This window comes from Ictalurus furcatus, chromosome 19 (genome assembly GCF_023375685.1).
Source record: "Ictalurus furcatus strain D&B chromosome 19, Billie_1.0, whole genome shotgun sequence".
Taxonomy (NCBI): Eukaryota; Metazoa; Chordata; class Actinopteri; order Siluriformes; family Ictaluridae; genus Ictalurus; species Ictalurus furcatus.
The window spans coordinates 12,346,948-12,491,126 of record NC_071273.1 but is presented as its reverse complement, the minus strand read 5'-3'; the positions used below and the strand labels follow the sequence as shown (position 1 = coordinate 12,491,126).

At 38.5% G+C, this 144,179-nt stretch overlaps 1 protein-coding gene across 2 annotated transcripts; it reads right to left on the bottom strand.

Annotated features, from left to right (window-relative positions):
* Positions 1 to 25,419: 25,419 nt before the first annotated feature.
* Positions 25,420 to 118,413, bottom strand: LOC128622958 (chemokine-like protein TAFA-5). Of its 2 annotated transcripts, XM_053649732.1 has the most exons (4): positions 117,702 to 118,413; positions 84,298 to 84,447; positions 50,112 to 50,239; positions 25,420 to 29,036 (listed from the first exon to the last, which is right to left on the bottom strand). In XM_053649732.1, the coding sequence occupies exons 1-4, from the start codon at positions 117,790 to 117,792 to the stop codon at positions 29,028 to 29,030; spliced, it is 378 nt and encodes a 125-aa protein (XP_053505707.1). In that variant the 5' UTR covers positions 117,793 to 118,413; the 3' UTR covers positions 25,420 to 29,027. The 2 variants fall into 2 exon arrangements, with proteins under 2 accessions (XP_053505707.1, XP_053505706.1); XM_053649731.1 differs by lacking the exon at positions 25,420 to 29,036 and having other exon boundaries at positions 49,905 to 50,239.
* Between the last annotated feature and the right edge of the window lie 25,766 nt (positions 118,414 to 144,179).

Below are 144,179 nucleotides of genomic sequence, written 5' to 3'. Positions count from 1 at the left end.
AAAACTAGAGAACCTAGAGGAAACCCACACAGACACGGGGAGAACATGCAAAACTCCAGACAGTTACTCAACCTTAGAATTAAACTGGAAACCCTGGAGCTGTGAGATATTTTTTAAATTAAATTATCACACTTGGGGGCATGGTGTCTAAGTGGTTAGCATGCTTGCCTTGCACCTCCGGGGTTGGGAATTTGATTCTCGCCTCTGCTCAGTTTGCATGTTCTCCACGTGCTTTGGGGGTTTCCTCCGTGTACTCCAGTTGCTTCCCCCCAGTCCAAAGACATGCATTGTAGGCTGATTGAAATCTCTAAATTGTCCGTAGTGTGTGAATGGGTGTGTGAGTGTGCGTGCAATTGTGCTGTGCGATGGGGTTGGCCCCCTGTCCAGGGTGTCTCCTGCCTTGTGTCCCGAGTCTCCTGGGATAGGCTCCAGGCTCCCCACAACACTATGTAGGATAAGCGGTACAGAAAAAGGATGGATGGAATGTCAGTTTCCACTTGTCAATTGAAAACTTTCTGTTCTTTTTCTGTTCTGGTCTCAGTGAGATGCCACTGTGAGAGGGAACCCTAAATCAAGCCTAGGGCTATTCCTGAACACTTACTGAATAATATGCTATGTGATAAATGAGTGAATAAATAAAAGAAGTAAATGTCAGGAAAAATATTTAGAATAGTAGTTATGTGCTAGCGTGATCACTCAACTTGAATTTAAATATATGTCAGATTTCTTGTTTTCTTATCTTCATAATATTTGTCCTGATGAATCACATTGAGTGCCACAGTTCGTCTGTGCACGTTTGGGCAATTTACTCTAGAAAAATGCACCCACCCCCTCAACACACTAGTGTGAGTTGTGTGTGTGTGTGTGTGCGTGTGTGTGTGTGTGCGCGCGTGTGTGTAAGGGTATGCAGAGAAAATTAAGAGTAAGCACTGTTGTCATGCCTGAAGAAAGTGTTTATGTTTTCACTCTGTCCTTTTGACCCTGCGCTCTTGGCACGTTGTTGTGTTGATTTTACGGCACAATCAATTCATTTTAATCACAATGCCCAGCAAGCAGGAGGAGGTTGAGGAGGGACTTGGCTACTAATTGATTGGCAGGTATTTGCATATACAGTATGGGACAAAATGTCAGCCGGAGCCTTGGCACTGACCTGCAAGAGGCTGCTGGCAAAACAAACTGATGAGGGTAATTTATCATGTGGCGGTCTGTGGTTGTGGTCTGCTCACACTATTGTTAGCTGCGTCACTCACCTGTCACGCCACAGTGGATTTGGCCATGCAGCAGGAAGGGTTTGCCACGAACAAGGGAGCCTGTGGAAAATGTCATTGTGGTGAGAGGTATTGCTTCCCACATCAACATCATGATCAATGGACGTCTAACCGCTGCGGTTTCAGCAGATTAAAAAGTCAAACAGGAAAATGGTGGCAGGATTTGCTGACGTGGTTAATGAAGTGTGGATGCCACAGTGAACTGCAAGCATTTAAAAATGTCACCAAGTAGCTAGCCCACAAAGTACACAGCTAGATTCCTTGGCTGGTTTGTTTTAAAATTTATTGTTAATGTGTGGACCTCAAAATCAGAGATGCATTAATACGATTTTTTTCCAGGCCGAGGAGTACGAGTATGAGTGTGTTTTTTGGTACTCGTTGATACTGATACTGATAGCAGAATGAGTAACCTACTTAGTTTACTCAATTAATCAATCCAGGGCATCATTGAACATTTTATTTTGCTCTGATTTTGTTTCATGGTTTACATAGTGGCCATGAATAGCACATACATGGACGTGTTCATGAAATGAAGGCTACTAGACTTGTTTTTTTAAATGTTAGATAGCTGTTTTGTAAGTTAAGTCTAGCAGCTACATTAGTTACATTGGATCGAGTAGAGTTGGAGTGTAGATGAGGGGTTTTATTCCACTTTGTAAAAGCATTTTAGTATAGCTGTAAATACCGTGTTTCTGCGTCCAATCAGGCATTCGTTAATTTGAATATTTCCCAGCAGAATTTGTAGACAAATATAAAAATATAACGAATAGTTCTTCAGTTTCCTGTTTATGATTGTTTGTAATGTTTTGGATAATGTCCTTAGCCATTTTGGGCTGTTTTTTGATGTATGTGTCTCTCGCCATCCCTGTGTAATATGTCTTTGAGAGTGGAGGGACTTAATTGTTAAATGAGGAGTAGTCTCTTTTAATTAAAAGCTTATTGCTCTATTAATTTGGCACTATATGCGATTATGGAACCCCAGCTCATGATAGAATGTTTTACTGTTTTCATATGCACTGGAATCCGTCACTGATAATGACCAGTAGTGGCTGAACATCAAGACCAATATACTGGATAATAGCTGTTGTTTTCACTGTTGGATGTTTGTATACTGTACAAGCACTTTATGAACATGAGTATTAGCAAATGAGCACTGTATGAGACAGTTCCTACAGAGGCTTGTTTCTGCCATGTATGAGAAAATATTATTCAGATTTATCTCACAATTGCAGCTTTTTGTCTTACAATTGCAAGCTAAGATTACTCAGTGAATAAATTATATAATTATAATTTATATAATTATATAATTATATAAAGTATTCTTTTAAGAAGGAACTGGCCACTCCAATAGAGTGCCTTAGGCTTAACAGGGCATTAATGCCTGAGGTGTTAGCATGGCCTGGTAAGCACAAACTCACACTACCTCATTATTATTACAATTATGAATTAAATCTGTATAATATTTGATCATATGTGGTGGAAATCAATTTCAGATACCTGATACCAGTATCAACCCTAACCCTGCATTCCTAGTTAAAATAATGGCCTGCTATCACACTAGTAGGACTGTGTTTTAATGCTTGTTAAAATGATAGTGCTCTGTAATATCTGTGAGGGATCAGTGAGCTAGCCCTTTATTACTATAATTTTTTTAAAGGGTGTGTTCTAAATTGATTCCAAACAAATGTTTTGACAGCCCACTGTGTGTGACTTTGTGCCCTTATAGCTGCCACAAGGCACTTCAGAGTCAAAGCTTATATATACAAATGCAAAACAATCACAGCCAATTCACTTCTTCTCAAAAGCCATCCACACACTTCTGTACACACCACTACGGATGTGATTCAGAGGATAGATATGTTATTTTTTTGACCATTTTGCTGCCTGAACAGTCCGTGGCCCATGAAGGGTTTCCTGCTTTTTTTCTGGGCATGCTCCATTAGAAGACAGTGCTGTTGCTGAGAGGATAAACACCAGCTCTGACCTCTCATAAAGACTCTGAACCAAATATGTGGAAAAGTCATCACAGCCATTAATGCCTTGATAATGTTGTTTTCCAAAGAGCAGTCCTAGCAGGAGCTCTGCAGTGACTCTCGCCACGCTGTTTCTCTCTATTGCTAGATTGTTACACAATAGCAGTTACGGTTTTTAGAAGTCATGTTCGCTATTTTTTATTTTAATTAATAAAAACAACAACAACAGATGAATCATATGGCAAGGCTCTACTACATTTTCACATTGAAGCTTTCTGGATATGGGCTGCAGTCCACTTGGGTAGCTGTGTGAGTAAGTAGTTTGTGCTTACAGCACACTCAAATCGATCGTTAACCTGTGCCATGTGTGTGTGACCTCCTCACGTCCAGCTTTGCAGTGAGTAAACAAGAGGAAATTAACTGCTGCTGGTGTTTTGTTTCTTTTACTTGCAGAAGAACTTGAAGCTGAATCTCTCAAATTGATTCTTGATATTAAACTCCTAGAGATCCGAGTGAGACCATTTCTGGGTCTCAATTGCAGTTTATGCGTCTCTTATATAAAGCTGAATTTAATGTTATCAACTGGTATCTTTAATCAGATAAAAGAGCTCTACATAAACAAGAGTATTCAATGTATATGTGAATGACTCATACTTACACCTTGTTCTCAGAACCTGCTGCAGATTTGCAAGCTGTATCCTGGACTGTACTCTTCATTTTTTTTTTTTTTTTTTTATCATATATCATTCTGACTAACTCAAATCATTCATTCTGTTACTCATTTTCATTGACTTTAGACTTTTTTCCCCTGATTTAGCTGTGCTGATTTAATTATTGTAGTTTAGTAATGTATTTGTTTCAGTATAAACAGTTGTAATCATTGGAGAATTCATTATTCAATTGTAATAATCTGCAGGAGTAGTGTTTGTTTCCATGCACAAATGCCCTTGTTTTTGGGACATTAGGAAAAAGATAGTCAAAGTACTGCACAAGGAAAAAACTATATGCTTCAAATAATTACACATTTAAGCAGTGATATATTTATGTAAAAGTTTTGTGTTTTTTAATATTATATAACAGTAGGGAACATGTAATCATAGCCCATAACATTCATAGGTTTTATATTGAAATGAAATGAGAATGCTCATGGTTCAGAGGAGAGCACCTTAATGAACAAGTTGAGAGCAAACAACTCGACCCAGCTAGGATAATTATCATGGTTTCATGCTGCTCAGGACTATTAACAGAGTTTACAGTACCAAAGTGCAGAGTCTGGTTTTGTAGTATTTAATGTTTATTGTATAGTTTTTTAAAGTATTAATTATTATTTTATAGTTTATAGTATATAATATAGTCTGTTGACTATTGTATTTATTGACTTTTGCAGGCTTTTTTATGTCACTGCGTTACTCATACTCTCACTGCAAAAATGACATGAATATAGTTAATCGATGGAGTATTTCCTTAAATTGATTCTATTATAAGATCACAGTAAACCAAATATAAGATTATTAAGCATATTTCTAGACTTATTTTATACAAACTTACTCTGTTGGCAGATAATTTCTTCTTTCAAGAATTAATGCTCAAAGTTTAATAATAATATATTTGGTTTATTGTAATCTTATAACAGGAAATTCTAGAAAAAGGTTCTCGTTCTTAACTGTTGCTTCATTAACCATGCTAAGATTATTAAAATGTGCCCTACTTGCTTCCAAAAAAAAAAAGTCAAGAAAAATTGCTAAATTGGATCTAAGTCCAAGAAAAAATTATTCGGTTTTAAATCCAACTCTATTTTTCTTTACGGTACAATAAGCTGACTTCTTGCTAATACAGCTTTGACAGTGCATAGTGACTGCATTATAATTAGGGTTTCCTCCATGTTAGATACTCTAACCTGCTATTATCATAGTGTTGGCAGCATATCCCACCTCTGATCCCCTAAGAAGCTGATAAAATCTGGCCCACTCCGAGCTAAGCCAAACCCATTGTTTTGGGGGATTAGAGGGGATTAAACATGGATGCCTATGACTGAAAATTTGAGCCCTACAACCTCTAGACAAAGTCATTATAAGATAGATGTTTCTCCATGGAGCATGAGGACAGATATCGATTTTTTTTTTTTTTTTTGTGCTTTTTTTTAGGACAGGTATGTGTGGTGATGTATATGGGCAGTGTGATCCTTTAGAACCATTAAGCATAAGATCTGATCATCTAAAGCTAAAACATGCAGTGTGCCATTCTTCTGATATCCAACTGCACAAGAACATAATGATGACATTAATTTGAATCCAAGCAGAGAAAAGCTCAGAGCTTCTGTCCCAATTGCCTGTGAGCCGATTGCTCCACTTCCTCTCTGCCTCGTTGTTTTTGTAATTAATTCATTATGTAGGGATATCTTCCTCGTCAATAACATGGCAGATTAGAGAAGATGGAAAGAGATTAAACATGACTGGTGCTTAGCTCATTGTCCTGGCATGTCACAGGGGGCCTACCTCACTCAAAGGTTAGGTGGGCTTTGAGCCTAATGATTGGATTGTGTGTTAGTCAGTGGGGATGGCAGAGGAAGTTTGAACTAAGCTGCTGTCTCATCATTTGACTCTCTTGTGTATCTTCTTTATTCCTTAAAGTAATTGGAATCTGTTGTAAGAGAGCATCTCTCCCATATACGATTTATATCCATGTGTTCAGTGCTCCAAATATCTGTATCTACATCTATATTCAGATTAAAAGTGGGTGTGGCCTAAAATGTTTTTTTTCTTCTTCTTTTTTTTACAAAACACTAGGGAAAAAATCCAGCGCTACAAATTCCAGCCCTAGCATCATGATGTGTGGATTCTGGCTCTGAATGTTCCTCAACCTCAGCAATATCACTCAAGTTCATAATTGGTCTCAAATAGAGATGTATGTAGGACTCTTGTTTTATTCTTATTCACACAGTTATTATTTGTGTTTGTACCTACTCGTGATGTTTTCTAATAAATTTAGTTGGTTATATTTCCCAAAATTTCACCAAACTAGTAGCCTAACTTAAACCACCTTGACCCTGACCGGGCAGTTACTAAGGGTACTGTAAATTAATGTTAAATAACATGGTCTTTCCTTGTCCCAAAAGCTTCATATCTGACCACTCACTCATGCCCGTATGAAAGTAAAAATTTCCGGCTTATGTTGCATCCAGCAGGAACCCAGTCTCAAGGCACAACCCAAGTCTCTAGTCCCATCCCTATGCCCTGTGAAACTTTATAGCAAGCTTTCTAAAAACAAACAAACAAAAACAAATAGCACACCTCGTATTTGTATCTGTAACACAGTGTTACACAGTGAACAGTTCACTACGAATGTATTTGTATACAGTTACATCAGTATACATTTACATCTACTAGCTAGTATTATATTAATCTGACAAGACATATACTACTTTTAAGGGAATAAAATATATTGCTTTAAAAGTATCCATCCATCCATTTTCCATACTGCTTATCCTACACAGGGTCGTGGGGAGCCTGGAACCTATCCCAGGGGGCTTGGGGCACAAGGTGGGGGACACCCTGGACAGGGTGCCAACCCATCGCAGGGCACAATTGCATACACACTCACACACCCATTCACACACTACAGACATTTTAAAAATACCAAGGCATACAATGCATGCAGCCTACAATGCATGTCTTTGGACAGGGAGAGGAAACCAGAGTCCTTAAAAAATATATTGGAAAATATAAAGTAACTGTAGTCAAAAGATTGCTGAGTTAGGAGGATAACAGTAACCACAAATCTATAATATTAGCATAAACATGTAGATCAGTGAAAGAGACATGTCTAGAGTCTATGTAGCAACATGTTCAAACTTTGCAGTGCTGCTAAACTGATTCCAATAATATAGAAAATGTCAGTGTGAATTTTTTACCTTGTATTATTGCCATTGCAAAGTGCTGCATCTGCCAAGTGTTTTGATTGTTTCTGACATTTACATCTCATTTTTATTTGTTTAGGAAAACATCATAGCTTTTGAGCACAAGGGTGAATAATTACTTACTGTATGTGGAATTGTCCTGTGTTTTTGTCAACACTAGCTCAAGAAATAAAAAATTGAATGTCTTTTTAACTTCATCTTAATACTAGCATCAGCAGTTCAAGAAAAAGTAGATTTAGGAGTAACTTCTTTTCTGAAGGACATTTCTTCTTATAGGTCGAAGAGCAATTCTTAACATGTCACAGTGATGTGTGGTGTGAATTGGTCTTGCTGGTCTCAGAGCCATGTTTTCACTGTGGTGGACACATCCTACCTTAGCCCAGTGAGAATTTCCCTGCATGAGATAACCTGTTAGTGTGATAATCACTTCAGCTCGCCTCTATTAACAAAGTGCAAGGGGCCTTGGGAATGCCAGGATTGCATCTCAGCTGCTTCAGTCTGCTTTAAAGAAGTCTGAGAAGATCATGTGATCCCTGCAGATAATGCCCTCATCTATGTCAGACCAGTACTCTGTGGTGTAGCACTGGGTTCCTTTTACTTCCTCTGAAATGTATCTTGCTTAGATTCAGTATATATATATATATATATATATATATATATATATATATATATATATATATATATATATATATATATATATATTTTTTTTTTTTTTTTTTTTTTTTTTTCTCCAGCCTTGTGTGTGGACTGTTATTTTTTTTTATCTGTGTTGAGATGAAATTAAGGTTCAGTCTAACAGTTGGCAAAAGCTGCAGAAGAACTTGTACAGGGCAATATGGCACCTAGTTCTCGATGCAGTATCTCTGAGGAATCCCGGAAATAGAGGCCTTTAAGGTTGGAACTGTGCAGCTCGGTGTCCTGCACTAGCTTGTGGGATGTGCCGGGCGCCGCTGTGGTCCTCACCAGAGGACCAGGACATGATTAATGACTGAACCATGTGCTCTACCTGAAGGGCAGGTTACATAAACCCCATTCCAGCCCAGGAATCTGCTCCTCTGCATGGTAATGGAGACCCCACTCACAGTGCCTTAATCAGAAATACCCTGAATGGCGTACATGAATACAAAGCAAAAAAAAACGCTATTGAGGATATAGCTTGTGTGGGTAATAGGAATAACCTGGGTGAATTAATAGAGTAATTGCCCCTTAAGGGGAAGTGCTGAAGAGAGTCTGTTTTAGCGAGGACCCTGCTGTACAGCGAAATGAGAGCTGACTCCCTTGACATGCTGAAAGCTCTTCTAGTTCTTGGTAGAATAGCACTGTGGGTGAGTGAGAGAACTGAAATTTATTCACCCTGTTCAGCTTGAGGCAGGACAGAGAAACACTGTCATTGTTTTACTCATCGCGAATCTCAGGTCACATTAAAACAATCCACCAAAGTCTTTATAAAGAACATTTGTTTCTTGAGGCTTATTCTTTTCAACAATATCTCACAGAAAGTCTCAGAAGAAATGATAAAGTGTTACACATTGATTGCTGAACTTTCTATTTACACCTCATTTAAAAATGATCTCCATTTAGTGTATTTATTTTTTGGCATTTTTCCACTGCACATGTGTCAAGGATGAATATAAGACGTGTCAGAATGCTGCAGCGAGGTCACTTTGAACAAATGAGCACAGACAGTATGAATCTTATCAGACCATTTAAATGTATGGAAAAGCTGCCACTCCCTGAGGAGTTGTGACTTCATCAAAAACCCTCTCTCCCTCGGGGGCTGCTAGACTATCCCACCCCACTGTGCAATGGTATTGTTAGACTAATAAACAGACAGGACTTGATTAAAACCTTTACAACATCATTTAGTCCCTGACGTGGCACGAAGATCCTCCCCTGCCGTGTGCACTTAACATGGTGGAGTCTCCAAGGTGAGCGTACAAATCACAGTAATGCACCAACCATGTAACTCTCACAGGGAGGCTGCCCAATTGCGATCAAATTTATTAAAAATTCATTAGGCAATGTTTGTGTCACCTCCCAACAGATGTCACCCCTGACATCTAAACAGAGGGACTGCAAAGTTCTTTATCACCTCAGGGAGATCACCACGACTCATACAGAATGCACTGGATTATACAAATAGAGTGTGTGTAGTACATAAGTACTAACAGAGGCAATTAGCTGTAAGAGTGGCGAATGTATTTGTAGTAAAGGCTTTGCTTGTCTCGCAGTTGTGGGCCGACCATTTCTACCAGCCCTGTCACTTTTAAACCTGAGGGCTGTTTACATCCCCAACAGCAGCCCTTAATTACTTACTCATAATTACTGTAGGAAAAGCAGCAGTTTACAATCAAAACATAGGTATTTAATTTAGATCTCTCATTAGCGTATTATTTGCAAGCATTTTTATCCCTTTGGGTTGTACAGCAGTGAGGCAATTGTTCATTGGAGGAAACGGATATGGTAATTTGGCTTTACAATTCACAGGCCTGAAATTAAGGTGTAATGATTGTTTGGCTTTTAAACTCCCAGCAAGAGCGTGTTATTTAAATTATGAATCACCTCATACTTTGCTAGTAACCATAACAATAATGAAACATGTGGTTTAAACCATGTGATAATGGCTCACTGACAGGGGTTCTCTGTTGGGAATAGTGCTCTAGAACCACTAACCTCTGGGAGTGCATTTTATCATAAATATTTCAGATTGTTATGGTTTCATGAGAAGCCATTTGAGTACCCTCTGAAAGTACTCATGTGTATTGGATTTTTATTTCAATTTGGCCTTAAATTATTTGGCAACTGGCAGAAAAAAAAGAGTTTAAGTGAGTTTACTGTGCAGCATTCCTTCTCTGTCTATCTCTATCTGTTTTCCTACTTTGCCTCTGTCCTATCCTTTCTCTATCACCCCTCATGATTATGCAAAAACCTTACACATATTCTTTTTTCCAAGGCTCAGCATTTAGCACCTCTAATCCTGCAGTGGGTGTTCTTAGCACTAGATAATTATATAAAAGTGTAAAAATGGGATTTTGGGCATTCTGATTATCACCAACTAGCAATGAGGAGCGAAGCAACAGAGCAGAAGGAGGAAATAATGAAGGAGTGAAACAAGAATGAGCCAGAGGGGAAAAAGAATGTCTGATGCAAGGAGGCGGTCAGCTTGCAGGGTCGAGTTGAACAGAGGCCTGCATTCCGGCCCGAATCTGTCCACTCTCATCGTCCAGCTGCATAATGAAACCTGACAGGATGTAAATGAGTTTTTAAGGGAGCTGGCACAGGCCAGCCATTTCTCTCATTTAGAGCTCAAATGGGCTGGCCATGGTTCCCAGCTGCCGGGCTTTGTGTGGATTAGAGCAGCCTAAACTCAACACATCATCCCTTGATTACGAATGTGAGTGGAGCCTCTTTTCTTCTCATTTCTCTCAGAGAAAAAGATATCGTGAAAGAGAGATGGTGAGAACAGTGATGCTGAGGGAGGTGGACAAGCATACCTTTAGAGATCTTCTCCTCATGATTAAAAGCTCCTGGCAGTGTCAAGCAGAAGACGTGTACATGCCGTCTCCAGCTTGGCAGCAGATTAGATGAACTCTCAACCATGGGCTGAGTCACAGGCTGTACCACATGCTTAACAACAGATCATTAGAGCCCTGCATTTAGAGTTATGCCTTAATGGTGGGTGATTTGTGGAGATCTATCCTAGTCACCTAGCAGATGAGTCTGGACCAAATATGACTCATTTTACGCATATATTATGAAGGAGCAAATGGTAAATATTTATATGAAATTTGACTATATATATATATATATTTATACATTCTGAATATATAAATGCAAATCAGAATATATATATATATATATATATATATATATATATATATATATATATATATATATATATAAATCTTTATATATAGTAATAAAACATGAATATATCAATGTAAATCTTGAATATATAGTTATAAACCCTGAATATATATAGTCATACTGTCGCGATTTCCCCTCGCACAAAGCGTTGGAGCATGCAGCGCGTTCTGAATCCCGATGCAAAGCTTGCAGAGCGAGTGCGCACTTCCGGGTTTTTTAGTGACATTGACTTTGCTTGCTTTCTACATGTGCATCTGTTATGATTTCTGTCCTGTCTTCATCCCTGTATTGTCATTGGTTGTTTCCCTTATGTGTCATCATTAGTCTCAGCTGTTTTGTCTTCATCCTTGAGTATGTTTGTCATTTAAACCCCTCGTTCATAATGGTCATTGCGAAGTATTGCGGGAGATTTCCATATACCAAGCCGTTGTTCTTTGTTTCTGTGTTGTACTTTTGATCTTGTTCTCGCCCTTGTTGTTTGATTCTTGTTTAGTCTAGTTAATGCCCGTTTGCCGCTCACCTGACCTATTGCCTGTTTTTGAGCATGCTATTGTCTCACGTTTTGGATTTGTCTGCCTGTCTCTACTTTAATAAAGCTCTTATCTGCATTTGCATCCATCCTAACCTACATACGTGACACATACATTTTATCAGGCACATTGATAGGCAAGCTCTTAATTTTTCCATATTTGACTAAACCAATAAACATGATTGGTGTATTCAGTTTTTTTTACTTCATGATTATCATCAGCAGCAGCTTTGCACATAAAAGCAGTATAGGTTATATAGTATATAAAAGGTTAAAATAAGTTTTTCGCTCTCAATGTACATAGCCAAAGTGTCCTTCACAGTTCTCTCAAAATGGCAGATTTCTATAATTGTTATGTAGAATTAGACAAATTCCTTTATTATTTTTCACATGAGCCTCAAGCACAAGACATCTTGAAGACCATATCAATATCATTATAACTTTCATGATAGCTATTAATGGATTTTATATGTTCAAGATTTACATTTATATAATCAGTTATAACTATATATTCGGATTCACATTTATATACTCAGGATTCATAATTATATATTCCAATTTACATTTATATATTCATGATTTACATTTATATATTCAGAGTTATAACGTTCTATGAACAGTGGAAGACCGCCAGAGATGGCCAGTACAAGGCGGAAGGAGTCGGGTCTCACGCATCACATCGAGAATCTCATATGATTCAGTCACAACATGTCAATCCGTGGTACACAATGAGGTGGTCCTTATCACGTATTGTCATAATGCACGAACTGGAAGGCCTTGTCCTCCTGTTGAAATGCTGCCAACTGAATAGGCTGATTTGTGAACTGAGCTGGCAATATCTTGGTCTGGAAAGCCAGGTTTGGCCAAAGTGTAACCTGATTATCCTCTTAACCCCACCACAAATCCCAGTGGGTATACACCAACCGTGCCGGTGGCTTAAGACACATAGCTCCCTTAAGAAAAGCTACCAATCGACATCTGCCCCACAGGATCCCGGTAGGCTGACAGAGCTGCTGTAAACGTAAAAAAAAAAGGTGCTGGGGAACATCCCATGTCCAATAAGTACTGCACAAAATCTAACACTATGCTGATTGGACAGTCAATTTGGCTAAGAGCTCAGTCTGTACACCATGAAGCAAACAGTTTCCACTAACTGGCATAAGTGTGATGTGTTGAAGGGGCCCTAGCACTCATGACAGTGTTCCTCACTGCTGAGCATTGGGAGAGCAACCTCTCAACCCAAGAGGCCAGATGCATAGCTTCAATCTGGAGAAGGCTGCCACAGTGCCCCATTCATCTGTGACAGCAGATCCTTCTGAGCTGACAGTGGCTGAGGTGGACCACTAGTGAGAGTTGATAGAAAGCTGAACCAAGGCATTGCTGGCCAACAGGGGGCCACTAGAATGAGCCTGTGATGCTTCTCTTGTATACGCCTCATGATGGACCAGAGGAGTGGAATAGGGGGAAAGGTATAGAGAAGGAGGTCTGGCCATGCATGGGCCAGGGCATCCTGGCTGAGCGAACCTTGTTCGTCCTGTGCTGAGAACCACACCGGGCAGTGTGCCATTGCCTTGCTGGCAAAGAGGTCCACAGCTGCTGTTCCATAAGTCCTCCAGATTGCCTGGACAACCTCCCGGTGCAGAAACCATTGCCCTGGCTTCGGCCCCACATAGGAGAGTGAATCCACCACACTGTTGCAATGGACAGGAATGTGTGCAGCTTTGACTGACTGAAAGTGTTCGTCTGCCCACTGCAGAAGCATTCATGTCAGCCGCAGACAGGGTAGAGACCTTGTACCTCCCTGGTGATTAAAAAATGCCACTGTGGTGTTGTCCCTCCTTATCAGAATGTGTCTCCCTGAGAGTTCCCACCTGAAATGTCTCAGGATGAAAACTCAAGAATGTTGATGTGAGATGCACCTAGCTGTGGGGTCTGCAGGGGAATTTACAATTAAACACCAAAGGACCAGATATGATGAATGAAGACCAGGACTCAATAGATGCAGTCAACTGAAGAAAATTTTACTGAAGAATAGTTTGCAGTTTCTCTGGAAAACAAATCAACAATCATTAAGATGTATGTGAATCCTCCACTAGGAGGTAGGGGACCTATAAAGTCAATTTGCATATGTGTCCACGGCCTCTGGGGTCAAGGTTCATGTCCAAAGGAATTTTTAGCTTGGAAGTTGAGTTCATGTTCAGACATACTAAACACCTTTTACAAAAATCAAAGCAAGCGGTTCTCATCTTTGGACACCATTGAAGCAATGTGTCCCAGTTAGAAATGTAAACAGAGCCTCTGATAAGCAATTCTCTGTATTCTTTTGACAGTCCACTTGTGGCTGATTCAAACACAATAGCCAAATCATAATCTTCTTCATTATCATTTGCAGCACAGTAATTTTCATATGCTGCATGGAAATGCTCAACATATTCCAAGGGGGTTTCACCCATTTTCTGCTTAATTTGAGTCACACTTGTCCAGGGAAATGATCCCGACCCAGAATTTCCTGTTCTTTTCTTTTGTATTCAGCATAATCAAGGCAATATTGTTGGCAATTTGCTGGGACCCCAGGTCCAAATTCAATGCCCTGAACTTTAAGCAATTTACTTGAAGGAACCAGACTTTGTACCAGAACCCGAACATTGGCTATTCCCAAATTTTATTGCCTAGCAACTGCTTCTATTTTATCCCACAGAATTTTGTTTGGGTTAAACAATTTAAAAGGTTCCAGCCCTGCAAGCATGGGCCATGCGTGTGCGGAGTTTGCATGTTCTCCCTGTGCTGTTTCCTCCGGGTACTCCAGTTTCCTACCCCAGTCCAAAGACATGTATGGTAGGCTGATTGGCGTGTCTAAAGAGTCCGTAGTGTATGAATGGGTGTGTGAGTGTGTATGTGATTGTGCCCTGCGATGGACTGGCACCCTGTCCAGGGTGTACCCCGCCTTGTGCCCGATGCTCCCTGGGATAGGCTCCAGGTTTCCCCTGACCCTGAAAAGGAGTAAACGGTAGAAGATGGATGGATGGAACCCTGCAAGCAAACTGTTTTTCTCAGTGGCTAAGAGTCTAGTCTACTCTCCAAGCTCAAAAGCAGACCCCACCTCTCTGTTTCTCCTATCATCATCAGAGCATCTGACTGGAGCAGCCAAAGCCATCCCCTTGTGTGAGACTACACTCTACTCCATGGAGATGAGAGAAAGGTTTCTAACATCTGGATCTGTGTTAACTTTTGCTTGCATGGTAGGAAGCTCTGTGGTGCCTGTATAAGGGGGATGGTCACCTGCAGCAGCAATGTTCAACAATCTGCATGCTTCACTGTAAGGCCTATCAGTCTGGTTCTCAGTCTGTAGGGTGGTGCCTAGAGCAGCAGCTGCTTGAACAGTCTGAGAAGACGGAGTAGAGGAAACAGATAGAACTGGCAATGGCTTGCAATTCATGGCACTGTTTGCTCTTTTAAAACCCATTTCAAGCCACTTTATCACATTTAGTAATTAAATTGTACCATCTCTCAGTTACTGTGGAGATTTTACCTTCAGGGGTTAATGGCACCAAACCCATTTTACAAATCCATGAATAAGCACAAACAGATAGAAATTTGATTTTTTCTGGCTCTTTCTTTGTTTCTATCAAATCATTTTGTTGTTGACCTTTCCAATCAGAATCAAAAGCCTGACTAACCATTTTCTTAATGAGCTCTGTGAATTTCTTTGAAGTGAGAGCTTCATTGTTTGTATCAGGACTGATCAAATTGCTTATTTGTCAGCCATATCTTGGTCACAGTTGAAACCCACAAGAAATGTAGGCAGCAAAAGATGCGGCAATCTTTTAACAACAGTACAGAACGTCTACTGATGAAACAACAAAATATACTCCAAATTTGACATATATTGGTTCAATCCAATTAGGGCCAGTTAGGGCAACGGTGTTGCCAAAGTCCTCACCACCCATTGAGGCAAGCATCTGTGGTGACCACTTCCCTGCGTGCTGGGGCGGCCCTATCGGTAGGCCTCTTTGTAGAAACCTCTTTGTCCTCCAGAGTCTCAGAGAGGTGGCACAGCTGGTCGTGACTCAAACCAGAGTGCACTGATTGTGCACCAGTGACAAACATCTGGCTCTCAACCAGCATTGGAATGGGCAAAGATGCAAAAGCCCTAGTTGGATAACTGATGAGGCCGCTGTGAGAAGGCCTGCCAGCCATAGGAAATTGATAAAGGGCAGCTTGCAATGAACCTGAAACCTTGCTAAGGTTTCAGGCAAGTCCTGCCTTCTACCATTTGTGAGGGTGCCCCTCATTGGCCTGGAGTCCTAGTGCATACCCAGGAAGCACACTGTCTGGCATGGGGTGAGGCAGCTCCTTTAAAGGTTTACCTTCAGAGCCAAGGTGGCAAAATGATGTAGCAGGTGCTGTGTATTGTTGGCAGCTTGCTGAGGTGATCTGGTGCACAACAGCCAACCGTCCAAATACGGGAGAATCAGCATGCCCTCATGCTGAAGAGGTTCCAGTGCCACCTGAACACACTGTGTGAAGACCCGGGGAGAAAGAGAGAGGCCAAATGGTAGGACTCAGATCTGATATTTCTTGTCCTGAAATGCGAACAGAAGGAACCTTCTGCAGGGCAATGGGAATATGACTCAACCCTGACACGGTGTTATAATACAGACTAATAAGTCATCAGTATGCCTAAATTCCAGGGTGGGGCAATGGAGTTTTTGTTTCAGGGCTTCATCTGGAGATACTACCAAGGAAGAAATACATGGCTCTACAGGAAGCATGTTACCAAGCTCTTTATCCTGGCTTCTGCCATTGCTGCCACTGTGCATGCTACACGATCCGGCCTGGATGATGGGGCTGACCAAAATACAGGACAATCAAAATCAGGACAGCTAGTTATCTGGAAGTCCTTCTGGAAGTGTGTCCAAATTCAACATAGCTAGGGCCATTTTGATTGTATCCTGCAGTGAAAATACTACTGAAGACCTAGAACCTTGAAGGCCTGAACCCTCAACACTATGAGAGTATTGAGACTGAGAATATCACGATGATGTCTCCTTCAAGGAGGTATAATGGTCCTGCCCCGCAGTAATCTCCAGTTCCTGAAAAAATCAGCTGCCGATTCACATCTAGGCAATGAAGAGGCTAACCGATGAGTTCTAATATAGACACTCACCCCTATTCCACTGATGTGAAACAGTGTTTAATAAAAACCCTGGATAACCAGTGGCTCTGAGTAATCTATAGCGATTCCAACGATAAAATGTCGTGTTTGCAATTGTTTGATATGCATGAGAGCAGAGTATTCTTGTGAATTTTTTTTTAAACAAAAGATCACAAGCTTAAACAATAAAAACAAATTTTCACAGCCTTATTGGCGCATATTTACCATGGGTGCCAATATTAGTGGAGGGCACTATGTATATATATATATATATATATATATATATATATATATATATATATATATAAATGTATGTAAATGTGGCCCACTGGTAAGCAGCTATATTTGATGTTTACATAGCATTTAGATTGTAGGACAAAAATAACCTAAATGCCACCTACCATGTCTAATGCTTGTGTGGCATTTCAATTTTGGGCCAACAGTGGTCTGACTGTAAGTTTGTTGGTCTAATAAATGTTGAGATGTGGCTGTATCTGGTGGCCAAATACATACAGGTTCATCACTGTCATTCCATGGCAGTATATGGGCCATATGAAAGAAGTAAGTGTGGGTCAGCACTAAGCCATCACTCTTTTCGTTCCCTTTTAAGTGCATTTGCAAGGCAAAGGCAATTTTTCATCTCAAACCCATTTTTCTGTGTTCTTTCTGCTCTGTTCAAACATTTTACTCCCAGAATTTTCTCCATCTGAGAAGTTTTTACAGATTAAGTTCTTATCTAGCTATACACATGAACATGGGTTACAGTGATCCATTGCTGGAGTTATTTAGATGCTTCAGAATCTAAGTTCCTACAATATGTGAGAACATAGATCACAAATCAACATAAATATGAAAACCAATATCAAGGAAAGGGAACAGATGCATTAGATGTAATGCAATACAACAGGATGAGATGCCATCCATTGCGCACATTCATTCATACCTTGTGTAAATTTAGAGGCATCAATCCACCTACTGGTATGCTTTTGCTGAACATCAAATGAATCAAACTGGGGATCCTGGAGCTGTGAGGTGCCAATGTTTCCCACTGTGCCACTGTTGTGTATGTCAGTAGCTGCAAAACAATCAAATGTACAACACCCCAAAAATACTATTTTCTGTCATCTTTCATATGTTTTTCTCCTTCTGATCTATCAGCTTCAAAAGCATTGTTTAGATTCTTTCTGTCTTAACAGTGACAGATTATTGGATGTGCTGATTGAAAATAAGGAGACCCCAACAGTTTTATGGGCTGAAAATATTGGCAATAGTAGACATCCTCTGTGGGAAGCAGCTGCGAGAGCCATATTGCTTATTGATCTGTTGCTCAAATCGTGATAGGCGCACTTAATTAGATTTATATTGTAAACAAAGACTTACAATATGAAATTTGGATCAGTAGGTAACTGTGATCCATCAAAGTAAATGGTATTTTGTGTGGGAAGTGGCAGTGTTGAGATTGCAGGGAATTTATCTTGGTTGTAAAAGGTGATGATGGAGGGATTGGTCTGTATGAGTATTACTGCTGACTTGAAGGCATAAACAGAATGATCTTTGGACCTTCTCTCTGTGTCTCTTTCTCTACCTGTTTCTCTTCCTTTATCATCTTCTCTGCCTCTGCCAGTCATCTCAATAATAATAATAATTCTTTAGATTTATATAGTGCATTTCTAGGCACTCAAAGCGCTTTACATTGTATGGGGGAAATCTCCTCAACCACCACCAGTGTGTAGCATCCATCTGGATGATGTGATGGCAGCCATAGTGTGCCAGAACGCCCACCACACACCAGTTTCCTAGAAATGTCCTGATTTAACCACTTATCCGAAAGACAGTGCTGTTTTTACAGTATAGTGTCCCTGTCACTATACTGGGACATTAGGACCCACACAGACCATATGGTGAACACCCCCTGCTGGCCTCTCTAATACCACTTCCAGCAGCAACCTTAGTTTTCCCCCGGGAGGTCTAGGTACTGGCCAGGTTCAACCCTGCTTAGCTACAGTGGGAAACCATGCAAGAGCTGTAGGGTGATATGGCTCTGAGATAAGGTCAACAAAGTTCAACTTGTTCAGCCAGTGTGATCACATGACATCAAGGACATTTAACATTAATTAGTTTGCTAGTGAACTTGACTACTTACTTTCAGCGACACCTTCTGATCAATCAAAATTGAGCATTCAACGGCATTGTGGTGTAATTTATATTGATAAAAGCCCCACATTTTTAGCCACAGAATAATGAAAGTTAAGACATTTTGTGAAAAAAATTCTTTTGTTTGAATAAATGTTTCTATATGCTCCCTCTTTCTCTCACTATTTTTAAAATCCAATATCATTGCAAATATATAGCAATATTTGACCCTTTGAATCGGAATTGGCGTCTAACTTCACTTCCCAGAACTCAGTGTGGCCTACAAACATGGCCGCTGAGAACTACAACACCCTGATGGTCACACTCTTCTGATTACTGATTATACACAGCTGGACACAATCACCTTCACCGCCACACTCGCAGTTTAAAAGGATTCTCAGTGTTCACATTCATTGTGAAGTATATACTCTGTGTTGTGTGCGTGCCAGTTGGTTTGATTGGTTTGATTGGTTTGATTGGTTTGATTGGTTTGATTGGTTTGATTGGTTGCTCTAGTGTGTATTATTCCTGTTTATTCTGGTTGCACATTGTCTAATCCTTGCCTGTTTTTTTGGATTGGTCTTTGCCCTGTTTGCTGTGATTTTCTTAAATCACTGAATATCTGCACTTGTGTAATCAACTGTTTTCTGACACTTACACACTGTTTATGTTGAAATGTTCAGGTCTAAAATGTATTTTATTGTAAATTTTATGCCTATAATCTGATGATTTATTCTAAAGTGACTCAAAATTGACATGTATGAAAATATTCTAGTTACACATATATCTGCTAGACATATTTCCACATAGGGTCTATGACCCCTTCCTTACCCTATAGTATAACACCCCCAGGTTCACCAAAATGTGAACAAAAGGCCACAAAAGTGTTTCAGATCATTCAATGTTAGCACACATATAATGTTAATACACCTGTGGCTGTATTTAGAGCCAGTGTCATTTTGCTTTTGGTGCCATGGAAAAATCCAAGCAACTCAGCCAAGACCTCAGAAAAATTATTGTGAAACACCACAAGTCTGGTTCCTCCTTAGGGGCAATTTCTAAACAACTGAAGGGTCCATGAGCATCTGTACAAACAATTGTATGCAAATATACAAATCTTGAGAGTACACAGACACTGTGTTATTCAGGAAAGAGGCATAAATTAACTCCCATTGATGAACAAACTTTGGTCTGAAAGTTTCAACTGAACCCCATAATAATAATAACAAATGAACTGAAGAAGGATTTCCTTATAGTATCAAGGGCAAAACAGCACTGGCTCTAAAGGTAGGCCCATGTGCAGCCACAGATGTGCTCCTAATTAACTACTAATTATGACAACTAGCCAAGCAGAAGCTTCTAACAGTCATTACATCAATTTTTAGAATCTCCCAGACTGTTATGTGACCTAATGAAATTCTAATATAGTGAATTAAACCTGAAATTAATCTGTCTATAATCATTTGTTTTTAAGTTACCTCTGATGTGAGCAAAGTAGATGCTCTAATTGACTTACCAAAAGAAATGTATGGTAAGTTTATAAGTGATCACCAGCCCTTTGGAGAAGTGTTCTCTGCTTAGATGAAAATGATTCTGTTTGGCCATAATGATCAGCATTATGGATCATTGTAAAAAGGAAAGGGTGAGGCTTTTAATCCTGAGCACTATCCCAACTGTGAAGCATGGGGTTGACAGCATCATATTGTGGGGGTGTTTTGCTGAAAAAAGATTGGTGCACGTTAGAAAATAGATGACATCATGAAGAAAGAGGGTTATCTGGAAATACTGAAGCAACACTTAAAGACATCCGCCATAGTTAAAACTTAGTCACAACTGGGTCTTCCAACAGGACAATGATCCTAAGCATACCTTCAAAGTTTTAACAAAATGGGAACAAAGTGAAAGTATTGGTATAGCCATCATAAAGCCGTAAACTGAATCCCATTGAAAATATGTGGACTGACTGAAATGAAAACGTGTGTCTGAACAAGTAGGCCCACAAACCTGTTTGTGGAAGGATTACCCTTACATTTGATTCTGATTGATAAAAAGTGTCATAAACAGAGCTGTGGTGTTGTTTCTTCTGTAATAAAAGCAGTAATTGACTACAGCTCAGAAGTAATTTACTGCTTTTATCACAGGAGAAACAACACCCAACTGAACACTGTACTTCCATATTTGGATAAATTCTATTCACACATACCAACTGTACACTTGTACCAACATAATAGTTCAGGCTGATTCTTCAAATCTAGCCTTCAAGGTCCATGTCCTGCAGAGTTTACATCCAATCTCAAACTCACAATTATTACAGCAGAATGCTACTATAGATGACTAATTTATGTAAAAATGTCAGGTTTGTTTCTGGTCCCCCACCAAAGATATTCAACCCGAAAGTGAGGGGAATTATTATATTTTTTAAATTGCGCTCTCTTGCCATGTTAAAAAAAAAAATAGAGAGAAGTCTCAAATCTGAAATGTTATGCATGCACACTATACTAACTAGGTACCCCTTAAAAAAAATTAAGACTAAGACTTGAACCCTTCCCATTATAAATGGACCCTAAATGTGGAACTGTGAGCAGTCTTGAGCATTACATTTGGACTTAAGTTCTAAGTCTAAGGAACACGAATGTGCAAAATGTTTATATACTGTATGTTCACGTGCCTTATAATGTGCTGTAGAGATCAGTTTTTGTCGCAAGGATTGTTCCGAGATATTGCTTCTATAAACAGCTGTATAACTAAGATCCGTTGTGTGCCATGACACACACACAAAAAAAAACCTGGTAATTTTGCAATACAATTACATAGAGGTAATCACTTAAAAAAAATTGTGATTGGCTGATTAAGATTCAACTTAAAATTTTGTATGCCTGCCACTGTTTTCGCCCTGTATTTCTGTCTCTGCCCATTTATTGCTTTTGTTGTCTGTCTCTCTCTACTTCTCTCTCCTTCTGACGCTCTATCTGCTCGTTCTGTCTCACTCCCTCCATCCTTCTCACTCTCGAGCACGTCAAACACACCAAGCAGATCCTTCAGCACTGTTAGAAATGTCAAGCACTGAAGGAAATGAAGACAGCTGCTGTGTTCACAAATACAGAACTGCTACCCAAAATGCCCTGAGAGACAGCAAATGTGGGTGAAGAATAGACACACACACCCGCATACAATGTATCCTCACTTGCCTCACTAGTACACACACAAAATAATTAACATATGACCTACTTAGTTTTCCTGTTTTGTGCACACGTATGTGGCCCCCTTGTATTTTCGATGCCTTCATTTGTACCTGCTGTAGATGTATAAAAATTCCACACTTTATTTATACACTGTATTGCTAATCAAATTAAAACAATGGGGGTTGTCTTCTAGTAAACCAGCAGCCCAAAGTGAAAGGGCAGATTATTGGAATCCAATCAACCCATAATTCAATATTCAGGCCCTCTAGACAATTGGTTCTGCTCAGAGTAGCATCACTCTCCTCCGAAGAGCTCATTTGCATCATCTCTGGAAATTCCACAATCAACACAACGTCATTAGTGTCCAGTTGGTGTTGGCAAGAAAAGGAGAATTTGGTGGCCAACTTCATAGACAGAGTAGACTAACAGTTGGAGACAGATCCGAGTAAAACACACATACACACTCAAACACACACACAGAGCATTCAGCATTATGGGCATGAAAGGGTGAAAATATATATATATATATATATAAAATATAAAATACTTAAAATAAAGACTAGTGGAGCGGTTTGTCACTGTGTAACTGAACGTCAGTAAAAGATGTCCATCCATCCATCCATCCATCCATCCATCTTCTATACTGCTTATCCTTCCTTCAGGGTCACGGGAAACCTGGAGCCTATCCCAGGGAGCATTGGGCACAAGGCAGGGTACACCCTAGACAGGGTGTCAATCCATCGCAGGGCACAATCACATACACATTCACACACCCATTCATACACTACAGACACTCTGGACATGCCAATCAGCCTACCATGCATGTCTTTGGACTGGGGGAGGAAACCGGAGTACCCGGAGGAAACCCACACAGCACGGGGAGAACATACAAACTCCGCACACACAGGGCCAAGGCGGGAATTGAACCCTCGACCCTGGAAATGTGAGGTGAACATGCTAACAAAAGAAGATGTCGGTGTTGTAATTTTATATCTTCAGTGAACGGAAGCGAGACCAATCAGACAGGGTTTTACAAGAAAATACATGGAAATACTTGAGTCTTATTGGCTGACAGCTCTCAATTCTGCCAAAAGCTAGCTCACAGTCAGTGTGAAGGAAAAGTGGATATATGCCGATATGTTTTTTAAACCAGTAAATGGGGTAAAACTGAAACACTAACATCCTCTCATGCTGAGCAGGAAAAAAAGGTGTGTAAATGTCTATATGAGTTTGTGAATACATATAAGTTACGTAAACATGATAAGAGCATTTGGTGATTCCAGTCTTGAATTTCACGTAAAATGTGAAATGTACTACTTAATGTAGTACAGATCATAAACCCTGCCGATAGGGATTTATTTCTTTCATTTTAGAAATTAAAATGAAAAAGTTACAAGAGCAGTGTTCAGAACTGAGTTTGTTGTCACTCATGGACAGATTAAAAGCAGTGATAAAGCATGAAGCTTTTTGTTATGACATGCTGCTAAATGTAACTCTACTCTGTACTCTCTCTCTCTCAGCCTATATACAGTATCTCACAAAAGTGAGTACACCCCTCACATTTTTGTAAATATTTGATTATATCTTTTAATGTGACCATACTGAAGAAATGACACTTTGCTACAATATAAAGTAGTGAGTGTACAGCTTGTGTAACAGTGTAAATTTGCTGTCCCCTCAAAATAACTCAACACATAGCCATTAATGTCTAAACCGCTGGCAACAAAAGTGAGTACACCCCTAAGTGAAAATGTCCAAATTGAGCCCAAAGTGTCAATATTTTGTGTGGACCATTATTTTCAGGCACTGCCTTAACCCTCTTGGGCATGGAGTTCACCAGAGCTTCACAGGTTGCCACTGGAGTCCTCTTCCACTCCTCCATGATAACATCACGGAGCCGGTGGATGTTAGACCTTGTGCTCCTCCACCTTCCATTTGAGGATGCCCCACAGGTGCTCAATAGGGTTTAGGTCTGGAGACATGCTAGGCCAGTCCATCACCTTCATCCTCAGCTTCTTTAGCAAGGCAGAGGTCGTCTTGGAGGTGTGTTTGGGGTCGTTATCATGCTGGAATACTGCATACTGATCATGCTCTGTTTCAGTATGTCACAGTACATGTTGGCATTCATGGTTCCCTCAATGAACTGTAGCTCCCCAGTGCCGGTAGCACTCATGCAGCCCCAGACCATGACACTCCCACCACCATGCTTGACTGAAGGCAAGACACACTTGTCTTTGTAATCCTCACCTGGTTGACGCCACACACGCTTGACACCATCTGAACCAAATAAGTTTATCTTGGTCTCATCAGACCACAGGACATGGTTCCAGTAATCCATGTCCTTAGTCTGCTTGTCTTCGGCAAACTGTTTGCAGGCTTTCTTGTGCATCAACTTTAGAAGAGGCTTCCTTCTGGGACGACAGCCATGCAGACCAATTTGATGCAGTGTGCGGCGTATGGTCTGAGCACTGACAGGCTGACCCCCTACCCCTTCAACCTCTGCAGCAATGCTGGCAGCACTCATACGTCTATTTCCCAAAGACAACCTCTGGATATGACGCCGACCACGTGCACTCAACTTCTTAGGTCGACCATGGCAAGGCCTGTTCTGAGTGGAACCTGTCCCGTTAAACCGCTGTATGGTCTTGGCCACCGTGCTGCAGCTCAGTGTCAGGGTCTTGGCAACCTTCTTATAGCCTAGGCCATCTTTATGTAGAGCAACGATTCTTTTTTTCAGATCCTCAGAGAGTTCTTTGCCACGAGGTGCCATGTTGAACTTCCAGTGACCAGTATGAGGGAGTGTGAGAGCGATGACACCAAATTTAACACACCTGCTCCCCATTCACACCTGAGACCTTGTAACACTAACAAGTCACATGGCACCGGGGAGGGAAAATGGCTAATTGGGCTCAATTTGGACATTTTCACTTAGGGGTGTACTCACTTTTGTTGCCAGCGGTTTAGACATTAATGGCTGTGTGTTGAGTTATTTTGAGGGGACAGCAAATTTACACTGTTACACAAGCTGTACACTCACTACTTTACACTGTAGCAAACTGTCATTTCTTCAGTGTGGTCACATTAAAAGATATAATCAAATATTTACAAAAATGTGAGGGGTGTACTCACTTTTGTGAGATACTGTAACTGTGAGGGAGAGGCATCAAATCACTGAAATGTCAGCTCGAACTGGAGAACACTATAGTGTGATACAATAACAAAACAGGTTCATTTGTATTTTCATACACTTGTAATATAATAAAAGTTCTACATATACCTCTATATCTATTTTTTGATAGGAAACTAATTGAGGTGCTGATGACATGAAATAAAAATATTAAGATTGCCAAGAAGGTTTTTTTTTGTTACATTTATGTTGCCATTGGTTTGTGAAGGTTAAAATATTAATTTAACAGCTCAGTGTTGAGTTTACAATTGCAATTACAAATCTTTTTTTTCAATTTAATTGCTTTCTGGACTCTGCCATTAAGGACTTGGACTTGAGTCCAACTCTGCCCCTTTTGGACTCAATTGCTTAAGGACCTGGTCTCAACTCGAAAAAGCTGGACTCGGACCCAACACCTTCATTATGAGTCCTCCATATTTAACCACTCCAAACGTCACACAAATGCATCCCTCATTTTGTGTCATCACATTTTATTGGCTACCAGATGCTATGGTGAGAGAAACAGGATTAACCACTTGGAATCATGCGTTTGTCCCATTTCAGTTTAAAAACTGCCAGCCAACTAGTTACACTCTGAGGATCGGGATATTGAGGTGGCAGCCTGTGTAGTACTGTGTAGGTTTATGCAGGAGGAGAAAAAGAAAGATAGATCTGGTTTTATAAGATGCAATGTCATTTGCCACCATGACTAGCACGTCATCATCATTTTCAGTGGAACGGTCATAAAGGTATTTTATTTCCTAAGCATATTCACATTATTAGTATGGCAAGATGGTTGATGGTAGATCCCTTGAATAATTAATTGACAGATTCTGAAAACTACCATTAATTCTACTACTGTCTGGTTGCCATACAAACTGCATCAGCATGCCACACATATTATTTTAATTGTACAGATCATGTGGTGATTTTATTTAGTATTCAATTTCATCATCTCCCTGAAATCGATGTTATCCTGACTGTTACTGACACACACACACACACACACACACCTTTGTTGTACTATCCTTGTGAGGACCTATCTTTGACATGATGACATAAACCAAACCTTAACCTCAGTAAACCAAAAGAAACCTTTTTTTCCTCATGTAATTTTCTAAATAAAAGCTGCAGGTTTTGTAAAATAAATAAATAAATAAATAAAATAAAATAAAAAATTAAATAATAATTAAAAAAAACATTTCTAGTGGACTAGTCTTGTTAAATGTCCCCACAATGTCAAATCTGACAGATATTCTCACTCTTGTAGGGACATTTGGACTCCATTAATTCATAAACACACACACACAGAAGACACTGCCTTTCTTATGTGTGTGTTTGCTCTGGGTCCTCTCTAGCTGGAGGCATTAATCACGGTCAGAGGTTTACAGCAGAATAGCATGTGTAAGCTTCATTCTTCGTTTGATTGTGTGAAATGACCCCCCGAGTTATATAATGTAACCTCATGTCCTGGTTCTATAGCTGCTGGTGATGACTCAGGGTGAAAAGTTACTGAGCTGCTCAATGTGTCTAACTTTTAGCAATGTAAATGTACTGAGCCATGGCTATGTGTGCATTCATGTGTTTGTGCAACAGCGTGTACATACACTCTAGGGCCGCCAGAACCAATTTCACAGTTCTCATCTTTAGTTGCATAATGTAAGTCTATGCAAATGCATTATTTTTGCTGATATTAAACCTGTCACTTGATGTGTCACTTGTGATAATATCCATTGTTAAAAGCCCTATACAAATACAACTGAATTGAATGTAGAAAAATATATGCCATTTATAGCATTGTTTATGTTCCCATTTTTTAATTATGCATCAATCTTCTAAAAAAAATCATCCTATAAGTGTTATTACTTGTAAAGAGTTTACAATTTCCAACAGACACTCATTGGAGTCACTCTTTTTCTGTTGGGCATTTAGAGTATTGTGTGTTTTGATCAGACAGTAATTCTGAAATCTATGAGTGAATGCTTGATCTCAAGCTGTGTTCATGAATTTTATGCTAACATTACACACATTTAACGTATATCAGCTCTTCTTCTTCCAAATGTGGACATCATTGGAAAGACAGATTTTTTTTCCAGAACAATAAACAAAGGTCAGCAGCCTCGAACATCCCTGCTGAAAAAAACAACAACAATAGAAGCCATCACAGAAATTCTGATGTTTTCCACCAGAAATACCATTACAAAGCATCAGCTAACCAGTAAAACCATTACCATTACCATTATTGGTCCTTAATGTTAGACATTCATAGACATAACATACCACCAACAAAAGGCAACAAATTACCGGTAGACACCGACAGGGACCATTGCAGTTGCCCTTAAAATCAATACAATTCCCATTATATCCATTAAAACCATTATAAATTCTATGAGGGTTTCTACTCTTTCAGCAGGGATAACCATTGCATATTAAAATTCTATTTTAGCAACTCATTTCTTCTTTCACATATTTAATTTATTCTTAAAATATTTCAGAATAAAAAAGTATTTTCATGTAAATGATTCTAAGACTCTCTTAACTCTCTCTGTATGTGTCAACACTCTTGATGGTGGCACTGTGCAAACAAACACAAGCACAAAAATAAATTAGATAAAATCCATAGAGAAATGACTCATTTTTTTCTACACCTTTACAATACGATAGCAAATAGCGATTTTCATGGCCCCGCATACTAAAGTGGGATACAAAGTTCAGTTTTCTGTAATCGATCATTTCTTTTTTTCCCCTCTGTATGCTGTCCTTTTTTCCATCCATCTGTTTAGTATAGAAGAAGTGGTCATGTGTGTGAAATGGGTGTTAAAGGAGAGCTGCTACTGCTGCAGGAGAAAGAGCAGGCTGCTGCAGGCCGGCATGAAACAGCTTATTATCCACATTCTATCACTGCCATTCCCACCACATTATTCATGTTAAATAAGGTTCTCTACAAAGATACAACATAGAAAACTGTTAAATATATAACTGTAGGCCTTTCAAAATGATTTCTGACTCCTTTTCCGGCAATTTGAAATGATGGTATTGTTTTGTTTTTTTTCCCCCATATATTCACTTTTTTGTCCATTAAGGATCAACGCTTGTACTCTTTAACTGTGACCAACCATGCTTATTGCAAATTGTCCCAAAGTTTGCTACTGAAAAAAATGCAAATCTCATTTTCTTTATACACATTATATATGTATACAGTGCCTATATTTCCAGTTTCAAAATACAGTGGGTTCAGTTCAAGAAAAAAAAAATTATGCAAAGTATTAAAGGTACTACTGGAATTTAGTTCATTTTGATCAGTTCATTTGCACAAAGCAATTCTTCAATTCCAGTGCTTTAAATTGGTGGACATGATAACAGGGCTTGGTGTCTTAATTTCTCCTCGCTCAGCCCTTCCTCTCTGAACTCCGTTTGTTAAGGTATTGTTTGTTTAGCTGTTTGTTACTTTTCCTCTTTGGTCAGTAAAAGTTGTTTGAGTGCCAAAGGTGGACTCCAGCAGAAGGCCTATTCACAGATCGTGTGGGTCAGAACCTAAGATCTGGCCTTGAAAAGGGTGTAGACATCCAGCGAGCCTTAAAGAACACAAAGCCCTTCACAAGCAGCAGTCCTGCAGGCTCTAGGGTGCTCTGTGTGAGATGCTGTGTTGACGTATGTCCTCCGTGGCACTAGGGGGCGCTGCCCATTTACAAAGCGGAGCTACAGACAGGCAGTTGGAGGTGGATGTTGAGCTGATGACAGACAGCAAGTTATCTACAGCAGGCGGGCAGGAGCAAAGAGCTCATCGGGCTATAGAGTCCACATGAAGCTCTCCACACCATTAGAACTTCGGCCAGTGTTAGGAGACCTGTAGACATACAAACACAATGAACACATTTAGATGAATGCATCTAGGTGTATTTACTTAGCAATGGAAGTTCCATGGAAAACTGTTAAATATATTTAGTTAAATATAAACTGTAGGCTTTTCAAACTGAAAACACTTTTAATTACTTCTGGCTCCTTGTCTGGCAATCTGCATTTATGTTTTTTTTTTCATATATTAACTATTCTCTGATGAGGATCAATGGTTGTATAACTGCAACCAACCATGACTATTGTAAACTGTACCAGAGGTTGCTGGTCCCTTAATTTCACTTATATATACTGTATTAGCAACATAAACAATATATACAGAATTAGCAGCAGCATGATGGCACACTCTCTGTTCCTGGTATAGGCACTGCAACCCTGACCAGGATAACGTGATTAATCAAGATGAATGAATGATGGAATAAAAATTATTTGGGGATACTCCTGTTGACAACTGCAACCCCAATTCTAAAAAAGTTTGGATGCTGTGTAAAATGTAAATAAAAACAGAATGCAATGATTTGCAAATCTCATAAATCCATGTTATTCACAATAGAACACAGAAAACATATAAAATGTTTTAAATGAGGAAATGTAACATTTTAAGGAAAAAATAAGTTAATTTTGAATTTAATGGCCGCAACACATCTCAAAAAATTTGGGACGGAGCAACAAAAGGTTGGAAAAGTAAGTGTTCCTAAAAAGGAACAGCTGGGGGTTAATTGGCAACAGGTCAGTAACATGATTGGGTATAAAAAGAGTATCTTAGAGAAGCAGAGTCTTATGTGAAGCCATATGGTAGCATGATCCAGAAATGCCACCATCTTCTCTGGGCCAAAGCTCATTTAAAATGGACTGAAGCAAAGTGGAAAACTGTTCTGTGGTCAGACGAATCAAAATTTGAAATTATTTTTGGAAACCATGGATCCCACGTCCTCTAAACTAAAGAGGACTAAAGAGGAGAGGGACCATCTGGCTTTTTATCAGCGCTCAGTTCAAAAGCCTGCATCTCTGATGGTATGGTGGTGCATTAGTGCCTATGGAATGGGCAGCTTGCACATCTGGAAAGGCACCATCAATGCTAAAAGGTATATACAGGTTTTAGAGCAACATATGCCTCCAACCAGATTCCATCCCATCTTTACTTCTGAAAGACTCTGCCTCACTAAGATACTCTTTTTATACCCAATCATGTTACTGAACTGTTGCCAATTAACCTCCACCTGTTTCTTTTTAGTAACGTTTACTTTTCCAGGCTTTTGTTGCCCCCTCAACTTTTTTGAGATGTGTTGCGGCCATCAAATTCAAAATGACCTTTTTCCCCCTTAAAATGGTTCATTTCCTCAGTTTAAACATTTGATGTTTTCTATGTTCTACTGTGAATGATATGGGTTTATGAGATATGCAAATCATTGCATTCTGTTTACATTTACATTTTACACAGCGTCCCAACTTTTTTGGAATCGGGGATGTATGTGCTCTTAACTGGGAGTGTAAATAACAGATTTAGTGTTAGTGAAGTTAGTGTAACCGGGACTAAAATAACTTTTTTGTTGTTTTTGTAACCTCTTGCAGCACACAGTTTTCTGTACAATGTGTATATATGTGGTGACTTGCCAATGTCTGCATGTACTGCCAAAATCTGCCCCTTTTCACTGCTTTAGATGTAATCTGACCTAATTAAAGGTAAGATTTAGCATTAACAACGAGAGTGATAAAAACAATGCATTCATTTTTTACATCAGTCTCATCAAATCCGAGCAGCTTAGCAAGCAAACTAGTAGGTGAACTGAATTTTGAACAGATTTGTACATGTGGTATTGAACATTGCTGATTCTGCCCACTTTCGTTCTAGTTGAGTGGCGTGGCTGGCTGGGAAACATGATATATATATATATATATAAAAATTTGATAATGTGTTTTATTACTCATTACTTTTAATTTTTTTTTTATTTTTACTGGCCCTTTTTCAGAGCATTTCAGGTGCAACCGCCCTGTAGTCTGTTGACATTTGATGCCAGAGGTCAAATGAAGCTCATGCCTTATGTCAACTGTTTAACTGTTGCTTGCTACTTCATTGAACTGTCAAGTTATTTTGCTACCGTGGGAATACTGAGAAATCTCTATGCCATCTGGATGGTGCCTGGTCCTCTGCCAATGAGGTAAGGCCATCGAATGCATGCAAGATGGCACATGTCTTTAATAACAATGAACTCTTGACAACTGCATTGGGACCAAACTGGCACTGGAAAGGCAGGTGTTGTCTTAAAAATGACCATGTTTAACTATAAAGCAGCAGGGATGGAGCAATCAAGATTCAGAATGAACCCAATTTAATAGGCAAATGACACATGCTCAGGGGGAAAAGTAATTGAATGATTGTGAAGACCTGGAGCTAAAGACAAGGACACATTTCTAAAACACCTCAGTAACCTTTAGGTAATTAAATCCACAATATAAGCACTGACAGTACACAAGTGTACATTAATTCTATCCATGCTATTCTTTGGTGATTAAAGATGAGTTAATTTCCATATCTGTAAATTTTCATTAGCACAGAAGAAAAGCTGATTTTTGAGGGCTTATGTGAAGGAATGCTTCCTTAAATTCTTTAATTACAGCCGTTCTTTAAGCTGGTGAATGACATTTCTTGCTTAAGTCTCCTTATCCTTGTGCAGCCCAAAATAAACTTCTCAAAAAAGGCTGGAACATTCATGGATTTACAAAACTGAAACTATTTCTAGGCTGCCCATTAAACAATGGAGTGGGGCAGTAAACAGCAAGTAGTAATAGGTGGAAGTGTGTGTTAGGTTGGTGTCTATTCAAACAAAGTGGGCCAGGAGCAGGTGGGTGTGCAGTTTGAAGTGGGTCTGCATCAGGAGTAGTTTAGGACAATAGCGGAGGTGCAGATTGAGCCCTTTTGAAGAACCCTTCCTTTTCTCCTATGTCTTCACCAAATAAGCCGATCACCCTGGCCAGGATGACTCCACAGGACACTGAGGCATACCTAAACATATTTGAACTAAAGGGCTTGGCCATGTGGCTGGCCCAGGGACTAGTGGGCTTCCTGAATAAGGCAGTGATGACCAGGGAATCCCAGCTAGTGGCCCAAAGTCTACCACCCAAGAACCAGTTAAACTACCTGACAGTGAGGAGAGCAGTCCTGGAGCAAGTTGACTAGACTAGAACTTCATCACTATTGGTTCTGAGAGATAACACTGGCATAGGCTCTTTGTATTTGCCCAGAGGCTTCTGAACTCCTGCAGACAATTTATGAGGCTAACCCTGTGAAGCCAGAGAAGACTGTTGAAAGGGTGGTGCTGTTACAGTTCACAACCAAATGTATCTTTGACCCTTCACCAAGACCATGCCCATGCCTCAGTTTGTGACACTACATGGACTGGCACACTTGCTGGGATGAGGGCTCATCGAGCAGAAACTGGTAGGTGGGCTTCCTGAGGGAGCAGTGATAGGACATGGCATACCATATCACTATCTGTTACGATTTGTTAGGTCCTTCTGAATACATTCCTCTGCAGTGGTTCCATAGCATGATGATAATGTGAAGACCATTTTTATCATGCCTGTGACACTGTCTGCAGCAATATATGGACTGGCACACATGCTGCTGGGCTTGAGGGCTCCCTTACCTGTGTCAGGCACTGAGGGAATATAACAAGGTGGGGGTGTTGTTGGGCATGGGTTTGTATTATCGGGTGGGGTTTAAGGCAAACCAGTGGAGTAATAACTGATATGACACACTTGAAATTGATTTCTTGCATGTGTTTTATATTCATTTCCTCTCTCCCTCTGTCTGACAGCAGAGCTGTGTGTTTGTGAGTTTGTGACAGTGGAGCAGAGCAGAGCGGCTGGTAGCCGCTAGTTTGGTTTCATTTGTTTGTTTGTCTTTGTGTGACGACGTTGCTAGTGTACTGCGTCTGAAGCCAAGGGGCGAGTTGAGTGGGGTGCTTGTTAAGGGGAACTCTTTGACAGAGATGAGTTCTGTTTTCAGCATGAGAAAATGCCCTCATCGACGGTAAATATCACACACATGGTTCTCTTTTACTACTTTAAAGATGTACTCCATAAGGAACAACTCCATTAATGTTAATGCTCTAGCCAACTGACATGACATACACAACTTGATGGATTAATGATCTATATTTTGTAGACTAGTTTAAGAAAATGTAATGTTTTAGCATTTTAGCCCATTCCCTGATAATCACTTGGTAAATTGCTACAACCGCAAGCCCTTGTAACCCTTGTAGTTACTGGAGTTAAATTAATAGATTTCCAACTTGTATGTATGCTATTGTCCAACACTGAGTCTTGGACAAACTTCTCCAACACATTCATCTTGTCAAAGCAGCAGTGTTGAGGTTCATGGGAACCCACACTCACACTTTATAAGTCACTACTGTCTTACTGCTTTGAATGAGGGTGGTGGCTTTAGACGTTTTTACTTCGTAGAGGGGCTGCCTCACAGCCATCTTTCCGACCTTCTGAAGGTTTCAGAAGCCTGTTTGGAAAGCATAAACTTTTACTCTCAGTTCATGAGGAGATGAACGTATGAATATAAAATAGTTTTCAGTTGATCTGCTGCATATATGTCTATAAAGTAGTTTTCATTTCACTAAGGCATACAGTAAATGCCCATGGAGCAATGCGTACAAGCAGTTATTAAAGTAAACCTGACTAAATATGGTATGTTAAAGTTCTATTTAATAGTCAGGTAGAGAAGTTGTTTGTCCTTTTGTCTTCGTAAACATAGACATTGGTAAGGCTTTAACAGCTTTGAGACACAACCCATATAAAATAAGCGGTTTCCTAAAAGCACAATATCATGTCAAGACGCAAATTCACTTTATCCTAAATGCCACAGATGGTCCCACTGCTGGGGCCTTTTGAGCACTAGGATCAATTGATCTACTCCAAAACGCATCCTCCCGTGAGCCAAGAAAACATCCCACAGAAAAGGAGGGCTGCTAAATTTTGCATGGTGCCTGTGGGACATTCTGGAAGCAGGCAATAGATTCGTGGGTGAATTGTGTGAGATGGCAAAGATACATTCGCAAGTGAAGCCAAAAAGAGGAAGAGACTGTTATTCACAGCACATATGGAGGTTTTCACCTGCGTGTTCCATACAGTAAACAAGCCCAGTGGAGCATATGGCCTCAAGCTGACATTTTGCCTGAATGAACTTGCATGACTTTGCATCCTCAAATGTCGCAGAGAGGCAAATTGTCTAACCACCTTAACCACTCATTTGTTGGGAATATCTTTTTAATGGAATGAATTTGTCATCTTTCCCAAAACTGAAAGGACTGTGTGTCTGTTCCTATATTTTCTGTATCTTGAAGTAACACTTGCGGAGTTAAATAAAATCCAGCAGCTGGAATGGATGATACAGTAGCTTGAGTGAGGTTTAATCCCTGCATTTGGATATGATCATCTTGCTGACTTTGGGTAATGAAGGCAGTTCTGAACCGGAAATAACGTTTCTTTAATCAATCTTATCATGTTGCTGTTTAAGGATATGTTTTAAGTTTATCCAATAAACACCAAAAGCAGTAATACACTACCTTCTCAGTATGCATAAAAAATAATTTCTGATCAAATATGTAATTACATTTACACACTATTTTGGTGGTGCAAGTTTAACTGGGGTAAATCCATTCCTTACAGGTTATTTTATTGCCCAGATCTGCCATGTCTATATATTTTTTTTTTTATCTCTTCAGCCCTGATAAAATTCCAACCTGACTTTCCTACTGGTTTTCTATAAACTGTCTAAAATCTCCCATCTAAAATATCTCTGCTACTTGAGTCTAGAGTGGAAAGGTATTTACTCAGCTGATTCATACTGTATTCAGTCTTTTTTGTGTGTGTATGATGGATGCTTTAACAGTACAGTATGTCTCAAGAATGTAGCTAGTATTGGTCATTATCACTTTGTCTCCACACTGTCTTTATTGGAACTCCATTAGTAGGAAAAGGAAACAATCCAGCTAAAAAAATGTGATGAAGCAGATGAAAAGGCATATTTCACCACATTATATAAATCAAATAGATCTTATATTTCAGGTTCTTCAAAGTAGGTATGATTACCGCCTTGCAAACTGAGCTGCTTCAGATGTTTCTCCAACAGACATAATATACTCAGACATACACTATATGACCAAAGGTATTGGGACACATAATCATCATACCCATAAGGGTTTTTTGAACATCGCATTCAAGATTTGGTCCCCCTTTTGTTGTTATAATAACCTCCACTCTCCTGGGAAGGCTTTCCACTAGATTTTGGAATAAATGTCTTGATCCACCAATAGGGTCTTTATAACAAATAAGTGTACATATACACATGTGCAGTACAACAAAATTCTTTTCTACATATATCACAGCTAGAAAGCTGGCATCAGAGTAAAGCTTTAGCCATGAATGCTGCATCTTTGGCACAGTTGAGGGGTAAAGGCTTTGCTCAGGGGCCCAATAGTAAGAATATGGCAGTGCTGGTATTTAAACTCTTGACCCTCTGATAAATAGCCACAGTGCAAATATTGCCCACTAAACCTTTCGGTATGTTTAATAAAAAATAAGATTTGTAATAGATGAAACTGTTGTGAAAATGCAGCTGACTTTGCATACTGTTTAATCACTTCTCCATTTTAATTGGCTACATTTGGGTAAAGACTATTTGATAATGCTCTTAAGTTGTAGGAGAAACTATTTAAAGATTTTTTATCTTTAGTTCGCTGGTAAGTGAGTAAAAATTATATGTGAGAACAATTCTTATTCTTATTAATTTATTTTGATATGTCGGAGTTACTCATAGCCCAAACTGCAATAGTGAAGGTAGAGAATATAAAGGTACTAATGCTAAGAAATTTTGTAATCCTTTATCTTTCCTAACAATGTGAATGTAGGGCAGATAGTTTTATTTCCAGCATGTGTTACTAGACCAGTTAGTTACAATATCACATAGCTATATGTGCAGCAAGTATCTCCAGTTTTGTCACGTTGTCAGCAATAATAATGTAATGATCCACATTATGTTGCTCTAACATTCATGCTTGACCTTTTAGGACTTTGAGGATGTATGAAGAGAGGACATATGAGCAAACTGAACATTAATGTTTCCAAAATCAATGCGCTGGCCTAATGCGTGGATCTATTTTTTCCACCTTCTCCTGAAGTATACACCTGGGGCTCTAGCTCTAAGGACAAATAGGACATCTTTTATCATCACACAATCCATTATGGTACCTCCACACATTCTTAAATAGATCAGTTTGTCTAGGTGCATTTGTCTTAATTAGAGCTTTAAAGCTGAAGAGGTATGTACGTTGCTATGCTCACAAGACTGTGTGCTTTGCATTGCTTTGTGAGGAATGAGCAAGGAGATTCCCACTGCATCATAGTTGCTCACATGACAATTATCAATGCTGACTGTCTCTGGAGATCAGGAGCTCTTCTGGCTAAATCTGAGGCACAGTGTGTTGTTTACCTGCGAAAGCAACACCTGATTTAGTGTTGTTGCGGCAGTTACAAAACAAATAAATAAAAGACGTCTCTTTCAACTCTGCTTCTTCTTATTGTTTTTATTTGATGAAGCTCACTTAGTAACACATAATGAGAGATGAGAAGCTGGCTGAGCACTTATGTATACTGCTTTGTCAAGCTCACGCTGAAAGGTGGTCTGGAATGCAACACAGAAGAGTGTGAAATGCAAAGAATTTGCAATCCATGTAGATGCATTCAACAAGCGTCCTTTTTTTATTTTTAATTTTTCAGTCTTTTCACTCTTTTTCAAAGTTGTACTGATTTGATAATCATATCCGTTCGACTTTATTAAGCATGACCCAAATTGTCCTAAATATAACTTGGAGGAAACCTTGACTGATATTAACTCTCCAGTGTATTCCCTATTTTCCAGTGAGACTCAAAATGGAGGCAGTGGGCCTGGACTGCTGACTTGGCGGATAATTGTTGGCAGAGAAAGTTAATGGTCTGCAGCGGCCGAGAGAGCATTTGCATGGAAAAGCAGCTGTCGTCTCAACGGCCGCTCTGTTCAACCCAAGGTTTGGGATGTGTCCTGAGGTGCCAAGCAGGCCCAATGGGATCAATTACGCAGGCCCCAGCATCCCATTTTCTGCACTACAATCTCAACTGGATGCCTCCACTTCCAACAGGCCTTTTTCTTAAAAAAAAAAACCCTCATTTTTAACAAACACTAATGAACCAGTTGCATGAACACATCCTGAATTCATTGACCATCCCTTATTATTCATCGCTCTAGCCTGGTACATGTTAGATCAGGCTTAGGGAACAGCTTGTTTAGTCCCACACCAAAGACCAAAGAACACCAAAGTGCAAGCAGCATTCATTCCAGAGTCTCAGCTGTAGAAAAATAGCTGATCACGATAATCATTAGCACTTGCTTTCTGTGAATGTTACAGTGTTATTTCCTGTGATTAATCAGAGATTTTAAAAAAAGGGGGGGGGGGTAATTTACAAAAGAACTTGTTTATGTTCACATATGATGATCTGAGGGGTTTCTCATCTTTTAATTTGTGTTAATGTAATTTTTGGATATTCATATTTATTAGTCAAAGATGAAAAAGGTTTGCACTGTAATATGATATCATCTCATCACGAGTAACAGCTACATCCCAGTTAGAGTTGTGGTAGATAAACACTGGACGTGATGCAGGAATGCACCAGCATGGAATGCCAGTCAATCACAGGGCACCATGCACACATACACACCTTCATACTTTCATAAACGCCACGGGGCAATCCACATACTGCCATGTTTTGGGAGGTGGGACAAAACCAGATAACCAGGAGGAAACTCCATCATACAATATACACTATATGGCCAAAAGCATGTGGACACAAGACCATCACACTCACCACGTATGTGGTTCATCTGTTGGCACAAAGTTGAAAGCACACAATTGTCTAGAATGTCTTTGTATGCTGTAACATTACAATTTCCTTTCATTTGAATAAGAGACCCAAACCTGTTCCAGCATGACAATGCTGTGCAGAAAGCGAGCTCCACAAAGACATGGTTTGCCAAATTTGGAGTGGATGAACTCAAGTAGAGTTGCATCAACTAATGGATAAAATCTATAATAATCAATTATGAAATTCGTTGTCAACGAATCTCATTATCGATTAGTTGGTCTGCGCGTGGCACGGGGGAGATTTACTCATTACGTTACTTCTCTTCTGAAAACACACTTCAGAGAATAAATACTAAAGTTGTGTCCCAAATTAAGTACTCTACATTACACTATGCACTGTGTACTGTACTGTCTAGTGTGTGGATTTTAGAAAGGTAATATCATCTAAAATGGAACACTAGCGGATTTTTTAATAACTGGAAGTATAAGCCGCTTCCTACATGACGTCATAGCACATAATGTGACAGCGCTAGCTTTAGCCTAATACCCAGAGTCACCGTACATGACTTTCTTTTCTCTCAATGACCATCAGACGGAGGCGAAATCGTCAAGTGACTGAGGAAGAAAATGTGCGACCTCCAAGTCCTCTAAGGCAGTGAAGCATTTTATATTAAACACAGCGTAGAAGATTTATAAACTTTATAAAGCGGAGTTTGTGGAGCACGAGCACGACAGTGATGCTGTCACGTGTTGCTTAAAAGGTTTATTTTAATTTAAGTTTATTGTCATTATATGCTGTATCAGTGTAACTTATGTTCTTTATTATAACGGAAGTGATCTATTAGTAATGAGGCCGCTTTGCTCCTCACACGCAGTGTAGACGCGGTGATACAGAGTGTAGTGCGAGTAAGATCTGTAATGTCTAATTAAAACACTATGGTCAAAAGTAAACACAAGTAAAATAATATTCCTTAAGACAGTGAGTTTTTATTATTAATTTAGGACTGTAGTTTAATTCTGTGCTTTTTGTGCATCCATAAAAACTAATGCATATATACTATTATATATATATATATATATATATATATATATATATATATATATATATATATATATATATATATATGCATTTTTTATGGCACTGAATTAAACTACTGTGCTAAATGAATAATATATATTCTGATGTGTGTCTGGGTGTATTGGGTTCTTTTCAGTCTTATATAATTAGACAAACAGTTGTGTAATGTTTTACTCTTAAGTTTTTATTTTGTAACACTCAGTTTGTGGATTTAATTTTAAATAAACGGAAAAATGGTACTTAAAGTTTGCCGCACCCCATCCAAATAAATAAATAAATAAATAAATAAATAGCCGGCCAACTAATCGATTATGAAAATAATCGTTAGTTGCAGCCCTAAACTCAAGTGGCCTTCACACAGCCCTGACCTCAACCCCAAGGAGCACCTTTAATGCAGACTGTGCCTCAGGTTTCCTCGCCCAATATTGGTGCCTGACCTCACTAATGCTCTGGGGCTGAAGGAGCAGAAATCCCCACAGCCTCCTCAGAAGAATGGAGGTTATTATAGCAGCAAATGGGGATCAAATTCACTATAACACATTTCAAATATGTAAACTTAGAAACAAAAATTCACCTGCTGCCTTAAAAACCACAAGCAAACTCAATTTGAAGATGACCTTTGTTTCAACTCAAAAGTAGTCACAAATAGTCAGGACAATGGATTTACTTTAAGTTTAATTTTTGAAAAATTATGACCTTTGGAGTTATAATATCCAAAACCTGTCATGACAATTGGAGTTTAAGAGAAGAAATCAATTCACATAACTTAATGGGGATATCATGTTTTACAGAATGAATGAAATGTTCAGATATGGGCATGACAGTCAGGTGTCCACGTATGTTTGGAATTATAATACAGTAAATTTAGCCCACTGCACTCTAAGGGTATTTTCGAGCCATTTCCACAATTTCCATCCAAAAGAAGGATTCTGTACTATTTTCAGGTCACTAATTAAATTTAAGCAAATCTGTAATATTGATTCCTTTGTAAAAAAAAAAAAAAAAAAAAAAAAAAAAAAAAAAAAAGGAAGGTCTTCCTTTAATCTTATCACTTCCTTTGCAACATCTGTTCAGACAACACTGATGGATTTGATTTGACATAAATTTATTTTAAGAAATTCTTGTAAATAGTTCTAAAATATGTTTCACTCATGTTGTTGCTGATAATATCATTTGTATTAAAAAAGAATTAAATAAATGAGGAAAAAAAAGCAAAATTGAAGCATTTTCACTAGTGGCCTCAGACATTTGGGCCACTAGGAAATAAGTATTGAACGCGTCAACATTTTTTCCAGTAAATATATTTCCATGAGGTTATTCATATGAAATTTTTACCAGACATCAGTATTAACTGAAGAATTCCGTAGATATAAAGAAATAGAACATTAATGTCCATAAATAAAGTTATGTGTAATAAAGCAGAATGACACAGGAAAAAAGTATTGAACACGCTAACTGAAATTTATTTAATACTTAGTGGAGAAGCCTTTGTTTGTAATGACAGCTTCAAGACGCTTCCTCTATGAAGAAATTAATGGGCCGCAGTATTCAGGTGTGATTTTGGCCCATTCTTCTAAACATACTGTCTTTAAATCTTGTTCAATTGGATTCAATTCAGGTGATTGACTGGGCCATTGTAACACCTTGATTTTTTTTTCTCTGAAACCAATTGAGAGTTTCCCTTGCTGTATGCTTTGGATCGTTGTCCTGCTGGAAGGTCCACCCATGTCTCATCTTCATCATCATGGTGGATGGCAGCAGATTCTTCTCAAGAATCTCCCGGTAAAGGGCTTTATTCATCGTTCCTTCAAATGATGCAGCTCCTTCAACGGGGCCACAGTGGCTCAGGTGATAGAGTGGGTTGTCCACTGATCGTAGGGTTGGTGGTTCGTTTCCTGGCCCAGGTGACTCCACATGCTGAAGTGACTTGGGCAAGACACTGCACCCCAAGTTGCTCCCGATGGCAAATTAGCGCCTTGCATGGCAGCTCTACTACCTTGAATGGGTGAATGAGACAGTGTAAAGTGCTTTGGAAAAAAGCTCTATATAAGTGCAGACCATTTACCATTCAACTATATGAAGTCTGCCAGTACCATGTGATGAAAAACAGCCCCACACCATGATGCCTCCACCTCCAAACTTCACTGTTGGTGTAGTGTTTTTAGGGTGATGCGCAGTGCCATTTCTTCTCCAAACATGGTGTGTAGTGTGACAGACAAAAAGTTCAATTTTGCTCTCGTCTGACCAGACTACACGCTCCCAGTATTTCATAGGCTTGTCCAAATGAGTTGTAGCAAACTTTAAACGAGCTTTGACATGCCTTTTCTTTAGTAATGGAGTCTTGCGGGTGAGCGTGAGCAGTGGAGTGAATTGCCTATTGTTTTCTCTGTGACGATGGTACCTGTTGCCTCCAAGTGTTTCTGGAGCTCTTTCTGAGTATTCTTCTGACTATTCTTCTGACTCTCTGGTCAGAAATCTTGCAAGGAGCTCCTGTGCGTGGCCGGTTGATGATGGAGTGATGTTGCTTTCACTTGTGGATAATGGCCCCAATGGTGCGTACAGGAGGATTCAGAAGTTTTGAAATAAGTCTGTTTCCGATTCCATCAATATGATTCACAACAATAAGGTTGTGAAGGTCTTGGGAGAGCTCTTTGCTCTTTTTACATCATGAGATGTTTCTTGTGTGACACCTTGGTAACGAAAAGCCTTTTTATAGACCATCAATTTACTAATCCATCTGATATTAATTTGCACAGATAGGAGGTATAATTATTTACAGATTTCAGCTGGTTCCTTGCCTTACCTTGCCTTGGAGAACTGCTTTTTCTTAGCGTGTTCAGTACTTTTTTCTTGTGTCATTTCACTTCATTACACATAACTTTATTTATGGACTTTAATGTTGTGAATTCTTTAGATTTCTGGATTTCTTGAGTTAATACTGATGTCTGGTGAAAATTTCATATGAATAGCCTCATTATAAATGTATAAATATATAAATATATAAATTTTTCAATACTTATTTCCCCCACTGTATATTATTTATTTATTAATTCTGTACATTGCTTATTTATTAATTCTCCTCCTTGTAAGAAAATCAGCGGTGTCATCAACCATCTAAACTGTAACTGTGTCAATATTTGTGTTGAAGTTACTGTTTCTGAGATGCTGTATTCTCAGCCTCAGCTCAGAGTACAAAGCCTCTGTGGGCTCAAAGCTTCCAGGTAATTGTTGGGCTAAACATAACTACATTGTGAACTTTTAAATAATATTAAACAATTTATGAATATTGGATTAAGTGCTTACTGAAGGTGAATAAAAGATCCTAAAAAATGGGTATTTGTATTTCATCTGCAAATGAAACTTTTGTTAATTACATTTGTGCTCAGTTTGGTGTGATGCAATGTAAAATCCAGACAAATTATAGTATTTCAAAATAAATAATAATTACAAAGTTTCTTACAGGAACCCCTTTAACAGCAACATACTAAAGTTTGATAGTAATATATGTGTCTGTTTTTTTTTTTTTACAATAATTTTATACTAAATGATATTGCAATTGGCTATATTTCTGTTAATCCTATTAAACAAATGTTTTTTAAATTAATTTTATGTAGTGAAATACATATTTCATATTATTTACCATTTTATGCTGTTTTACTTTAATTTAATTGTTAACCCCACAAATTTATGTTTCCAAAGATAATTATAATACTACTGTTGCCCCAGCTTTTTGAAAATTATAGTAAGGCATCTAAACTATGCCAAAACCTCCAAGCATGGCACTTTTCTCCATGTACATGAGCTCTCTCAATCATGCCTTTTTCTGGCATGCTGTCAAATCTGATAAAAATTACCATTTCTAAAGATAACGCTGTGGAAAATCAGAGCCTCTCACCATCATCTTCTCTCAGAAGCAGCATGGAGGAGAACATGTGCTCCTGAAGTGTTCTGATTTGGAAATGACTTGAATGAGTTAAATGGACCTCATGCTAATAGAGCGTAATGTTCTCTCTCTCTCTCTCTCTCTCTCTCACACACACACACACACACACACACACACACACATAGACATACACATATAGTCTTTACCATGCCATCTCTCCAATCTGTCAATTTATTCATAAACCGTTTTCTGTCTCAAGCTCATGTACCAGTTCCTTTGAATTGTTCTACACAAAATTCCTTGATTACAAACGTCCAGATAAGCTACTAACTGAATGATGGAATAGTGACAAACTGTTTTTAATGTTTAACCATTAGATTACGAGGATGATGATCATTATTTATTATTATTATTATTATTATTATTATTGATAATAATAATAATAATAATAATAATAATAATAATATATGACTACAAATAAGACAGTTCAAAGTGGTTATGTATTGTTTCATAGTGGCATTTCACTTTTTAATCCATTCTGAATTTGATGCTGTGGCAATAAACACTCTCACCTTTGCTCATATTTTTTATTATTATTTTTTTTTATTATTTCTTTTATTTTATAGACAAGCCTCAATGTCAGATCACTAATCAGACCAGTTAGGGTAAATATAATGAAAAATCAACACTTTTAATGTATCTCCCCCTTTTGCTAGTCTTTGATCCGATGAACGTCAGTTAAATAATTTGCATAACTGCATATGATTAAACTGGAATAGAAAATGGTTAAACCGCAATAGAAATTCTTCCACAGAAGCCAAGTGTTTATGTTGAGAAAACTAGAGCTGCTGAACTACAGCCAGGTTTTTTGTTCTTGATTGGCTTTGCTACAGTATGGTATTTTTGCCAGTGCTTGGTTCGGGCCGGAATTAAATGCTTTGCTGCTCCTTAGCTGCAATCAGATATTAGTTACTTTATTCTCCACAGAGGAGCAAATCACAAATAAGTTCATTTTAATGAGTGTTTATTCTTATCTAGCATTGAGTTACACCTGGGTTTTATTATGAATGGTAATTTAGCTGAAAATAGCATTCACCCCTGCTCTCTCTCTCTTTGTACAATAGCAATGAGGTCTAGCAAAGTCTACTGAAAATTGTTTATCTCAGTAGTAGTCAGTTTAAATTGACTTTTCGTAGCTAATACTTTTTTGTAGCTATAAATCACACTTGTCTCTTTTGTCTATGTAATAATATATAATACTAATATGCATGTTGTCTTAGATTTGCTACTTTGTAAAACACAGTATAATATCATGTAATTGAGCTCTTTTTGAGAGAGTCCACTTGTTACTGCAGTATCCCTGAATCTGTCCTATTCAAACCTGTCTATTAAAACTTGGCATGGTAGCTGCTTCCACTTAATCCCAAGCAAAGGGGAAAAAAATGGAATCTAGGATGGATCTGTGCCAAGAAACATACACCCTGAAAAACTATACATAAACACTTACACACTCTCTCTTTCTCTTGCACTTACTCAGACACACCCCAGTCAAGAATAACAAATGAAAGTGTTAATGGCCTTATTCTCTATACATGAGCACACATTTAATTAAGCTCTCTTGGACTTCTGGTCCTGGAGGGTTGTGAACAGGGGTTTATGGAAATGGCCTTCTCAAAATAATTGTGACTCAAATAACAAGGTCCTGATGACTTAACCCTTAACTTAATACTGTAGCACCCACTGAAATCGAAATACACTGGAATGGCCGTAGTGGTCGCCACGCGGGATTCCTGGCCGCCATCTTGCTCAGTGCTTCATGGAGACATGGAGGTTTAATCTGCAGAATTTTATTCCCATTCATTCTAATCAAGCAGTCTCTTGACGATTCAATTATTATGTACATACACTAAATATTATTAATATATGCATAAATATACATCAGTATTTATACATACTGTTATTAATGCGCATATTATTAAATTATCCATTACTGATATGATTTGTAATAAAAAAAAATGCATGACAATGTATAACATATGAAAATGGAAGGAAAAAATTATTACAGTATATACAGTCTGTATATACTTCAAGGACCTCAGCAAACAGACTAACTTATGTAATACAAGCCATTAGGGTTGGTTAATAAGCAATATAATCAAAACATTCAGACAAAAATCCCAGACATTGCTCAGGCACTACCTTGTGATACAACCTTCCAAGTGACTTTACAGACTACCTTTAGCTATTGTATTAATCACATTTTTATTTTCATGTCCATGTTGTTATATGAAACCAAGCTGTATTGTGATAATTATCTGATCAGTACTCACATGCAAAAATGGATGTAAACCCGTCATTTAAATTAGTGTATATACAGTTCACTGTCCTTGAAAGATAACAGTCCTATTCAGGGTCTGTCTCACTGATTGATTTAATCCAAGGTTCTGAAGTTGGGCAATGTGATGATGTCTTAGAGTGCAGAATATTTCTACCAGAAGCCTGATCAGGTTGATGGTATGATTGTCAATGCCATCTTGAGTTTCATCAGCATAGTCTGCCATGCCATTTCCAAACACATCCCTGGCTCCAATATCTGACAAGACTCTGTACTGGACATGGGAGAAGACACTCTTCCTTGGTAGGACATTGCTGTCCGCTAGCTCTCTGAGATGCATTTCCACAGCTCTCACTATGGTAACTACTCCCTCAGATGGCATAATAAGTCCTCCATTGGTCTTCAACTGAATAAAGTAGTATGAGGAGCTGTATCTTGGAGGTGGTTCTGAAATCATGAGTCACCCTGCAGGTGGAGCATGGGACTTTCAGTGGTGCCTTCCTAACCACCCAACCTCCAATGCATACAAGGATGTTGTCCAGGGTTGCCAGGACTTCCTGGTTTGGGAGAAAAAAGTCTTGGTCCATTATAATAATTTGCTGACCACATATGTCGTAACGCATTGAAAAATTATTCAATGTGATTTTGGCTAAATTTGTACATAAGGATATATCTCAAGGTTTCAGATATAACAGATCTTGTATCAGGCCCCGAACAACCTATGAGACCAGCTATACACACATGACTGCAAACAAGTGTACTATTTCAATAAATTCCATCCTACTACTTAAGCAGCTTATCCATCTGTTGTATACAATGACTCTGTGGGATTAACTGCAGAATACTACATCTGCATTCTGTATGTACATCTTTGTTTCCATCCATCTTCTATACCACTTATCCTTCCTTCAGGGTCACAGGGAAACCTGGAGCCTATCCCAGGGAGCATCGGGCACAAGGAGGGGTACACCCTGGACAGGGTGCCAATCCATCGCAGGGCGCACACACATTCACACACCCATTCATACACTACGGACACTTTGGACATGCCAATCAGCCTACCATGCATGTCTTTGGACTGGGGGAGGAAACCGGAGTACCCGGAGGAAACCCCTGCAGCACAGGGAGAACATGCAAACTCCGCACACACAGGGCCACGGTGGGAATCGAACCCCCGACCCTGGAGGTGTGAGGTGAACGTGCTAACCACTAAGCCACCGTGCACCCCACATCTGTGTTTTGGTAATTGAAAATATGGAAACTACTTAAGTTAAGAACCAATTTCATTTAAAATACCGTAAAATATCAAGTTGTAGTAAAAACTGAACCAAACAAAGTGAAGATCATAGAAACTGCCTATGTCAGTGTGACATGACATACAAATACACTGTGTCTGTGGTACTGTTTTGCCTTTTGGACAGGATTTATGAGCTAATATGACACAATACTCACGTATGGAATGTAATGCCGCCTTCTTTGGCGTGCTGATTGCGATAATTATAGCAATTCACGTCAAAACACTGTGCCCCTTGGCTCAGTTTGAGTTTTTCCCTTGGGTACATGTGATCTGACGCCATGCTGCCAGTAACTATGGACTCCATGTAGCACTGAGCGAGATGGCGGCCCGAGATCTCACCTCGTTATCACTAGTTGTGCTATGATTGGCCATTCCAGTGTATTTCTAGTTCAGTGGTAGCACCACTCAGACGCCCTTTTAAAACATCTCATGCTATAATCCTAATCAATTAAATGGTTTTAGATAAGGCCCCTTCATGGACTGAGTCATTGTTGTGATGAAGGAGCATGTGTACTTTGGGGAATCATATGCACCCCATGTTTTAGCAGGTTTTAGAGTGTGCTGTCTATAGGTGAAACAGTATGAAATATTAAACCATATAACATGGTTTTTGGCATCACAGTGTTGTGCAAAACCTTGCACTTTCAAACAGTGTAGCAAAGAGGAAATATGAAATTATTTAGGATGGAATGGAATATTATAAGTATTCCAAGTATATAAAGTATTTCTACTGACCTAGCCATGTATTTTATATTTACAGCATTTGGCATATGCCCTTATCCAGAGTAACTTACAATTATCTCATGAGCAGTTGAAAACTAAGGTCTGCTCAAGGGCCCAGCACTAACAGGATGTGAACTCATGACCTTTCAATCAGAAATCCAGCAGCTTAACCACTGAGCTACCATTTCCCACTTTATTTAAGAACACAGACAGATAAACATATGGAAAAACTGGCCAAAGTTCATCAACTTTCAGTTTTCTAAAAATGAACTATAGTGGCTTCTGTGGCAGATTCTCTCTCATTAGCCAATCATATGCATTTATGTAAGTTATTTAGCTAAAGGCCACTCATCATACCAGAGGCTAGAGACGTTATATCAGAAATTAGTTCATATGTTTTTCTAATTAAGGAAAAATAGAATGTTTCATTACAAATGGACAAAGAAGTACAGTGCATCCAGAAAGTATTCACGGCGCTTCACTTTTTCCACATTTTGTTATGTTACAGCATTATTCCAAAATGGATTAAATTCATTATTTTCCTCAAAATTCTACAAACAATACCCCATAATGACAACATGAAAGAAGTTTGTTTGAAATCTTTGCAAATTTATTAAAAATAAAAAACAAAAAAAAAAAGCACATGTACATAAGTATTCACAGCCTTTTCCATGACACTCAAAATTGAGCTCAGGTGCATCCTGTTTCCACTGATCATACTTGAGATGTTTCTACAACTTGATTGGAGTCCACCTGTGGTAAATTCAGTTGATTGGACATGATTTGGAAAGGCACACACCTGTCTATATAAGGTCCCGCAGTTAACAATGCATGTCAGAGCACAAACCAAGCCATGAAGTCCAAGGAATCGTCTGTAGACCTCCGAGACAGGATTGTATCGAGGCAAAACTTCTTTCACGTTGTCATTATGGGGTATTGTTTGTAGAATTTTGAAGAAAATAATGATTTTAACCCATTTTGGAATAAGGCTGTAACATAACAAAATGTGGAAAAAGTGAAGCGCTGTGAATACTTTCCGGATGCACTGTAAACGCTTTATTTCCCTGCATCAAATTCAAAACCGATGTGTCTGATCTTTTCATTTTTGATGTTAGTCAATAATGGTAATGTAAAGTGCTTTGAGGGTTGGCTATAATCCATCCATCCATCTTCTGTATCGCTTATCCTACAGAGGATTGCAGGAAGCCTGGTGCCTATCCCAGGGAACCCAGGGCAAGAGTGGAATCAGCCATCCAAGAGCTCACCATTTAAAGACCATATTTTTGAGTGTAGCGGTAACAGGATCATAACCTTCAATATTTTATCAAAACAATGTAGTAATTCTTTATAGAGATGCAACCCTGTTCTGAAAATATTTCAAGAGACATACTGCACCCAGAAATAGGACTTTTTAATAATCTTACCATATTGCTAAAGCATTAGGTTTTTATATAAATACCTCACATTTCCTTATCATGGTATACATTCATACTTCTAATCTGTCAGAATGTAATATCACACTATTTTTGCCTCCTTATTTACTTTTGCCTGTCCGCCTCTATCTCTCTCTCTATCTGCCTCCCTGTCCACCTCTTCTTTTCCTGTGCTATGAAAAATTAGTGGTAAACAAGTAGCCAGCAGATGAATAAAATGTGATGGCTAAACTCCTGAAGCCCTCAGTTTGGTAAAGTTCACTGCCTGACATTAAAAGACCGACAGAGATGCAAATGAGCAGTGCAGAACTAATGAGCACAAATTAAACTTTTTAATTGCAGATGACAGTACAGACAGGAGCTGTAGAGCTTCACCTCTCTCTCTATTCCTCTCTCACACTTCTACTTGCACACATATCATCCGTGATCATCCATCTGCTCCCATCATTAATGTTGAGTGGACTTATGCAATTATAATTAATTAGAAGAAAGTCCAAGCTCAGTGATAAGCAAAGAAATTCCATCAGTTCTGGAGTTTATTGAGTATGCTTTAGAAAAGGCGCACATGCCTATATTCTAAAGATAAACGTATATTCAGAGACTATTCAAGTGGGGATGGAATGGGATGCTGTTGTGGGACCAGGAAAAAAAGACAACTTCTATTTCCTGTCATCATTCTCTTTGGATTCACATGTTGTTATATCACAATATCATTTTATTAGTATTATGTTTTTCTTATTAAGGTCAGTTGACTGCCCTTAAAAAGAAAGAAAGAAAATTTTGCAGAATGAATCATATGTAATTGTTATCATAAATATTATAGCACTTTATAAAATTTAAACCTGTTAATATTAAAGCAAAACAAAACCGCAAAAAAGATATGATCATTGTTTATCCTATGAAAAATTAAACTCAGAAATTAGTAAATCTATTTGTGTTTATAATTTTGGGAAATAAATAATTAATACCCTTCAATTATGTTATTAAAATATTACATTAATTACGTTTATTTAATTATGTTAATATTTATGACGTCATTACTGTTTATCCTGTAAAGGTTGTCGGAAACAGATAGAAATATACACTTGAGTTTATAATCTCTAATGTTATTTAATTATATTATTATTTAATTATGTTATCGCTGCTTTAAAAAAAAAGACGTGATAACCAGTGTTTAACTTGTGACAGATGCTGTAAATTAATACAACTATAAATTTGGGTTTATAATCTTAGGAAATTCATAATATTTAATTAAGTTGTATTAATTAGGCCACATTAGTCAAATAGCTGGTAGGTGATGTTTATGATGTTTAGAAAATCTTTCACACAAACTAACCTGGCTTTTTTATTATTTTCCAGCACTAAAAAAGCTAACTATAGAGGGATGTGGTATGATGGAGGAGACTTACCGTGGTAGTTTTGACCCGGCCGCTGGGCTGTGTGCAAGTCCAGCCTGATCTATTTACCAAAAGGTCACAGCCTTCATCATCCAGACATGGCACCATGTCACACCACTGCTTGGTCCTCACGATACGGGCTGTGGAGCAAAACAAGAGGGAGGTTATCAACCATATAGACACACACACACACACAGAACCAGTCAAATTCATTTTGTCTGAAAAGAAAAGCCTGCTCTTACTAAACAGTCTACAGTATGCTAAGTATGGCAGCAGGAACACAGTATTAGCTGTTAACATTGATCACGTCTAGTGAACTATAGTGTATGCACGTGACAAGGCTTGGCTGCCAGCCGTCTAGCTTTCTTGTTCCATCTAATGCACCCCTGAATATCACATAGAAAGCGCAATGACAACGAAGAAGACGTTCCCAGTGAGTACAAAGACATTTAAAGGACATGAAGAACACATTTGTGTGATGTCTAGCTTTTACCCAGATTGAATGTTTTTCTTTTTTTCTGAAGGCACAGTAAAGACAACTGGTACCAATTACAATATATTTTTATGGGCCAAGCCAGTCCAACAATGGTTGCCCCTAAATGTCACTGGTTGGCGTGTGTTCATTGGGTTCACTGGGTCTCATTTACACAATGAAATTTCACCCAACTAAACAGTGAAAAAAGCTGAAATTCAACCCTGTAATCCCATCTCATGAAGGTACAAATCATGTGTTTATGGACTGTCATGGTCATCATATACAAGTGCCAATTTCTAAAAACAAAACAAAAAAAAAAACAAAAAAAAAACATGGACACATGAAACTCTTTTTCTTATTTTCAATGCCACAGAACATTATGTAATTATTGTAAATATATGAGTAAATGTTTTAAATTTAAATTATTCTAAAATTGAGCATATTGTGCAGATATAATTAATTGTTAACGTGTATGCATCAGAGAATACTAATTTAGCAAGCCCCGCATTACCCAGGCAACAGGCTGTACATTGGTAATTCACTAATTAAAAAGAAATGAGCAGCTCTTGAACTCGAAAACATTTTCTCGTAACAGACATTTTCCCTCCAGTGATATTCTAAAAAAGTTCCTTTTCAGTCCCATTTTACTTCCTTTTACTCTTTTTACTTTTTAATAATATACTTAAGGGGGGGGTGTCTTTGCTGTCTCATAGCTCCAGTAGGTGGATTGGCTAACATAAATTGCCCTAAGTATGAATGTGTGTGTATTGTGGCCTGACCAGGATAAAGCGGTTACTCAATGAAAATGAAACTCAGAGAGGAAGGGCCCAATTTTAATAGGAACACATCTACCTAGGTCATTCATGCAATTGCAGTATCTAATCAGCCAATCATGTGGCAGAAGCACAGTGCATAAAATCATGCAGATACAGGTCAAAAGCTTCACTTAATGTTCACATCAAATATCAGAATGGGAAAATGTTCTCTAGAGGTTACACATAATGTTGCAGAAAACAAAAAACATTCAGTGAGCAGCAGTTCTTCAATGGGAAACGCCTTGTTGATGGGAGTGGTCAGAGAACAATGGTCAGACTGGTTTGAGCTGACAGGAAGAAAGCATGGTAACTCAAATAACCACTCTTTATAACCATGGTGAGCAGAAAAGCATCTCAGATATTTGGAAATATTTTAATGAAATGAATGAAATGTGCAGATATAATTAACATTCATGCAACAGAGAACACTAATTTAGCAACTCCTGCATTACCCAGGCAAGAGGCATTGATGATTTCACTACTTAAAAATAAATGAGCAGCTCTTGAATGGTACAGAAGATTTACCATACAGAATAATTAGCTTCCCATGGTTATGTTCTCCACTGTTATTCTACAAAAGCAACTTTTCCTTTCTGTAACACTTTGGTTCCCTTCACTCTTTTATTTGACCTATTATAGAAAAGAATATATTTAACAAAATAATTTCTCAGACATGGACAACTCTTGAAGCAATATGAAGCAAATTTAACACACTTTTCAAATCATCAGAGCTAGCAGGTTAATCTCCTGACCCTTAAATCCAATATCTGTCAGCAGTTCTATAGCAAGTAAGAAGCCATTTTATTTTTTCATTTCTTATTACCCTCAATCAGAGACTGCTCTAAAATCCTTTCAGCAGAAAGCTGTAATTCGTGTCTATAAAAGGTGGTCATATTTTAAATGAGTGATGACTGCAATTTTAAGTCAGTTGCATTCCATCTTTAATAATATTTATCTTCCTGGTACAAATATCACCAATTTCTTAAGTCGATATTTTAATGTGAAATCCACAGTTTGTTACTTTAGTACATTACTACATGAGATAAATTATTACAGGTGTAAATAAAGATTATCTGGTAAATTTCTGCTGGCCCAAGATAAGGGGGGAGGGGGGGGGCTAGAGTGCATTCACAGCAATGAAGAATGCATGTCAATGCATGTCAGAGCACAAACCAAGCCATGAAGTCCAAGGAATTGTCTGTAGACCTCCGAGATAGATTTGTATTGAGGCACAGATCTGGGGAAGGGTACAGAAACATTTCTGCAGCATTGAAGGTCCCAATGAGCACAGTGGCCTGCATCATCTGTAAATGGAAGAAGTTTGGAAACATCAGGACTCTTCCTACAGCTGGCCGTCCCGGCCAAACTGAGCGATCGGAGAGAAGGACCTTAGTCAGGGAGGTGACCAAAAACCCGATGGTCACTCTGACAGAGCTCCAGCGTGTCTCTGTGGAGAGAGGAGAACCTTCCAGAAGACCAACCATCTCTGCAGCACTCCACCGATCAGGCCTGTATGGTTGAGTGGCCAGACGGAAGCCACTCCTCAGTAAAAGGCACATGACAGCCCACCTGGAGTTTGCCAAAAGGCACCTGAAGGACTCTCAGACCATGATGAAACACAGATTGAACTCTTTGGCCTGAATGGAAAGCGTCATGTCTGGAGGAAACCAGGCACCAGTCATCACCTGGCCAATACCATCCCTACAGTGGAGCATGGTGGTGGCAGCATCATGCTGTGGGGATGTTTTTCAGCGGCAGGAACTGGGAGACTAGTCAGGATGGAGGGAAAGATGAATGCAGCAATGTACAGAGACATCCTTGATGAAAACCTGCTCCAGAGCGCTCTGGACCTCAGACTGGGGCGAAGGTTCATCTTCCAACAGGACAACAACCCTAAGCTCACAGCCAAGATAACAAAAGAGTGGCTACAGGACAACTCTATGAATGTCCTTGAGTGGCCCAGCTAGAGCCCAGACTTGAACCCGATTGAACATCTCTGGAGAGATCTGAAAATGGCTGTGCACCGACGCTCCCCATCCAACCTGATGGAGCTTGAGAGGTCCTGCAAAGAAGAATGGGAGAAACTGCACAAAAATAGGTGTGCCAAGCTTGTAGCATCATACTCAAAAAGACTTGAGGCTGTAATTGGTGCCAAAGGTGCTTCAACAAAGCATTGAGCAAAGGCTGTGAATACTTATGTACATGTGCTTTTTTTGTTTTTTATTTTTAATAAATTTGCAAAGATTTCAAACAAACTTCTTTCATGTTGTCATTATGGGGTATTGTTTGTACAATTTTGAGGAAAATAATGAATTTAATCCATTTTGGAATAAGGCTGTAACATAACAAAATGTGGAAAAAGTGAAGGGCTGTGAATACTTTCTGGATGCACTGTATGTTGTATAAGGTCTAACAATTGTGTCTAGTATGAGAATTTAATAATCAGCAATCAGAGTGATGAAGCTCTAACAGCATCACCTCTCTGATCCTCCATTTACAAAATGATCACAGAAATAATGGCATGGGGATTTAAACCAAAAATGCAGCATAATTTGATCAGTGAGAGTGCTGTGGATAAAAGAGGTCAGTTTTCAAGAAATGTACAAGCCTTGATTTCTTTGCTTTTTTTGTGTGAAAGGAAACGTCTGTGTTATGCATGTAACCCTGTTCCCTGAGAAGGGAATGAGACGTTGCATGAGCTTCATGCTGTGGGAAGTGCCCTCACGCATGACCAGTATCTGAAGTCTGTGTGAAATCACGCCTATTCATAGGCCTACTGTGGTCAGGTGACGTGGAATTTCACACATCACGTGATCATAAAATGACACCTGTACACCAAGTCATCAGTGTCTATTATCTGAAGCAAAGACGCGATTCACAGGCATGCCCCAGTATGACAAAGCTATGCAAAGTCTCGTTCCCTTCTCAGGGAACAGGGTTAAATGCATAACCCAGACTTTCCCTTTCAAAAGGAAATCAACGCTGTTTGAGCTTCACGCTGTGGGAACAAGTACACCCACTCCATCATACTGAGGGTATGGCCTGTTCAAAGGGTCCAAGTCTGAAGGTCACTGCAAGACACTCGAGCCCGGGGTGAAATCTATATCTAAACTGTAATATTGAATGAATGTGTGCAGTGTAGACCGCCATGCCGCGCCACACACATCCTGTAAGGGTACCCCTTTCGATAAAGGGATGTTAAGAAGATGTTGCTCCACAGAGGCTCCATCAATAGGGGTCTACATGGCCTAATTGTAGAAGGAGCCAACCCTGCTGAGTAACATTTCAGTAAGAACTCCAGGACTGTAGCTACTGTGCAGTCTACAGGGTCTAACTGACGTTCCTCACACCACGAGACAAAAAGTCGCCACTTGAGCGCATGCAATTTTGTCATGGATGATGCTCCATCGTTCAACATGGTCTCTATAACCTCGGTTGCGAGACCAGAATCTATGAGCTGGTGTCCCTCAGGGGCCAGACCCTCAGTTTCCATAGTTACGGCTGAGGGTGATAAATCAACCCTCTGGATTGAGACAGTAGATCCCTGCGAACGGGAATCTCCCAGGGGTGCTGTCTAGCAAGGCTATTATCTCCGAAAACCATATTCAAGCTGGCCAATAAGGTGCTACTATCAGTAGACGTAGATGGTCTTGGCAAACTCTCACTAGAAGCAATCAGGGGAAAGGCATACAGACATGGCCTTGGCCACGTGTGTACCATGGCATCCAGCCCCAATGGGTGAGGGAAAACCACAGCGGGCAGTGTGTTGTCTCCTCAGAGGCGAACACATCCGTTTCCGCCTGGCCAAGCCTCCAATCCCTGGGCCTTGGCCGCTACCTCGACAGGATGTCTGCCCCCACATTCCGGATACCCAGAATGAACACTGCACTCACTGACAAAAACTTTCCCTTCACCCAGAGAAGTAGTTGTGCCTACCTGAACAAGCGGCGCAAACATAACCACCACTGGTGGTTGATATATGAAACCACTGCTGTATTGTCAGTCACAACTAACACATTGTGACCTCTCAACTGAGGAAGAAAGAATTTCAGTGCTAGGAATACAGCCCACATTTATATGCGATTTATATGCCACTCTAGATGAGGGTTGCTCCAGAGACTGTGAGCTGGATGGCTGTCTAAGACTGCATAAAACAATAGTTCTATGTGGAAATTTGTGTCTTTTTGATCTATCGTCACAAACCAGTCCTCGAACTGAATCTGTGGAACGATAAGTTTGAGTGTCAATATCTTGAACCTATATGTCCGAAGGGTACAGTTCAGATGACACAGATGTAATATTGGCCACATACTGCCATTTTTTTTTGCAGACCTGGCTGTATAAATCTCCCTCCCTCATAAGAAGGGACACATGTTCTATGGCCCCTTTGTCCAAGAGGGATCTTACTTTCAGGGTCGAGCTCTGAACTGGACCTAGTAACCTTTTTCTATGGTGGACAGAACCCATGGAGACACATTTGGCAGTAGTTTCTATGATGCTCAGATGGTCTTTTAGTGACGCTAACTTTTCCACATTCTGTTGGAAACATTCTGTAGGCATCAGATTTTCGTTGCCCTGTGACAGCTCGTTGACCAGAGGGGACTGAAAGCTTGGGATGATATTGGCCAGGGGGGCTACAGTAATACTTGGGGCTAACTGCCCTAACAACCTCCCATCCCCTGATACCTCTCTCAGCGGCCCATCAGGACCTCTCCTTCTTTGCCTGCTTGACATTAATGATCATTCTTAGATTGGGCCTACTAACAGGCTGTGACTGTGGCCACTTGGTCCCCCTGGCTTTCCACATGCTAACATTGTGAATCTGTGAAAATATTTAGCTGCTATTTTCCTTAAAATTTAGCCTTACACCTCATCACCCTTCATATTTACCTCAGCTATAACTGAGGTAAATAACTTAAATGATATGGTATAACTTAAATAAATTAACACATGAAATTAGAGGCTATTAGTATTCATCAGAGGATATGGACTGTACTGAATTGTACTGTACCCTATTGTAAACACATCTGAAGAAAGTACAGTCTGATCTGTTAATAATAACTGTTAATAAGTGACGTGAATAGATGGCTATATGCAAAATCAAATTACAGATTAGACTCGCAGCACACTGATTGCTGAAATCCACTATTCTAGTTAACTTGCTCAATTAATATCTGGATCCGGCTTGGGAGGAAGAACTGTATGTGTTACCCTTCACCCCCTTCCCCAGTTGGTATTGGTTGTATTATATGGTAAAGCTGGCTGACGGGTGGAAATTGGTAGGTGAGCAAATTAGGGGAGAAAAACAAAATGATGTTTTACTTTAAAAGTTAACTTGTTTATTGATAAGTGAAGCTATAGTGTATTTTTTGTCAGGATAAAACACTGAAATTATGCATACATTTTCTATCATTTGGCATCATAATCATATGCCTCTGCTACAACAAGCAAATAAAACACCAGCAGGAAAAGCACCATAATATGTGGCAAAATGAATGTGTGTATATATCATTCTCTAAAAGATGTTCTCCCTACAAATGTCTGATTCAAACAGGAAATATGTATTCTCTTAATATTAAACATGAAGTATATGGGTAGAAAGATTTTGAAATAATGTATTATTCTTAAAAGATCTAAGTAAAATTCAAATGACTCAAATTAAGATATAAGGTCTTATAAGCTCATACAAGGTTGTAATCTGTTATGTCAACAATTTATTCTGAATATGTTTCACAGGAACTCTTTCCATTAGAAACAGAATTTATGACATAAACAAAGAAATATTTATCAACACTGGCATAGCTGTACATCTAGATTAAGTAGAAAATAGGAATTATTTTTAGTTTCATTATGTCTTTGATGGGAAACAACAGCACATTAAAAGGGCAGTGTCTTGTAATTTCATGTTGCCATCATCTTGTAGATGCTGTTGACTGTATAGATAATAATCTTTTCACTGTAGATCTGTAGTCTGTATAGTTTATTCTGTCTGTTTTAATTTTGTCACCTACTGTACATAATGTGGCAAGGAAATATTTTCAAAGTGTAGGGTTTAATTTTACAACACTTTAACTATTTACAGTAGTAAGGATTGCATTATGAGCATCAGGTCAAAGGAAACTAGTAAAGGTAGCTAATAATTCACAGCACACACTGGGTTTGCATTCAAAGGTTTCTCAATTCTAAATAAATTTCCAAAAAATGGAAAAAAGATGATGAAAAAGTGATTAGAGAGAAAATACTACAATACCAAAAATGCACAGCTGTTTCACCTCTGTACAGAAAGAAAAGACTGCCAAAAGAGCAGCATAATGGATAGATATTGCATTTGATATTCATTCCTTCTTTCATTCATTTATCTTCAGTTATCAATTCATCCTGATCAAGCTCATGGTAACTTTAATAAATTAAATCGAGTTTTTGGACACCTGACCATCACACCCATAAGTATGTGCTTGTTGAACCTTCAATTCCAGATTTAATCCCACTTTTCTGTTATAATAACCTCCTTTCTTCTGGGAAGGCTTTCCACTAGATTTTGAAAGGTGGCTGTGAGGATTTGTGTTCATTCAGCCACGAGAGCATTACTGAGGTCAGGCACTGATGTTGGATGAGGAGGTCTGGGGTGCAGTCAGTGTTCCAGTCATCCCAAAGGTGTTCAGTGGAGTTGAGGTCAGGGCTCTGTGAAGGCCAGTCAAGTTCTTCCACTCCAAACTTTGTAAACCATGCCTTTGTAGAGTTCAATTTGTGCACAGGGGCACTGTCATGCTGAACAGGTTTGGGCCTCTTTGGTTCCAGTGAAGGGGAATTCTAATGTTACAGCACATTAAGACATCATAAACAACTGTGCTTCCAACAATTTGGGGAATAACCACATGTAGGTGTGATGGGCAAAGGTCCACAAACTTTTGAACATAGAGTGTATCTAGATATAGTGCTGAAACTTGTGTGTTATGAACCCCATGTCCTCACTTATTTAAAAAAAATGTCCTCACTTTTTACATCTTGTCCTTATCATGAGTAACAAGACTTTTATACAATATTTAAGCATCTTTTTTTTATTATTTTATTTCTGCCATTTCTATTCAGGTTTTCTGTATTCACATTTTAGAAATTCCCATAAAAGAATGGAGGGAAACCCCCACGCAATCACTGTCTCATCTTCAGAGACGTCAAGTCCTCAAATAGTAGGTTTGTGAATTGGCAATTGTGGATACAAATAGACATTCAATTTTGGCCTGCATGGGAGGACATTTGCTGCACCAACACCACCAATTTTCTTCTGCTTCTGCACCATCTGGTTCAGTCTCTCTCTCTCTCTCTCACACACACACGCTCTCTCTCTCTCTTTTTCTTCTGCCCTTCTCTTTTTGTTCATCATTTCTGATACATCTTGGAGACATGTGGCAAATAACAGGACTCATCAATGTCATCATACTCTGCTTTTTTACACAGTAAATAGCATACATGCATATAAAGTTTAAAAACAAAAGAGTAGGATAAGAATAACACTTTCTGTGTTGACCTGGTGTATGCTCTAACACTGCAATAACTGGGTTTTCCAGGCTAGTGTGATACGACCAAACAAGCTACATAGCAAGCTCCAGAACATATCTTCAATCTAACCACAAATCAGATGTTTTTATTTCTGGTAACATTGAGATGTTTTGCTCATTTTCACCACAAATTAAATGTATTCACATATATATATATATATATATATATATATATATATATATATATATATTGTATTAAGCATGCTTCCATGCAGTCCTTTACCATCTACTAGTGTCAGAATGAACTGAAAATAATGTTTGCTATGTTTAGATAACTACCTTCTATTTGTGTCAAAAAAAAAAATACCCCGCTAGTAAAAACACATTTGGGTATATTAACCACTTGCAGCAGCATAACAAGCATCAGGCTAGACCTGGAGCTGTGAATAGGAATGAATATCTAGGACCAAAACATGTGAACAATGTTTCATAATAGATTGTAAAATTTGTGCCACCATCCCTCACTCCACACCGCTTCTCATTTGCATAAAATTAAACTTTCATATTATTCGCTTAACAATGAGGATGAACCATGGAAGCAACCAAAGGATACAGGTGTATACAAAAAAAACCCCAAAAAAAACCTGTCTGACATAACATCATTGCAAAACAGTGTTTACTGCATCCCAAAACAAATTACTAGACACTTCCTATTGAGGTAGCGTAGAGATTTTAGACGCTTTAAACATTCTGAGCCCCTGTTTCCTATCACTGATGTTGTGAACATTTCTCAAGAATGATGCATTTTTTATCCAAACAATTTTAAATCACTTCTCGAGAAGCAAATCAAGCAGAAATTTGAAAAATTTGTGAAATTCCACTTAATTTTTCTCCTCATGTTGAGAGACACTTCCTCCCAACTGTGCACACACACACACACAGACACACACACACACACACACACAAACACACGGCCTCAACCACAAACCGCAGCCAGATAAATCAATTTTACACAATCCCATGAATCTCAGGATAAACAATTTACATGACAGGACATAAAATAATACAGAGGCGATAAGATCAGGATCCAACAGGATGAAAAAAAGCAATCACATCATCCTGAAAATGTATTACAATTTGCTGCATTTTAACAGTAGATATGTACTGTATGTACTCAATCCATACTAAGGCCAAAGCATCTACCACTTGTCATTTCCACACGAAGAGGAGTGATAAAGAAACAAGGAGTGGTCCATTTAATCAGATAATATGTCCTCCCCGAGTGTTCCTGTGTGTGTGGATTGGATTTTGATAGCCTGTTAGCCCCAATTACTAATCCAATTGACTATAAAACAAGTGCAGGCCTCCTGCATACTACAAACCCCAGAAATTTCTGATGTTATAAATCAACAGCATGCTAGTATTGCCAGCTAATTTGATCCTTTGCGACAACATTTTAACCAATATTGTCATGACGGACCTTATGAATGCATCTGTTTAAGTATCCAGTCACGTCCCGGCTGTACGAGCTGTAAGAAATGGAGCCATTGTGAAATAAAAACAACCTGGGTGTAATTCGTAGCTGGACAGAACTTGAGCACACAGTTCATCTGACCATGATAGCACAATGAATAACGTCATTACACTCTTTACAGGACACTATCTCATTGAAATGCTATATCTTGCACATGTCAACAGCCTGCAACCCTGAGTAATAAATCCTACCTAATACAGTGGAAAGCACAGGCCTGTCAGGATACAGAGTGTATGAGCTCAGCTCTACAGGCCATATCTGATCACAGCTGTTTATCTAATAATGCATCTGATCTGGTAAACGGCTGCATCGGCATTCTGCTCACATTTTACAATATTCAATCTCTGCTCTGGAGGATGGAGGAATCAGCACCCAGATCACTGCAACACAGAGTAAAAGGCAAAACACTTTGTAAGGGTTTTCTTTAGTATTTTTGTTTATTATCGACATCCGTCAAGTAAATTATTATTTTATTTATTATCAAGTATAAACATTGAGTGCCAGGAAACAGGATGCTTTTAAAATGTCAGCCTGCATGTACTCTTTCGTAATTAAATTCTCATAAATGCATTAAATCTCTTATCTTCATATCCACATTTAAGAGGCAGTACAGCTGGACACTGATACAGGAGCATGCAGTGCACAGTATGTGTAAGAAACCACCCCACCCCCAACACTTTCACACCATTAACATTCTCATCAGCGCCTCCACCACCTAATGACAGCTCAAAGAGCCTTTTAAGAAAATTCTGCGTGTCTTAATTTCACACGGATCTTTTCCGACACGGCCAGGCATTATCAGCGCCCCCCTGCCCCCAAACTACTTTTTCACATCCTTTTTTTCCTGCCTTTTCTGTCCCGGTTCTCAGCAGTGCCGCATGAAATACTTCTACACACATGCACACCTCAGAAAACAAAATTATCTGCAACAGCATTCACCACAGGACAATATTTATTAAATAAATACAAGGTGACCCAGTCAAACAGCATCCTCTTTCATGTTTCTTAAAGGACAGAATGCAGCCCAATTAGTTGTGTTCCTGAGTTGGAGGGCAACATGTGAGTGAGACCCTCAATGGAGAGAGAGTGAAGCATCATGGGAACTAAAATGAATATCCTTTCCTCCTCAGACTGCATAATTAGTCAGTCACCAGCCTCCCAATTCCTTACACTCTACTGCATGATTTTCATCTGATTATTCTGCTCATCGTATACATTGATGAAGATACGCTCCAAATCCTGTCTGCAACCTTAGAAAAGATTTGCCGTCACAAAAAACGCAAATTTCTTGTCACATAATCTGGCATTCCAAAGATGTTCCCTGTAAAATGACACTTTGGTATTTACTATGCTGTTGCTCAGTGACTTCATCTGTTGTTTTGTCTCTCGTGTACGATACAACATTATTTGTGTTAAAACCAAACTAACCTTTACACTAATAAATCTACCCTAATTGCTGTCAGTCACACCGAGTTTAATCATGGAAACTCCCCTTGCTCTGAGGGATGGAGCATTTATCCTTGCAGCCTTTTGGTAAATGCCAGGCCAAGCCCTAATTGGCAGCAACATTTGGCATGCCGATGTTTGTTTGCGGAGCCTCCGTCTGGCTGTGATGCCCTCAGTGGGGCCGTGAGTTCCCAGCAGGCCTTGGTGTGCTCGGCCCCAGCTCTGAGTGATATCATGGACTCACAGATGTGCACTGACATTTCTTACCTCTTCAGCCGGGAGATGCTGTAAACCAGCGGTGGAAATGTCAACTAGAACAGGAGCCATGCTGACGGAGATCATTTAATAACCAGCGTCTGTAGGGGCAATATAGCTGCACAGCTGCCCTTGGACTCCTACTGCCAAACCGCTGAAATTGCACACACTGTATGCTACAGGGTGTCCCAAAAGTCTCCATACATAGGGAACTGTGTTTGCCAACACCATGTCGGTTGTGCTTTCGTCAGTGGATGCTCGTGGACACCCACTTCTCGGTTGGTCCACAACATTTTTTTAATTTGTTAATAAGTTTGGCAACAGTGTCGTGTGTGATGTGCTTGCCTTGTTTTGTTTTAAAGTCCATAGCAATCTTGCGACAGCTTCCCAATCCAGATATAAATATGTTGTGACCTCCGCTAATATCGGCACCTTTGGTAAATATGAGCAAAGAAGGGTGTGAAAAATTGTCTTTATTGTTTAACATTTTGATCTTTTGTTTAAAAAAAAATCACAAAAATACTCTGCTCTCATGGATATCAAACAATTGCAAACACAAAACAGGTTTATCAAAAAAAAATCTTTGTTAAATATAGGTGTGCAACAATTATTGGCACCCTTTTAGTCAATACTTTGTGCTACCTCCCTTTGCCAAGATAACAGTTCTGAGTCTTCTCCTATAATGCCTGATGAGGTTGGAGAATACATGGCAAGGGATCTGAAACCGTTCATCCTCTCCAGATCCTTCAATATTCGAGATCCACGCTGGTCCTCTTCGGTTCACACCACAGGTTTTCTATGGGTTTCAAGTCAGGGGACTGGGATGGCCATGGCAGGACCTCGATTTTGTGGTCAGTAAACCATTTTTGTGTTGATTTTGATGTCTGTTTTGGATCATTGTCCTGCTGGAAGATCCAACCACGGCCCATTTTAAGCTTTCTGGCAGAGGCAGTCAGGTTTTCATTTAATATCTGTTGATATTTGATACAGTCCATGATTCCATGTATCCTAACACAATGTTCAGGTCCTCTGGCAGAAAAACAGCCCCAAAACATTAAAGAGCCACCACCATATTTAACCGTGGGCATGAGGTACTTTTCCATATGGCTACCTCTCTGTGTGCACCAAAACCACCTCTGGTGTTTATTACCAAAAAGCTGTATTTTGGTTTCATCTGACCATAGAACCCAATGATTTTTCCTGTTAATTTTGATATTGACCCCTCTTTGTTCAGGGACTCATTATTCCATTTCTGTTTGTCAAATTTCTGTGAAACTTGTTCAGTTTATGTCTCAGTTGTTGAATCTGTTTTATGTTAATACAACTATTTATACATTATGAAATTTGCTGGAAATAAAAGCAGTTGAATGTGAGAGGACATTTCCTTTATTTCCATTTCGTTTATATATATATATATATATATATATATATATATATATATATATATATATATATATATATATATATATATAGTACTAATGTAAGCTGTTGCTAGATGTTCCATATGGCATTGTTTTTCTTGGGTGAACATGGTGAGTGGGCATCTTTCTTCTGAGCACACGCATTTGCATGCACAGGCTTTTGAGACATGACACACAGGGTTCATAGCTTCTTCAGAAACAGCTGTGAATCAGCCAATTTACTCCTTTATTAACCCCTGTTACGTGATTCATTCTCACATACTGTATGCAGAAGTTGGGCATTATAAATAGTTTTTCTTGTTGAAGTCCTTTGTTTAAAATCAGACAGCAAGCACTACATTCATACCAAATTTCCGTGTAATGAAATGTGACACGGGAACCCAAGTACTTTGCAAATTAAACATACCTTGTAATGCGTTGTACTGTGTAACAATAATCTTATTACGGATTGTAGCAAAGTTGAAAAGATCCCAATTATACTTTGATCAAGAGACAAAAGCAGTGTTGAGCTTATTAGTATTATTAAAGATCTTGCTCTTTATTGAAAAATTGTCTCTTCGTTAAATTAACATTTTTAGATTAAATTAATTATTAAATGAACTTTTTTAAAACTTCATAATTTTTTTTTAGGATAAATAAATAGAGCTTAAACACATTCTGACGCATGCTACAGATTCTCCTGCATCAGTCTCTCAGTTGTTAAACGACAGCAGAGCCAGCTGTGGCTGATGTTCTAAAGACAGAGAACAGGCAGAAGCGATCTTGTGGGCCCCTGTGGTCTTGACCCAGTTAAGACGTACTGTGACTGATGACCGTTGCAGAAACCTGCAGACAGGCTTTATTGAGACAATAAATGAATGGTGCACATGCCTGTGGCAGAAGAAGAGCAAGAGGGAGAGAGAGCATTATTTATGTATTTAGAGTACAGCTTTGTTAAGCTCTTGTACTCTTTCAAACTCTCCTTCTCTGACACTGTCTGATTTCTGGTGTGATATGCCAGGGCTCCTGCATTTGTTCACAGTGCAGCCTAACAAATGTGCTGATACCTAAGATTTGATCATTCTGACCTTATGTCTCCTTTTAGTCGGCCTTTGGTATTCGGCCGAGGAAAGCATTAGTGCACGAGAGGAGGGAAAAAATGGCAAATGTAAAATATGGAATAAAATAAACTGTCATGGCTGATTTGACTTTGATGAACAAACTCTTTGTAATATCAGTGGATGATAACAGGCAGAAGCAGCAGCATGACACATTAGAGTGCCTTGATTAATACATCTCAAGCAAGGTAGGGTCACGGTGCACCATCAAATGCTAATAACCTTAATTGGATAGGCCCAGCACACAATAATGACATTTCATAATTATCCATGGCACCAAGGAATCTGCAGGGCTTAGTGTTAAGCAAGCCAGCTAATGTCTGCTGAGAAGCATGTGACCTGGAGTTTGAACCTGACATTTAAGGGAATCAGCTCAAATCAATAGTAAAGGTTACTGCAACAGAGCCCAGAGCATGGCTGGATGATACTGCACTGAAAGAAGTCCTGCTCACTCTTAACTCTCCTGCCTTGTTGATCTGAGGAGCCCAGATAACGATCAATTAAAAATGATGCCAGCAGGTCACACGGTAGTAGTGCGCTCCCTGATTATGATCTCAATAATCAGGCTGGGCCAGATTAACACAGATCTAACCGAAAGAGCAACTCTTACCCCTAGATTTATAGGTTTCTTCTACAGACTCGGTTGATTTTCCTCTTCCTGCCATTTCCGAGTGCTTCGGTCAGGCACACAGTGCTTTTCACCCTAATTGCACATCCATAGACCTTGAAGTTTAACCCTAACACACCTCAGAGCACCTCTGGGACATACCATTATGAGCTCTATCATGCACTGTCAGGGCATTGTGCCCTTAGATTGTAAACAACTAATCGATAGCTCATCTGTCACTAGAGTCTGAGGAAACAAGTTTTCAGGGATCCACTTTTCCAACCAAAATGAACCAATCAATCGTTGCTCTACAGAGGCCCTTCCTAGAGAGATGGAGGTGATGGACAATTTTTCTTTCTCCCGCTCCTCTGCTTCCCAGGTTCTCTAGAGGCTGGATGTTTGAATGCATGCAAGAGGGTGGAATAAGGCTAGCTGTTCTGCTCCAATGGCACTCTGTGTTTAAGTAGGGAGCAGTGTTCCTGTCAGAGGCAAATGGCAGGTGGATTATGGCCTCTCCCCACACTGTCCCTTGACAAATTCAAAGGCAACTCAACCGCTTGCTGAGCAACGGCTCCACGGGTCACCTGCCTGCCTGTTTGTAATTTTTCTTTATTCTCTCTCCCTCCCTCTTTCTCTTTTCTCTATGCTTCCCTCTCTTTCTACCTCATTTGGCCTCCTCACTTCCTCCAACTTTCTCTCAAACTTTCTTTCTATCTATGTCACAGAAATAAATTCAGCTGAAGCACCTCACAACCCTGATGCAGATTGTCAAATTCTCAGCAGCTCAAAGTCAAAAGGCCAAAGTGCTCTCTCCATTAAAAAAAGAAAACTAAAATAGTCATGCGCATGCTGTCTAACTTCTACTCAAAATGCGGGGTCTTGTCTTTTCAGAGCACATTGTTTCGTTCTCCAACACTATTCAACATAAGAGCCCAGGACTGATGCCAACTCCTCCCTGGTTCAGATTCAAGCGTAGAAACAAACATTGACTCAGTGACTCAATGGAATCCTCTGCATTGGCCTTGACATTGTTCTGTAAGATCCTAGTAAAAATGGGACCATCACATGGGCAACTCCCACCAGAAAAGCCTTGTGTAAAAATCTCTAGTGATTGCAGGGATTTGCCCTGGCGCCCAATCACGCAAGTTTGCCCTTCAGTTGCGCTGACAACAAATATACACCAACATGTCATGGAAACCACACTCCAGCAAAATACAGCTAAAATATATTTGTCAAGACAGTGTTCCATGCTATATTGCAGGAATTATGTTAACTGACTGTTTACCTGACTGTGGGAAGACAATTGCCATTTATCAAAGTCTTCCATCTTTGAATGAATTTACGTCAGTACACCTTGATTCACCTTGTTTATGTCTAATCACAGGTGTCACATAGTACATTTGGCTGCAGAGTTTGTCCAGCTGCTATGTGCATTACATGGCAAGTACCTCTGTTTCCTCCATCCGGATGTCTTCTCCACAGGGTGTATGCAGATGCCTTAAGAATATTATTAAGGTCCTTGGTGAAGAGGTAAGTCTTAATTCTTCAGCCAGTGACTGCTCTTCGGACAGCCAGGAGACGTTCACTCCACTACTGGGTGCCTATGGTTGCTCAAGTAGGGCTGTATTAGACGCTTGAAGGGAACATAGGGTAGAGCAGGGTTTGATAATTATCGTCAGGTCTGTCCAGGGTTGGCTTTTTAGGCAAGCAATTAGACATCTAGTTCTAAATTAGAAAGATCAGTAAAGTGTTGCATGATTTTTTCCCAACATGATTTGATGACAGAGAGCTGTGACAGGCTTGTGTTGGATGCAACACACATCCCTCTTCTGCTATCCTAACTTAAATTGACTCCCAATTGCGCCTCCATCACCCATCCCTAACGCACTTCTGCCATGCAAACATGCCTATTAATATTAATGAGGGATATAATTCCTCCACATGACTGGGGATGTTTATTGGTTTGCAGCTGGAGCCCCTAGGCAAGGCATCTCTTCTCACATGGATGTGACTGTCTCTCTCTCAGTGGCAGAGGCTCATCTCAGCTGTTTTTATTTTTAGGTGTGGGGTATATTTAGGATAGAAAGAGTGGCATGGTTATTGAACCAGGTCTAATTGCTCAGTAGAGGGACAGTGTGATGAGTGAATCATAAACAAGTAAATCAAAGCCATTTCCTGTTAAGCACACTATCGGTCTATGACTCAACACCTGAGCGAGGCCTTTCCAACTCCCCAGACATGACATTTGACTCACAACTTTATTTACCCAATGTCATAAAGCTTCATCCGCTCCATGAAATGTATATTTATATCTCCCAGATCCTAAATGATGGCTGAAGGTTAAGTGTTCTGGATAAGGGCTCCTATGGAGGGCAGGGGCTGGTATTTAAGAGAACAGGAGTGCTCTAAAGTCCTTCGTCCTCTCCTCCAACCCCCAGCATCATCACTTCCATCCTTCACTCAGCATTACAGAAGGTCTTCCTGATCTGTCCCACCTAGCTGACACTGACTGAGTGTATGATTAACTTAGCAAGGGGAGAGCTGAGTTTGTTATTATAATGGTTCTCACTTCAAGCCTCTCTAACTTAATGAGAAGAGCAGGAGCCTGTCTCCAATATTAATCCATACCTGATTTATGGCTCTCCCACCCTTCCTGAGCCATCATTTGTATTCATTTGCCTGTGCTTTTTTATCTGCATTCATTCCTTTTTGTCACCACAGTGTTATTACTTTTTGTCAGGCAATGCAATATGGAGTAACACCTTGATAGTGAGACTGGCTTGTATGATAAGAGGTAAGGCTGTTGCATTAAAATAGCATTTGGAGTTTAATTTCTTACAATATTTAGTTTTTGGAAACATTTGAATATGAATGAGCATATACAAGTCATATTATTATCACAAACTTTAACGTTTTTGTTTTCTTATCACATCTCTTAAGCTTCCTGGAAAGCACAAAGCCATAATTCAAATCTCTATCTCAAACCTCCAGAGAGAAACACTGTGAGAATGATTTTAACATTATAGCGATTAATCCATGCTGGGGTTTTTGCTCTGTATGACATAATATAACAGTGTGTACCTAAGTATTTAGTGCACTATGTGTGCAATATTATGTCAACTGGGATTCAACCCCAGAAAAAAGTGACTCAAATAATCAATGCTTTTTAGATTAAATTAGAAAATTGATACTTAATTTAAATACAGGGTGTCCATATATAGAGGACTATGTTTGCCAGCACCATGTCAGTTGTGCCTTCATCAGTGGATGTTCATGGATGTCCACTTCTTGCTTGGTCCACAACACTTCCAGTCTTTTTGATTTTGTTAATAAGTTTAGCAACAGTGTTGTGTGTGATTTGATTGTCATGGTTCCTGTTAAAGTCCATCACAACCTTGCGACAGCTTCCTGATCCATCCACGAGAATGATTTCAATAAATTCTTCTTATATTATTATAATGATTATTCATTGTGCAATAAGAATGCCTGCTGAAACCTGACTGAGAAGGCTCTATCTATCTATCTATCTATCTATATATCTATTTATCTATCTAAATCAACTTCAATGCCGTGTGTGACTTTCAGGGATGTTTTACATTTACTTTTCTTAACGGTTGCCTTAATTCTTTCTCTCTCTAGCTCTAACGCTCTCTCACTCTCTCTCTCTTTCTCTCACATATTCTTGTGATTTCTCACTCCGTTTGTACCAGGCTCTCTCTCTCTCTTTCTCCCCCACCCCATCTTCTGTCAGTGCCCACATGTACTTCTCAGATTGGAGAATCAATGGGGCAGGAGTTACAGTATCCTCTCTGCACTTCTCAAACTCCCAATGCTGTATGTTTAGTTCACTGCACATGTCTACACTGAACAACTGCAGCAATTACAGACGTGAGGGGAAAAAGTGCATGAAATATTTAATTGCCCATGTCCACCACATTTTACTTAATCACCCAATAAAGAAAAGATAGATTATAAATTGCACACACACAAATATATTTTATATTCGTGTATCTATACACACACAGTATCACAGTATGTAGTGCCTATAGAAGTGTATTTGGTAACTCCTGAGGATTGGGGGATTGGGATTGGAAGCCAACACTGACTACCTAATTATGTGTTTTATCATTGGAGTCACAATAAAATGCCCAAGCAGTAGCCTGGGCACATGTACATGCCTCTGTTGCCTTGTTCTTTTAATAAGGGACATAAAAGAATCAGCATGGCCCTGTTATTTTTATATCCAGCAAAAGCCAATTAAGATTTACAAAACAACTTTGCATTGTAACAGCAGATGGTGACAGTGTCCCTTTCTGGGGCCTTAGATCTGCTTTAAATGCATTAAAAGAGAGAGACATGGAGGTTGATGTTTCTTATCACATTCATGCACATGTCTAAGCATGCTGGCTACAAAGTACAGTACATAACCAGTTAAGGCCTTTCTTTTGCATTAGCTTGCACTACATGTTTTCTGAGCAAAAGCTTTAACACCATGCTGCCAGTCCATCACGTGGACTACACTTAAAGAGGCTCAGCCTGCTCTTCCTTCCCACAGTACAGCATACATTCATATCAAAAGTGACCGGAAAAATAACCCTGTACATCAGTACTTCAGGGCCAGAGCTGTGCAAAAAGACAATTCTTTTAATGGCAGATGGAATACCTAGCTCAGCCCAGGTGTCTAAATGTATAGTTATCTGGAACGCAGGCTGAAAAGACCTCAGGTCGATTGGACCCGAGATGATTGCATCTTTGGCTAGGGTTACAATCACTGAAGTCCCTTGCAGTAAATAATACCGGGAGCCCAGGCTTGGACCTGCACTTTATTTCATCGAGATGATCAAAGATGGTCATTCGTTAACAGAATGCTTCCTACAAATGGCTTTAATTTAACATCTGTCCAACCACCAAATGCAGGTAAAATCTGGCACTGACTTCTACTGTGTTTATTTTATTAGCCTACGCAATAAATGATTGAATGAAAATGAATATAAACATTTTTTAGGTAGAGCACTGGTGTCAACACTTTTGGCCCTTTTGAGCCTCCTCTGAAGTGAAAACAAACAGCACTTTGAGTTTTTGGTATATTCTTAGATTTGTGCATATGGACTGTGTTTAATTCAGAACAGAAATTCAATTCAGAACATCAAATCAGGAGATTACCTTTGGTTTTCCTCATTTTGATCGTTCACAAAGGAACTGTGCAGCTTCATATTTATACCACAGGGAAATTGGGAAATTGTTAAAAGCAATTTCTAAATATTGAGATCAAATTTCTATAGACTTCAATTTAAACAACTTAAAATATATATTCTTTAGGGGTGTCACTGAATTTTCCACACACGCTTTTGTGAGAAAGTACTATTACTTAAAAATCTGCTCATGAGATTGATTTGTTAAAAGTTAGTAGTTTCTCCAGGTCTTTAACTGGAAAGTTTTAATCACCTTGTTTAATATTTTATACAATCATGTTTTTCACAATTTCTTGATGATTGCCAATAATTCTGGAGTTAACTGTATCTACATCATATGGTGTATAACTGTTCCCATGCACATTATTTTCATCATCTTAACTGTCCCCCTGTACTTTATCTCATAGATAGATGAGTAAAAAGTCATTTATATCCTTTAGTTTCATTGCCCACACCTTGCAGAAGCTTGGCTACACCCTTAAAAATGGTTCTTCATTGGGTTCTTGGCACTGTTAAGAATTCATAACCTGAGTAGCTTTGAGTCCTAACTTCTGAGCGACCACTGCCACTTAGTTTCCAATACTTCCAGTTTCAAAGAGTAAATGAATAATTATGAGATTCATTTGTCTGTTTTGCATAATTTTACACATGGAATGGCTAATGACACTGACTGGAAAACAGATATATTTGTGCTATAAAGTTCATTTCAAGCCCCGTTCTTAAAGAATACAAGACTTATAGTGGGTAAATAGTGTGAATTTGCAAGGTGAGATTGGACTAGATGACCCCTGAGTGAAATGTGTGAAAAACAAGGGATTAAAGTGTAATTGCATTTCTTTGAAACAAATTTCAAGAGAATAGAGCAGATAGACACATAAATAGAGAAAAAGGCCTGGAAATGGAAGTAGTGTTGATATTCATAAATTGGTAACACTTTGAGGGGCATTTCGAGAGAGCTTTGGGCACTTAGGTGAAGAAAATATTGGAGGAAAACATCCCTAATTTCCACATAATGTCCAGTTAGAGCTCAGACAACAAGATTTTATTGGCTTAAACTGAATGATGGGCAATTTCTTTTTCAGCATGATCCCAGTGAATAGATATTTGCCCAAAAAATAGCATCAACATATCTGACTCAGTCTTGTTATAAAAGTAGAAAACAAATTGTTGCTTAGAGACACCAAAATGAGGCCTTTACGATGGTACTAGCCACTCATTACATCCTCCTTTATCTTTGTAGAGATTTGCAAGATTCTTCTGTCAGTGTTGACCTTTTAAAGCTGCTTGTTCTTGTGAGATCATACCACTGTACATGTGTTGTTTTCTGCTCCCTACAAACTGGGGTCCATACAAAAACTTGTACGTGTTCATATGCATGTGGGATCAAAGAAGTACAGAATATAATAAGGAATAACACTCATTATACCATACCACCTGCATGTTTCTCCAATAAGGAAGTGTTGTGTGCAAAACCCAGCGTCAGTTCCCAACTCTTTCTGACCATTGTTCCATTAGATTTATGATTCATACTTCAGGTGTGAAACCACACCATTTTTCATCTTTATCTTTCTGCAATCTGAGCATGTCAGAATGCCAGAATTCAATTTTATTGGTGCTCATTCATGTTGCCAAGACTGGGCTAAAACTGTACACTTAATAATTCACAGTGCTGCTTTTCTAGAAACCCCTTAAAGTTCAAATGATCTCATTTTTTCCACTGCTTTTGTTCTACACTGTTAAATATAATTAAAATATACTGTGTTAAAATCATGCTAATGGAGAATATAAATAACTGATAAATAATGAAGTTGTTCTTTAGTAAATCAACATTCTTAAAATCACAAAGCAATAAACAATCAATGAGAGAAGCAAGCTGACGCAATTATTTTTTGTCACCCTAATGCTGATTATTTTCCAACATCACCACATCTCCAAGTGTCTTAATATTCTTTATACTAGAACAATTTGCCAACATTTTTTTTATTATTATTATTTAAAGAATGTCATACATTTTATAAGTATATAATTACATTTCATTCTTTGGAATATCTGCAAAATAGGTTAGTTTCACTTATATTGTAACAGCTATAAACAGTGATTGTCTCAACCGCCGCTCTCTTTTTCCCACTTCCTTGAAGCTAATAGGACAAACAAACAAACAAATAAAATAAAAATAAAACAAATAACAATCACAAATAAATGAAAATAACTTGGAAATCTTTCTTACAGTGACAAAATGCTGAGAATGTAGACTCCTTCCATGAGTATTAAATAAACATCCCATTCACTATATCAATGACTATACAGTACATTGTTCTATGTTAAATAACAACACTTAATGTGTTTATTATTGGACTTTGATTATGTGGAAGATCCTCCATTTAAGTCTCTGTATACAGTACAGTATGAGTAATGTATAATGTATTGTTTATAAGAAAATGAATGTATTATGTAATGTATTCTGTATGAGAAAATTATTTCACTTCCATCATTTAAATTGCCAAAACTTTTAGAAATAACCTTTTATGTCAATTCCTACTCATCTTAACACCATCAAAATGACCCATTTAAATCTGTACTAAAACTAAATCTCTAACAAGCTTGAACAATGAACAAGAAGCTCATTTTAATGACACTCTGTCCTTTATTTACACTCCTACCTGTTATCAGGAGCATCTTCAAGCATGAGAAGAGGTTCTGGGGTTCTATTTTCATCAGTATTATTTATAGGGATCATCAACAAGATGAAGATAAAATATGCGATTGCTCAAAGTTATACTGCTATGAAATCTAAAGCGATCAGCTGGGTCATTGTGATAAAACATTGCTAAGTAGTAAACAGAACACATACCTAAGTTAGGATCAGCACATTCTTTCATGACTTTTTGCCATAACCATCCATCATAAGTATAAACCCTTTGCCACAAGTGTCTTGAATTATAAAGAGAAAATGTTAGGCTTTAATAATAATTGCACAATTTGCATGACTTTTATACAAACAGAAAAACAGGCACAGGGGAAAAACTGTAGTGGTAGCAAACTCTCCAGAATGTGATTAATTGTATTTATGATTAATTACAAGAAAAACAGAACGAGAATGGTCCTAATAGGACATCAATAATAATTGATGTAATCAACAGCGTGGAACATTCCCCACACCTGCGAGTGCTTCATCAAGGGGATGGCCTGGTTTGCTGGGACACGAGCAAGCGACTTTGGCTGCGTACCTGCTGCGGAGGTGCCGCTATTTATTAAAGTAGGAACCATTAGGCCAGCATGTCCGTGCATCTGCATCTCCTTCCTCCATCACACGCACATTAGCTACTGCTCGCTGCTTCTGAAGCTCTTCTGGATGCTCCACTAATTGTGTTATAGTGTGGAACTTTTCCCACTCTCAAGTTTTGTTTTTTTTTGTTGTTTTTTTTTTTAGAACAAGTGCTTTTTTGTGCTAAGTGCCCCCCAAATAAGTGATTTTTAAGAACCTCCATCATGTATTATTCAGTTATAGAATTAGGATAATTGGCATGCCTTTACTGCAGACCACTTTAAAGGTGTGAGAAAGGGGAATGTGTGGCAAATGGTATAGATTTGACATCAGTCGCAAAACCCTCTCAGTGTGAAACATTTTGCCTATTCAATAAACTCCTTCTCCTTCTTTTAAACTCTTCTTGTCCTCTCTTCTTCCCTCAGAAAAGGAGCAATTACTTAACATTTGGACCCTATTCTCAACAAGGCCTTCATTTTTGAAACTGCATACACCCATATTAATAAGAAAGGACTATTGAAAAGAAGGAGAAAAGTGAATGTTAATAGATGGCAAAGGTTTCTTAAAATGAGCTCCACTAGGCTTGACTTTTTATTTCTATGCTAATGTTCATGTGACATGTCTGCTTGTGGCCCTGCGGGAGATTTGCCAGCTCTTTTTTTTTTTTTTGAACATTACATTTCTATTCACTATAAAAGCGGCACAGATAATTTAAGCAAACCATTCAAAATGATGCTTTGGTAAGCAATCCCTGAAGAAATATCAGCATTTGGTTCAGAGGCATATCCGTAGCCTGTTCAAATGCTGCAGGTTGGATAGTTGGTGTTTGCCAATTCTTCTGCATTTCCTGAGCTTTCCCAATGGGCAGTGTCTCCAAACGGCATGTGTTCAGATTAAACAGTTCCATTTTAAAGTCTGGGTTTTCAATGTTCAGAGCCTTGCTGTTGACAGAGTATCAAGACTTATCAAGTGACAAGTAATTCAGCAGTATCTTTTCGGCTATGCAGCCCTTATGGGAAGCAGGATCTCAGGTGCTCAGAAAGACATGCTATCACCACAATGAGAAACTGTTCCTCAGGAGAATCTGCTAAATCCCATTGCTCTTCTCCAAACTCAAAGCTGTTAACATGGCCTTTAAGGTTCACTTAGTGATTTCTGTATTCAAAGTCTACACCATTTTAAAGTTCAGTCCCTATGTGCATTACTATGTTACATTTGAGGCTTGATTCTCTTGCAGGTGCAAAAATTATTTATTGGTATAACGAGCTAGTTTTTTCATCTATGCTATTTTGGTGCCTAGAAATTAACACACCTGTGCTGATGTGGTTTGATTGGTACAGCAGGGGGTGTGGTATTCAAATTCTGCTTACGCAGTTGCGTTTTTTTCAAACCCACAAAAAAAAATAATAATAATTATCTCTCGAATTCCACTCTGCAAAATAGTTTTCCCTGAGTTCAAACAAAACTTTAAAAACACTTCAACATAAATAGGATACTTTACTACTTTACTATTATCTATTAACTACACACAATTGATTTATTTATTTTATTTATAACAAATAAGAGCAAACAGCTCAGCTGCAGGCTACTAAAGGTCACTCATACAGTTGATGTGTCATTAACTGAATTCAGTTCGATTCATAGTTTTATTTGTATAGAACTTTTAACAATAGATATCAATACAAAACAACGTTACAGAACTCTGGATGTAGATTAGATTCCTAATGAACAAGCCAGAGGTGACAGTGGCAAAGAAATCCTCCTTGAGATGACACAAGGAAGAAACTTTGAGAGGAACCGCACTAAAAACAGAAACCCATTCTCTTTTGGGTGACAGCAGATATGGGAATTATGAATAATAACACCATACAGGTGTAGAAAAGTAAAGTCAGACAGTATTGAGTGTGTTGAAAAGATGTTAAATATATGCATGTTGTGAATAATAGTTCTGGGATGAGGACAGGACAGTCTTTATGATTACATCAGGTACCAGTTTATAGGACACGGGTGAGATTATCCACTGAAGAAAGGTTGGGAATAACTGTTTTACATGATCATGCAAAAGAAGCTTCATTTTTCTCCCTGACTAATCTCTCTTGTGATTGCTAGCCTTGTGTAATTAATTTCGACTGAGCAAATGTATTAGTGTAGGGCAAAATGTAATGTGTACCTTTTGCTCTGGAACATATTTCAGTGTTTTCCCTGCTCTAACAAACCCACTTCAACTTGTGAAGTGCTGCTAATCAGATTCATAATTAGTTTGTGTGTGTTAACACTAATGTTTGCTGTAAAGTAAGCACTTCAGGACCAGAATTGGGAACCTTCACACTTTCAAAGCTTGGACAGATATCTATTAGGGATGGGCGATATCTTATGGTTTGCGATATACCAGTAGAAATTCTCCCCACAATAAGAATTAGTCTTCCCGTGATAATAATGATAAAGCCTGGTTGATGATGTATTTCTGTGAGCGACGGTGTGCGACCTGTTCGCAGCTCGAAAACAAGTACAGCGGAAGGTGGACGTGAAGCTGAGTAGGGGTTTATCGCTAAATGAGGAATTACCTCTGCAATCTGAAGCTAGTTTGGTTACATAAAATCAATGTTTGTGTTTCTGAGTGTCTCAAGATCATAGCTATCTCTTGTATTCAAAAACAGTGGTGCATGGTGCTATATTTATATCGTCACTGATATCGTTATCACAATAAATACTAGAAAATATTGTGATATAGTTTTAAGTCCATATCGCCCATCCCTAATGTCCATGCCTGTACACAGGTCCTGCATCTGTATTTCACAGGAAATGTACTTGGCATACAGCATTCAAAGGAATCAAAGGAAATCGTCAAGAGAATGCTGAAGAAACTGAAGGGATTATTAGCCTTACTGAAAGACAAAAAAAATTAAACCCTAATGTCGCATTACTCTGTTCTCATACTGTCCTGTTATTGCACTGTCTTACATTCATTGCATACATTCATGTCATTATGTGCACATAGCAAATGTGCATTGGTCACTAATTTGTTAAAGCTTTAGATTCCTGATTGGAAAGTTGTATGCTCAAATCCCAGAACCATCATGTCGTCCACATTGTTCAACACCCGAAAAACTCAATTGTATATTCTCTCATTTGTCAGCAATATGAATATATGTAAATGTCTTGCAGGTTGCATCATGGTGTTTAATGTGCAAAATTTCATTCCAGTGTATATGTTTGTGCCTATGGGATGGCAATAAAAATCATTTGATTTGATGTTTCTTTGCTGTGAGAGAAACATAGCCACTCACAGTAGACTTGAAAAGACCCTTCTGTTTATTGTCTTCATCTTAATCTCTATTATTTGCAGTACCCACTGAATAACCTCACGGCAAAACACATTTAACTCTACTCTGCCTTGCTTACTGTTAATAAACCCATCTGTGCCCACTTGAAGCTTGTCGTTCTCAAACAGCATTGCATTATGTAAACTAAAAGACTAAACACTAATTAAACAAAGCAATAATAAGCAACATCCTTATTATTCCTTAGCTTAATTAGCTACCTTAGAACAGAGGTTCTCAACCATTTGTAACTAAAGCCCCCCAAGCCTCCCCTATCATGTGGCATTTAGACATATAGACATATAGACATATATACCTAATCTATAATCTGTTTTTGATAGATAGATAGACGTTATTTGCTTTTGTGTTTTTGTACTTTTTTAATTACTTTTCATAACTTTTTTTTTAAATAACTTTTATGACTTTTATAAAACTATATAACGGACAGGTATGGAACATGAATGATGTAAAATGTTTCTGAACACTATAACTACTTTGAACAAGAGAACTAGGCTGTAATAACATGGACTATTTTACATGTAAAACATGTTGCATTACATTTGTCTTGTATTCTAAAAACATTCACATATGATGTATGATATATACATATACATATATGATGTAAATTGGGATAATGGTCGCGTCTCGTTATCCATGACATCGTTAAATCTCTGGCTCTCAGACCCTCACTGAACAGAGCAAACACAGAGAGAGGTGTGAGTGCAGCGGGAAAGTAAGACCTCGCGCTTGCAGGACAGTACTGCCTGCATTTGGAAAGTTGCTAAGGTTTGTCCAAAAAGTCACTAGATTTTTTCGCTGTTGCAAAAAAAAGTCGCTAAAGGGGTCTGAAAAGTCACTAAGTTGGCAACACTGGTCTGCACTGACCGCTAGATAAAAGGCAGGCTAAGCCCCGCCTCTCTCCAGCAAAAAGAAAATGCAGAGGGAGAGGGAACGTGGGGTTTTCCCTTTTATGCACATTCTATTTGAAAAGCAATAAAATACACCGAGTACCCAAATGATGCCCTGTGTGTGTTTTTCTTGAAAACAATTTGAGCCCCCTTCCGATCACTCCGCACTCCCCTGGTTGAGAACCACTGCCTTAGAACTAGTGCTGCTTTTACAGTTGAAAAGAACGAAATAATTAACAGTTTCCTTTAAGTACTAATTGTCACACATAAGGAATTGCAGTTTTACAGATTTGACCTTCAGATTCAGGTCTGTGTGGGATCAATACAAAAGTGCCAGCCTACACACTGTCTATGGAACAAATGATTACTGGAATGATTCATTCTCATCACTTTGACTTCATAGTCCTGTTCTGTTACACTGTGTAGATCAGCACTGATGCTATTGTAGTGCTGTCGGATCTGTAGCCTGAAGAATGACTCATGCTGTAGACTGGAACAAGGCACGGATACACATTATACTGTCTGTGTGTTGTTTTGGGCTTGCTTATTTTAAGCATCCAGCCACATCTGAATAATAATGTGATATGAAATGGGGTTTATCTGACAAGTTGGTATGCATGTTTAGGTAAATGTAATGGTATACAGAGCCTGGATGTAGACGTATAATGTAGCTGGGTTTGTTCTGGCAAAACCTATCTAATAAATAACATATTAAGCAAAGAGTACAAGTTGAAATGTAACAACTGAGCTAAATTCATACATTTCTTAGGGGTTATTACATTTTCTATCACAGCAGCACTGATAGTAGTTCTAGTAATAGTAAGGGCACCTTGTACCATCCAGCATTTTCCCTTCATGGGAAAGTCTTCAGGACAGAGGACTTTGCGCTTTATGATTGCGTAATAACATGACAAGCTGAATTTTCAAGCAAGAGAAAAAAAAAGAGAGATGGTACTATTTATTGATGCTGTAGCATATGTAAGTGGAACAGGAACCAACTTGTGTCATTCATTAATAAATAAATAAATAAATAAATTATCCTTCACAAATTGATGTGGTATAAGAGGAATAAAACACTAGTCGTTATATTAAAATAATCAACTTCGGATTAGTAACACTTCACACCACACTATTTCATTTTATTCCTTACATACTGTATATAATTATGTAATAGGGCTAATGCTAAAAAATAGAAAGTGAAAATAATCACTAGAGCTGTAACAACCAATCGATAATATCGATAATAATCGATTATGAAAATCGTTGTCAACGAATCTCATTATCGATTAGTTGGTCTACGTGCAGCACGGGGGAGATTTACTCATTACGTCACATCTGTTCCGAAAACACACTTTGGAGAGTAAATACTAAAGCTGTGTCCCAAATGATGTACTATACACTTACACTATGCACTATGTATTCTACCGCCTAGTGCATGAATTTTAGAAAGGTAAAATCATCTCAAATATATTACTAGCGGATTTTTTAATAACTGGAAGTATAAGATGCTTCCTACATGACGTCATAGCACATATTCTCAGGTGTGAATGGGGAGCAGGTGTGTTAAATTTGGTGTCATCGCTCTCACACTCCCTCATACTGGTCACTGGAAGTTCAACATGGCACCTCATGGCAAAGAACAAAAATATAGGGTTCTTTTGTGTTTTGGACAAACAGCTGTGTAAAGTTTTAGTCTGAAGTTTATATTTGTAACACTCAGTTTGTGGATTTTATTTTAAATAAACAAAAAACTGTTACTGAAAGTTTGCCTCCCCCCCCCCAAATCTGATTAATTGATCAATAAAAAAATAAAAATAAATAAATCAATAAATAAATCAATCAATAAATAAATCATCGGCCAACTAATTGATTATGAAAATTATCAGTGTTTACAGCCCTAATAATCATCAATACTTTTTAAGAACTTAAGGGCCACTGTCTATGGTGTGGTTAAACCCAAATTTTAGGCTGTTCACTCTTTATAATTGTAATACACTACTACACTTGATTTACAAGCAATGATGCTTATGACTTTTCAGACAAAATGTTTATAAAGCAAGTGTAAATGGTGAAAAAATGATATGGAGAAAAAAAACCTGACATGTCACCATGATGAGCCAATTAACCACCTACCGGTATACTCCTCGCTGCATATCCATCTCTCTCTATCATTTCCTGTATCTCTTTGTTTTTTCTCATTAACACCTAGTAAGAAGGCAATATTTTTCTATGCTTGTTTATAAAAAAATAAAAATAAATAAATAAATAAATAAAATAATAATAATAATAAAAAAAAAAAATCTGTACAGCCTTTTAATAAATAACATTTCTGTAAAACAGTGAATAAACATGTGCTTACTTAAATACATGTGAAGGTAGAACGGTATCACAGATGCCATTACTAATGTTTTCACTACATCAAAGTATGTATGACAACCCCCACATTATTTAAAAAAAAATAAATAAATTACTCTGGCTCCTACACCTCTACTCCGCGCACTAGAACTCAATTAAAGATCTTGCACAGTAGCACTACTTGTATTGTTCACCGCTTGATATATCGCTTTGCTTGTATTTCCTCATTTGTAAGTCGCTTTGGATAAAAGCATCTGCTAAATGAATAAATGTAAATGTATTTGTGTAAAAATATATTTTCAAAGAGGTTGACAAAGTATAAAATCACTGCATTATACAACAATTATTCACAATTAGTAAATGACTCAGTTGCTCACATTGAGAAACTCAGATTATATAAATATGCAATTTGGAAACGCCACAAAACCCACATGTGCTCGTTACATGGGCTGCATGTGCGTATTGGAGAATGACTGTCTCATCTATTTTGGGATGCAATAACAATTTGTGTTATTTGAACATGTGGTTCAATACTAACTCGAATTTTCCAATCACATTTTTAGCTCTTTCTGGTTCTTAAAAGAAAAATGCTGCAGCGACAGTTTTCATATTTTGGTCAATCTGCATACTAAATTTATTATCATGAAAGAATATAATAATCATTATTAAAGTTTAGGGTATTTTAAAAAGTAAGTCCCGACCCATAAATATCTATAATGGTATAAGCACAAGGTAATCTTTGTAGCTATTTTAGGTCTCTAAAATTCAAACTGAAAATTAATTTCCTATGCAGCATTTCATAATGAGGATGATGACTCTAAATACAGGTGCAAATTAACTACCCTTAATGCCACAGTCACAATTCCACCATGAATCTGTTTGCTCCCCAGGAAAATGTTTACAGTTTGATCTGAAAGGATTACATCACCCATTCACCCATTACATCAGTCATGCACATTTATTTCTGGATTTCTTCCCTTTCAAATAAAGTGCATCGTCTACATATCCTGCAAATTCCCCCATACATATACCAGCAGCATGGTAACTTAATAATAACGAAGGCTATTTATAATGTGCATTTCTCACATTCAATGTAAACAGCAGCCAAGAGTTTTATGACTCTAATTTTCAGGCTCCTCATCCCTTCATCTTGTCTTGGACATCTTAATCGGTCTCACAGCTCACTCACTTTAGATGACTGGGGAAAGCAGCCATCACTCTCTTCTCTTGGCCTTTAATATAAATCAATATCCGCAACCTGACACGTTGTTACAGATGAAGGATGAGCAGAGAGCGTGAAATTACCGATAAAGTGTGAGTGTATTTATGCAACATGAGAAGCAACAATGTCCTTATAGTGGATTAAAACAATGAATTGACCAGAATAGTTCGGAGTGCCATTGGAAATGTTATTTATATTTGTGCCCTGGTGATGGTGGGATACAACAGCGTTAGGGATACGGGGAGGCAGCTTTGTGAGCTTTAGCTCCTCATGTTTTTAAATGGGTGTCTCAGATCAGATCTGTGAGACACTTGCCTAGAATACACAAGCTTCCCTATATTGTTTTCTTTGTATCCATCCTCTTGACCTTTCTATATATAGATCCAATCTTCCACATGCACCCACACACACATACGCACAGAATGAGTATTACGATGGCAATGCTTCATGGCCCCCTGGATTATCTTACTTAAGGAGTGACCCGTGTGTAGAATGAGACGCAGAGCGTGTCGCACTGGGCATGCTGGTGATAGCAGGACTGTGATGAGAACTTGACGGAGATTAAAATGACTGAAATCTCATTTGTTTCCTTTCTGTTCCTCACTATTTTACTTTTTCTTCCACCGCATCCTGCCCCTGTGGTTTCACTTCTACACCAAATCAGCTATGGCTACTGATGGAGAGCGGGAGACAGAGACAGAAAGACAGAGTGACAGACAGAGAGGGAGGTTTACAGAGAAAGAGTGTGTTTGTTCAGACATGCTGTGACACTAATACTAAAACTTGCGGATGGTAGCGTGCACAAGGGAAGAATAAAGGGCCTTTGTTGTTCTAATAGCACTGCTTCTTTAACACATCACTAGCCCTGCCTGCATCTTCAGCAAACAAACACACACTTCCTCAAGCAGTTTAAAGCTGAAAACAAATGCAGAAATTCTCAAGATGTTGGAAGCAGAACCAGCAGCGGCTCTTGGCCATAGATTTTGGTGGGAAAGAAAGACATTACTAACGACGTAGCTAAAGGCTACTATCTAGTGAATTTTTAGAGTGACCCCATAACAGGCAGTTGAGAGTCAACAGCATACTTTCATCCAGCATACAGTCTAGCAGCTTGTTTTGAGCATTTTTTTACATGAACCTTTTTTCAGCTGAGTTCAATACAGCACATATGTTTCCTGTCACAATCACACAAGAGACTTGAAACCATTCCAAAACATTTAGATATTGGAAAAGGAAGACTCGTTTCTGATACACAGACGTTCCTTCTCCCAACTTTTGCGATATATTTTAAACAGAAATGGTTCTGTAAATCATAGACACACTGTCTACACTTACACTATACCTTTGTTTTTGGAAATTGATTAGTTTAATTCTGTTTATTTGCTATAAAAACATGATACTGGCGGCCGCAAAAGTATTTTTAAATTACCCCAGTTTGGTGTAAAAACTGCAACCCTAGCAACCCTGTCATGAACTGTCCTGTCCTGTCCACTCTTCCTCACCCAAGGACAGGGAAGAGTGATTCCTACCCCAGTTCATACCCCAGCCTGTATTGCCACCAATACACAGCCCCGTATTGTTGCAGGTTCCATTTTTGATCACTAGCTGCAATAATAACTCTATGGAGCATTGCAAGTCAGTGAACACATTGACCCATGTCTGCTGCAATCAAGTCAATGAAACACTGACTTATATCTGTGAAAGAGTAACATTTCTTTAAATGTTCAAAACAGCTAATTACTATTTCAATGGAATTTAAAGTGCATGGAGCTGCAAATGAAGACTTCATGAAGATTAATATTTATTGAATGGCTGATATATATGGTTGGGCTCTACGCTTCCTTGTACAATGGATGCACCCCTGAACAGTACCACAGCTTCACTCATTATTCAAGACAGCTTCACTTATCAACAGTTCAAAGGTATACTTGGCTCCTAACCAAAAAAGTGGCGCATATGGAACAACAACATCTGAGATATTGCCTGAGGGTACATTGAATGGGTAATGATTTAATTATCAATGATCTATTCTGTGAAACAAAAATGATCTGTAACAGGATTTTACCTAATACCTAATAAGGGATTCCACACATATATTCCACACATTTTATCATACAAATAATGCTTTTTTTTTCTAAAAGCTGTCAGAAGAAACATTTTGAATGTTAGAAAATGATCTGTATGTTCTACTTTTAGCCACTTAACATAATTCTTATGGAAACAGTTCTGCTTAACTTTTGGTCTAAATAATCCTTGTTAGTTCAAGTTGTGCTAAAATGCATGACATACTGTAATTAAACCTATGTATACAATTTGTCTAAATCTTCTAATTAAATATAAAAACACAAAGCCTTAAAAGTAATATTACATGTAGGTAATTGCAGGCATGTATTGAAGCCACTTTCTCTGTGGATGATTTTCAAATGCTGTTACTGAACATGTATAGTGCACCGTGTGGTCAATGCTATTATGTTAGGCTACACACTATATAGGTGACATTTTAATCTCTGAGTTGACTAAACAGAGAGGAGCATGAATATACATACTGTAAGTTCTGTTATAATCTTGTCTTCGCTGCTGCAACACTAAACCTAAGTCTGCAAATTACATTACTGTGAGAAATTTCTTTTCAGTCAACTCTAAGCTTTGACACATATGGAAAAGTCCAGTAGACATTCTACTGTGAGCTTTTTCCTCCTTCATCCAGAACTGTACCAGCAAGTACTGATTTTTATAGAAGCTGACACATCTGTCTTTTCACAAAGGTTTTTGACACAAAACTCCTCTTACCGTCCACACAGGCAGGGCTGGCTCTAGTCGTACCGGCAATTTGGCCTTTCTTGCAGGCACAGCGGGCTGTCTGCCGAGCTATAGTCCTCCGCGGCTGACTGCTGTCTTTGTCCAATGTCACAATCTCACACGTCCCGGCCGCCAACTGACCTATAAAGTACAGAGTCACAATCCAAAGAGACAAGACTTCAGTCACAGTTGTACTCATCACGCAGGGATAATTAAGATCTCTCTGAGAGTTAAAAATTACAAGAGGATTTTTGGTTTGCAGTTTAGTCAGTTAGTCAGTGTGATGAATGATCTTGAGGCAAATTTTATACTGTATAAAGCAGTTTATTATTATTCAGAACAGAAAAAAATAATGATATTGGTTAGTATAATTGATGACACGAATGAACAAGTAGGTCATACTTTATTTTCATATTTTTATTTATCTATTTTTTTTTTAATTGAATAAGTCTTAAACCTGTTCCATGTAATTAGTTAACATTTTCCAACTGGAAATCTGAATCTTGATTGGATTATATTGAGCATGCAGTACATAAGGCACCTCATATATTCTACAATGCCATTATATAATACTCTGTAGTGAGCACATATAGTTAATAGCTATAATTGTAAATAAAATAATTAAATATAGTCACATACACATTAGTAAATGAATAAATATATAAATCATTACAATTAGATTTTTTTAAAAAAAAGCAACAAAGGAGACATTCAGAGTTAAATGTAAACGAAACAGAGAGGCGTAAAACGTATTAGTAAAAGACAAAATAAATACAGCTCTTGGTAGTGCATTCAGACATTTGGACTGTGATGTATTTCAGCTGTAGGAAAAAAGACTTCCAAAAAACACAACCTAATCCATGAGCGTATCTCAGAGAACTCCAACCCAACAAACAAAAGCATACAGTCCCCTCTGGATGTTTGCCTAGAGCAATTTACTTTCGTCTGGAAGAGCTTCTTTCTGTCCTTTCTATACTGACTCAAGTCTGTGTTTGCTGCTCATAAGCCACGTACATTACATCCATACTAATGCAGGACTATGGACTTTCGCTTAGTGCTAAGTGACATTTCTGCCCCAGTGCAGTGATTACTATGTGCATGTGTAGGTGAGACTGGATCCTTTTCACTGTCAGGCATGCAAATTTTGATTGACAGCAGGGTCAGAGGATTCATCTTATCTGACCCTGAGGCTTAATTCCCAAACCAGAGTTAATAATGGCCATACAGAAGTTCATCTCGGGCTAAAAGAGAAGCCTTACTAAAGGGTCACAGGAGTGTGTGAAGAGGCACATATGTTGTTTAATCTTTTATGTAATAAGAATCAGATCCTTTTCGGTTGGTGTTTACACATGTGCTGAACCACAGAGTTCTTTAGTTCTATGACAATATAATCAAGCAGAAAATCAGAGGCCTTATTTTCATTCATCATTCGGGTTAACCGCTTAACCTCTCACGTGACCTGTCTTCAGGGTCTCACATAACGATATACACAATTAGTTTTACTGAACATGAATAACTGAATAAATAATTTCAGAGTTTAGGGTTAAAAGGCCCAAAACAATACTCTTTAATTATGTTAGAAAATCTACCATGCAAAATTCTATGATTTTGCATGCAAATACAAACAAATGTCTTTATGACCATAAATTCTAAATTTAGAGTGAAAGTGTGTTGTATACACAATGGATATATTTTATTCAATGTCTTCTTTCAATGACTGAGAAAATTCTCTGCAAATATGACTGTTTACATAAAGGAGTGTTTCACTTTATTCTGTAATGCCTTACAATCATGCTTGAAAAAATAAATACCTCTTGCTCACACTTTTTATTGTTGTTGTTGTTGCATACTGTGGGATCCCAGTCCCTATGCACACCTTTCATCTCAACCAGATGCCCTATCAACCGTTCTGGCAAGCTTTGTAGTAAAATTTAAATAAATAAATGTATTTTATTTTTTTCCTATTCCTATTCGACCGTTGTATATGTTTCAGAACACATTATCAGTTCATTCCAAATTCATATTCCGTTCATAGCTGTTCCTTGTGATTAACCTTACTATGTTTTCTTAGTCCTGTGTTTGAACCCTACTTGTTTCTCCAATCACATGCACAAACAAATGTAGTACAGTAAAAAAAAATGTATGTATATGATGTACTACATACAGTATCTCACAAAAGTGAGTACACCCCTCACATTTTTGTAAATATTTGATTATATCTTTTAATGTGACAACACTGAAGAAATGACACTTTGCTACAATGTAAAGTAGTGAGTGTACAGCTTGTGTAACAGTGTAAATTTGCTGTCCCCTCAAAATAACTCAAAATACACAACCATTAATGTCTAAACTGCTGGCAACAAAAATGAGTACACCCCTAAGTGAAAATGTCCAAATTGGGCCCAATTAGCCATTTTCCCTCCCCGGTGTCATGTGACTTGTTAGTGTTACAAGGTCTCAGGTGTGAATGGGGAGCAGGTGTGTTAAATTTGTTGTCATTGCTCTCACACTCCCTCATACTGGTCACTGGAAGTTCAACATGGCACCTCATGGCAAAGAACTCTCTGAGGATCTGAAAAAAAGAATTGATGCTCTACATAAAGATGCCCCAGGCTATAAGGAGATTGCCAACACCCTGAGACTGAGCTGCAGCACGGTGGCCAAGACCATACAGCGGTTTAACAGGACAGGTTCCAATCAGAACAGGCCTCGGCATGGTCGACCAAAGAAGTTGAGTGCACGTGCTCAGCGTCATATCCAGAGGTTGTCTTTGGGAAATAGACGTATGAGTGCTGCCAGCATTGCTGCAGAGGTTGAAGGGGTTGGGGGTCGGCCTGTCAGTGCTCAGACCATACGCTGCACGTTGCATCAAATTGGTCTGCATGGCTGTCGTCCCAGAAGGAAGCCTCTTCTAAAGATGATGCACAAGAAAGCCCGGAAACAGTTTGCTGAAGACAAGCAGACTAAGGACATGGATTACTGGAACCAAGATAAACTTATTTGGTTCAGATGGGGTAAAGCGTGTGTGGCGGCAACCAGGTGAGGAGTACAAAGACAAGTGTGTCTTGCCTACAGTCAAGCATGGTGGTGGGAGTGTCATGGTCTGGGGCTGCATGAGTGCTGCCGGCACTGGGGAGCTACAGTTCACTGAGGGAACCATGAATGTCAACATGTACTGTGACATACTGAAGCAGAGCATGATTCCCTCCCTTCGGAGACTGGGCCGCAGGGCAATATTCCAGCATGATAACGACCCCAAACACACCGCCAAGATGACCTCTGCCTTGCTAAAGAAGCTGAGGGTGAAGGTGATGGACTGGCCAAGCATGTCTCCAGACCTAAACTCTATTGAGTATCTGTGAGGCATCCTCAAACGGAAGGTGGAGGAGCACAAGGTCTCTAACATCCACCAGCTCCGTGATGTCGTCTTGGAGGAGTGTGAGGGGTGTATGTGAGGGGTGTACTCACTTTTGTGAGATACTGTACATTGCAAATGACTGGCGAAACAGTAGAGACTTTTTGCACTGACCTTTGCCATCATGCATCACAAAATGGAAAGACAGAACCATTATAATAAAACTATTATAGTGGTGAAAAAGATCATGTGCTGTTTTTGTGTGTCTGTAATCTTAATAAAAACTCAATCAGCTGCTACTGTTTATATCAAACATACACATTTTCAGCTTCATTTCCCTTCAATAAAAGAATGACTAGCATTTGAATTTAACAAACCTCTTATTTTTTAACTTATTTATGAACTCAGTTTTGCTGCTGTCTGTGTAAAAGCTGTTATTCCAAAAGTTATTTATCTAGCTCCATGCTTTTTCTAATTTGCACTGTCTCATTTCTAGGGTTTATTGTTTTGCCTATGAATATGGATTGCTCTGCATTAACTGGGCGTGACTGTTCAATGATGTATGATTGCGATTTGTCAAAATAATAATGACTGGGATAACCAGATTCTGTTTTGAAATCTGACAGACAGTACATTTCACATGCAATAAGTTATGCCTATGTTATTATTTTAATGTTATCACATGTGAAAGGGAATTATTCATGTTAGAAAATCACATCTAAAAAAATAAAACCACTTGCACAACATGTGAAGAATGTGTGAAATATGTAGCGTGTCTAAAAACCACAGGTTTACTGTGAAGTTCATGTGATTTTTCATGTGATTAAGGGAATACAATTATGCATGCCATTTCCCCTACATGCCTGCATATCTTTTTTGGCTTTGGCACTGTCATTGAAATATGAGATGCAGTGCATGCATGATCACACCGGGACATGTGGATTCCTCCTTCAGCCAAATAGAAGAGCCTGGAACTCAGAGTGCCTTAGGACCCAGAGTGCAAATGAATTTCATTCTCCAAGTGCGCACCTTCTTTATTTTTTTTTGGAACTATTTGTTCCTCCATCTCCTCAATGTCAATTATATCTACATATAAATAATTACTGTACACACACTTACAATACCCTAACTATTTTCCATTCTTTCAAAATTCTTTCTGTAAAGTCTCTCTCTCTCTCTCTCTCTCTCTCTCTCGTCATTGCTTTTAGGAATGAAAAACCACTCATCAGCCTTATCAGTACTGGAACTGTTGTACTTAAATGGATGCAAATCGGCAGTGATGGTTGGCTGCTGCTGTTTCTGATGTTGTCGTCCTCAGCATGCAGTGATGGTTTTTAATTCCACGTGATTCTCAGGAGATGCAGATAACTGCTCTTTTTCTCTCCTTTTTCCTCTTTCCTTCCTGTATCTCTCTCTCTCTCTCTCTCTCTCTCTTTCATCATCGTTCTTTTAATTTAACTTTCACCTCCTCCCTGTTCATCTGATGATGCTGGATAATGACTTGTCATGTGTGCATTGCAGCAAATCTCTCTCGCTCTCTCTCTCTCTCTCTCGCTCGCTCTCTCATTTTGATAGCACTTTGTTCTGTAGACTATGTTTAGCTTGTCAGTTCCCCCTTTTACCATTTTCATATGTGCAGGAGAGTGTATCCATCACCTTGCTTGGATGATATTGTGTCTGAATTTGGCACAGGGGTGCAAAGTGCAGCAAAACTCCATCTGAAAGTCTGAAGGTTAGGTTTCTAGACTCGTTTCTATGATTTCTCTCATTCGGATTTCTAAAAAGCACCAAGGTCCTGTGGATCTCTGTTGTTAGAGGAAAGTTCACCACAGACTTTACACAGAAGCCACCAATTTCCTGCTCCCTGGCGTCCTCCTGCTCTAAGTCCACTCAGACCATGTGATCTGGGCTGCAGTCTATTGTAAAATGTTCATGACTAGGCTTGACTTCTCTAAAGTCATAGCAAAGTGGTTATATTTACCTGCCAAGATTTTCACCAATCTGAACGAATTCATTCCGACTGCAGATTCCTTATGGACTGTTTATACTGTATTTTCCCTAAACTGAGCCGTCTACATACTATTTAAATTTATATGAATATTTGGACCAACATTATCATAACAAAGAGATGTGCGCAAGTCTGGGCAGCTGTTTAATCGTGCTGCTTGTGCTGTTAACAAGTTTTAAATTATTTCTGTCTCTGAAAAACAATATCCAATTGTGATTTTTAAACAAACTGTGAGAAGAAAAAGTGTTTTTCTTGTTGTTGAAAATAATGCACACATTGTTCACAGGTATAATGCCTTTACTCCATTTTTTAAAAAATATTACCATCATTAAAAGTCATTGTCTGGAAGAAGACAAGACAAATGAAGGTTCGATCAATATTCTCACCCCTTCTTTATGAAAGGTTCTGCATCCTTGTTGAATGTCTGGCAAATATTGAACAATAAACTTTACTGACATCAATTTGCATCCTGCATCTGTCTCAAAAAGTGACGCCACCACCCATCCAACCTACAGTCATTTTAAATAGCTTATAATGTGTAACGTGAACTACGGACTATTTTCTTGTACAAGGGACACATCGTGACCCAAACATGCTTGCTCGGAATGCTGATAGTGAGAGGAATCAGACATAAAAGTTTACAAGACTATTATGCTACTATTTGGATTAGTATAAGGATTACCCAGCTTGTTTAGTTGGAGAGGAATATCATTTGGATTGGCCTCTCTTCCAATTTTAATTCCAATTGAGCTTTGAGTTGAATTATGAACAGATTATTAGGTTGCATGTAAACTTAGCTAGTGGGAACTCTGGAGGGTCTCTTTCTCAAAGGGTCCAACGTACTGACCATTTGGAATTCTCTTCAAAGTTAACTGTCTCACAACCACTGACAACCAACAACAAGTATCTCAATTGAATACTGAATAATTGAACTAAGCAACAATAACCTCCCCACCATTTTCTTTCAGCACTTGGAGTTTAGTTGGTTCATTTTGTAAATGTATATTTATGGGCTGTTACCTAACAGAGAAAAACATTAAACTTGTATCAAAGATCTTATATGCTCCAGCACCACTCTTAGCTGTTTAATTCCTTATACTTACAAACTGCTTTTCCTAATAATATAATGGGAAAATGTGTCTTATTTGAACTTGACCTATATTTACAGACAAACTCAACAGCTGCTGCTTTTTCCATTGAACATATAAACAGCAGGGAATCTCAGGAGCAAATTGTCCATCAAGGATTAAAGGCTTTTCACTGCTTCAGTTTGGAATAATTCTATAAATGGTTTTCCCTTCAAAGTTCCCTGCGTAGGCTTCATCACTTCAAAATGGACTGCAGCCCTAGACTCTAATCACTCTCACCAACTGTTCCTCATGATGATCAGATTGTGTCTTGTTAACCTTTTAAATGTTAGTGTCAATGATTTTTATTTACTTTGTGACATTTTTAAATCTAAAATGTTTTCCTTCTGTGTGGTTCCAGCAAAGTTGTATATTGTAGTTCAGATTAATGTTTGTCATCATTTGAATCATTTTGATTGCAACTGTAGTTAATTAGCGCGCACAGATTAGGCGTATTCCAGCACTGCTTAGTTTAAATCAAACATTATTCTGAAGGATGGCTGAAAGTATCAGAGTATAGAAAAAAATGTGCAGTCTACGTCTTCACAATTCACAAATGAGCTATGACATGCGTGTGCTATTTAGTAAAGTATATTCTTCACAGTCTTGGGACTGGGAAACAAGACACATTTGGTTAATTTTGTTACTAGTTTTGGTGGAACAGTGTCACAGCAGGTATCACTACAACCTCACAGCTCCAAGGTCGATCCTGAGTATGGATTACTGTCTGTGTGGAGTTTCTGTGCATGTTCAGCCCATGTCTGTTTGGGTTTCCTCCTGCTTCTCTGGTTTTCTCCCACATCTCAGTATGTGGACTGGCTACTGTAAATTGGCAATAGGTGTGAACGTTTCTGTGAATGTTTGTGTAAATGGTGCTCTGTGTTGGACTGGGTCACATCCATGGTGCATTCTTGTCTTGTGCTCAGTGGTGTTCCTGGGATAGAGCCACCGGGTCCTTGACCAGGAAAAATCGGCTAATGAACATGAATAAATGAATGTTATTAGTTTTGAATAAAAATAAATAAATGTCACGTGAGGCACACACACACACACACACACACACACACACACACACACACACACACTATTGCATGCCCTTGTCTCATCATTTTCTCTTTTAGTTTGGTTTTCCATCAAAACGGATTGCCATTTGACATTTTTCCATCAAGTGTACCTGTCACCTCAATGATATGGCTGATTTAAATGTATGTGTGCTGTCCACGCAGACATGTATCTACCGATAAGATGAATGACCATGCCCACATTCATATCAGAGCAACTTAATAAATGCTATGATTATTGATATACTCCATTTTCTTGTCTTTCTTTCTCCTTCTTGTCAGGCATATGAGAACAGCTTTCTCCATCTATTAGGCCTGTTTGATAAATGTTCAGTCCCAGTATGAGTGGTGTTAAGGATACATGATTGATTTCATGTTTGTCTGAACCCTCTGGGCCCATCCAGATGAGGGATCATAAGGGTTGGTGCCAATTCTCTTTTAGACTCTGAAGAATCAAAAATCATTTGTAAATTGGAATAACTCATCCATTTTCAGAGGTTGGAAGTAAGTATAATTGTCTGGGGGACGCGGTGGCTTAGTGGGTAGCACATTCGCCTCACACCTCCAGGGTTGGGGGATCGATTCCCTGCTCCGCCTTGTGTGCGTAGAGCTTGCATGCTCTCCCTGTGCTTCGGGGGTTTCCTCTGGGTACTCCGGCTTCCTCCCCAAGTCCTTAGTGTGTGTAAATTGTCCGTACTGTGTGAATGGATGTGTGAGTGTGCGTGTGATAGTGCCCTGCGATGAGCTGGCACCCCGACCAGGGATAGGCCTGGATAGGCTCCAGGCTCTATGCGACCCTGTGTAGGATAAGCGATGCAGAAAATGGATGAATGGATGGATTTACTTAAGCTTGGTTTTGAAGTATCTGAACTTGGGTTTTTCTTTCACCTAATACCGTTGTCTTTTATGGACCATATTTCAAACAGAAAAAATCTCTACTTTCCATTCATTACATTTTCAAATATACACTGACTGCTTCAATTCCTAACAAATCTAAACTTCTGACAGATGTGACAGATAGAATAAGATACCCTAATACCCATCACTGTACTCCATAGAATTTGTATTGTGTCAGCCAGCTATTAGCATTCAGCGAGTTTGTACCATCACGCAAGCTAAGGTTTGAGACATTAGTAATAAAGCTGTTATAACAGCCTTAGCTGTTTTTCTCATGTCGCATGGCTCCTTGTGAAAACGGCGTTCGTTTACCATTAGTAAGTAAAATCAGTGGGTGAGTTGAGGCAGACATTCTTCTACTTTTACTTTCATGCTTGTACTAAAGTTTATCACCTACTTTTCTACTTTAAATAAGATGAATAATTGCACTTTTCTTTTTTGTACTTTCCGTACTACCTCTGTTTGAGAAGAAAAAAAAAATGGAAATGGAAATGATAATATGATACTTAAAAAAAAAAAAAAAAAACTTCAGGCAGGCAGAAATGTGCATAAATGGTTATTTGCTGTGGAAGCTTGCAGAATCTCTTTTTCAGAAGTTCAAACGAGCCGTATGTGAGGGGGAAGCATTCCTCTGGTGCCTGAATTTCTCTTGTTAATAAAAGGGCAAGAAAAACAAAGTGTCCAAGTTGCAGCCTTGAGCAATGAAATAATGTGTTTTAGAGTAGATGAGACTGTGTAAGTTATTATCTTATAATATTATTGTAGCTGTATAATGATACAGTCACAGCTTTTAATTTTTCAAAAATTCCTTCCAGAACCAAAGCAAACCTCAAACCTAAACATGACATGATAAAATGATAATAATGACTCCAATCAAAGTGACCCCACTGGATATTCGGCAGATTCACTTTAAACTAAACAACAAATATGTTTGTTTGCTGCTTCATAGTGCAGGACAAAAGGGAAGACTGAATCTGGAATGGGATGTTCAAAAAGCATATATGGTTGTGATGGTCATGTGTACACAAAGTTTTGGCCAGTAAATCATTGTGGTATGATATTACATGCCAGTTGACAGCTGATGGATTTACTTGTGTTAGTGTTTTTAAACTTGAGCACGCCACTGTACAAAATCACAGACCTCTGTTATTGCAGGTTTCACAACTGTAACACACCTCCTGTGCCTTTCTTCAGACTGAATTACAGTACAGATGTTCTGAAAGTGAAGCCAAATCACAAGCTGTGTGCTCAAACAGTAATTTGGATCCAGACAGTGAAATAGTGAAAGCTTGAGAGCCTTTGCTTCGCTCTAACCTAGCAGGGTAGCTTTAAATGAAGGCTTTAACAAGCTCAATCAAGAAGAGAGTAAGAGAAGCCTCAGCATCTCAGCATAGCACATATCCTTGTTTCTCCAATTTCACTGTGAGAGCCTTGGCTTATAGAAAACCAAACATCTACTGCACTTTCACAGGTACTACTGAAGGATGAGGTAAATGGGAGAACAATCTACTGCAGGTCTGGCAACAGAGAGCTCTGCAAGTAGTGGAACAGTGTTTGTCCAAGGCAAAGAAAGTAATTGGCCCTACTGTCTAGGTAGGATGGATAAAATTACTTTCTCCCAATTAGTCCAATTACTGCTTTCCTCTAAGTGTGTTCCGCTGCCTTATTACGTTACATTCATTCATTTATTCATGGATCCAAAGCCTATCCTGGGGAAACTGGGAACGTGGTAGGAATATATCCTGGATGGGATGGCAGTGTATCACAGGGCAAACACACACACAGGAGTTCGTCCGTCGATTTCGACGAAGACCGAAGTTTCCATTTCCGCACAACACAAACTATAATTCGACTTGCGCGTGAATTGGGATTAAAGTGAGGAAGATTTGCGCAGCATCGGCCTCACTCTCATTTCCAGGTGACCACCATGATCCAGTGGCAAAACCGAGTCAAGACGACTGAAGATGGCCCCTGGACGCAGTGATTCATACACCCATTCATACACTTCGGACACTCTGGACTGGGGGAGGAAACCGGAGTACCCGGAGGAAACCCCTGCAGCACGGCGGTGTGAGGCGAACGTGCTAATCACTAAGCCACCGTGCGCGCACACACACACACACACACACACGCACTAAATTTAGCATAGCCAATACACCCACTGGAATGTTCTGGGAAACTGGAGAACCTGAAGGAAACCCACGTAGATGGAGGATCGAACTAGGGACCCTCATTCAAGCAACAGCTCAAAATGATGCTATGTCTTTGGGTGCCTCGGTGGAAGTATGTATGGGCCTTCAGCCTCAAAGCTGACGGGTAGAACTAGCTATTAGGTGCAAAAGGGCAATGTCTAAAATGGGATAAAATGCGGTAAAAATTGAGAACTCTCCCATTTAGTGGAACAAGCATTTTCTCTAACAGCAAATCAGTGGCATGAGGGTTCACAAGATGTGTCTGTCTGTGTTTATCATATCACACATGCATCGCCGCTCTGTCATGGTTTCAGGAATGAAGACGATCTTCTGGAAATATCGCTCATTAAAAAGTGGGCCTAGTCTCAAAATGTCAAGATGCTGTCTTTTCTAAGGTATTTCTGGGGCCTGTTTTCACTTGACTGAGCGCGCCGGTGGTTTCATGCGGTGCACCCAGAGAGCCGATTTGATTTTTTTTTTTCACCTTTCTCTCAGACTCTCTCTTTACACTGCGTGCAGCTTGTCTGTGTGCGCATATATAGAAGACATATGCAAACACTGTAAAATCCAGTAAACATGCTGGCATGCCCGACAAAACCAGCTCTAAGGAAATCGCATTGTCCCTAAAGGGAATTATGACCTATTTTACTATATGACCTTGTTTCTTCATCTTAATTAATTTTCTTAAACAAATGATACTGTCCTTCAGAAATGGATCCACTTTTCAGTGTTCATCCCTTTAATAAGAGAGGCTATTTATATCAGACTGCTGACATGAAACAAACAATGAATGATCATCTCTTGCAACAGGAGAGAAATAGGAGGTGGAAGGGAGGGAAAAACAAGCATCCACCCCTTTCTGCTCTCCGTAACCCCTGCACACTCCCCACGATGTTACTTCCTCATAATTAAATGTGCTTCCTCTCCCAGAGGATCACGTCTCAGGCCCATGCTGTCTGTGTTTAAATGGTTCGTGTTTTCACAGGTTAAAACCCCTTCCCGCAAGAAAGCGAGCCCCATTTTTCACCTCTCAGAGAAGGCCAGGCGCCCCGAGCTTTGGCGATTTATCTGGGAGAAGAGAAGCCATAATCAGCCTTAGGCTGGTTTGAGGTCCATAAAGCCATTCAGCAGGCTTCATCAGCATGCAGTGAACACCGTGGCCCGCTTTCAGACCCTGAATGCCACCTCGAAACGGTCTGTCTTTAATCTCACTCTCATTCAGCTGGCCTAGGCCATTCGGGCTTCAGCTGGGTGATAAAGACAGCTCACATCCTCTTTCTGCTTCTCTCACTGCAGCTTTCTAATAACCTCGTCGGTCTTACACCACCGCCATTATTAGAATAGACCATGATCAAATAGCAACAAACCTGCACGGACTGGATCAGTGTAGAGAAATCGAAAAGAGCTGAATAAAGCACTGCTCACAGCTCCTGAACCCCAGACCAACTCCAGTAACAATTCCTTAGAGATACATTACATATGAAAGCAGCACGCAACTTCAGCAACCTGCTCTGGAATTCAAACTGACAAAGAATAAAAAAAAATAAAAAATTGCATTTGCTATGTGTAGTCTGTCTAATTACAACTCATGAAAGAGCACATTATTCGATCTGCAATCAGGCTTATGACATTCACTATTGACAGGAAATGACACAGTTTAACCAAAGTGTGTCTGTGTTGTGCTGTCATTCTTCTTCATGCAGTGAACCTTTGAGCCGTTCATCAAACGCTCCTCTAATCTGTCTGTCTTTCTCACTCGGCTGTGTTCAACTCCACAAAGCAGCCCAATCCATCCTATTGATGACTTTGACAAGTGCAATGACAATGAACAACAGACTGCGAGCGAGACACGCCGTCTCAAGTTGCCAGATTGTTTCCAGCCACTTTCGATAACAAAATCACTGATTTCAATCTCCAGCCTTCCATTTCACTCTGAGATTTTATGCAAAGCTTCATGTTCTGAATCTGAAAAGAAAAAAGACCAGATGTCTAAGATTTCAATTACTAATTTTAATTACGGTAAATTTCAAGTTGGGGTCATAACCAGGAGGTCCACAATTTTCTAATTTTATTACAGTGGTGGAAACTACAAATAATCTTTATTAAAGTTAATATGCTTATAAATAAATAGCAAGAATTACTTGAGACCAATGGTGTAGCCGGAGAGGCCTCCATCACCAAGAAGTCTAATCCATCTTCCATGAAATATCATTAGATATACTTCAAACACGATGGAAAGCTATTGAAGAAAAACTATATCAGACATTTGACATTGCTGTGACCTTGACCCTGTTTGGATCTATTCCAAATATCGAATCAGTTTATCTGCTGGTTAAAATGAATGCAAAATAAATGCTAAAAACCTTCAACCACTCATTCTTGAGATATACTGAATATCAGTGATGAAGTGATAGAGACATAAAATTGGTTATATGGATGGAAATATCATAAATACATTTTATAAACTCTCTGGTTCCGGCAAATAGGCAAAATATTTTATCATATTTTATAATAAATATAAAAAAAGGTTTGCACCGAGGGGATCATTTTTTAAAGGGCTGCTTTAAAGGTTCTCGGTGGTAGGGGGAGTTAAAAAAAAGAAAAAGAAAAGGGAGGAGTCAAATTCTAATGCACCAGTTTTCTCATCTCTGCTTGGGCTAGTAAAAGAGTGAGAGGAAGGTTTGCTTGAAGCCTGAAATCAGATAGTGCCGCTACATCTGTCAGTCAAATCTCTTCCATACTGCCTGCTCAAAGCAGCTCCTAGAAGGCGCAAGACTCTGAATCACTTCCACACCCCACTCTGCTGCAGCAGTAAAAATAAAAAATAAAAAAATAAAAACATACCGGTTATATATCACTAATATGGCTCAGCCAGCATTTGGTCAGGCATTTGCTCATGAATAATTAGCAGCCGCATGAATATGCATGTGCGCTCCAGAGCGGAAGTGTTGATGCTGAGCTTTATGACTCTGCGTGAGACTTAATTACAATACAACACACAAGGTGTCCACTTGTGGCAAAACAAATATGCATAAAATACTGATCAGGCAAGGCACGCAATCTTCTAAAAGGTCCTTTGATTACTATGTTTCATCATGTCAAGTATTATTCATGACAGTGATTCTAAATAACTGATGTTGATAATATTGCAGAATAGCAGAGATATTTTGAAATCGCAAATTGGATGAACAGGGTCAGCTCTTGGGGAAATTTGAAAATTTCATATTTTGGTTTGGTATTTCCACATTTATTACTATTATGCTCATTAAGCTGTAACAAAATGATCTTCCTGCTTCTCTTCCTGTAATTCAAGATAGTTTGCACTGATAGGCGTACTCAACAAGGAAAGTAGCTATAAGTGAGACAGCTAATTCAACCCACTATAATCTTGATTGCCACAGCAGTAAAAGAGACAATGCTAATGTAACGTCAAGGTCACGATGGAATAACTGATATCCTGTGCCGAAAAGGGTATGAAGTCCATTAATTTTAGCATACCACTACATAAGACTGTTATAATCTAAATGTCACTGATCTCATTTTGTTTTATGATATTATTTTTGTTGTAACACAACACAGTGAAAATTACTAAAATGAAACCAGAAATTTTGTGTTTCATTTATTACCTGTTTTATTAACCTTGGCATCTTAAGCCTAATTCAGACCAAATGTTTTTGTTTATGTAGCATATTTTTTTGAGTCTTACAGAACAACCAAACAGAAGTACTACCATTTTACCTAACATTTCAAACCATATTGGCTCAGTGAGACACGACGACCCATCTTTTTGTATAAATGCATAAATTGTATACGCTTCTTGATTGAAATGTACAGTAGTCCAAAAGTCTTGAGACGAATAGAGAAGATGCTACTATAGTACCTTGCATTCTTTTCTAATGTAATACAAACATTTTCATTACAAATTATATTATCATTAATAACTTACTGTCAAATTAGAATCTTAGAAACATTTCCATTCATTTCACAATTTCTATTCGGTATTTGGTATGTCCCCTTAGGAGCTTAGCCTTGTTAGGAAAAGCCTCCTGGTTGAAGGTTCTTCATGAAGTTGCTTGAAAAAATGGCAAGAGTAAACAGGAGTACTGCTAAGAATTTAAAATATATGATAGTTTTTATTAGTTTAACACTTTTGTATAGTCATTACATAATTCTATTAATGTTAATGTCTTTAAGATTATTCTTTAAAAAAAAAAAAAGTAGAAAATAGTGAAAATGAAGGTAACTTTTGTGAGTGTCCAAAAATTGAGATTCAGCCTAACTGTGAAAGACTTAGAAATTTTTGAAATTGCGATGCAACTCGCAGAGTTTTTTGTGCTTTTTCTAGGGAAAACTTGAATCGGCAAACTTGCTGTTGCACAAAATTGCTTTGCACGGTCTTTTGCAGTGATGCTTGTTGGCAAATGAGACTTTTTAGCTGTACTACTGTTTGACTGAGTTAATTTGAGCAATCGCAAAATCCTATTAGTATAACAAATGTAAGGTCTAGCTAAAAAACAGCAACAAAAAGAAAAATATTGTGAATAAGCAGATAAAATCAGATATGACACTAACACTTTCAGTTTATGTGATACAAATGCATAGTGTAACACTTATGTCAGTGACAGCATGAAATTATAGGTTGCTTAATACTGCAATGCATTTAAATATTTATTATTTTTTCTAATCAAAATTTAAATGTAATTTACAAAGGAAATTTCACAACCCTAGATCCCACTATATACACTATGACTATATTATAGTATCCAAGATCAGTTCTAGCCCTCGCTGAGCTGAATTATAGTCATGTTATGTTGTTATTTTTAATGTATTACAGCAACGCAGCTCTGTTTTCTAAATAAATGAAACTGCCTGGCATAGAATTCAGCTTATACTTATGTGACACTTCTGTGTCACAGGTTCCTAAATTTACCAGATAAACGAAATTTATTACTAAGAATCCCTGTGTTTGATTGCTATCACTTCACGCTGCATCCGTATTTGTTTGTTGTGGTTAGAGTATGAACAGCTCTGGGCATATGCCCCAGTGCATGGGCTGTTTGTGTGTGCTGCTTGATAACGAATGGCTTCTAGCTTCCACTATTCAGTCCCCTGTAGCACATGCGGTGTGGCCTGATAAAGCTGAAGGAATCCGCTACACACACCAGCACACTGCACAGGTATACACACACACGCACACACACACACCCACACACAGGATAAGTGAGGCAGGATTTTATTTTTGCCTTTTCCCTTTCACAGTAGAAAAATGATTATGACAGCAGTTGTGTGGATTCAGTGTGTGTGAGCTAGGGGCAAATGCTAGAGAGTAAGTGCAGGAGTAAATTTGGCCTCAAGCATTCTAGTGCATTGGTGTTATGTCTCCCCTGGCAAAGGTGCTTCAGCTTGGATAAACACACTGTTTATCAGCTCTGGGTATTACGTGTGTACTTCCGGTTACACCGTGCTTGCTTTTAAATAATGTATTGTGATGAACTACAAAATATAAAGGTATTACTATAAAGTTACAATATACAGTATCTACCTGTATAGTGCTTTTATATCAAAACAACCAGCTTTTTAGTCTACACTGAAAATCTGGGCCGCTTGTCATGAATCCAAAAGAAGCCCTGTAAATGTTAAGCACTGAGTAACATGCCATGTTTGAATTTGCGTAATGAAGCCGAGACGAAAATGGCCTACAAAACCCACGGCATGCATTAGCCTCAACCTGTCACTCAGTGCCACCATCTTTGCCAGGTGCCTCCTTAAATAATCCTGCTGCTCTCTGATGAGCAGGCCTTCAAAAAAAAGAGTAATAAACTAATGTTTTAAACCTGTCAGGCTGAAGGTGAAAAAGCCCATTATTTGTCATTTCAATGCAACTTGATGCAATGTGTCTTTTTTCTGTGCTTCTGTTAGTCAACGCTTGTCATACGCCCAAGAAAACACACAACCGCGAATGTCACTTTTTTCTATAGTATAATATTAAAGCTTTGATTTCTTCTCACTGTGCTTCAGACTGTTTTATTTTCCCTCAAAGGACCTTTCGAATGCAAACCCTACTCAGTGTATCCTCTCCCTAACAAATGTGTGCAGATGGATTTACACAGGCTGCACTGTTAAACACGGGCCAACAATGGTAAATTATTTATCTCCTTCACCACCATCAGCTAAAGTGATTAAGCCATGATGGTCAGCCCTCGTTGCTCTCACGCCCAAACTTCAATCTCCATAATAAATGTGAGCTGGCACGGCAGCGTTTTCTGTTCCGTGGGCCCTCGTTAGGTGTGCTAAATAGCATTAGGAAATTATCACGGAGTACATGAATAGGTTTTAAACAAGCTTCAGAGTTCAATTTACACACTTCAAGCTTGGATTAAAAACATTTCAGGATCATTTGTATTCGCTGCATGTCATTCCAAATGGCTGCTGCTATGACATCAAGAGAGTTAACATGCTACTCTGTATTCTACAAATCTCTAAAGCTACGTTCAAAGTACTAAGTTGAAATGACACAAATCCAATTGTCTTCTTCATGTTAAAATGGACTATACGGACAAAAAAATCGGATCTTTCCAAATCCTAAGTGCCAGTGTGATGCGAATAAGTCGAAATAGTCAAACCAGAATGCGTGTATCTGTCATTGTTGTCAATATTCAGTATCAGCAGTGTGGCAAAACAATGGAGAACACGAAAGAGCAGTGATTACATTAAGTGGAAGAGGTGATTTAATTGATATTCAGGGAATTGATTTAAACAAAACTGCACAGCAAAATCCCCAGTGTTGAATTAACACCTAGAGTGTCTACTTTCAGTGTTCATTTGTGTCCAATCTGACATCAATAAACACTGTAGGTGTTAATTCAACACTGTGGATTTTACTGTGTGAAAGGAATCTACCGAAATCTACCGTGTATGAAAAAATTACCCAAGAAATCCCTGTACACATGTAGGTCATTGCAGAGGGATTGGTGTGTTCAAATTAAAACAGATATGGGTCACATGATGTTTTGAATGTGAACTGTCAAGAGAGACAGACCTGAAATTGTGCAAAGAACTTGTGCGAACATTGCCTAAATGTTAGCAATGACCTCTTCCCTTGTCATTTTACTATCTTCACCTTTCTTATCTTGACTGTCCCTGCCTCATCTCTTTATATTTTTCTTCTTTCACCGCTGCAGTGCAGGTTATTAGAGGTGCCTACATGTTCTTCTCAATTTCAGTCTTTCATTGCTACTCATGCACCTTGTCCCTGCACTCTCACACCTTCTACTCTGCTTCGGCTCAATAATTAGAGGAACAGTTCTGTTGTTGAACAGCCTTTTCTTTTTTTTTTCTTTTTTTTTTTTTTTTGCACGAAGTGGGGCACTTCATTATTTGAGCCAAATACACTTTGAAGTCTTTGAAGTCTTAGTACTGACAGTGAGGTCAGTAAGTAATGGTCATCGTCGCTTTTTGTGTCCAAAACTGTGCCCTATTCCCAATTTACTGCATGTCTGGAAATATACTTGATTAAAGATGAAATCCTTGAAATAAGAGTAATGAGTTCAATTCAAATGATATAGTCTTGGAGGTTGAGGTTTTGGGATTCAAATCCAGTCTTGGGACCTTTTCTGTATTGACTTGTCCTTACTGGAATTTGTACAGTGACTCAGTCTTGGGTGTTGGTCTCACTAAATATGGTCCTGTTCTTGACCAAGAGTTTATAAAAAATAATGTTTGTGTTATCATTTCTTTTCACAGGCAAGTTTGACAAGAAGTCACTCCTTCTAGAAAACAGCCTAATCATTGGTGCAATGTACAAATGAGTAAAGGCTGGTCCCTGGAAACAATTGAATGATTTTTTTGTCTTGGACAGTGGTGGTTTCGACTACACTGTGAAACGTTTCAGGTGGTTAAATTTAGAAACAGAAGTTTACCTTCTGCCATAAAAATGTGAGTAAACTCAATTTGCAGATAACCTTTGTTACAACTCAAAAAGTTATGTTTGACAAGTTTTCCAAGTCAAAACAATGGATTGCTTTAAGTTTCATTTTTGAAAACTTACAAACTTGAGATCAAAACGTGTCATGACAATTGGTGTTTAAGAGAAAAAAATATGTTTTAGAGTGTACAGCAGTACTTGAAGGTACATAATATCAAAAATACACATGCTACACTATAAGAAAAAAGGGTACTAAACTGTACCATTCCTTGTTGCTGAGGTGGTACCCTTAAGCATACACCTTGTCTACCTTTAACCAAGAAAAGTGCATAAAGTGTACCTTTAAATTACTCTAAAAGATAATAACCATCCAGTTATATACAGTACTGTGCAAAAGTTTTAGGCACATGTTGTATTTGCAAGAATTGCTGTAGAGCAAAGATGCCTTCAAAATAATGAAATGTAATGTTTCTACATTTAAAGAAAATACAGTAAAGAGCAGTTGTTGTGACAAATGAATAAAAATAGTAGTCTGAGGTACAATTAGAGTGGTTTTATAAGTTTTATTGAGCATCTTGCAGAACCAGACACAGTTCTTCTGGAGACTTTGACTGTCGCAATTGCTTCTTATTTTTGCAGCAAAACCCAGCAGCCTTTATTGTGGGTTTTTTGTTTTTTTTTTGTCTGAAAAGTGTCTCTTACAATATTTGCTGCTTTCTTTAGTGACATACAAACATTTTTCTGTAACATTTAATTTTGTGCTAGAAAATTAATGTTTGGGAATCTAACATGTTTAACATGGGAATTTAACATCTAAATTATTTACAGGTACACTATAGCCGAATTTGCAGGTGGAAGAGACATTTAAGATACAAAAGATAACAAGGACCCCAGTGAAAGGAAAGGTACAGTTTAGTACCCTTTTTTCTTAGTGTACATTTTACTAAAGCTTTATTGATATGCAGTGCAATACTGCCAAAGAGGAACATACGGTATTGAGGAGTGATAAAACATAGAAAAGATGACTATGATACAATAAGCATCTATCATCACATCTCTGTATCTTTTCCCGCCTTTACACACATTCAATATATTATCCTTTCCTAGGGCTCGATTTCCATGGCAACAGCCCAAAAAGAAATTTGGTTCGGCAAAGCAGCAGTAGTAACAGCGTCTGACAGTAATCACCCAGCGTGCCCTTCTGGCTTACTCACTCTACCTGCAGTCGTACAAGACACTGTCAGAAAATCCAGATAGTTAATTTGCCTGTAGAGCTGGTGGATGAGTCCATCACTCCATTGAGCCTGTGCTTATTGGTGCTGATGGCCGAGCGGAGCTCCGCAATACCGCTCAACTCTACAGCACCAGTGTTGACAATTACTCCAGTCCAGCCCACAACCAGGACGTCATTCTAATTTAGTAGCATAATGGTCCAGAAAAAATGTGCAAGACAAGGTGTTGTTATTCTTCCCATATGTATAGCAACAATTCTCACTTGCTAATCTGCAACTGGCTAGTAGTTCTTTCTCCCAACCAGCCCACATTCAAGGTGTTCACATCATCATAGCAACCATAGGGAAACAGTGGAATTAGAAGAGTACTTCGGGTAAACTTTTTATGAAGGCCATATCAGTAAGACTCTATTTTAAGGATCACAAATAAGGTTATTTGTTTAAGTTTTTTGGAGATCTGTTAGTTGACTAAGTGACTAATAATTGCATTATTAGTTGTGATATTGTGAAATATACACTTTAAACAAACCACTGGGCATCAAATAGGTAACTACGTTTATTATTATATTAAATAAACTTAATTGTCCATGTTTGACTTTTAGGTTCTAGGTAGTGTTAAGTAAAGCATCAAGAATTACTTGTAATAATTAATAATGCAATTAATGTTCTTTTTACATAGAAATATTCCCAGTTATGTAGCAATATGAATAAAACTAATGCATATTTGGAGAAAAAATACTTTCTCAAGTGTTTACTTTGGGCCAGGCCTTAATTAAACTTAAAATAAAGTGTAATAGCCATCCATAAGGCATTATTACAATTATTTACAATGCATTATAATTATATATTGTATAACACTTCGAAACTCAGCTGAAACCTGTCCTGTTTTTTTTTTTCACTAGAAAAGTCATAGCTCATTTTAATGTATATATTTGCATGCATCAAATAACAGAAAGTAACAGAATGTATCTACTTCCAAGTAGAATTTATCAACATATGTATATATTCATTTATAAAAACTTATAAGTTATATTATAAATAAAGCAAGACTTTAGCATATACACCTACAGCACTTATACTATATAATTTCTCACAATTGCATCAAGCTACAATTACACTTAAATACTGAATAATAAACATTTGGCTATATTATAGAGATGCACCGATACTCAGCCAATACGGATGACCGATTATTCAAAGTGATATCGGCCAATACCGATAGTTCTGCCTTTTATGCCTTCTTTTAAATTAATAATAATTAATTCCACAGTTCTGGAAAAAAAATGCAAATAAAAACGTTATTCTCTCCACTTCAACAAGTTGTTTCACAGTAACTGGTCTCATAAACAGAAAATACATTACTCTAATTAACATTAACACATGAACTAAATTCTGAAGATTAAAGTAAGAGTTCTTAACTTATTGAATGTCTTAACTTATTTGAATGTAATATGAATATTAATTCATATTAACATTGACTGAATTCTAAAAAACCTCCTGTTAGTCTCACATTCACTCACCACAACTAAAAGCATTTCTACTTCATCACTGAACATCAAACTGGTAATAAACAGTATAGGCCTAATATAAATTAGATATTAATTCATATTAACATTAAATGAAATACACTACTCTACAAATATGTTTTTCTGTGCAATATATACTTTTTTTGTCAACTCATCTTCATTTAAATCTTTCAACAGTGTACTGGCCCTTTCATTCAGCACGAGCAGCTCGGCAACAAAAAAAAATTAGACTCGACGCAGAAACTCCCGCTTCACTGCTGCAGTGTCCGGTGTAAAACTTTAGCAGTGCAGAGGTTACAGAGATTACAGTTTTGTCGTCATTCTACACAAGACACATCATCTTTAGACACAGCACAAAATCAATGTGTTTTCCCGCCCTCTTTTGATTGACAGGATATAATCGGCCCTGATCATCGGATGTCTGTAAACTGTCGGCCGATGTCGTGAAAAATTGCATTTATCGCCCGATACCGATTATTGGCCGATACTTCGGTGCATCTCTAATATATTGCAGTTATTAACAGACATAGAACAATAATAGACTGTTCAAACTGAATTTAGGTTTCTTTGCTATTAGCATTATAATGTGTTATAAACACTGTTTATAAAGCATTGTTAGCCACTGCTATAAATTGAAATGCCTTTTCATAAATAACAATGCACATAACGCCTTATGAATGCATTATAACATGTTATGAATGTGTTCATAGTTCATTAAATACAGTATATGTCCTTCATATATCCTACTCACATAACTTTTTTGCTGGATACTTCTCTCAGCTTGTTGTTCTTGGTCAGGCACTTTGCTGTATTCCCTCTTAATTTATTTCCTGCCTTAGTGCTCACTAGTGTATGTGTCTGTCATGCTACAGCAGCGAAAGTGTGGCTTCACCCATCACAGCTTATTAGAAAACACTCAGACATCTCACTATAGCTTTCTGCCTGTTTTCTGTCTGTCTCATAGTCAATCACTGTGTTCACTGCGTGTGCATGTGTGTGTGTGTATCAGGAGAGAAAAGACGGACATGGGGAATGAGCAGCAGCTGTTTGTTACATTTTCATTTTGTCTGTCTGTCCGTCTGTCTTTTAATAGGCCGTCGGTGGAAGCAGTGTAGCGTAGACTGAATCCCAGGTGAAGTAGAGTTGATTGTGTTTCATCAGCAATGGGTCGATGTGAAAAAGCTAAGGCCATCTAAGGTTGTGTTTCTAAACTCAGTCCTCAGACAGAGGCAGTCAGAAGGTCCATTTTAGTTCTGTCCAAGCTTCCAGCACACCTAAACCAAGCAATCAGGAATACTGAAGACCTGGCTCAGGTGTGTGAGGAGATAGAACATGTACACCCAGGCTCCCTGAGGACTGAACTGGGAAACACTGAGCTAAGGAGGACTTACAAAATGAGGCCAGGCCTGGAAAGTGAAGACACAGCCGTGTGCATATTTGAGCACATTGTTTTGTTTAATCAGATTTGTTTCTTTCAACTCCTTCAGCCACAGCATTAAGACATTCAATCATTCATTCACTCATTCAATCGTCTTCAGTAACCACTTTATTCTAGTCAGGGTCATGGTGGATCTAAAGCCTATTCTGGAAGCACAGTGTGTGGCAGAAGTACACCTTGGGCATCATGCACACACACATTAACACCTAGAGCAACTTTTCCTTACCCAGTCCACCTACTGGCATGTTTTTGAGAGATGGGAGGAAACCAGAGAACATGGATGAAACCCATGGATGAAACCACACAGACTGTAACCCAAACACAGGATTAAACTGGGGATGCTGGAGCTGTGAGACTGCCCAACTTTAAGACATTTTTGAAAAATCCCACTCAAAAAAGACATCCATGCCTTAGCTAGCAGTGAGAAAGGCACAGGAAACAGTGTTAAGAGACAAACTCTCTAGGATTTAGCTAAGGAAAAAACAACATGGGCTCTCTGTAAAGCACTGGGAATCATGTTATATTTGTACAAGAATCCAGCATCTATTTTTTTAAAAAAGTTGAAGATTGCCAATAAGCAGTCCCTCCAGGATTTGGCAATTTTCTGATCGCAGAAATGAATGCAAAACCAAGCACCTCTGCGATATTCTGAGGAGCTTGCAATTTTTCAAAATGACCACAGATTTTCCACAGATTTGGGCTAAGACGCACTCATGTGATGTACTCATAGTGCACATTCAGCGCATTTAACAAACATCACTGCAAAAAAAATTGTGCAATTGCAATTTTGCCAAGTGAAGTACTTTTCTGCAAAAAAAAACAACAAAACAAAAAAAAACGCATAATTTTACAAATTTTGAAAAACAGCCACAGCAAAATCAAGCATTTTTAGTCGCAACAATCACAAAAAAACTCAGCGCCATCCTGTACAGACTGAATAATGAAAGGAGCAGCACCAGAAGCCTGTAGGATCTAAATGAGAGCACGAGCTTATAGATCTAAAGACGCGAGCTATGCATGCCCTGGTTAATGTAATCACATAAAGCTTGGGCCAGAATATCCCTCGTGTTGACGGGCTGCTTTGTCTTGTGTGTGCATGGGTATTTGCTATATTTCTTGAAATAAATAAGTAATGCAGACAAACAGAGGCACACAGGCTCAGGTACAGGGGTGTGTTTGCTGCATGACCTCATTCCCCAGCCTGAGGCTTGTGTTTGCACTATTGTATGCTTCTTCTCTGGCAGGACCTCCATGCAGCTCTTTCCCCTCGCGCATCTAAATTAAATAGGAGCATTTTCACTGCTGCATCCTACAGGTCCTATTTCTTTCGTCTCATTGGCTATGATATTATCCTTGGGGTTGCGGCGCTACACAAAGTATAATTTATCGTCTCTTCAGCAACACACATTTGCAAGCCTGGCGTATTTCATTTGTTCCATAAATATCAGTATTAAAATATGAAATGCTTTTGGTCTGGTTTTGCCTATAGTGTGTGGCAGAAATACCTCATATATACAGTGCAGGAAATAAGTATTGAACGTGTCAACATTTTTTTCAGTAAATATATTTCCGATGAGGCTATTCACATAAAATTTCACCAGACATCAGTATTAACTCAAGAAGTCCAGACATATAAAGAAATCTGAATATTAAAGTCCATAAATAAAGTTATGTGTAATAAAGAGGAATGACACAGGAAAAAAGTACTGAACACGCTAACTGAAATTTATTTAATACTTAGTGGAGAAGCCTTTGTTTGTACTGACAGCTTCAAGACACTTCCTGTATGAAGAAATTAATCGGCCCAGTATTCAGGTGTGATTCTGACCCATTCTTCTAAACATATTGTCTTTAAATCTTAATTCAATTCAGGTGATTGACTGGGCCATTCTAACACCTTCATTTTTTTTTCTCTGAAACCAACTGACAGTTTCTTTTGCTGTATGCTTTGGATCGTTGTCCTGCTGGAAGGTCCACCCACGTCTCATCTTCATCATCCTGGTGGATGGCAGCAGATTCTTCTCAAGTATCTCCCGGTAAAGGGCTCCATTCATCGTTCCTTCAATTATATGAAGTCTGCCAGTACCATACGATGAAAAACAGCTGCACACCATGATGCTCCCACCTCCAAACTTCACGATTTCTTCTCCAAACATGGTGTGTAGTGTGACAGACAAAAAGTTCAATTTTGCTCTCGTCTGACCAGACTACACGCTCCCAGTATTTCATAGGCTTGTCCAAATGAGTTGTAGCAAACTTTAAACGAGCTTCGACATGCCTTTTCTTTCGTAATGGAGTCTTGCGGGGTGAGCGTGAGCAGTGAAGTGCATTGCCTATTGTTTTCTCTGTGACGATGGTACCTGCTGCCTCCAAGTGTTTCTGGAGCTCTTTCCGAGTGGTCCTTGGCTCTTGGGCTACTCTTCTGACTATTCTTCTGACTCCCTGGTCAGAAATCTTGCGGGGAGCTCCTGTGCATGGCTGGTTGATGATGGAGTGACATTGTTTCCACTTGTGGATAATGGCCCCAATGGTGCGTACTGGTGAATTCAGAAGTTTTGAAATACGTCTGTATCCGATTCCATCAATATGATTCACAGCAATATGGTGGCAAAGGTCTTGGGAGAGCTCTTTGCTTTTACCCATCATGAGATATTTCTTGTGTGACACCATGGTAAGGAAAAGCCTTTTTATAGACCATCAATTTACTAACCCAGCTGATATTAATTTGCACAGATAGGGGATATAATTATTTACAGATTTCAGCTGGTTCCTTGCCTTACCTTGCCTTGGAGAACTGCTTTTTCTTAGCGTGTTCAATACTTTTTTCCTGTATGATTCCACTTTATTACACATAACTTTATTTATGGACTTTAATGTTCAGAATATTTGTGGATTTCTTGAGTTAATACTGATGTCTGGTGAAAATTTCAGGTGAATAGCCTCATTGGTATTATTATTATTATAATATTATATAATATTATTTACTTATATATATATATATATATATATATATATATATATATATATATATATATATATATATATATACATATATATATATATATATATACATATATAATGTTTAATATATATAGTATATTTAATATAAAATAGATATACAGTGCCCTCCACTAATATTGGCACCCTTGGCAAATATAAACAAAGAAGGCTGAAACCTTTTGATCTTTTGTTCAAAAAATTCACAAAAATACTCTGCTCTCATGGATATCACACAAATGCAAACACAACACAGTTTTATCAAAAAATATCTTCGTTAAATATAGGTGTGCAACAAATACAAACAAATATGGCATCACGTGAATAATATGTCATTTCACATGTGCAAAAGAATTATTCAAGAGGGAAATCACATCTGAAAAATTAAACCTTGTGGTATGCATGGGACAAATTAACGTGTAATTAAGTAATACGGAAATGGAACATTACATATGGAAATAAAAGAACCATGTAAAAAAATATACATGTGGAAATAAATACACATGCACTATATATGATGAGGTCATTACATATGAAAAATGTGTGAAATACAAGATGTAAAGTGTCCAGGAACCACATTTGTATATTCCACATGTGAATCATATGAGAATTCACATAAGAATTCATGTTATTTTTCTTATAAAGGTGATGTGTGTGTGTGTGTGTGTGTGTCTGTGTGGGTAGAACAGGGAAAGGTAAAATTTCATACATACGTAATGAAGTGTATGTTATACACTGATGAAATATTTAATGATAATGACATTTTAAAATGCTCCTCACATGACCTAATGCATCCTGAATGAAAATAAAGGTGTAAAGCAGGATTCATGCACACTGTAACCTTACTGTAACCTCACTTTAATTAAAATACTCATTGCGGCTGCAGCTCATGTTCTGCGTGGTTGTGATAGTTTAGTGGAAGTTTAGTGCTCTTCTCTGTGGTACTTCAAAGTACTCGATGCCTAAAAAAAAACCTGTGCCGACATGTATCCTGCCACAGTGTGTGATATGGAGCAGAGCGCCATTACTACAAGGAAGTAATTACAACTAAACAGACATCATATGGAAAAATCAATTTCTAAATAGACCATGGGTGGCAAGTGGTGCAGGGGGTAGCGTTGCTGCTTCACAGCTCCAGGTCCCAGCATATTTGTGTGGTTCGGATTTGGTTTCCTTCAGGTGCTCCAGTTTTCTCTCATCTTGATTGGCTACTCTAAATTGCTCATAGGTGTGACTGTGTGTGTGCATGGAGCCCTGTGACAGACTGGCATCCCATCTTGGGTGTATTTCGTCATACGACTTGTATACATGGAATAGGTTCCAGGATAAAACGCTAACTGAAAATGAAGGAATGAATGAAAATAATCAGTTTTCAACAAATGTTTAATGTACACCATTGTACTGCACTGCATACAAATCAGCAACGCATGTTTTAAAATCAAGACGCTCTCAGCTCAGTCACATTCCACCCTCGAAGAATAAACCTGAGCACTTCACTGTTCACTCCATCATTGACACGGTCATAAACACTAACATAAAAGGGCATGTTACTGTGACTGTAAAGGCAGCAGTAAAGTGTCAATCTCTAAACATGACTGGCAGTGAAGAGGAATTAATTGGGCCTGATGCCAGACAAGTGGTGTGAAGCTTAACCACCATTTCCAAGATAACAGGGTAAAAAGACAATATCACACCATCAGGTTAATGCATGCTAGCAGGCTTCGGTTTATTACAGCTTTTAGGAAATGGGATCATTTAAAGTTTAATCTCAACATTTTTTTAGTCAACTATTACCTTACCTTAAACAAGTGAGAATAATGCAATGCCCTGCATACAGTCATATATGGGTATAAAATAATTCATTAATTTAAACCTTTAAATCATTAATATAAACCTTGCAGCCAGAATTACTGTCCAAGCCATGATGTCAGGGAAAATTCATCAAAACCTTCTGACCAATCAGATTCGAGAATTCAGCTGCATTGTGGTGTAGTGAGGCAGATCCAATCCGAGCGTGTACTGTACATGTGCAATCTCGGGACGGAAACTCACAACCTTCTAATCAATAGCTCAGAAGATTTACACACTGCTTATTTCATTATGAACCTATAAACTAGTGGTAAATCCATCTAAGCTCTTAAAGTAAACTAATACACTCTTGTCTTGTTTTTACAAGGAGATACATTTCCCCTTTTGGTAACTGCTTTTGTAATGATTAGTCTAAAAGTAGTAGATTTCGTAGCACCACTCCTGTGGTTCTCCCTTATTGCTAGACGTGGATATATAAACTTTCTATTGGGGATACACTGAACGTTTGTTTGGTTATTCTAGCACGAGCTCAGCTTTCAATTGAACAAATTACACGAGACCTTATTATCTAATGCATTCAGCGAAACAGTGCTGGAATCTCATTTCATTTTGCTCTTATTTGTGGGAAAGAGGCTGATTATAGTTTGTATGAGTCTTAGATCAAGGTTCTCTGCTCCCATTCATGGCTAACATCTGTTGCATGATGTTTTCTCTGGCCATCATTATGTGCAATGAAATTAGAAAGCGAATGAATATGTACTTCAGACAAAGTCTTATTGCTTTTCTTTATTCTCCATTTTTTTCCCCCAATTCTGCACAGAAAACCTGTTTTGCCCCAGCATCGCTTCAGGATGAAATTGTTACGTGCATGCAATTTATTCAAGGGTGTGAGACTAAGGGAATGTGACATTCAGTGTTATAAGATATTCATTAAATGCCATTTCCTTTAATTCCCTTTCAATTGAATATAAGAATAACAATCACACCAAGAAAGCAAACCATGGTAGGATGTTGTTTAGCGCCGTGTCAGCCGCAGGAAGCAATGATCCAGCTGAAATTACTTTAGACGCAAGTTGGTGACCATGACAAAGGCTAAGCCAGTCCTAGTTATGATCAATAATGTCTCTATCATTCAGAAGGCTAAATGAGCCAGTGTAGCGTGGCCAGTATGGAGAAACAGTGTGGTTTTGCTAATAGTGACAACGAATTTCAGACAAGGGCATATCATGAATCTGTCAGGGACTGCTGAGCAACAAGTCAGGTGCATTTATACTGTATGATAAGTGTAAATGCCCTTGTTTTCTGTTTCATCGATGTAATTCAGTTACGTCTCTGCTGCTTTGTATTAACTGATAAGTTAATAGTCTATTAACATAAAGCAGGGATGGTCAAACGGTGGACCGCAGTCTGGATGCAGTATTTCAGCAGACCAAACCGTTTACTTCAAAACATATGATAGCTGAGCTGTTCAGTATATCAGAAAATCCAGACTGTAGTTCAGTACGGCTTCGGTAGCAGGTTTTCTGCAGCAGTTTATTCAATCACATGCATTTATGTAAATAATTTAGCTGAAGGTAGCTCATTCAACCAGAGACTAGCTACAGGGAAAGAGACGTAAGCTCATAAAGGTGACAGTTTTCGACGATGATGTTTCATTATATTTACCCTCTCTGGTGTGATTAGCAAACAGACAACATGGTTAATATATAAGAAAACCAACAACGAAGACGGAATGTTTAACGGCATATAGATAGAGAAGCATCTATTTATTCTCCTTTTGTCAAATTCAAAATAGACATCTAACCTGTTCCATAGTGTTTACCAAAAGTGATAACATGAAGCATTACAATGAAGGTTAATAAAACCCTAAATGATTCTTCAGTCTGTCCCTTTAGGGGAACTCTTAAACGCTTTATGTGTAACCCTACAACAGAGATTGTATACATATCAGATAGGGTTTCAAGGACGCTAAGGCTCTTTAGCTTCCAACAATGAGGTTGTGATTTTTTTTAGGAACAATGGACTCCATACCAACCCATTTGTGTAGCACAAACAATATTGCTGAACTTCTAGTAGCACTTCGTGTATGTTATTTTATTCATAAATTCATCTTCAGTAACCGCTTTTGGATCCAGAGACTATCCTATGAACACTCTAGAAGGGAATACAATCAATTGTAGTCTTTTTATCAAACGGTTATTACACCTTGCTTATTATTACAAGTTTTCTGAAGTTTGAACACAAGTTTACGGAAGTTTGCATATGGCGCAGAGGGCCTTCATTTAAACTACACAAATTTATTATTGTGATGATGTCATCAAAATAATAAGGGCATTCTGATATGAAATTTTAATCTAATACCATGAGAGAGAAGGCACTCTGACCAAGAGCTCTTCCAGACTAATGTGCTAATCCTCTAAAGTCCTCTAAACCCAGTTTTTTGTTTTAGATCTGTTTCCCAATGCACATTTTGCAGCATCTGCGCAAACATCACCACAGTTCCCTGGCCAAATTAAATAAATAAATAAATACCACGATATTTTTGCATCAGCATCTTGCAGCTACACCTTTCTTTCATGTAATGACACTCAAAAACAAACCCCTAGGTGCTGATGCCAAATTCACCCAGGTTGCTGCGCTAAATTGCTGAATCTCGTCACTTTGTCTTACTCCTGAGGTGGACTGCCACAATGTCAGGACACAAAGCTCCAGCAGTCCTTGTAAAGAAGTCTATTGCCTCAGCTTGTTCGCAGTTTCAAAAAGAGGTAGATTTTCTACCACACTGGAAAAAGACAAGCCGATTTTCATGTGCTTTCTTAATGGTAGTATCAGCGTACCAAACAGCAAGTGTTATCTTTATGTCACTTCACACTGCCAAAGCACTCAAGGGAAAAAATGGCACATTGCTCAATTCTGCCTGCTTTTTAGCAGGTCCCAAGGAGTCGGGCTGATGAATAAGCCTACCATGCGCAAAAGTATACAGCCATTGCTCAGTAATTACGGCACAGTTCACCAGCAAGTTAACAGCAATTATGCAATCAGACCCTCACCGATGTTAATGCCAGCCTTGAAAACGAGGGAAACTGAAGCTCTCGAGCACTTAAAAGGGACTTCAAAATGAGAATTTACTGTAAGCTGTGTGTGCTTGTGCAGATGGATTTGTGTTGTGAAAACAGCTTTTTCCTGCGCAGAATTTTAGATTTTTATTCCCTGAATGGAAACATGAATTTGTCTTTGTAATGACGCAAACCGCTCAGCTAAGTGAACCTTGGGATCCTTCTCATCACTAGCCTTACCCATAAACATCACTACACCTTGCGAATAAATAAAGAAACAAATTATGACTAAGAATAGAAAACAGAAAATCTCTTACTGCCTTGCTTACTTATTAAGGAAGATGTTACATTTGCTTCCATATATCTATACTGTTATATTGCTGGAAGAAAAGAAAAGTGATTTTCTTCCTTATGCACCTTCCTCATCCATGTCAATGAGTCTTCAATCCTCCAGCGAAAATAAAAATCATTGTATTGCAAAACTATTGATTTATATGCTACAATCAGTCCTTTTAAAATGTGACTCACAAACTAAGGAACTTTCTCAATTCCCATGTGCTCTAATAGAAAAGTGGAGCAGATACAGAACAGCAATAAGTACTGGAGTCGAGTGCATTGTCTTCCTCAAGCCATATTTCATTTAGCTTTTTGAGCGTGTGCAATGTATCTCATCACACACCATATCATGGGCAATGACCTTGGCCAGCCAGACAAAGTGAGTGTGCTCTCACCTTCTTGCCTCATTTGCCTCAGTATAGATTTCCATGAACACATTACTTTTAAACTAGAAACAAAAAAATCCTCCCACAGCCTAAGGCCAAGAGAAACATAAGAAGAAAGGAACATCCAAACATGTACAGAATGTGAGACATGGTAATAAATCTGAATATCCAGCCTAAAGCAGTCACATTTTGCTAGCTTGCACAAGAATTGAAAAGTCGAACTGAAACTCAAAAAGCTGCACATTCTTTTAAAAATTCATGTTTCTTCAATTAAATTGCTCTACAATCCAGATAACCAGTCATGGTTGAGGCCTGAATTGACAACTATATTTTGTTCAATGATTATCAGTCACAAAGAGGACATATATTTTTCTCTGTTAACACATTCTGCACTATATATACTGTATATATATATATATATACATATATATATATATATATATATATATATATATATATATATATATATATATAAAATTTATTTATTTATTTATTTTCAAATCTTATATTATAATGTCTATGTAGACAGAAAGTCCAGCATTGTTTCGCCACGCATAAAAAGTCCAGTTTAGGTGAAAAGTTTTCTAAAAAAAAAAAAAAAAAAAATTAATTCCCTTTTTTATTAAGCGCACAATGTTCTCAGCCAGTGAGAATACCCTGCCGCTGACAGAGTGCACTTGCTTCAAATCAGCGAGGCTTGCAGTCGTGGTTTACCAGGATATCTGCACTGGGCCTGTATGCCTACCTTCCCCTGATAGAATGTTAAAACAATATAATGGACTATCCTTCACCACTTCTCGACCGCTATTGTCATATCAAGAATGAAATGAGGGCTAGAAGACAAGGCTCGATGGAGAGCACTGAGCAGTCGACATTATGTCTCATCCATAAACAAGTCTCATTTGTTTTGTCCGTGGCATACACACAAAAACCAGTAGAAATTATTAAAGGATATCATACATGTATCGCGTTGCTGGGAAAAGCTGAGGAGTCGGATAGCTTAATGGCTAGCGTGTATGAGCCTTGCTTCCAATTGTTATCTACCCCCCCTCCCACACACACACACACACACACCCACACACACATACACACTTTCACCTTAATATCCTCGGCTGTCTAAAGTGAATATAATGCATTTTTAAATATGCAGGCGTGTTTCAAATTGGGGGAAACTATACATGTAGGCATCATATTGGATTTCTGCTCTTACCTATATTTATCTAAATTACTTTCATGTATTTTCTGAATGTACTGCATGTTCATACTGCATCATATTTCTGCATTAGCAGTCACAAATTATTACACTTAAATTACAAACCTAAATATAACAGAAGCCAAAATTATTACACTATTCAAAAAAAAAAAAAAAAAAAAGGAGAATGATTCTATCAATATTGTCTCTCCTCTTGCTTAAATAGTTCAGTTTAAACCTCACGTGGTTCTGGAAAGTTCACTGCTATGTATCAAGGGCAAATGAAACGGCCCATGAACTACTCTGAATTTATCAGTATTACATTTGAGTTACACGTCAAACGAAAACGAATTAAGACCTAATGAGAAGAAATAATGCCAGTTTGACCTCGGCGTTACCCTTAAACTAGACTCTAGTGCCATCTATTGAAGAAAGAAACCTATAAATCACTTTATCTGCAAGAGCGAACTCTTCATCTCCTCCCAAACTGACGCAAGCAATTCTTGGAAATGATTTACCAATTCGCCCTGGTGCGTAAAAGTCCGCCAAGCATGTCTATTCAAATCTAGCGCATTGCAACTGCTCGAATCGTCGCATCATACATGTCAGTGGGCATAAAAGCATCATTGTTTGCGCCAGGAATCTCTGAAAACATGTTCTCACATGCACATTTCCTCCGAAATGGAGATCTGTAGCTGTGTAATGATCGCATAACGCAGCCCGAGGATAGAGGAGAGATTGACACGGCAGTTGACAGGGTAAATAAAAATAAAAAAACCGGGACAGGGCGGGGGGAATTATCTCATGCACGAGAAGCAAAAGTAAATAAAAATAAAAAGTAAAGTCAGAGCAGGGTTACCTTCTTTGAGGAAGCGCGAGTGGAGAAGGAGCACGAGGGAACAGCAGAGCGCCGCTCCTGCCAAAGCCCACGCGACCCGCACGAGCTGCATGGCGGCGGCGCAATTCTCACACACCCGGAGAGGCTTCACACAGCCAACCGCGCTCCCATCCTTCTCCCATAGAAGCGAAAAAACACTGTTAACAATAGTAACAACAATGGAAACCAATGTCAGATCCCTTTCCTCGCGCTTCGGGTGAAGGAAGGAAGGAAGGAATCCCGTTGCTCCTCGGTGGCTGAAAAGCGCTGATGTGTTATTCAAACCCGGAGGGCGTAAAATTTCCCACGGTGGGCTATTTCCCCTTCAGCTGCAGTCTGAGCTCCTCTCTCTCTCTCTCTCTCTCTCACCCTTTTTATCTGTGCCTTAAGCACTGTGATGCACCATCATGTCGTTTTGCTGCATCCTCTCTGTCTCTCTCTCTCTCTCTCTCTCCAAACTATCCACGCGCTGTTTTACGCACGACGTTGCTCTCTCCCCAACGGCACTATTTTTTCTGTCCTTAATCACGAGTTTGTCAAACGACTTCGGGAACAAAAAACAGGCGTCTTCCCTGTGTTCCTGCTCATGTTCGCGCCGTTTTCGGTGTCGCTCGAGCTGAATTATTATTATTATTACTATTATTATTATTATTTAAATAAAGTGAAGTGAACGGCGCGTGCGTGCGCTCGCGCCTCGTCCGCGTCTGCTCCTCGCTTCTCAACCAGCGCGCACAGACGCGACTTTTTCTCTCCTCTCCCCTGCTGACGTCATTCCCCCCCCCCCCCCCCCCCCCAATCACCGTGAGTGTGGAGGCGGCGGATGCGAGCAGGAGGAACACAGCGCTGACATCTCCCAGCTAAACACGCCAGCGTTGGATTAACTCTCCCAGTGTTAACATGCACACTGGATTCACTGAATTCACATCTACAGTGTGGAACAGAGCGCGTGAACACATACAGTGCAATTACACTTTCAATTAACACATACAATTAACACTTTCAACTCTTCCAGGAATGAGTTATCACATGGTCTATTGTATCTGATCGTTTAAAATGTACACTAACGGGTTTTAAATGAGCTCACAACTTCAGTGATGAATAACTGTTGAATTGATTCCTAGACTGATTGAATTAACTCGTGCTTCAGAGGCAAACAAGCTGATTTTCATCCGCCTACACATTGCAAATGACATCTTACATCTGCTTGGATACTGGATGTGATCTGGTGATCTTTTTGACTGTTTGTGAATAATGAAGAAAATGTCATGTTTGTGTACACTGAAGAAATGTTTGTAATCGCATAAATGTCTTCTTTCAGAAATGTAAGGCACACAGTTCTGTTTTGGATGATTATTTATCATCAGCAAAGTTTACCACAGGTTGCACAACACATTATATATAGTAGGAGCGACTGTGCATCAGGGCATGAAAGGCAACAGGCATTAAAACTGGCCATATCACATCCACAACAACATATTAGCTAGCTGAAAACATGATGCAACTCAAAAGCAGTTATCCATCCATCCATTTTCTGTAAGGCTTATAAAGGGTCACAGGGTCAGGGGGATTTTTAAGCCTATCCCAGGGGACTTGGAGGAACAAGGCGGGGCACACCGTGGATGGGATGCCAACTCATCACAGGGCACAATCGCACACACACTTACAGACACATTCACACACTATGGACAATTTAGAGACGCCAGTCAGCCTACAACACATGTCTTTCGAGTGCGGGAGCAGACTGGAGTACCTGGAGGAGACCTCTGAAGTACAGGGAGAACATGCAAACTCCACACACAAAGGGTGGAGGTGGAAATTGAGCCCCCAACCCTGGAGGTGTGAGGCAAACGTGTGAACTACTAAGCCACCGTGCCCCCCATACAAACAGTTTTATATATATATATTCTTTATTTACTGAAGTTTTTCAATTATATCTAAAGGGAAATGTAAAAGGAAGGGAAAAGGCTGCCTTAAGTAGCTATGCTGCAATTTGTATTATTATTGCAATTAAGATCACTTGTGTACCTTATTCATTCATTCATCTTCAGTAACTGCTATATCCCTTTCAGGGTTGTAATCAGTCCAAATCCTAACCCAAGAACACTGGGAATAAGATGGAAATTACACCCTGTATGGGACAGCAGTACATCCGGTACATCACAAGGCACCACTCACACACACATTCACACACACACACACATATTCACACACCCATTCACACCTATTTTCAATTTATTGTAGCCAATCTATTCACCGCCATATTTCTGGGTGGTGGGAGGATACTGAAGCATCCAGTGGAAATCCATGAGGACATCAGTGAGGTAGCAATGCTACCTGCTAAACTATTATGCCACCCTCCCTGTACTTATAATTGAATTTGTTCAACAGTTGGTTTGTGCTGTGTTCCCACTATGCTGTGCTTACCTATAGCCATTGTCAAAGGTTCCATGTCACTACACTCATGTAGTTCTTACTTACATAACAAGGAAAGTTACCCACAACTTTAAATCAGGAGAAAATAAAATAATTCCTCGACGTGACTTTTGAGAGGTCACCTTACATCAAGAATCATTTGTGTCAATCACAGTCCCAGCGGTACACTAAGTCCCACCAGCATACTGAACAGAATGTCATACTGAGCCAATCAGGAACTAGGGGGCAATAATATGCAAGGCTAGTGCAATAGACTCAGCACTGTCAATGTTGTGGTTCAGGCGTCTCATTTGGTAGCAATTACCAGTGTTTACAATGAGGCAATCCATGCTTAATTCCTCTACAATGGCTGGAAACACCACACTCAATCCACCTCCCTAACGTTACGATCCATCACTCTGCCAGACAGCAATTAACGGAGACCTGTCCAGGAAGTGATGACATGGGTTGGGCAAAGCGTGTTTGTCACATTAAATGTGGTAAATATATTCAGGATGCCAGTAAGCACTCTTCCCTCTTCCTTCATATGGCTCATTGTGACGCTTGCACAAACCTGCAGTTTCAGCAGTGAAGAACCTTTGCAGTATCCTGAGGTGAAGGAGCTTCATCTACTCATTTATTAATCTGGATGTTTTTGTTTTTTTTTGTAGTTTTTTTTTTATTTAGTTTCATTTTGGAGGACAGAGTAATCCAAGACACCAGGAAAGAAGACAGTTGGACCTTGTTTGATGAAAAGGACAGAAAGAAAAATAAAACTAGACATGGACAGTCAATGTTTCCTTGAGAAGTTCAGTGTAATTTTAGATCTCTTGCCCAGTGACAGCATACGTCTACAGTAGATCAGTTGTTCCTTGCCAAGTGTATTAGATGACAAACGTGCAATGGGCAGTACCCCTAATGTTTCCCTTTACGTTTCTTTTTCCACTGACCACTGTTCAAGTTAAATGGCAAGCTTGGCAGTCGCTCTAGATGTAATTCTCCAATGAAAGCCACTGAGAAGGTGAATGCCATGCATGGAGCTACTGCACCACAGAAACACAATAGTGTCTCAACTCTTTATTTCCCAAGCACAATACCGTAATCAAGGAAATGATGAAAGAAACAACACTTCCTGAAATGAAAACAACACATTGCCTTCTAAGTTGTTCTGTACTGAAATGCTGCTTTACAAGTCCTATTCACAGGTATGCTCAAGGTTGAGTCAGTAAAACCTTTAAAGGCTACATGTTTAACTATTGTGAAAGACATGTTATGTGTCCAGAAATAAAAATAATATTGTAATGATAGTAACAACAGTAATAATCACAATTGTAGAAGAATTATAGAAGAACAATTGCAGATGTTTGACTGCAATATTTAGGAAGCTTACAAACAGTTGATATTAATCTTAGCGGCAAAGTTGGTGGCCAACCCAAATCATTGAGGGGAAAAGCACTCTAAGACTCTCAGAGTAAACAAAAACAGATATCTCCAAGTAGAGGAAATGCCACAAAGCATACATTTAATTTTATCAAGGTTTAAAAAGGTCATCCGGGCTATCAGCTGAAAACAAATTTGTTGGATTTCCACAATTATGTACATATTTTCTAATGTAATAGTAATAAATTGTAAGGAGCGCTGTCAGTCAATCAGTCAATCAATGTTAGTATGTGGTTTGTTAGCAGGTGATAGTAATGTCATCATTTTGTTATTCAGTAAATCGTGTTTGCCATTTTGAACAGTCAAAGCTGTATAAATAAACATGTACACTCACCATCCACTTTATTACACCTGTACATTTATGCAGTTATCTAATCAGCCAATGGTAAATGGTCTGCAGTTACATAGCACTTTTTTAACCTTAGCAGTTCTACAAAGCGCTTTATACAGGTTCTCATTCACACACACACCCCCCGCCCTGCAAGGTGCTAGCAACTTAGGGTTCAGTGTATTGCCCATGTGGGCAATTCATGTGGGAATTGAACCGCCAACCCTACGATTAGTAGACAACCTGCTTTACCACCTGAGCCACAAATCATATGCCAATCATTTGCCAATCATTAGGCAGCACTGCAATGCAAAAAATCATGCAGATACAGGTCAAGAGCTTCAATTAATATTCATATCAAACATCAGAATGGGGAAAGTGTGACCTCTGTGACTTTAACTGTGGCATGGATGTTGGTATTTCAGAAACTGCTGATCTCCTGGGATTTTCTCACACAACAGTGTCTAGAGTTTACACAGAATGGTGTGATAAAAAAAAAAACAACAACATTGACTTTGTGACAGTTCCAGGTTGGAAACTCATTCCAGGTTGGATGAGAAAGGTCAGAGGAAAATTGGTTAGAGTTGCCAGGATATCTGTAGTAACTCAAGTAAGAACTCTTTACATGACATATGTTTGAATGACATCTCTTGTATAGTCCTTGAAAACAAAAAAGTAGTGCTTGAAAAGTACTCAAAAGTCCTGGAATTTCATTATGAAGCATCTGTACAAACCCTATAAAATTAAAATCACAAGTGAGCACTATGTGAGTTCATTTCCAAATTCAGTTATTTATGTTGTGTTCATTCTTAGTACTCTGAGGACACTTTCCATTTGCATGATTTCATTGCTCAAGGGAACAAATATGTGGCACATTGAATTAGTTGCTTGCCAATTGCATGATTTTTCTTGAGTTTTTCCAATAGCCAGTTATTCATTCTCATTAATAATGTATTGAGAGGAAAATTCAGTTTCTCTGTTTTCATTTATATCTATGTTTTTCTGTAAATTTGGTTAATTTTGTAGATTTGAATTATGAATTAATACAATATTGTGTGGTATCATGATACTATTTGGTATCGTGATACTTCAGCTGGTATAGTAACGTAAGATATGTTTATGGTATCGTGACAACCCTAACCTTAAGACATTTTATTAACAGCATATAATCTGATGCCAAACTAATCTGATGTCAAAAATAAAAAGCTTATATTGATGTCTCTTTATCTTTGAAAGACAGTGGGCTTAGCCCTGCTAGTACATCTATACAAGTTAACCCTGGATCATTCTGATAGTATAGTATGGAGCAGTAGTTTTCAAACGTAATGCAACAGCCATTCAACCTTTCCACATCTGTATTAAAGAATGAAATAGGGCAAGAAATCTAAATTTAGGTTGATACTTCTCTGGCTTTTAAATCAGGCAGGTAGCGAATTGAATCAAAGTAGAACTCCCAACTGTATTGAGCCCTCAAACACATCAAAAAGTTGAGCTGCAAGTTGGTAAGAGAAACTTGTTAAAGAACTCAATTGGGAGGCTACCCGGCCCTGGAGCCTTCCCAGTTAGCATTGATTTAATTACTTCTAAGATTTCATGAATCCAGAAGCTTCCAGATCTGTCAAACAGCAGCTGATATTCTAGGTTTAAGAAAGACCTGTCATATTTTTTTGCCATCTTTTGGTTATCCAGTTGCTCCTCTGTAGAAAGTGGAAAAATGTTGTTTATTCTTAACTAGAACATAATTGTAGTAATTACACACAGACCTGGCTGATGCACTGACGTAATAGGCCAGAAATGTTGAAATGTTTTATAGGAAATATAACAGAAGGGCACAACCTGATAAGGATGTCTCTTAAAAGTACACCATGTTCACAAATGTCCCCGAATTGTCCTGGTCTTTCACATTACAGTACTTACATAATCATAATAGGCTAACTGAAGCTAGCTGTAATGTTAAACCAACTCACACTAGCTGACCTAGCTGCCAGATGTCAAAAGAAAGTGATATTCTTCACATATCGAATTTTATCAGCCTCATCAGCAACCTCTCAGGAAGGAAGAAAAAAAAGAAAAGCCTACTAAAGGTAAGTACTTGTTTGTTTGTTTGTTTTTACTTGTGCATTAGTGTCTGGCTTGTTACGTGTATCTTTGTGTATCTTTAATGGAGCTATGTGACCAGTTGCTATGTAGTGACTGACTTTATGGTAGAATATGTATTAAAGAATGAAATAGGGCAAGAAGATCTAAATTTAGGTTGATACTTCTCTGGCTTTTTTTTTTCTTCCAGTAAGGAAGAAAAAAGAAAAACCTACTCAAGGTAAGTCCTTTTTTTTTTTTTTTTTTTTTAGATGTGCATTAAATGTGTGTTTGGCTTGTTACAAGTATCTGTGTGAATTTTTAATGGACCTATGTAATGACTGACCTTATGGTACAGTAAACAAAAACATGTTGTAGCCCATCTGCCTCAAGGTTCAACATGTTGTCTTCTGAGATGCTTTTCTGCTCACCACAGCTGTAAAGAGTGGCTATATGAGTTACGGTAGCCTACTTCCTGTCAGTTTGAAACAATCCTGCCATTCTCCTCTGACCTCTTCTCTCATCAACAGTTCATTTCCACCCACAGAACTGCTGCTCACTGGACGTTTATTGTCTATCACCCCATCTTGTATCAATTCTACAGACGGTTGTGTGTGAAAATCAGTAATTTCTTAAATAATCAAACCAGCCTGCCTGACATCAATGCCATATTCAAAGTCACTGAGATCACATTTCTCTGAATTCTGAAGTTTAATGTGAACATTAACTGAAGCTCTATAACCTGTATCTGCATCATGTTATGCATTGCACTGCTGCCACAAAATTGTCTGACTGGACAATTGCAATAATGAGTACTTTAATTAATTAAAGTTTATTTATATATATATATATATATATATATATATATATATATATATATATATATATATATATATATATATGTTAGTGTGTATGCCTGTTTGTCTCTGTGCACATTTGTCTGCTCCATGTTTGCATTATGTTTTTGGTTTGTGTCACCCAACACACACATCTTTATGTTTTTCCATTTCACCTGGAAGTATCATGCTCTGACTTTTACTTATTATTTTCCCTCTCTTCTCTGGCCTGTCTGGTACTGTGGTAAGTAGCATATATGTGTATTTTGGGGCCTATGAGCCCTGTTCGCGTTAATCCAAACTGAGTCAGTAAATGTATTCGACTTTAGGCAAAGGCACACAGGAATAATGTTGCTCTATTTCATGTAATTTATAATATATACTTTTGCAACTGACTGCCAATTTACATTTAAAACACAATAGATAATTCAGCTCCTGATTGCGCATCTTACAGTTTCCCATAAATTTATGAGAATCTATTGCACCTGAAACATTGGCACAGGATCCCAGAGGCACAGAGAGTTTAGCTTTCACAAAGAATGAAGAGTAAAGCTAGTTTTAAACCTACACAGACGTGGCTAGAAATCACAACAGGAGACAGACGCTTTCAGAGAGGGACGCAATCATTTTGCCTACAACAAGAACAAAAAGAAATAAAAAGTACAAATCTGTGGAGCATAAAAAGAGCGTTTAAAAGAGAAGATTCCCAAGTGTCAAGATGTTTACATTTATTGATGAAAATCAAAGTGGCAACAACAGAACTGAAAAAAGATATCCACCTATCCTCATTACATCTGGGATGTAAACACTAACCAGTATTACTGCCTTACTACTATTTTTTTAGTGACCAATTCTAAAACTAATTAATACATAATTAATTAATACATAATAGCCGTCTTCGTAATAAAACAGCTCCTCTACCCATAAAAAAAATTAAATATATATATATATATATATATATATATATATATATATATATATATAAATGGAATTTATGGTTATTCCATGTGTCATGGTTAAGTCAAATTGGTGCTGGACGAGATCACCCATCAGCCTTAGCATGTCACATGACCCTGTCACATGTCTTACTCCCGCCTGTTTTGTGTTATCCATAATCAGCACCCCTATTTAAGGTTTAGTTTCTGTATGTTTCTTTGTCAAGCCTCTGTTATTGTCATCTTTGTGTGTCGTCGTGTGTTCCATGGGTTATTGTTTGTATATTCTCTGGTCCAGTTCTGATTCCTGTTTTCATGGTTTTGGTTTCTTACTGCACATTCATTTAATAAAGTCTGCAATTGCATCCGCTGCCTCCTGCATTACATGCACCCTGAATTTAGCAAGTTATGCTTATCACCTACAGATGGATGACAAATTAAAGGAAAAATATGAATAAATGAGCAGAAAAACACAGCGTGCAGATGTTTCACGACAGGTGTACAGAATGACAGAATTAAACAATTAACATCCTACCATGCTCTGTGGTATATATAAAAATGTTGAACTGAGCCAGCTGACCTCTATTTTAGATTAAGATAGCAAGAGAAAAAAGATCTAAATGACTTTGAATTAGGGTTCATTATTGGGGTGTGGATAGCAGGAGCTTGGCTGTGTATAAACAGGAATGCTAACCTGACATCTGCATTTAGATCTATGAGAAAAGCATCAGAAAGCATATATCTTAGAAGCAGATATTCAATTATTATGAGGCTTGAGCATTAGTATGATATGTAAGGAAAAACAACAGCGCAACAGACGTCGATGCAAAATGTCATCAGACTGTCAGTAAGATGTTCCACTACATTGTGAGGGATATTATAATAGGATTGGAGGTTGCTCAGTGATCAGCTTCTTCCTGATGGGGGTGGTCTCTTCCAGGATGGCTCCGCCCCCATCGGCAGGATACAAGTGCCCACAGGACGATTTGATGAGTATGAAAACGATAATGAAAATCACAAGCTACAGCCGTCACACTTATTTGGAGTGTCATTTATCAACTGTGTGCATGAATAGCTTTTTTCTTCATCAGGTTATCTTGCATGTGATGATCTGTGTATATTTATGCTGTGTTCTAATTAACTCAGAAGTAGGAAGTTGAACCTTGGAATTGAGCCACAATGTGGGGGGAAAAATCTGATCAGCTAACTGTGTTGAGTGATATACTGTATATTTCCCTCGTATATACAATATGTCTACATGCTGACTGAAGACTAGTATATACAGCATAACTCATTTAAAAGTGAATAAATGCTACTTCGGTTACTGTTGATGCTAGGAGCAGCCATGCTGATTTGACATCACATGCTGAGCCTTCCTTACTTCCCGAGTAGGAATTCCCAGTTGTGGAGTTGGAGATCGGAGTTACAAGTTTTATGAGTCTGACCATGCGTATGCAGAAACTCCTAGTGGTAATTAAGTGTAATGGTGGCTAAACTGATTATAAGGAGCTCCCATCCCACTTATTGTCAATCATGTAAGCATAATTGACAGTAATTGCTGACTGTTCTGTTCACATCAAGGTGCAAAGAGATGAAATGTAAGGTAAAATCATATAAAAGGCACATCTAAAGAAGGACTGGGATGGTGCAGATGATGGCTTATATTGCTTTGCTTGAAGATTTGGCATGTACAGTGAGGAAAGTGCTTTTAAGGACTCCTTGCTGAGAAAGATCAGTTGATTTCATTTGCCCAGTGCGATTTTAGCTGGTCTTTCGCCCCACTTTTGGAGAGGCAACAAAAGGTATGCATTCATTACAATTCCAAATACGGCAGCAGAAACGACAACAATAATGTGGGATTTTCACTCCATCATACTGTAGGTCTTCCAAATGTAACTAGGGCAATAGACTACACGCATATAGCCATAAAATCACCCACTTTTAGAAACGGCTACTCAGTTACTATACACATAACTTGTGATACAGATAAAGCTTCACCAAGTGGCCAGGTGGAACACATGATTCTTACATTGTGCAGATCAGTGCACTGGGACTTTAATTTCAGTGCATATTATAGATGACTTGTTTATTTTATTTCTTATTTATTACTTAGACAAACTATTCGTAAAATTTGCCAAAAGAGAACATTTTTGCTTTGCTCTACACTGTTCAGCAGCATCTTTACTTCTTTTGTTGGTGAAGTTAATGTTCTTAGACATTTTGAAATGCTCCATTTTGTCTGCAACAAGCAATACCAAAAAGAGAAGCTGTTTACCATATATGGAAATTTGAAGTATTTCTTTATGTAAATAAGTGTGACTGTGCATGAGCAGAGTAAATTATAATGTGTGTGATTTATTGTCCAGTGCGTAGAGCTGTATGTGATAAATGTCCATTTTTTTTAGTCCATACCTCTGGTTCTAATTCACAGAATTAGAAATTGTTTTTTGCTTCTTTTTTTTTTTTAATTAAAGAGAACCCTGATCTAAATCCAGTTAATCACCTACAGTATAAGAGATTTTGGAGTGATATGCTAGACAGTATCTCCTCCACCATCATCAAAACACAAATTGAGGGTCTGTCATTTGGAAGAATGCTGTTCATCACTCCAGTACAGTTCCAGAGATGTGTAGAGTCTATGACAAGGCACACTGAAGCTGATCCATGTTGGCCAACCAACTTAGTAAGACACTTTATGTTGTTTTATTCCCATTTAAATTATTTTCCATCTTGTAAGCATTGATGTTTCCTGTAAGGAGATTGCTTTTCTTCATTCTCATTAGATGCCTGCTTTTTAATGAGAAAAGACTCTAGCTCATTTGATCAATATGTTCATGCCAACAGCATTCTACATTATTAACATCACGGAAATCCTTCTGTGTCTAATCGAATGGGTAAGTTAGTCATTGCTGTTATGCTCTGAGAAAAAGTATTGAAAAAAATCATGCATGGTGCCAAAAGTAAGAATTAAATTCAACATCCAAACATAGGACGAAGTAAACCAACATAAAAAGCACATAAACCTAAGTATTCCAGTCTATTTCTACCAGTCAGGAGAGCTGCACAAATATATAATCATATCAAAACCATTCTGAAGTGTCTCACATCCATGGATATTTCAGCTGTCTAAGATATAACAGCACAGGAAACAACGACACCAGTTTTGTATTCAGCATTTTACAAATACATATTTTTTGCTTTACATTTGCCACTACACAACTGTCCCTGAAATCTGAAAGCCATTTTGTCAAACCTCATGTGCATGACAAACCTTTTCATGTTGTTAGGCTTAACAAGTAGATGACAAGTCTGGAAAAGAGGTTTGATAAAGTAAACTGTACAGTGAAATACACACAGATGCTGTTTCACATCCGTCATTTCTGTTTCAGTGGCAAGACAAAGAGCTGGCCTGTTCCCATCCCATTTGTCAGAAAATCTTCAAATGTCATACTAGACTTGAATCACTGCTTATGTAGCTATGGCTCCTGCACCACTGCTCAAATAAGTTTTTAAACAATGGTCAACTTGCCTGGATTAGGGAAAAAAACGCTTTGCATGGGGCTGCATCACATCACCCTGTTGCTGACTATTTTCCTATAAAAGCATGCCTGGAAGTATTTTTATGCCACAGCAATTTGCCAATATTACATTCCATCCATCTTCTGTAATGCTTATCCTACACAGGGTCATGTGGGAGCCTGGAGCCTATCCTAGGGGACTCGGGGCACACGGTGAGGGACACCCTGGACAGGGTACCAACCCATCACAGGGCACAATCACACACACACACACACACTCATACCCTTTCACACACTATGGACAATTTGGAATTGCCATTCAGCCTACAACACATGTCTTTGGACGGGGGGAGGAAACTGGAGTACCCGGAAGAAACCCCTGAAGCACTGGGAGAAGATGCAAACTCTGCGCACACAGGGTGGATGTGGTAATCCTGCCACTGTGCCCCTGCCAATATTCATGAAACAAAACCAAACAAATTAGTTTTTGTTGCCATTTGCATTATTCTATAACTCATAGTTCCCTCACCAACCAATGTTTTTAGTTAATAAGCCAAAAACATATACAGGTTGTGATGTTACTGAGAAACAGCAAGGCCCCCCATCCTGAAAATGTAAGACTCACAAAAAAACTTTACCATATCAGTGATTAGACACATTTTTAAGCTTTTCACGTGAACCGTCCCCCATAGAAGTCCCTGTACAAGACGCTACTATAGAAATCACAACCTATTAGAATAAGCATATTACTATACTAATATACTCATATAAAAAAGAAACGTCCCTTTTTCAGGAGACTGTATTTTAAAGATAACTTTGAAAAATCCAAATAAGCTTTAGAGATCTTTATCCAAGGTTCTGGATAAAGAACCTTGAAAGAGTTTAAACAATGTTTTTCATGCTTGTTCAATGAACCATAAACAATTATTGCACATGCACCTGTGGAACAGTCTACAGGCGGTAGGCATTTAAGGTCAAAGTTACAATAACTTGGGACACTAAAGAGACCTTTCTACTGACTCTGAAAAACACCAGAAGAAAGATGTCTAGGGTTCCTGCTCAACTGTGTGAACATGCCATAGACCTGCTGCAGGGAGGCATGAGGACTGCAGATGTGTCCAGAGCAGGGACTCATTATTCCAGTTCTGTTCGTCATATGGCTGTGAAACTTGCTCAGTTTATGTCTGAGTTGTTGAATGTGTTTAATTTAATACAAATATTTACACATGTTAAGAAGTTTGCTGGAATTTAAAGCAGTTGAGAATGTTTCTTTTTCTGCTGAATATATAAATCTTGAAACTTACACTACTGTCAGAGCTGCTGTTAGAGAAAATTCTGACCAATCAGAATCAAGCATTCAACAGCATTGTGGTATACGATATATGGTATATGGTATTTTGCCACTCAAACAGATCTGACCAAAAAGAATCCCACGGATAAATGTGCATTATATGAGATTAAGCAAACCCATTCAAGACAGCCCCACATGGTCGCTGAACCATAAAATACTACTTCTGTATTTTGATCTCTCCTAAGAGTGGTTTGAATAAAATCAAAATAGCTTATTATACAAAAATTCTGATTTCCTCCTTTTGCACATCAGCACACATTAAGAAGCTCTAAATTGCACTGAGCCTTGAGTGGAACTATTTGGGTTTTCTTTCAAATTAGCCTAAAGAACCCAGACACAAAATAAGGACAACAGAAGGCTGTTGTATTAAGTCAGCAAAAGCTAAATGAGCTCTAAATGTCTGTGTCGGAATTTGTTATGCATGTTTATTAACTGTTGCTGCCATCATTAGTGAAAGAAATAATATAATCTCCATGGTGTTTGTTTTAATGATAGACTAAAATTATGAAAATGTGGTTACTTGAACAATTCACATATGATCTGCAAGGTTAAACACAGACAAGTTGAGAAATTATAGCTATATAATAGACATAGAGATGGGAAATCAGGCCCAACGAGAATGTCAGTATCTGATCCTCCACCAGACCGTTACAAATGCAATTCATTTGCATTTCATTCATCTGCACATATATCAGGTGGGGAAAAGGGGTCTTAAAAAGCTTCAATGCATAGTCTCATTAATCAACCTCAACTCTATACAATATGCTGGTAGGTATCCCATAGGAAATTAATTCTACTTCCCTCAAATGCGTCTATGTATAAGCATAAGCTTTAAACTTTCGTTCTCCTTTCATCTCACTGTTTATTCAGCTCTTTAACTGTGGTGTTTAATCATCCTAAGAGTTGTAGGCCATGATTTATTATTCAGTGTGCATCCTAATATTAAGACTCAAAGCTTATTAGGGTAAAATTTCTTCGAGTAATATCTCTGAAGAGTTTCAAAATATGTGCATGGTGTTATGATGGATACAGGATGTCTTGGCATGTATAATAGCAGCAGCAGTGCACATGCTAAACTCATTAGCTGTCATCAGCATTACATTATCTGTGATTATATTTGCATGCTTGTAAAAATAAATAAATAAATCAATACATAAATCAATAAAACATTGAACTAGTGGTTTAAGCTTTAGTCACAGATGGCCATATTCAGAGTTGAGCTAAGTATACACAGTTAGGATTTAATACTGAAATTAAGTGCTATCCAGAGTTATGCACACACAGTTGAGTTTGCCTAAACAGAGGCATGTCTCAGATAAGCGGGACTCTGGGCTATTTTCCGTGTGCAAATCCGGCTTGAGAAAGAAGCAGTATTAAGTCCAGCGCCACAGTTTACAGCTGAAATGTTTGTGTTGTGCTGAAAACACTCAAGAACAGTGGAATGAAATTTGCCCCACACAGACGTATGACAGTATTAATTCATTAATAATATAATCCACAAAAAGGGTCCACATTTTTTTTTACTCAGAGCACATTAGAGAAGATCTGTGACAGAGGACTCTGCCACTGGCCGGGACAGCACAGCTATATAATGCCTTACAACACACACACACACACACACACACTCCTCGGCTGCACATTTGGTTCTGCGCTACTGCTTTATTCTCATACACGCATACATTTTCATTATACCCCGCTCTTTCCCGCTAATCACGCTCTCAATAACTCCACGCACACACCAGATAAGGTTTATCACAACATCTTTATTACTTATCTGCATATTTGTTAGTCATTTGCTGCTTTTCCACCGCAGGAACTTTCCCCAGGAACTAGGGACTTTACTCGGTGTGTTTAGACCAGGGTCTAAATTAAGTTCCGTGTAAAATATTTAGTCCTCGCAAAGTCGCTACTCGGGAGGTGGTACTACCAGGGACTTGGGCGCTGAACATGCTGATTGGTTGAGTGCACACAACATTTTTTTAACCCACCATTCTTAGAAGTCTATTGTGAAGCGTACAGTAATAGTTGTTTATTGCGATTCGAATCAACACAATGAAGTTTCTTAAAAAATACGACGATGAGGTTCAGGCCTTATTAAGTACTTATGCTGAGGACAAAATACAGAAGGAACTGGAAACGGTGACCCGCAATGAAAAAGTACACTTAAAAATCTAAAATCGGTTAAGCGTGCTGTGCATTGTTCACACAGTAAACCAGAGTGAAGTGCAGAGAGAAGCTCATGCGCACGCATGTTTGTCTCAGTCATCTCAGCAATAGCTGATAAAATCCGTTTGCTTACATTAAGTCTAGCATTATGAGCATTTTGAATTCGCTTTACTACCACTGCTCATCTCTTTTCCAGTGTTTTCTCAATTACCTTTTGAGAAAAGCAATACATCACAATCAACAGCAGCACAGCTTGAATCTCCTCCATGCTTGTTGTTGTTGCAGTGTCATTATGAGATTTCAGAAAATAGTCTGTCCATTTTAAAAACACGAAGATTTAAAAAAAAAAAAGTCTTTCCATGAACAGGAATCGAACGCAGGCCACAGCGGTGAGAACACCGCATCCTAACCACTAGAAAACCAGTTTGGTTGCAGCAAACTCTTTTGTTACTGTTCAAAGGTTTGATTTCCAATCATGGCCTGCTAGATGTTTTTATGAGCTGAGCAAACATTTTACATTATTACATCATTCAAATCAGCTTACTTTGTGTTAATAATCAGTTTGATTGTAGCATACTTCAAGGCTTCATATCCTCGCCAAGGGCTTGTCGCGCACAGTCATATGTCACCAGTCTACTATGCCTAATCTTCACGGTACATTAGACCACGATGTAAACACAGACAACAAAGGTCTGGAGGAACCTAATGGTCCCTAGAAAAAAAGTTCCTGGGATTAATTGTTCTGGGTCATTTCGGTGGAAAAGTGGCTATAGCTTTTTTTTTTTGGGTGTGTATTATCCATCATGTTGCGTCTTCCGGGTCTGGTCCACTGAGGTTACGGCAAGCGTGAGGGGCTAAACGCAGGTGGACGATCAGGAATCCTTTAATCAGATATTTTACCATGCTGCCCAGCTAAGAGTTGTTTGTGTATATATATATATGTGTATATATATATATATATATATATATATATATATATATATATATATATATATATATATATATATATATATATATATTTTTTTTTTTTCTCCATCCACTATTTTTGTAAATATTTCTGGCACAATTTGGGACTGTTTGGAACAGACTCTGTAAATGAAACATTGCACAGACGTGCTATTGTGGCTAAGCCATCATTTCTTATACGGAGAGCCTCTAACAACACGCTGTCGTTACAAGATCTTAATCACACATATTGCTTATATCAAGGACCAATTTTTTATGAATTAACTTAAAATGAGCTGTAAGTGTAGAGGATGAAAGCTCAGTCAGATCATCCTTCAGAGCATCAGCATGTTTTATTTACAGGGAGTGCTTCGAATGAAGAAAAAACATTGGTATTTTATTATTAATGTAACAACTTGAAATAATGAATAAAAGCATGATAAAACAGCCGACATCCCACTCACACATTATGAATTCATGACCTCAATTTAGTATTTCGTGTTTACATTAAGTTAAGTGTGTTCAATTAACTGTCAGAGCACGTATATAAATAACAAAATGCAAAATAATTGGATGTGCTGGATCAAGTGCTATTTTATTATAAGCCTCCTAATAATGATTGTGTAAGCCATTTTGTTTAGTTAACCAAATGTGCAGGGACCAGTGTGGCAATTCATGCATATTGGTAAAAAAAATAAAAAATCATATTAGATGTTTAATTTAAAGCTTGCCATAGTCTCGTTTATATCATCATATTAGTCATTTTTAAAAATTTTCTGTAGCTTTTATGCTACATTTGATCACATTTGACAACAAACTCTCCAAAACCTTGTCACGGATGCTTCTACTCAAGAAATATCTGGCAACCTTGGAGGTGTGAATCACATACAGTTAATTTGAATAATACAAATGGTACCCCTAGAAAATTAACTTAATCAGCTGCCTAACCCATCTCTGAATAAAAGTAACTTTCATGTAAATATTAAAATAACATGATCTCAAAATTGCAAGGAATGAGTCAAAATATATGAAAAATATATGACTATGTTCATACATATAATAATTATCTCACATTTCTTAAAATTCCTATAAATATTCCTGTGAATATTTTTGGTTGAACCGACCTTAAAAATATTAGAAATTACATTACATGAAAAAGAACTGTATTTGAACATTTAAGAAGTGATTTATGGTATAAATGCACTTTCTGTCTTTTAATGAGTGTGTTCCTATGTGTATGTGTAACACTTTTATGGCAATGATTAAAAAAAAAAACTTTTGCTACTTAACTATAATGTTTCCATTTAGCTGTGTAGAATTTATTGAGTTACTGATAGATAATAAGTATTTTTCACTCTCCCATTCAAAACTGTGACCAGTCATCTGCATATAACCTAATCAATAATCTCAGTCATTCTTATGGTCATAACGCAAAACCTTCAAATTAATGTCAAGTTATCATATACTATCATATCTACCAATTCCACAGATATAAGTAAGTCATAAAACTGTCAGCTCCTTTTGTACAATTTCTGCAAATGTTAGTAAAGCAGATCTGGTGTTATTTGTATGTCTAATGATGTCTGCATATAGTCATTGTCCATGAGTCAGGCCAATACTGTAGACCTTCCATAGAAAAGCAGTGAGGCAAGGGATTAAAAAGGCAAAAATCCATATTATCTCCCTCCTGATAACCTTGCTTCTCCTGCTTGCATGCAAAGCAGTTCATAGAGAGGTAGAGGGAGGGAAAGGTTTAACAGGCAAAAAAAGACAAAAAGGGGAAACATGGGGATTCAACTGATATTCATGATAAGATGGCTCCCTGCCTCCTGCATGCTGAGGACACAGTCTGCATAAATGTAAACCTTTAAATAGCTTACCTTGGGAGTGGTGGGCATACAGCACCACGTGGCATTACACTCTGAGGAAAGATAAGGATTGGTCCCAAAAACCTAATCTCAGCCTGCAGCACTGTGCATAGTGTAAGTCATTTGCTAAAATGTGGTTTTTTTTTTAAATAAATAAATAAATAATGCCCATGTCTTCTTGTCTATCAACAAAGTATACTGCGATGGCGGGAAAACAAGATCATGCAAATGTAGCAGAGGCAGGCTAACAAGGTATAGGAAATGGGAAGCACTCATTTCTCTTCCATTAAAATACCCTGCAGTCACATCCTGTGTCTGGGTACAATAAAAAAAAATGTTGGTATTGAAACAGTCTGGTTATTAGATTCAGCGGCCTTATATTCACACGCGTAGCTGAGCAAATGCCAACTGTTTGTGAGGAGACAGTTGTGGCCCAGGCTGGTTATACACTTTGGATAACATGCTGTTGATTTGTAATTTCACAGTGACATTGGACAGGCCACGACGCTGTCACTGACTCCATCACCGGCCCCGGCTGATTGACAGCCACGCTGAATTCATACCCGCACTGCTCGGTTTCAATTACTCAATAAACACATTGCTTTCGGTTTAAGTTGTCAGGCCTTTGCTGGAGTGCCACTGATAAGCCATCTTCTTCCTGATGCTAAACTCTGATGGGACTCACTGAGTAGACCTGTGGAAAAAAAACATTCGAAATGGTTTTGGTTCCCTGAAGGCATAACTCAGAATGGAAAACAGTCCAGGTGTTTGGCTGTATCCTGTGGAACTGTGTGACAGTGACAGGGAAAAAAATAATAAGAGAACAAATTGCTGTAAGTCTTGGTAAAAGCCATCCCATATACAATGTATGCAAGCAGATTAATGAGAGGGGTCTGGCTGCAGGCAGGCACTCTCGATGGATGTTTTTTCAACTATTGCAATATATATCCCTGGAGTGACATTCCACTGTTGTTCCTGGAACATCTCATGCCAGCCTCGTGTACGTGCTGCCATGACATCAACTCTTTTATGTTGAGAAAAGAGTTACATATGAGACATTTGTATGCACAGGTTTTAATATTTGTCTATTGTATATAAGATGAGATAAGGTAAAACTCTGTTGATCCTAAAGACTTATTTTCGCCAATTTGCTCAAGATAATTCAATTTAATTCAATTGTATTTGTATAGCAATTTTAACAATGGACATTGTCAAAGTAGCTTTACACAAATCTGTATATAAGATAGGGGGCACAGTGGCTTAGTGGCTTAGTGGTTGGCATGCTTGCCTCGCACCTCTGGGGTTGGTGGTTTGAATTCTGCCTCTGCCCTGTGTGCGCAGAGTTTGCATGCTCTTCCTGTGCTTCGCAGGCTTCCTCCGGGTAATCCAGTTTCCTCCCCCAGTCCAGAGACATGCTGAATAAGCCTGTAACCTGATTGGCATCCCTACATTGTCTGTAGTGTGTGAGTGTATGTGCGGGTCCAGGGTGTCCCTTACTTTGTGCTCTGTCCCCAGGGATAAGAGGTATGGAAAATGGATGGATGGATATAAATAAATGGTAAATGGTGCTCTTATATAGCGCTTTTATCCAAAGCGCTTTACACTGTGTCTCATTCACCCATTCACACACACACTCACACTCACACACCAATGGTAGCAGAGCTGCCATGCAAGGCGCTAACTTGCCATCGGGAGCGACTTGGGGTTCAGTGTCTTGCCCAAGGACACTTCGGCATGTGGAGTCATGTGGGCCGGGAATCAAACCGCCAACCGTACGATTAGTGGACAACCCGCTCTACCACCTAAACCACAGCCGCCTTATATAATATATATAACAATATAAGATATTGTTCAAAATTATCCCTAATGAACAATCAAGAGGCAACAGTAGCCATAAATTTGGCCATTTATTGTGTGTATGTGTGTATGTGTGTGTGTGTGTGTGTATGTGTGTGTGTGTGTATGTGTATATATATTCAAATATATACAATAAATGGCCAAATTTATGTGGGCACCTGTCCAATCACAGTGTGAATGTTAAACATCCCATTTTAAGACCATAGGCAATAATATAGAGTCAGTTTGCTGTCATAGCAGCCTCCACTCTTCTGGGAAGGCTTTGCACTAGATTCTGGAGCATGAACTGTGGGGATTTGTGTTTATTCAGCCACAAGACCATTAGTGAGGTCAGGCAGCGATGTTAGGTTAGGAGGTCTGGGGTGCAGTCAGTGTTCCAGTTCATCCCAAAGGTGTTTAGTGGGGTTGAGGTCAGGGCTCTGTGTAGGTCATACGAGTTGTTCTACACCAGACTTGGCAAACCATGTCTTCATGGAGTACTTTGTGCATAGGAGCACCATCATGCTGGAGCAGGTTTGGGCCTCTTAGTTCCAGTGAAGGGAAATTGTAATGCTACAGCATACAAAGACATCCTAGACAATTATGTGCTTTTGACTTTTGCGTCCAAACAGCTTGGGGAAGAACCACATATGGGTGTGATGGTCAGGTCTCTACATACTTTTGACAATATAGTCTAGATAAATAGATAAATAAATATATATGAAACAACTTTTTTTTAACCATAGTGTTATTGTATGTTTTTGGCTAGCACAGAATGGAAGCTACCTGAAAATTAAATGAAGCTTAGCATTTTCTCCTGAACTGTTGTACAGAGTGGGTTTTTTTTTTTTTTTTTTTTTTTTTTTTTTTAAATTCAGAGGTAAATTTAGCTTTGCTTTACAGAAACAGGGAGCGGTTTGGGATTATTTTTCTGTTTTTCTATAATTATGTGGTTAAAGATATATGATTCAATCATTTAAGATCAGCTCAGTGTTATTTTTGGTTACTCATGACCTCACGATGTATACGTGACTGTCCTTTGTTTACTCATAATGTTTTTTTGGGTCAAGATGTTTTTGTCCTTGATTATGTTTTTCTCTTATCAGCCTTTGGTATGTCCTTTATATGTACCCATCGGAATAAAAGACAGTTGTGTCCAGCTTACTGTATGTTTAGCCTATAGAAAGCCCAGGCTGTCTTTATGCGCACAATAAACCCTCCTTAGTTCCTGTTATTACTTCCATTAAAGCCGATATTCCAACACCATTTTTTTCTATCTTTCCTGAAGTTACAGTAATAAGACAAAAAGTGCAGTATTTCAGAGAATCTGGAAAGTGCAAGCGTCCATTGTCCTGAAGATTTTACCAAGCTGGAAAAATTTTTGAATGTTATAAAATACGGACACTGGAGACAAAAAAAAAAAAAAATGTTTTGTTTAATAACAACACAGTTTTTAATCCATTTTTATTAGCCTTAGATCAGATCATAAATATCTGTCCCTGTGAATAAGCTGAAACTATAGAAAAGATAACGTATTAGAACGAGTACCTTACTATAACGCTTTCATTTATATTACTGCTGTTACTACTGTCAGAGTCATGCTGTTATAAAAAAAAGTAATCCACACCGTCAGATCTGAGATTTCAACAGTGCTCTGGTATATATAAATGTTAATTTATATTCATTGGTTTATGCTATGTAAAACGTTCCTGATTTCTGAGCGTGGTAGCGAGTACATGCCTGCAGCCAGGCTCTAATAAGATTCATAGTATAGTCGTTTAAGAAATGGAACAGTGTAATGTCCTAGACGTTCAGATGAGTAGGAAGGCAGATTTTCTTGAGACCTCAATGCAATCAAATCAAATCTCAAGACTTGTAAGAGTCTCTAGCAAGCTAGGAAGCCTTCAAAGCTGCCTGAATCCTGCTTTGCAATAAAGTGTCAGGGAGAGTTTTGCTCAACTTATAGCTCATTTTACTCCCTTGTGCTTATACTACTTCCTCTGATATCCCTGGGTAAAGTGAAATGGAATGATCCAGAAAACCATTCCGGCACCTTCAGTATCTCAGAGAGAGTAAAAATGTGCGTTTACAGCTTGCACATGTAGAATGCTAGACAACAGGAACCAAGCTTGTGAAACAATAGGTTCAATTATGTTCCGCAGGAAAAAAGTAAGAGAACAATAATGTTCTATCTTTACCATACATCATCTAAGTTTACTGTCCACAGTGCATTCTGATGCAACACTGGCTATATTTGCATGCGAAGATATTCGCCAGTCTGTATGGATTAATTTCAGTTGCAGATTCTGAATAAATTGCTCATATGTATTCTAAAATGGACAATCTGTAAACAATCTACATTTATTTGCACGTCACCTGTAATCCAATCCAAAGTTATGTGAACCCAGAGAGTGAGGCTTAGTGCCAATATCACCATACCAACGAGAAGCATGCGAGACCAGTCATCATGTTCAGCTTTTTAATCACGCTGCTAGTGTTTTTAATGAGTCTTGAATGATTTCTGTCTCAGCATAACTTCATCAAAGTGTGATTACTGAATGGACAGGGAGAAGTAGAGTTTATGACCGCAATAAAGTTACTCAGCATTTCATATTTGCCCGAGATTGAGGAGCAAGGATTCTCTGGTTGTTGAAAGTAACATAAAATGCTCCACATTATCCATCAGTCATGATAATGCCTTTACTCATCTTCTGATGTTATCAATAATAAAAGCCCTTGTCTTAGAATAACTGTACAAGAAATAATGGTTTTCAATGTTTTTTTGTTTTTTTTTTGTTTTTCTGTATGCAAGTTCTGCATCCTTGCTGAATATCAATATCAACAGCTGAGACAACTTTAAGGGTCAAAATGTTAGTTTGATACCAATCCAACTTTTTTTTTACCAATCATATTAAGTAGAATCGAATCTGTAACATAAACTGTGTTTTCTTGAAGGGCCGCTTTAAAAGAGCACATCGTGACCCAAACACACACACACACACACACACACACACGCACACACACATAGAATGCAAGTACAGATTCTTATGAGGAAAGCGATAAGACACAAAAGGTTTACATGGCTATTATTTAACAGATCATTTGTGTGGATATAAATTTAATCCAGACTGCCCTCAATCAGTTTTACTCTATACTGAATGAGGTGTTGATATGAATGTTGTATATTCCAATTAAGCTATCAGTTTATTATCGGATTATTGACGGATCATTAGGCTGCAGGTAAATGTAGCTTGTGAGAGGTGGGAATGTGAATACTAAAAATCAAGACGATTTTAACAGTGTTGGTGTATGACCATGACCATCTAACCAAACATGTCATAACATATGCAATTATCTTACCTTCATGCCCTTATTTTGTCCCCATTATATGTAAAAAATAAATCTAGCATTTTGGCTTGGTGAGTAGTTTAGCTAGCTGGCTAGTCCATAGCGTAATCTGATCTTGCAAACCGAAATTTGACAATGAAATCCACCAAACAAACACAAACAATACTCTATTGCAATGTTTAATGTGCGTACCATGTTATCCCAATCAGTATGTCCCAGCTGATTTGTAGCAGTACCCCTCACACTACTCCCCTGAGGCTGGAGAGACATTTTTCTTTTGTAACAAATCTGAAAAGTTTTTGTTTTTTTCTATACATGGTGAGATCTAATTGAAACTACAACCACCTCCCCAATCACTGTCATTCACAGTTCCATCACTTCCCAGTTTCAACTTTAACCCCTGCTTATGTCCATTGCTCCAGTGGTCCAAGGACACATCTGGGAGCGCCTATCATCTGACATGTGCAGGAGTTAACATGTGCTTCATGTTCCCTTTATGCACGCTACACCTACTCCCCTTATTGTCGGCAATGAGAATTCAAAGGGACATCATCAAGCCTTAAGAGCCCTGATATGTTATGTGTTCATTTAAAGTTGACAGAAAGCCATTCCAGTGCATAATCACTTCTATTTTTACAAAGCTATGCATCAATTTACATATTCATCGCAGTTTTATTTTTCCTTTTCATGCTGCATATATACACAGTCCTTCTTGGACTTGTGCCTATTTATTGATGAAATTATTTATTTATAAGCAGGAACTGTAAAAACCATTCTGGAACATACGGAATGTGCTGATGTGTGAAGTTTCATTTGAAAAGACATTTGCATGCAGATTTGTCCCGGGTGCTCTTGTGAGGGCCGGCAGGGACACAGCAGTGGAGATGAGAATTGTCTCCATCTGTGCTGGGGATGCAGAATACCTGGTGGGCGTCGCACCAGCATCACCTCTGTCTTTGAGAGTGTAGAGGAAGAAAGAGCACTTAGCCACGAGTCATACACAAAGATGTTCTAAATAATGGGTGACAAATAAAGTAACAGATATAGTATGCATAAGATGTGAGGTGATTGTAGAATTTCAGCCCATATTAACCAGCTATGTAGATCTCTGAAAGAAGCATAATTGTTCTGCTTTGACATTCAGTGCCTCAGGCATTCTTAAGGTTTTATTTGTAAATATCACTGATTGAAATGTATCCTGATGTTACAGACAACTTTATCAGTGGAGAAACCAAGCTTGGGCTGCTCATGCATAAAAACTATTATATGCACTGCAAGATCAGAGGCACATATTACCTTCCTTCTAGTTCCCTTTCTTGCCTGATCCACAGTTTATTCTTCCCTTACTCATAGGTGATGCACTGCCATGAACACATAAACCCATCAGCATCAGTCAGCAGGTTTAAAGAGACTGGTCATCTTTTTGTCACATTTCTGGGTAATCTTCAGGTTCAGGCAGCACCTGGGCATAATTATGCTTGTAAATTAGTCTAGAAACACATTTGAGATAAAATGGAAATCATGAATTCAGTTGTAAGAGAGCACTGAAAGATGTCTCATCCGTGCGCAGCCACTCCCTCCCTGTACCCAGCCCTCCTCTGTCATCTTCATCCTCATCGGTCTGCATGAGAGCACCTCAACTGTGTGTGGAGGATGAAAGCATGTTCTGACAGGTGAGTTAATTGATGAGAAGTAACTCTTGCAATATCCCTCTTGCAAGAGAAAGTCAAGATCATGAAGCAACCTGCATTCAAGTGGGCCCAGTGAATATCTTTGATGAAGCTCCCCCGACATGTCAGAATGAACTTGAAGGATTCGATAAAAGCCCAGCCTGTTCTCAGCTCTCAGCTGGACTCAAAAAAGCATGTAATCAATCCTCCTGGTCTAATTTTGGAGGAGCTAGGAGGGGGTCAGCTCAAGCCCATCCTTTGAGAATTGACAGGACACATCAAGGATGCGTCCTGGTATGCCAGACTGCTTGCATTTACTCACTGTCATCCCCCTCTTCACTAGCCCTTCTCCTGCTGCATGCTGGGACTTCCCAACTGCTACTTTATCAACACAAGGCCAGGTACATCCTGGGAGATTCACACTGAGTGTTTATCAAAGGCCACGGCTGTGGCATAGAGGGCTGAAGGATCAGAGAACCCCAGAGAAGGGAATCAGTATGACCATCTGTGGGGGCACTCCACCCTGCCACATCAAAGACCAAGGTACCAGGCAGCAAGCATGAAATCTTGTCAAAAGGAAAACTTTAATAGCCTAGCACAGCATGGCTTTAGGTGGCTGTTGGGTCCTTTTAGTAAATTCCGTGCTGTTATAATGACACTGTGGATATCAGCAAGAGAGGACATTCATTAGTGCGCAACAGGGAGATAACTTGAAATGTGATGTTGGAGAGCAAAGATGTTTTTGCTTCAGGGTAAGACAATGATTAACTAAGAGCTAGTACATCTTATCATACGCTGTCTGACCTAATCTGCGAGAGCTACGCAGCTGCATTAAGATTCCACAAGATGAACTGTGTTCTGCTTGCCATTGAATGCAAAACCAAAAGTCATAGCAATAAGGTTATTAAAATAAAACAAGCCGTTTCTTGATGGTCTCTTAGAATAACAATTCTATTGCACAAGGCCTGGAATGAGATTGTTATCCTACTTTAAATCAGACTGAACTTTTCCACCTGCCTATCTGGCATCAATATGCAAAACACATCTGACTATTCTCGAGTCAAGCCATAAACTCCAGACATCAGTTAGCAGTATCAGTCCAGGAATGAGACAGACATGCAATTATACACAGGGGGGAAGAAAGATCAGAACTTAACCTTATATGGCCTATATTTGTCTTTTTTGCCAATTAAATTTCCCCAGGATGTCTTTAGACAATTCCTGTAATAGCAATTATCATTGGCATTTAAACTGCTTCAAGGACCGGTTTTTGACTGAGCTTTTCATAATACGGTGCTTTCAAGTATAGTGTCTTTTATTTATGTCTGTTAAAACAAAACGAGACTCAAAAGGCAAAAAGGATTAGTGTGTTGCTGTGCATTGCACCAAAAAGAAACTTGCTGCCTGTGGAGAATTATTCCTCTCATAGAATCCCAGAGTTAATACTTCTGACTACAACGGTCTGTGCTAAAATTAGACAATGCTGACCGACGCACTTTTTAGGGAAGCTCTCATCATTTCAGTTAAGGCTTCACCTGTAGGCAGCCCCACAGCACAGCAGTCTGGCTCCACCATTTTGTTATTGCTAGAAAACTGCATTGTGGTCAACAATAATGTTCTCATTACCACTCTTGTACCCAGGAAGTAATTTTAGGGGAATTATGTTATATAAAATCCCTGTCAGATCTTTGACACACCCAGGTATTTTGAGTGGATGATGCAAAGTATTGT

Excerpts from the sequence above, each read along its gene's own strand:
- LOC128622958 (XM_053649731.1), bottom strand. The coding sequence starts at position 117,792 with ATGCAGCTCGTGCGGGTCGCGTGGGCTTTGGCAGGAGCGGCGCTCTGC. Across the intron at positions 84,448-117,701 it reads CTCGCGCTTCCTCAAAGAAG|GTCAGTTGGCGGCCGGGACG; the intron begins GTAACCCTGCTC and ends TGTACTTTATAG. Across the intron at positions 50,240-84,297 it reads CAGCCCTGCCTGTGTGGACG|CCCGTATCGTGAGGACCAAG; the intron begins GTAAGAGGAGTT and ends TTTGCTCCACAG.